The following is a 144179-nucleotide window of genomic DNA, read 5'->3' on the forward strand; positions in this document are numbered from 1 at the left end:
ACCAAAGTGCAGTGGACCTACATTTCTTAATGTATGAAATTGCTCCTAGGGTACTGGTAGAGGCATGAGAAAATTGCAAAGAATTCTTACTTATCCCCATGCAAGTGTGTCATGGCTGAATAAAACTTCTAGTTCTTTCTAAAAGCTTCATTCTTAAGATCTTAATATTGAGATGGCCCCTTCATGGTGTGCCAGAATCTCAGCTCAAGGTGCCCAGCTGGCTTTCCAATACTCACTTTTAATTATCGTTTTTTTTCTTTCCCCTGAGATTAATTTAGAAAATGTTTGTCTCAGGGTGCATGTGCTTGAGAAATTGTCTTATGTTGACATTTCTCCCCTGTATAAAAAAGCAAACAAAACAAAACAAGATGATGATTTTTCAAGCAAAAATTCTACTGCCATGAGAATATTTGGTTCTCTTTTCTATTTCCCTCTAATTAGCAAGCACAATATACCCAGACTTCAGCAGTGTTCGTTAAGCAGACTTCAATAAGCACAGCAAATGTAATGTCACAGGAAAAAGGATGTGAAAAGAAACCACAGATGAGAGATCCTTATTACATCATTTGATGTGCTTCTGGAGCTAGGTAATGCTGGTAAGGTAAAAGGACTCATAAAGAGTAGAATATGTACTTGGGCTTAAGATGATCTAGAGAGCTACCACCAACAATAATTTGTCAGGATGGAAAATAGCAAGTGGCTTAGCCCTCACTATTCATGAACAATAATGTAAACAACTTCATTAACATTCAGAAGAGTGTTCAGTTATTACAGATCCCATTAGGAGTTGAACTGAGCATCCCTGGTGAGAAGAATGATACAAAAATAATATGGTATATTGCAAACATGTAGAAATGGGCCAAGTGTGTAGCCCAAGAGTTCAAGTTGTGCCCTTGGGATTCATTTCAGGGATAATAACAAGAGTCTAAGATGTGTGAATGCTCTGTCCTAGACTTTCAGGGTGTTTACAACTACAATGCTACCTCATCTACTGTGTTCCCATTAGGGGTTTGATCCAAAACCTGGTTTCCACCAGTCCTTCCATCCCTGACCCTAAGGTACATGAGCTTCCAAATCACACAAGTCTGTTCTCAGCAAAACTGGGTTAGTAGTCATACAGATGGCCTATCCACTGAACAGAAGGCAGGGGCTGGTGGGTAGAAGTGTCTTTGAAAGTGAAGTAGCTAGAATCTGGAAATAGAAGCTTATCACACTTTAAAATAATCAAAGTCACTCTTCAATCATAGTGAGACACTGGAAAAGCAGTAGTGTCTCAGATACTCTTGGCTAATAGCATGGCAGCAAGACATAAGCATCTGGCCTGGAGGCATCATCACCAAAATGACAGCACTATGCATTTAAGGCTCTGTTCGAGAAATCTCCTGGTTTAAGAACAGTGTGAGAGCTCCTTGACCAGCTTTTCCATCTTTTGCTTGCGAAACCAGATGCTCTCCTATCATCTAGTTGGGGATTAACAGTGAGGGGAAAGGGGTGGTAGAAGGATAACTTTGGATTTATTGATTATTTTTTACTTTATTTTTCCAATAACTAGCAGAGGTACACACTGATATCTGTCAGTGCCCTTTGGAGGCAATTTACCTGTTTTTAGTCCCCTCCATCTGTCTGAAGCCATAAATGTTGTTTCAGAATTATTACAGAGAGTAGCTGTATGACAAGTTTTATCATAATTTACTTGCTGGAGGTTTCTTTTATGAACAAAGCATGACAGTGAAAAACAAGTTTATAATTTTGAAGTATGTTTTTGCTGCAAGACATTTTTCAAAGTCTGTGCCACTCTTCAAATTAGACAGTAGAATAAAACAATGTGGAATTTCTTATAAAAAAGGAGCATACCCTTGAGTATGAATTGCCTAAGAAACCTAATCCACATTTTCCTTTTTCACAGAAGTCTATTTTATGGATTTATGTATATTTATATGGTACATTGTTAACAAAGTGACGATCAAACCATTTGAAGTTTTGTGCCATAGCCTAAAGGAGAAAGAGGGGTACTCTCCTGTTTTTCAGACACAAAATAACCCAAAAACCCAAACCCACCAAAACTCACAAAAGCAGTTCCTTAGTCTCATGCTCTGGGAAATTACCTATTTCACTAGAACAAGATTGGTTGCTGTACCAGCTTCTCCTGGATAATGGCTTTATGAATGTCTGTAGAACTTTATTAACCTGCCTAGCCATAGTTGCACTGGAGTGAACTGTGAATGAGTAGAGATTATTTAATGGACAGGTTAAATACTAGTGGCAGTATGTTTTTCAGATTCTTACCTGCAGCCATCCATCCCTCTGTTCCCATCTCTGCATTAGTTTGTCGCTTCTCTGGTTTTCTCCTTCAGGCACATAAGAACTACAAAAATTGAAACCTATCAGTTTCAGTCTGGGATCATTTATCCTAGTGCTTTATTCCCCTTATACAAGAAAAGGCAGTTGCTATTCTGGTTTAATTTTGTTCACATCACCCTTTTAAAGGTGGTGGGTTAGCTGACAACTCTTTTTCCTCCTGTCCCTGTATCATTGCATCCTGTTTTTGTGGTACCTGCAGATTTTCTTCTGCCTCCACAGTACTGACTGCAGATGAAGTTGTGTTGGCAGCTTTATCCAAGCGAGGCTTCTTTACCTTGCCCTCCTTTCCTCAGGCTGAGGCTCTGTGATTAGAGGTCTGGTAGTGACACAGTTTGCTTTCAATTTACTTAGTAGTCTTCAGAAGAAGAAACCACTTAAGTAAAAAGAAGGGAGAGATGTGAAGAAAAGGAAAAAATCTTTGACTTAGAAGTCAAATGCATCCAGTTTGCCACACAAGTAGCAGTTAGATTTTTCTGTGAGGATTCACAAGGTGGATCAAAAGAGGGAGAGGAACAGCAGTGGTGCAGAAGAAAGGGAGAAGAAGGGACACTTAAATAGAAAGTGGAGAAGACAAGAGGAGAAAAAAAGAAAACAATAGAGAATGTGAGACCACTTTGGTCTTCCTTGGCTTCCTTCTATGTGTGACCACAATGATGAAAGCTTCGGGTGGAGACAGGAAGTTCAGAAAGTATGTGTACCTAACTGAAGAAAAACCTGCAAGAAAGGACAATGGTTAGTGCCTCAGAACCAAATGCATCTACAGTGTCTCTGTGAGCTAAGCAGGACCGAGTAACTCAGATGCATGCACAGTGTAAGTGCAGGGTGGAGAGTACTGTGCCTGTTGTTAGCCTTTGCATCAACAGCCTAGGTTGGATGAGGTAAAAGTTGAGATGGAAACAGAGACACAAGTGCTGAAATTCATTTAAAACTACTCCTAGTAGTAAATTCTAAAAAAAACCCAGCACCAGATGGCCAATTTCAAAGGTCTTTAAAGGTCCATTTTCTTGCTGAGATATGCATGATCATTCTCAGATAGCTTTGTATCTAAAAGAAGGTTTAAAAAATGTTCCTCAGGCAAGATACACTTCATGACACCCTTCTGCAAGAGTGCAGAGCATTTATTTTTAAGAAATTGAATGACTGTCTTGTGTATGAGGGATTGATATTGACCTTATTGGTACTCTGACATGCTCCAGAGAAAAGTATCAACAAAAAATTCATCTACTCATGAAAAAACAGAAGTTTCTGTGACAAACCAATCAATAGGTACACTCATTCCTTAAAGGCAAATGCAATTAGCATTCTATGTCTGAAAGAGAAGGCCTAAATTGAGTAGGAATATCACTACTAAATTAAGAGAAAGATGAATAGGACAGATAGATTATTATAATGATGAACAAACATGCTGACTTAACTTTTCTTTAAATTATGCCAGTTTATTACAAAATAGTAGGGAAAATCTAATATCCTGTTAGCCAGAGACCATATGGGAGAGTTATCTGAGAATGTGTAACTGCAGAGTACACTTGATGAGTAAGAGTGCCAGGTCTTTAGCATGTAAGCTTTGTGCTAAGTAGTAGATCTGAGCCTGGAAATGTGACAGTACAGCCCAAGCCCTTGCTATTGGACTTAGGAAAGGCTGAAACTGCAGCTTCAGCTGCTGCTTGCAGAATGTCACCGTGAAGAGTGGCTCCCATGATCTCATGTCATGCTGTGAAGATTTTTTTTTGTTTAAATTCTTGCAACTTCCTGCAAACCATGTGAACAAAACTCGGTGCAGTCTCTGAAAATAACAGTGTATAGCATTTGAGTATAAGAGTCATGGTACATTCATGCTGCATCATAAAGTTAATCTTCAATAAGTTTCAGGGCCTAAAACCACAGAAAAAAAATTATGGTGACTCATGAGAGATACAGATGAATAGTGCTGAATTAATAACGAAATTCATATGCTGCTTTTCCATCAGCATATAAACCACAGCAATCCAGAGGCAGATGGTAGAGGGTATGACACAAAACCTTCATTGTGGGAGTTCCCTGGTAATGGTCCCATTCTGCTGATAGGCCCTTCTACTGCCACTTTGCAAGAGGGTATAGCAAAATCTGTCATTTATTCAGTGCATTGATGAGCCTGACAAATCTACTCGAATGGCTCAGAGTAAAGCCTCTGGGAAAATTTTAATGAAGGATCCAGGCATTCAGAGCTTAAACTGTTTATGATATCTTAACACTGGATTCTCTTATCCAGGTCTCACTAAGATGGAGCCATGTGAGACAAAAAGCCACAGCTTGGTCAGACATATCTGAAGCCTTGGCTGCTGCTGTTTTGAATATTCCTACCTCTTTGTTAATGATTCTAATTCACTGAGCAGCTTAACTGTCAGAAATGGCACCAGGATATCTACTGACCATCACTGATATTTAGTATTTTATTCCAGAACTGTTCTTTAATAATTAACACACTATGATTTTTTCTGCCTACTAACACCCATTGAGTTTAGCTCCCATTTTAAGAAAAGTTATTAATAATCCTATTGTGTTTATAATCCTCCTCTGTAAATGACTTAAAATTGACTCTTAAGGTTTTGAGGTATTTTGTAACTGTGAAGCAATTGTCAGGAAAGAAGTTTCACAGAAGCTTAGTCACAGCTACTTGCAGTACTTAATCAGATCTTCTCCAGTAAGGTCATATGAGTCCCCATTAGCTCCTACTCAGCATGTAAGATCATTGACTCATGATTTTACCTATTTATTGTTGGGTGGTCAAAAAGAGTCATTGCAATATATATTTGACCTACAAAGGTCCACAGTCTTCAGTTTCAGGAGTCCTCATGGAGTAGTTCACCTACCATCAGGGTAGTCTACAATCAGTGCCAGGACAGGAGAAACTTACTTGCTTGTTTGAGCTGGATGTAGTTTTTCATGCTTCATCATGGCTACAGGAAATATCAAACACTATCCTGTGTGGGAGGGAACATCATGACAGCAGCTTCCTTGATAATTTCCAGGAAAAGTTGTATGATATTTTTTCAGGTACTATTTCTATGAATTATTACTGCTGCAAGTCAAATTCCTTTTACATTCCCTTGCTGAAAGTTGATAGTATTCCAAGTCCTGCTCTTGGTAAGACAAACCATCTCTCTTGTCCCCGTAAGCAAGGAGAGGTACACTGGAGTTTGTAATAAAGGTTTATGTGGCAGTATATAATGAAACTCACTTCTGAATCCTAAATCATTTTCCTTTTACAGTTTTTTTTCCCTTTATTCTCTAGTTCTTCAACTACTTGATACTGCTTTTCCAGCCTTCTGCCAGATAAATGGCATTTCTTGAACTCCTCCAAGTGTTGTAGTAGAGTATAACTGAGATCAGGGACATTCTGGTTTTAGCTCCTTGGTTTTTTTTTTTTTTCCTTCTTTTTAATTACCCTTTGAACACTGTTGTTCATTTTTATGGTTTTTGCTTGTGCTTTTATCAAAAGTTGTCTTCCATTTGAAATGCCCTTTTCATTTAGTACCTATACTTAATTTAGGCAGGGAGAAGACACTGTCTAACTGGTTAGTTTTAAGAGTTTAAAAAAGTTAAAAGAGTTATTTTTTTAAGAGTGTAAACAATTTAAAAGAATTTAAAGCTCCCCTGAGTTCATTTATCTGTGTGGTCCAGCTGGTGGTCTAGTTGCTGAATCCACCTAGGGATACTTCCTCTGGCCAACAACCTATCCCTGGAGAAAATAAGTTGAGAAGCAAATCCTTTCTGAGCAGTTGAACATCTCTGCCTGCCAACCAGCAACCCAGGAAAATGGGTGACTGCAGCTGCAGGAGAAGGTTTGAAATATCAAGTGCATTTTCTGTTGTGATGCCAACCCCTCTCAGCCCAGAACCGTACCTCATCTTTTGATGCCAGTCTGAGTCTGGTAACCATCAGAATTTCTCCTGCCTCCCTTCAGCATCACCCAGAGCCTCAGCGCTGAGCACAGGTCTCCTGCACCCACCACTTCTCTGAGACCAGCTTTGCCTCAGATAGAGATGCTGAGAATGGGGATGAAGGAAGATGACAGCTACTGCCAGGGTTGGTAGTGGAAGACTAAGACTTAGGAAGATATGGACAGGTTATGTGATGAAGCTGTCAGCGCACAGGTAGCCAACCCAACCCTAGTTTCTCACTGTTATGTGCCTCTCACATGCATCCAGTAAATCTTGCTTTTCTCTCATACCCATTAAGACTTCATTGTATATGATGAGAGTTGCATGCATATGCTCATCTAGGTAAAATTCAGTATTTAGTTTTTTCACCAGCAAAAATATAATATATGCAAATAATCAGGGACTGGTTACAGAAAGTTTTGACTAATTTTTGTGAAAGAGGCAATCTGTGAGAGCCTTAAGCACCCATGTTATTAGACTAGTGCATCTATCTATGTCTCATTCAGAGAGAAATCTTATAAAGAGATTTCTGCATCATTGCCTGGGTGATTAGGCTATTCCTCCACAAGTCACTGAAGCCTGAGATATAGTCTTCAGTGTTGGACAGTCTTTTTTAAAGGTCAGACTCACTGTGAGAAACCCAAACAGTGATCAAAGATGGGAAATGGCTGGGAAGTCTTGCCTGCCACACACAGGGCAGGCTGTTACCCCTATGACAAGTGCCCTTGAGGAAAACGTGACAAAACACATGCTATGAAGCCTGTTGGTTCCTCAATGTATTTATATAAATGATAAATCCATATCTGAGCAGGGAGCCTGTGTATTGCATATCCTGTGCTTCACTCATGGGTCACACTTTCTACTAATATAGACACAATGGTGCCAAGGGGTTTGGTCTGTCTTCTGAGCAGTGGAGATTTTCACACCTATGCTGTCTCAGAGAGAAGAACTGGAAAAAAAAATAAGTTGGGCAGAAATTTATAAATTCCATCCTTTAGTAGATTTACTGTTGTGGATATTCTTTCACTAGATGAATATTGTGGGTGAAAGTTGTATCCTTCTCCGTGAAGCTATGAAATTATTCACTCCCTCAGAAGAAAAAGTGATGCTATCACTGTGAAAAACACAATTACATGATCTATTTTTCTGTTTTTTATTAACTCAACATTGTCTCCTACAAATATGATTTGTCATTCACCAGAAGATTTGAAATGTAGACTTAAGTTACACATAGGTATAAAAAGCATAAAACAGCACACACGGTACCACTGTTCAGACCAGGAAACACTGTGTTGTCTCGCAGATAAGAGCACTATTCAAGCTCAGCTCCATCAACTTCTTCCTCAGGGATTCTGTCTTCAAAGCTGCAGATGCTTCTGCTTCTTTTCCCTCAGGCTGTGAAGCCCTGCAGGCTTTCCCCTGGTGTTCTTCACCCACATCTGAAGCACAGACCAGGGAACCACAGGGCAATCCCCTCCTTCTCCACCAGAGGTTATAAAAACCTTGGGCTCCTACTGGCTCTTCAGAAATGTTTTCAACCTTCTCTTAATATTTATGTACAATATATGAAGGGATACGATTTGTGTCTTTGATTTAGACATATCTCTTGCTTCATACTTAAACAATAACTTGAAAAATATTTTACAAAGAAAAAGAACATTGTTCATCTGAATGTCATTCATTATTATATTGCTATATTTTATACCCTATTATTAATATATACAAAATTTCTTAATTGCCTTTTACAGATGCATGGAAGCATATAATATAACAGTTTTAAAGTATTCCACTTTTAGATTTTTTTAATTTCCTTGGCTCATGTCCATCTCTTTAATAAACTATGGTTGCTTGGAGAATATAGGAAGTATTTGGAATGTTGTTTAAAGTTTAATAATAACTGGTAGCATTGTCCATTTGCGGCCTGAACGGTTGGAGCACCTGTCAGGGCGATCTGGCAGAGATAGCAGCATCATAAGACTTAAACAATCACAGAGGGCTGTTAATGTGCAGTGTCAACAGGTGCCAGGTGCTGTTCTTTATTTGGGGCTTTTCTTTTCTTCGGCTGCGTTTTGTTGTTGTTTTCCCTCTGTTCTCGGTTCTGTCTTCGGGCTGCTCGCCCTTTGCTTTCCTGTCTTGTCTCCTTGCTTTCTTCTTTGTTGGACTTTTTTCTTTTCTCCTCTCTATTTTTTTTCCCTGAAATAAAAATTTATGGCACATTAGAAAATCCGCACAGGCTGTTGCAATTTTTCACTCCTTCCCTTTGCCACAGCCTGTAAAACTGGCCCTGGGTTAGCATCTCCCATTAGAAGTTTGACACTAGGACTAGTGGTTAGAAATGCCCAACTCTTCATCAAACTACTAAACTCATCCACTGGACTAGCACCTCCCATCAGTCTGACTCTCAGCAGAGAGCTGAGAACACCCTGGGCAGTCCCAGTGCTTTAGAGCTGGTGTCAATATCTCACATACCCATAGCCTGTCTTCCACAGCCAGGGGGCACAGGTCCATGTACTCCACAAAAACACAGCTGGTATGGGGACACCAGTGTCTAGACCAGGTAGCATTAGCTATTACCTGGTATAAATTGAGATGGGATTCAGAGCATATGGTGAGAGGAAATTAGCCTACTCCCCTTTATGACAAGGCTCAGCATCCAAGTCTTTTAAAAATCCCTTTCTCCTCCCTTAACCCCCACCACACCCCCATCCCAAGGGATTCTTGGGACTGCAACATGAATCCCACAAAAGTCAGGTCCAGCACAGGTATGTGATCCTTTTCAGACTAAAATTTGATGTTCCAAGGCTCAAGTGGAGCTTTAGACTGCCATTAAAAAATCATCTAGTTAAGTATTTCATTGCTTTAAATGCTTACAAAGATAAGATATTGAGAATTTTGTTACTTCTACAGACCTCTCCAATAAAACTCCCCATCCCATTAGGAACATTAAAGCTGTGTGTATTATCTATGGAGATAATGTTGCATAATGCATTTATGCTTGAATATAATGAAGAAATTCTTTATCCTGAGTGTGGTGAGAGAATGGAACAGATTGCACAGAGAGGCTGTGGCTGCTCCCTCTCTGAAAGTGTTCAGGGCCAGGTTGGATGGGCCTTGGAGTCCTCTGTGCAATATTATACATGCTTTAATGCCGTCATGTCCATGCTGTTGCCATTTGTGAGAGGATCTGCTCTTTAGATCTGTGCTTATTCTGGTAATGCCATGAAACATCGAAGGGTCGTCTTTGTTCAGATTGGTTGTTTAGCTCCTTTTACCACTGTTTTAGTGGGAGTTTTTGTATGACAATATAATGTCATATAGACAATCTTTTTTTCAGTTTGGCCTCAAGGGAAGTTTCTGCTAGCAGTTGTCTGCTAGCATTGGGGAGTAGCTAAAGCCAAATTCTTGCATGTATCACTCTCCCTGTTCATATTCTTGCTCTTTTTTCCCCGAGAAATTTATTCCTGAATATTTTGTCTTCTTCCTATTATCAGTTAAAACACATTTCTTAACAGCACATTGAGCTGGACACCAGAAGGTGTGGAATTTCGTTTGAAATTTGGGCATTTGGCTAACTGTTCCAAAATTATATGAGTCATTATGTTAAAAAGTTCAGCTCTGAACTACATTGTACTTGAAGAAGAAAAGTCAAGGACAGCACTGAAACCGAAGGTCATCAAAGAAGTAAATGAAGCTGTAATCATAGAATCATTCTGATTGAAAAAGACCTTTAAAATCAAGTCCAACCATTAACCTATAACTGCCAAGTCTACCACTAAACCATGTCCTTAAGCATCACATCTACCCGTCTTAAATACTTCCAGGGATGGTGACTCAACCCTTCCCTAGGCAGCCAGTTCCAATGCCTGACAACCCTTTTGGTGAAGAAGTTTCTTCTATTACCCAATCTAAACCTCACAAGTGCCCAGTACAGGGGGATGATCACTTCCCTACCCCTATGGGGCACATTTATTCCTGATACAAGCCAGGATAATGTAACCCAGAAAAAAACATATTCTCCCAAAAATCGCCTCCCTAATGAAGCATATTGTTAGAATATCCTTCTTGGTTTGAAAATGTAACATTTTATGCATTTATATATCCATATATATGAACATATAAATGTCTCAGTGCCTCTTCATGGCTATACTGCATTATATATACTGCACCACTCCCCTTGGAAGCGGTACCGGTGCCGCCCGCGCGGGGGCGCCGCGGTGCCGCTCCAGGTTCTGGATGCGCAGGAGGCGTGAGCAGAGTGGGGGGAGCGGGTGGGTGGGGGATACAGCTCCCGCCAGACCCCGCATGTCCGGAGCTCTTCTGCTCCCGGTCCCTGCCCTCGGGATGTTTCTCCGGGAGTCAGGAGCGCTTCCCGCCCGCTGGTTCTCTTCCTCCGCGTTCCGTCTGCTCTTAGGGCTCCTGCCTCCCCTGTTACACCACATACACGGTGAACTTTGTTTTTTTTAGTTTGCCAGGAAGAGGATATAAAAACCAAAAAAGGCGGTGTGTTGTACCACATCACGGGAATATTATGTTCCTGATGGCTTACAGAATTCTCTTATTGTGATGACTAATGATACTGATGCTTATGACTTCATATGGAGTCAATAAAACCTTTTGAAATAAATAAATAAATTTAAAATTTAAAAAAAAATAGAGGAAAAATCTATTAAAAGAGGAGATTGTAAAACATTTTCCAAGGTACTCTTTTGCTCATGAAAGTGTGGATTCATGAAACTGTAATAGTTCTGTGAAATAATTATTCAGAATTAAAATAGCTTTAATTCCAGAACTGAAACTTCATACAGCCAACTGTACTGGAAGAATTTGTAGGCACTGTTCAGTGAATTGTCTTGTAGATGGGATACTTTACAACTTTTAATTATAGCAACCTTGTATATTGTAGAAAATGTACAGACATGCTATAATTTGGAGAAGTGCAGTAGTTCAAAATAAACACAGACATGAAATTAATTCAGAGAGCAGCATCATTACATGTTAAATCAGCTTAAAGGTGCTGAGTTCTTGTTAATATAATTCATAGCCCCTGGTCAAAGAACCCACTGCATCTGTATTTATGCAATCTGTATCTGAGTAGATCCTGAAGTGTGCCAGCCAGAGTATTACAGAGAAGTCTCTGCATTATCACATCAGATGTGCTGTTTTCACTTGACCTGTAGCCATATCTTTTGGAAGAAAGGGAGGAAAGGTTGGTGGCAGCTTGGGAGAAGTTAGTACTTAAGAGTACCATGTGAGAGTTACAGAAAAAATCACAGCTGCTGTTAATTAACTACCACGAGTTCCATATTTCATCTACTTTAGGCATTGCCACTTAGCCTCACCCTACTATATTCAGCTGTAATTACTACAGGGAACTCAGAGCAGTGTATTTGTTCACTTTGCCCTTCTGTGGGCACTGAAACCCCAAACCACCATAAGAAGGCATAAAATCTGATTGTGCAAACTGCTCTGCTCTGGTTGGGGGTGGGTGTCACCAGAGTAGGTCTCGTGAAAACCCCAGAGGGATGAGAATCTGGCGTCAGGCAGCTGGGATGATCGTATTTCTTTTGGAGAAATAAATCTCACAAAGAAATTCACCCTGGGGGAGCAGCAGGAGCAAAAGGAGTCACTGAACTGCTCTTGGCGGGGTTGCAGGCACCGACGTAATCGGTCCCTATCTGGAAAGGTCCTGGCACTTCTACTGTGCCTGTCACCACGGACCACAGAATCCTCCCCACTACACTGTAATAAACTGAAGAGCTGTAATAGAAGACCACAAGCCACAGCTGTAGTGTGCCACAGTGTTCTTTCACACCCCTCACAGCCTCGGCTGACCTCTCCATGCTTTCCCAGCTCTTGGAGCCCCAGCACCCTCGTACCCCATGAAGTATGGGGCCAAAACTTGGAGGCTAAGGACTGCCACTCTGTGTTGCCCTCCTTCCCACCTTTCCACACCCTTGTCAGAGACTTTTTTTAGTCCTCTTAGACTAAAAGTCTGTCATTCTTTCTTCATGTTACGATCTGGACAACCCCATGATGTTCTGAGTAAAGATACCAGAAAGAAGAGAATGCCCCAGACTCTAAAGCCACTTGCCACAGTTTTGTCTACAAGCTGGTTCTGTCATATTATGCAAATGAGTAGATCACTCTCATTTTCAAGAAAAGCAAGACTTTTGTTTCTGGAACAGAGGCTGTAGCTTGTACTCACACTGCTTGCCAAGATAGAAACCATTCAAACCCCCAGCTTCCCAGTGATGCAAAAGACATTCTCCTTTCATTCAGAAGCCACTAGCAGATGATTCATCTGGTATGTCTTTCTGAATATTCAACAGCATAATTTTCTTAGCAGCAATCATGTTTTCCTAGTTATAGTGTCCCTTTTTCATAATGACTAGATTTTAAGGTGACCAGGGTGGTGATGGGCAACAACTGCAGAAGGACCCAGGCACTACACAGTTCAGTGCATTTCCTGGCCTTACTTACTCTTGAAGTTGTCAATATGGGTAAAAATTTTAAAGGAGCTAAGGATCACAGACTTTCAAAGAGCAATTAATTAAGCCAAACATAGGCTCTCCCACTGTTGAGATGTATGAGCACAATTTAGCTGGCTTCCAGATACCAGTGCAGATAGATACATTTCTTAAGGCGAGTGTCGTATCCACAGTCTTAGGTGGTGATTTAGACAGCCAAGATACCCCAAATGACACTGACATGACTGAGCAACTGCGTTAGGGGATTTAACGACTAACTTGTACTTATGTGTCCCATCTCCTCTTGAAAATGGAAATTCTGCTCTAGATGTAGACTCCAGGTCACGTCAGAGCCTGCGACCTACAAAAACCTTTCTAGGAGGTTTAGGATCTTTGAACTTCATTTGCCTCTGAAAATAGGATCTGGACTACTCGACTGCATTTGCTTGAAGAGTCTTCTCATTTATGTTGTGTGTGCTAGCCTGTCCTTGCAAGAAGAGGACAGTGCTGAGGCATTAGAGGGAACAAGAATGTTGTGTCTAACTACAGGAATACCTCAGGACTGGGCAAAAACTGTTTGCATACAGTAGGCAGAGAGGGAAGAGAGGATGCTGAGCAGACCAGCTATGCCAAGACAGAAGATGTCAGGCTTTGCTGCCATAGCAAATAAAGAGCAAGTTGTATCCCTTTAGGTATTTGGGAAATAGGGAAGGCTGCTAGGGAAATGACACTGCTACACTCATGAGCAAGGCTTACTGAAAGTCTCTGGCTTAAATGTCACATGGCTACCTCTTTGCAGTAGAGTGGGTTGGATCTTATAGAATCATAGAATCATAGAATCATAGAATCATAGAATTAGCCGGGTTGGAAGGGACCTCAGAGATCATCTAGTCCAACCCTTGACCCACCGGAGCAGTTGCTAGACCATGGCACTGAGTGCCACATCCAGTCTTTTTTTAAATGTCTCCAGGGACGGAGAATCTACCACCTCTCCGGGCAGTCCATTCCAATGCCTGATCACCCTCTCCGTGAAGAAATTCTTTCTAATATCTAACCTAAACCTCCCCTGGCACAACTTAAGACTGTGTCCTCTTGTCTTGTTGAAGGTCGTCTCTGAAAAGAGTCCAGTTCCCACCTTGCTACAGCCTCCTTTCAGGTAGTTGTAGACAGCAATGAGGTCTCCCCTGAGCCTCCTCTTCTTCAGGCTGAACAGCCCCAGCTCTCTCAGCCTCTCCTCATAGGGCCTGTGCTCGAGTCCCTTCACCAGCCTGGTTGCCCTCCTTTGGACCTGTTCCAGGACCTCTACATCCTTCTTAAACTGAGGGGCCCAGAACTGGACACAGTACTCGAGGTGTGGCCTAACCAGTGCTGAGTACAGGGGAAGAATCACCTCCCTGGACCTGCTGGTGACGCTGTTTTTGATACAGGCCAGGATGCCATTGGCCTTCTTGGCCACCTGAGCACACTGCTGGCTCATGTTCAGTTTCTTGTCGATGCAGACTCCCAGGTCCCTTTCTGCCTGGCTGCTCTCCAGCCACTCTGTGCCCAGCCTGTAGCGCTGCATGGGGTTGTTGTGGCCAAAGTGCAGGACCCGGCACTTGGCCTTGTTGAACCTCATCCCGTTGGAATCGGCCCAGCTCTCTAGTCTGTCCAGGTCCCTCTGCAGAGCCCTCCTGCCTTCGAGTTGGTCCACACTTCCTCCCAGCTTGGTGTCATCTGCGAATTTGCTGATGATGGACTCAATCCCTTCGTCTAGGTCGTCGATAAAGATATTGAACAGAACTGGGCCCAATACTGATCCCTGGGGGACACCACTAGTGACCGGCCGCCAACTGGATGCAGCCCCGTTCAGCACCACTCTCTGGGCCCGGCCCTCCAGCCAGTTCCTAACCCAGCACAGGGTGCTCCTGTCCAAGCTGTGGGCTGACAGCTTTTTCAGGAGGATGCTATGGGGGACGGTGTCAAAGGCTTTGCTGAAATCCAGGTAGACCACATCCACCGCCTTCCCCTCATCCACCAGTCAGGTCACCCAATCATAAAAGGAGATCAGGTTGGTCAGGCAGGACCTGCCCTTCCTAAACCCGTGCTGGCTGGGTCTGATCCCTTGCCCATCCTGCAGGTGCTGTGTGATTGCACTGAGGATGATCTGCTCCATAACCCTGCCAGGCACTGAGGTCAGGCTGACGGGCCTGTAGTTTCCCGGGTCCTCCTTCCAGCCCTTTTTGTGGATTGGCGTGATATTCGCCAACTTCCAATCATCTGGGATGTCCCCCGTGAGCCATCTTCCTTTCCTGTGCCATAGAAAAGACATTGCTAGTGCCTGAAAATACAAGATTATCCTCCAGGCAAAGAAGCAGCCAGAGGAGGAGGATTTCTATAATGAGTTCTGTTTGCTGCTTGTGGAGATATTTACTGCTGTCTCTTCAAACCAGAGCCTGTGGGGATTTATTTCCTTTGCACTTGTCTGTTGGGACTAAGGGAAATTGTTAGCAGCCTTGTTTTAATCAGGACTAATGTTGTGCTAACAACAGCAATTTTGTAATTATGTGACAGTTTTCATCTTATAAAAGCCCACAGCTTATAAACTTCGAGCACAACTTCCAAAGAAAAAAATGGCTATTTAGCAGAGCAGAAAACCACTCCAGACTGCTTAGGATGGGAAGTGACATACATTGTGCTGGTATTAGTGAAGTGGCATTTTCTCTCTGCGTTTGCCTCGAGATATTTAATGGTGGCTTCTTAATGGGCTTTAATTTTTTACAGCTCTTCTGAAAGTGACAAAAAGGTAGATCCACCTTATAAACCTCTTTTAAGTCTAACAGAATCTGATGCCAATACAAAGACTGACAATGGTAGTGATTTTACCAAAACCCCTTACCCTGTTCTTAGAGCATCAGAATATTGACAGAAATCTATAATGGCTTGTTTTCCTTTTAGGCAGCAATAATCCAAGCCCTCCCATTAGCCTGGTTGAGGTAATAAATACAATACTTTTTAGAGACTTAGTTCAGCTGGTGCTGACTTTTGAAGAAACCAGAAATAAAAATGTAATGCTGCATTATGTCAGAGCTGCATGTTTAGTCTGCCTCTCTAGAAATAATCAAGAAAAGTTATACATGATAAGAGACAGATGCTAGTGCCTCACCAGACATTTGAACTCTTTTCTAGTACAACAGTAAAAAGGAGAAAACACCAAAGAAACTTGCTTCTTTAGTACTCGAATTTGTACTTAGAGAATTCTGAAGGGAGTGATAAAAACCATTTTCCTTGGATTTGTTAAAAGTGATTGCATTAAAATAAGCTGCCAGTTCAGAAGATACTTCTATGACCCAAATCATTGGATAAATCCATGAGAATACTTTTTTCCCTAAGTGACCACAGATCAGATCTGGTCTATAGTGATGACCGAGTATGGATCTTGGAAGGAATATCTGAGTGCCAACTCTCATACTCAGGCCAGGCCATCATTTTCTGTCCCAGTACTAGAAACCAGAGCCAGGGAACCCAGGCATCTTCCACCATTTCATTTGCTGGTATAGATACAGCTATACACTCCCCCTGGGCCCCTCTCCTTACATCTCTTTAAGTTTCTTGATGTGCCAAGAAGGTAAAGGAAGGTGAGGAGTCAACAGGATGCACCTCTGGCCCTGCTCTGCACGGTTCACTTGTCCCCTCCCTCTAAGCATGGTTTGTTTGCGTTCCCACCAGGGGTGACACCTGTGCTGACAGGTGGATGTGAGCTCTTGAGTAGTATCCCAGGCCCAGGTAACCCAGGCCAGCCTGAGGAATGGGTCAGCAGCAGCTGACATGCAGTGGATGGCAGCCCCTGATGGATCCACTCAGCAAAGCCATCAGCCCAGAGCCAGGGTGCTATTACTTAAACTGGTGGGAGGCCCATTTCTCCCCTCTGTTGTGCTTGCTCAAACACATGGAGGTCACCAAGGTTGGTCTCTGGTGTAAATGAAAGCAGAATTTACTTTCAAGGGTACTTTTAAAAATAAGGTGTTGAAAAAGGACTTTCTTTCTGTTTCATGTCTCCAGCGTGTGTGTACTGTTTCAGCAGGCCAAAGCATTGATCCTCCCCTCTCAAGGTAGTGCCAGTATTTCCAAATACATTTTTATGCTGATTAAACTGGCAGATCAGGTTTCTAAATTGCATACATATCAAGGACTCCAAAAATCCCCTTCCAAAAAGGGTTACATGACATTCCACTTAATCCATCTCCATGTTTTCTCACCTACTGAGGGGATAACTGATAGTTCACCAGGCAGCAAGCACCTTGTGGAGGAGGAGATGGGGATTGCCTCTGATAGAGGCTAAGGATATTTTTATGCCAAAGTAACTCAGATCTTAGCCCTAGGAAGCTCAGAGAGCTTGGGTGACCAAGATGCTGTCAAAGGGTTCTCATGTTTTTAGGCTCTTGAGCCCTTGTCATCCTGCCAGGTGGGTGGTCAAAGGCCAGCCCAATGGACAAGCTGGCAGGATATTATCCAGCAACCTAATATGGAGGCAAAGTTGTTTCAAAGCTGTCCTACTTTCTGCTGGGGCTTCATTGAAATCAGCAAGTTTCTGGGAAATGTGATGATACAGATAGTCTGGCATTTTCCATTCCTTTGGCAAATTCAGCCCTATAAAATATATTTTTTTGAGATTTCTAAGAAGGAGTCATGGAGGATATGCATGGAAAAAGGTTAAATGCAAATATTTTAAAGCTGCCTGTGAGTCTTCAGTTTAAAATGAATCTCAGATAGAAATTGTCCATGTCAATTTCATCCAGACTGTCTTGTCTTTTTTTTTTAAATTTTTTTTTCACCAAGAATGTGATAAGTTTATTCTTTTCTAATCCCTCTGGGAATGAACTGTGCATGTAGAGCTGTTTGTAGTAGCAGGCTTTGCACACTGAAGTGAGCAGACGGCTTTATGAGTAGCTTGAAGTGGAATGTGAAGAATGAGTGACAGCTCATCACTGGAGACCACTTTACTAAGTGTACTTTATAAACTGACCAGCACGGCATATAGATCAGATATCATCGAGGTCGCATGGCCCAATAGAGGAGGTGCAGCCCTTGCCAAGATGAGAAAGTCTCCAGTCATAGAGGGAACCACCAAGTGCTAAGGAAAGTCAGTTCCAGATGCCACCCGCTTCCAGGTGGAGAAGCCCACTGTATACTATCCAACTAATGTGTTCATGCCTCTCTTTAAAATTGAGTAACTAATCTCTTTCCTACCTGCTCCAAGAACTTTTACATTAGTCAAATTTCTACAGATCTGAGTGCCACCTGCTCTTGCTAGCAACTTCTTAGGCGCTCTTTTATAGAATCTGAGACCAACCCTGTAGCCACAATAAACGATAATATTTTGCAAGGGTCTGGTATGACATGCTCAGAAACACAGACTGTCATACAGAAGTGTACAAATCTCAGAGGCAAGAAAGCAAACAGTGCACACATGATGTACCAAGATACTAAAAGGAGCAGGATGCTTTCTCCACAGTTTCCAGAAAAAAATAGACCCTTACTCCAACAAAAAAACCCAGAAACTCTAAGAAGTTATGTAACATTGTTCATGTACTTTTGCAAATGTTACCCAAGGTGTCTCAACATCCAATAAGTTAACTTCTTTGCTCTGAAAAAGTGAGTTGCTTTCAGCTAGAAAACAGAGGTTCCATTGACCTTAAGCCTGTAGTATTCAGGGGCATTCACATACATTCTTTCACCTTCATACTGCATCTTCTACTGTGTCACATTTAAACTTAAGAGAGTTATCCATCATAGCTTTATTTTATTTTAAGGCCACTGGGGAAAAAATCCAGCAACATAAAATATACTGTGGCTGGGAATGTGATCCTTCATCTCAGTGATGAACCTTTTTGTTTCTTTTGTAATACAATCTTCATATAATTTCTTATGTTCCACAACTATAAAATGGGAATAAGAGTTCCTTAATTTTGGTAAGTGCTTTGGGAACTATGGAGAAAAACTATTGCTATTTCAAATCAGAGTTGCAGAATTGGACGGAGAATCCTACATGCTTGAATTAATGTTTTGAAAGACTAAACATCATGAAATAGAGAATATCTATCTATCTATCTACTCTATTCTTCAATGAAATAGAGAGCTCGGGATCCTTTACAGAGCGTTGTTTCCTTACTCATGCTTAAAGGTAGCAGAGACTGGATCACCCACTGTCATTCCCTCCCACCACCCACATCCATACGAGAAATAAAGTCAGTTCCTCTGGATTTAAACTAAATCCTTCTGGTTTAGCAATGCACATTTCTCCTTAAGCAATAAACATCTGTCGTCTGCCATTCATTAATATTAATTATAAATGGTCACTAGCTCGTGGGATCCAAGTCCACCAGCTGAGATTTTTCCAACTCTGACCTTGTTAGGGTTTGTATAAAAAGTGTTCAGAAGAGTCCTTCAAAGCTCGAAGCCAACAATAAATGCAATTTGCGGAGTACAGCTTTTAGATTATGCACTTAGAACAAGAGCAGTCAGAAAAGATGATGTGGAGCAAGGGAGGGAGAGAAGGAGGGAATACAGGGTCTGAAACAGCATTCCTTTAAATGCTTAAGAGTTTTAGACCTTTCTGCAGGCTAATGACAGGGAGAGGCATTGTCCATAATGAAACTGGCCCATCCATTAAACATTACTGTAAATGAAAGGTTGCGTGAATTAAAGGTTGTTCATCTCATGTTTCAGGAATGTAGCTGTGTTTCATGTCTGAAGCCTGTTTTCCATTTAAACGGAGTTCTTCAGATGACAAATGAGAGAGAATTTCAGAAAGCAAATGGGCAGAAGTAAATACATGCTTAAGAACAAAGCAGAGAGCTGTAGCTGTAAATCTTTTTACTGGGGCTACTGTTTGCCATAGATATTGGGGAGGATTAGATCAGAACTGAGAAATTTTGGTACTGAGTCATTTTGTTGTAAACCAAAAAAACCCAACAAAAAAATCCCCACAGTTAACAGTTATATTCTAGCCCTAATATTACCTGTAAATGTTTCCCACATAGACCGCTGCATAGTCCTTTTCCTACCATTTTGGATTTCAGGGAACTAAAAATAGAGAATTTTGGAAATGCTTTTTCCTCAGTTTTGCATAACCACCACATCTTTAAATGATAACTGTTTTTTCCCTCTCCTTTAATTCCTTATGGAAATTTCCATTCCTATGGAATGGAAAAGAATGTTTGTTTGCATCATTCCTTAAAATTAGCTGCTTTTTTTTTTTTTGTTTTTTTTGTTTTTGTTTTTTTTTTTGTTTTTTTTTTTGTTTTGTTGTTGTTTTGTTTTTGGTTTTGGTTTTGTTTTGTTTTTTTTCCTCCAGGCTTTAGCCATAGAGCAGTTTTGCCCTTATGGGCCATATCATCATTTGCTCTTAAAATATACACATCTTCATTTGCAGAGGGGTGTTAGCTCATATCTACAGTGAATCAGTGTAACAAGTTCACTGAAATACTCTTCCTGTAACAGTGATTCAAGGCTGTTGAATGCAAAGGGGAACTTGAACAGGTTTTGCAGCAATACAAATGACTAAACTGAACAAAGTGAAAGTTAGCTTCAGTTCTTTGACTCAGACCCAAACAAAAGTCTGAACTTGGTGAAAGCAGCAGGAGTCCTTATACTGCTGCCAATGGACAGAGATACTTGGATTTGTGCTCTGTAAACGTGCAACCCGTTGTATCTCTGTGAAAGTCTTGCAGAAGGCAACAGGCAAGAAAAAAAACGTGGAAATTTGGTAGCTATTTTAGAAATGCTTATTGCAGCATTATCTAGTTCCTATCTGGGCTATGAAGCTAAAATACTGCACTTAGGCTGTCTCTGATGGATGTTTGTCTCACTTCCTTAAAAATCTTCCATGATGGAGATTCCCACAACCTTTCTCTTGATCTTTACAATCTCTGATAATAACATTGGCTGTTAATCATCTCATTGGGAATGCTCTAAAGCTCCTTTGGACATTTATAAAGGCAAGTTATGACAGCGAGTGTTTTCTTTTTCAAAGTTGGAAGAGAGCTGAGAGGTGGCATCCTAAGCACACCAAATGCTACATCAGGTGTCAGAGCTGGAAGGGAGAGTGAGCTGCAGGGAGATGATGAGACTGGAGATGCAGACCTGGGTGGGGAAAAGCAAACAGAGCTGCCTGGGTGGGGAAGAACAGGCAAATATCCAGTAAGATTAGGAGAAACAATAGCCAAAAAGTGCTCCTTTGTTTTCAATCTGATACAAAGGAATGCCGAAAATCCCTTATTTACACCTAGATCTGAAGTACTCTGAAGTCAATGGGCTCTCAATGAGTCTTGGATCAGTCCCTTTAAAAAAAAGGACAGCTATATTACAGTAGTGAATTAGTCTCATGGCTGTCCAGACTGGCAGTGTTATAAAAGCATTGCTATACATGGAAGTGTTCCACAGCCCAGGATTTAGCTTATTAAACAGTGCTGCCTGTGTCACCATCAGACTTGAAACATCCACTGCCTGATTTACTCTGTAGCTCACATACCCCAAATGTTTTGCATTCTTGGACTAAATTTGATAGATGTACTTGCAAACTTCTCTCTTTCATTTGTTCTTCCTTCCAGGACGTGTAGGACCAAATAATGAGGGATATCAGTACCCAGGTGGTGAGGGCTGAGTGGGTCCTCCTGTCAGCAGCCAGTTCCCTTTGCCTTTACTTTGTGGTAATGTTGCCCAAAGGTGAGAAAACAGACTGCTGTGGTCTTCTGGAGAGCTGAGAGAAAGAAGTTGCCAAGACCTCTTGCTGTGGCACACAGCCTGGAAGAGGCTCATTTCCTCTTTCAGCTGTGACAAACATGTCCTCTTTTCAGAAATGGCTCCTTAAAGCATTAGAGAAGTTAGGGCAAGGACTGTGGATGCATCAGTTGCCAGAAGTGATAGAAAGACTGATGAGGAGAGAAAGATGAGTGTGTGAGGACGTGCAGACAGAGCAAGGAAGTGATGTGGGGTAAGAGAGAACCATACAGTGCTCTCTCAGACAGAGTGCCTACCCTGCTCTGAGAGAGGAGAGTAGGTACAGTTTCCTGTTTGCCTCTCCCTGAAGCTCAGCGATGTGAAGGTGCCATGAATAAGTAAAGTACAGCTGTACTAGGGAAGGCCAGAGGCCAGACAGATGCATGCACAGCATAACTAGTAGATTGTTTCAGGACTCTGTGACCTGAAACAGACCTTCCCCTGTCAAATCTAATATGGAGGGAACAGCCCCAGCTAGTTTGGATGCAAGCCAGAAGGTGGCCCTTGGAGTTGTGTCTCTGGAGCAGGCCTTTGCTTGATTTTCTCTAGCAGCATAGACTCATATAGCTGTGGATTTCACCTTTTAAAGACGGAGCTGTTCCTCTCAATCCCAAATATTTTTATTTGAGAGGGAATATTTCAAGCAAGTGCTGGAAATTTGGTGCCAAATGAATACCTGATGGGCACTTTGGAAGGGAGAGGAAGAGGGGCTCATGAGAGGTTTGTATCCCCTGCTGTCTTTTCTACAGAGCTCAGGCATCTAAAACATAACCAGCCAGCAAACTCTGAAGCATAAGGAGGCACCAGAAGGGAAGATCAGAAAGGGGAAAAGAGCTGATTTCTATCCCTTATTTGGTTTAGTGGTCTGAAGAGAACAGCTCTCACATCAATCGCATTTTAGAAGAAGAAGAATGCAATCAGGTTTTTTCTGATTCACTTCCCTTACAGAAGCAACTGACCACATGCTTGTTTCTTAGCTTTGACACAATTCCTGTTAATATGAGGTTCATTCTGTTTATCAGCACTGTGCTCAGTGCATTTTTATAGCATCCTCCAGAGAACCTCAGGGCTCAGTGCAGCTGAGTGACCTTCCCTCTGCTCCCAGGTCCCCCAGGACAAGGAGGAGATGGAAGGTGGCAAGAGAGGATCTGTTAGCAGGAGGGGAGAATATCTCCCACTGAGCATCAACCCAGGACCCTGTGAGGCTAAAATCAATTTTGATATCTAAGGGCCTGACAGGTTGGTGTATGACCACAACCTTTTTGAACCTGACTGCTTGACGAGATGCATATTATTCTGAGAATATAACCTGGACATGGCACACATGTATACAGTCGGTGCATACGTGTATAGTGCTGTATGTGCAAAGGTGCACAGTGTGAATCTACTACCTGCTTGTGCAGCTGATATGTGTTTGTTAGAACTGGGAGGTATGATGAGGGTGTGATGTTCACACTTAAACAAACAAAATAAACATACCTGCAGCAAAGCACAATGTTACTTTCAAAACTGCCTGTGATTAAATGTTGAAAATGCTATGATTAACATTTTAAAATTACTTTCTCTGCCTTTTTCAGCCCTTAAATTGTTGTGCGACTGCATCCTCTACTATTAACTATTCTGAGTTCACCAATTGCTCCGACTTGGTCCTGTTTTTCCCCTCTTAACCCTTCTAACCCAGGTATCTGTTCTTGGTCACACCCACCTACAAGCCCAGGGTAGTGGGCAGCCTGGTGCTGCCGGTCCCCTGCCTTCCTCAAGGGGTCCCCCCAGATGCCATTTCACTGCATCTTGCAGCTCTCAGATTCCCCGTCTCAACAGCCTTACTCTTGGAGGCTGGAAATGTGTTAAAGTTAAAGAGTCAAAACCCCTGCAAGGAAAGGAAATGAGAGGTCCTCTTGGCAGCAACAAACAGAAAATAAACAACCAAACTCTTCGCAAGACAGATTCCTCAATTATAGTAACTTGGGCTCTCAGAGGCCAGAGTTATGACCCATTGGTGTATGCAGTATGTAAACATAGGGATGCAGTAATTAGCTTTGTGTTCATTTTGAGGCTGCAGAAGTCCTGTGACCTGCCATGGAGTAAGGTCATTAACCATAACCACACTAGTGACCTTCACACAGGATACCCCATCTCTCACAGTTACACGAGCAAACTGCACTGTGATGTCTCCCTGGCTCACGTGCTCCAGCCCTTTGGTTTTGAATGCCACTGAGCTATACATGAGGGAAAAAAATGTGACTTTTGGAATGAGCTGTGACTGTAATATCTTACTTTCTCACGTAGCAATGCTTAAGACTTAAATGTAATTAGTACAAATCCTCTGTAACAAAAATATCTCGAATTTTCCCCAATTCTTTTTTTTTTCTTTTTAAATCAGAAAAAATGTTTTAAAATCATACTCTGAGGAACCATTGGACTGGTGTGGGCTTTCATCTTTTGTATGTGGAGTGTGTATAGAGACAGACTGTTCATAGCTTGTTCTGCAAAGGACAATTCACCTCTGAATAAGCAGGTGTACAACCATTATGAGATGTTTATTATCAAACGCAACAGAATGTTACTCTAACCCTGATTTTGCCAGCACTAAATGAAATTAATATTGGGAACGATTCTTTTTCAACTCTACTTTTTGCTTTTTTGTGGCTAACCCCTGGATCCCATGAAACACACTCATCTTTCTTACAGAGTCAGCTTGGGTGAAACTTGGTATAGATCTTGAAGTGTTGCAAAGTCATTATTGTGCAGATGGAGACAACATACTGCTTAATTTAATAGATAGCAACTCATACAATTTTTTTCTTAAAAAGTCACTGAAATGAAAGAGGCACTTCCAGGATACAAATTATTTTGCCTTTCTTAGAATCCAGACTAGTGTCGTGGATGCAGTTTAAGTCCAGTGATATGTACAATGCTCTTGCCAAGCTTAAAGATGTGCAGTGAAGTCCCAGCTTGTCATTCCTTGTCTGGATTCTCAGAAAGAAAAACCCTCTCTCTGAAATTTGCATCCATGTCAAATTCAGGTTACCCAGCATGACAAAGGAGCTCAACGAAATGCCTGAATGACTTCTTCCAGAGGCCTGGCAGTCCAGAATTTTTAGGGAAAATTGAGTATTGCCACATGAGTAAACACATTGATGTGGCACATACTTATGCACAGTTTAAGTGGCCACATAGGAGTTTCCATGGGTTGTAATGATCATGAAACCCTGATTTTATGTGCCAGGATTCACAATCTGTACTAAGAAGTGATGAAACTCCCACTGATTTCAAATGGCTTCCTTCACCACTATACATCCACATAGCTTTTAAAATGTAATCCAAATTGCTCATCATTTCATTTATTTTAGTAGGGGCTTTATTTTTCTTTCTTTATTTTGCCTGGGACAACTTAATTGACTGCTAATGAAATCAGTGCACCTCAAGCAGAGATCAGCTGCAGAAATATGAAAAATATTTCAGGGGCAACTTAGTTTAGATTCCAGAGATCCCTGTGCTCTGCTGTTACACAGACCCATGTGGCATCAGAATGTGTATGTTAGGGTGGGTAACATAATGAATTTAAGCTAAGTGAGTGAAATTAGCTTATTGCTTAGTATTTTGTTAGTGTTAAGTTACATTGTTTTCAGCTAAAGTGAATTCTTGAGGAATGGATTGGAATTTTTAGCTGAAGGGTGGTTTTGGAAATCTGATGGATGCCTGACAGGATTCTTCCTCACACCGTAGCTGGCTGGAGACATTTTCAAACATGTTCTGATTAATATGTTTGAAGCATTATACAGACATATAACAAGAAAGGGTTGAAGAACGAGTTCAAAGAAACAACAGAGAAGACCTAAGTCTCAGTTCTCTAAGCTATTCAAATCAAACCTGGACATTGATAGTCACATGTATGCAGCGCATGATAGAAACATTTATTTTACTTTATCTCCCCAAAATATATACACCTCCTCATTAAAACTGCTCAACAGCAAATCCTGTTTTCTTGGTTCCCTTCTGTTCACCAGTCTGCATCTAGAATTCAGCTGTTCATCTCAAAGACACTATTATTCTTGCTGTACATTAAAAAAAATAAAATCACAGCATAATATCTTTATTCTCCTTACAGCACAAACCATTACCTGACAAGATATCTTGCCACTATGGAGTTAAAGTCTTGTGAATTCTGATTAAAATTGTCCCTTTTTCTTTCATAACCATATCCTACTTTCAGACTCTAGAAGGTAACTATTCCTACACTCCTCAGTGAAAAATAAATATGCTTTTCTACATTCATCCCACCATGTTTTCATGTCTAATACTTGAATTTTTGCCTGTCAGGAACAGCAGCTTTCTTTACTCTGTGTTCACACAGAAATGGACACAGTTAACATTGGTTGATTCTCTCTTTGAACATCTAAATGCCGCCAACATGTAAATGAATCAATAGATGCACAAACAAAAATTGAAATGTATTATTTATTTGCTTACAAAAATACAGTTGCATCACCAGTGTAGCCTATCCGTTAGCTTGCCTAAAAATCAGCTTTCTAAAGTGTCTTCCTTGTTCATAACTATGCACTTAAGTCTTTTTTAGTCTCTTACTGATCTTAACATTTTCTCTGAAAGCATTCAAAAATTCTTGCTCTCTGGATGGGTTTAGTTGGGACTCAACAGAAAGTCATACAGTGAATGTTCTCTTCTTGATAAAATTACTCATGCATTGAAACATGCAATTCCTTCACCACAAATACTTTTTTATGCAATTCTGAGCTGGCCAATAAAAATCACTTTCTCACATTTGCAGACAGCAGTCTAAAGGGACCTGTGTTTGGCCAGAGCACATTTATTAAGACAAAGTAATAATACTGATGGATACTTTGCAGTTCTTGAAGAGGTCTGTAAGCTATGCTTTTCCAGTATATGTATTTGCAATTTCCTATTAGTAGACATGGCTACAGGAAACACACAACTCTCAGCATGTGTGAAAGGAAGGAGCCAAGAAGATGTTAAGTGTGGGAAGGTAAACCAGGGCACTGTGTTGGGGGAACAAAGCAGAAAGTGGGAGTGGAAGAAAAGAAAAAATTGGAACTTAAAACCAGGTAGTCATGCCAACTAAAAAGAACTCACCATCCTGAGATTAAAAGAGGAGAATTATGAAATAAATTACAGTGAGGTTTGGACAAGTCTGAATCATAAAAGGGGCCTGTATGTTAAACGCATGGGAATTACAGCGTCAGAACACAGTGAGATCACCTAATTGACTGCTAAAATGACTAAAAATAATCTTTTAAGCTAGTTGTGCTGTTAGTACCCTTATTCTTCCCATTTGTTCACATTCATTCTGAAAATACTAGCACCTTCTCCTTGTGAAACTTCATTTTACAGCCAGTGAGGGGAAAAAAAAGAGTTGCAATAGTTCTCAGCTTTACTGACACAGCAGCAGATGGAAACAAGCAAAAAAGCCCTCTTCATCCATTTTATCTTTCTTTGTGCAGCTGTTCCAGAAACATGTCCCTGCTGCTTTGTGATAGCAGTGACTTAACTGACTAACATCCTGTCTCTGACCTCAACGCCTTGAGCAAAGTCACTGAGGCATCTGTGACGAGCACACCCGTCATCATGTGGTCTTTGCCCTGACTCCCTTGGCTACAGACATGGCAATGGCAGAGGCTGAGCAAGGCACTCTCCATGGCTGCAGAGAAAAGATTAGCAGCATGTTGGGAACTGCTGGGTCTGCTGCCAGACTTCAGAAGCTGATGCTGTGAAAACTAAACTCCAAAGCATTGCCTGAGTGGCCACGGGGAGTCCCACGATGCAAAAGAGCATTTTCAATATTTCTTAACAGCAAATGCAAACATACATACTTTCTCTTCCTTTTCTTAAAGATTTTTTGTTGTTACGTCCTTCTGCACTCTCTGACTGGACACAGCCATAGAAACAGGGTATGGTTTGTCCTGCAATTATTCTGTTGCTCAAAAGGGAACAGTAGTTTCTCTCTGTGTAATAAGGGACAGTGGCAGTAGGGAGTATAAGTGACCTAGAGATGAAGTTGGAAAGCTCCATTTCCCCATGCCAGTAGGAACAGAAGGAAAACTTTCAGCTTGATTCAGTTACCTGGCTTGTCACCATAATCATTGCTTACACCTATTTTAATTGAATGTTTTATGTGTCATTTTCCTGATTTTTATTAACAATTATATTATCTAAAAAAAGTTAAATTCATCTCCCTGAGAAGGTGTATGAAATTGAATGGGACAGACTTTTGTGGATACTGAGGAATATGTGGTGGTGAATTTCAGAACACTAGAAAGAAAAGGGCTCTTAGATATAGACATACAAATCCCAAGGGCTTGGTAGAGCTGGAACATGGGTTCTGTCTGCCTGTATTTGAAGGAATTGTCTAGTGAGTGTAAAACAGGCTAGAATACAGTCTGTGACTTGCTCAAAAGGCAAAAATAACACACTTGTGTGCACATCGCAGAAAAAAAGAAAAGAAAAAGATTCATTATTATGCACAAATTCTTGTGGTACGCAGTATTTTTCAAGTATGGTTTGGCTCAGATCCCATAAAATAAGAATTGACAGTAATACATGAGTGGTTTCTTCTAAAGTACTTACTACACAGAAACAGCAGGCATTTCTCAAAGAGAAATGTTTTGTCCTATCTTAGATGGCCAAGTTGCCATAAATGAATAGACAAAATCATTATCACCTCAAAAAGGAGAACAGTTTCACAGTTCCAAAATTACAGTTCAGTCCTATATTTTCAGCTCTGGCAAAATTAGCTTTTGTAGAAAAACAGGACTCTTCACCCAGTTACAGAGGATTAATGGGAGAGTTTCAAGTTGTGCCACTTTGCAGAAGCAGAAGCCAGCATGGATGTTTTGGACATAGATTGTAAGCATGAGGTAATCTGTAAATAGCTTTCCAGGGCTTCTCCCCTGAGGCAGGCACACCTCTCTGCCTCCTCAAGGCATCTACTCTAAAAGTTCCCATAAATCAGAAGATCTAGACAGTTTTTGGGTGAGGAGGAGGCCTTGTAGCTATCTGGTTTATAAGATCCTCCTTCTACTGTTATTTCCCTTCTCATGAGTTATATCCATAAGTATATCCCTTGGAACAAACCAACCTTCAAAAAGATTACAAGCTTTGAACCCCTTTAGCCTTTTTATAAGCAATCTGCAGCAACCCTGGCAATATTTAACAATGAAACAGTTAAGTTACTACTTGGTACCAGCAGCTCATGCTTGCTCACAGGGGGCAGCTGGTCCACCTATTCCAATCATCCTCAAAAGGTGTGAAACCTTGCTTTTGAGTTGGGAGGAATGGGGGAAATAGAAGGGATGGGGAAATGGAAAGCACATCCATCAACACTCCTGTGCTAACCAAGGCAAACTGCACTGGGGGACATGGCAAGTCACTTCCCTGATGCAAGAAGGGGAAGGAAGGGAGCACTGGAAAAACAATCTCTACTGGGTGGAATTTGTACCAATTTGTATTTCACAGCCTTCTTAAGCATCTCCCATTCTTATGATGCAGGATGCCTTTCACTAGGTGCCTGGACAGAGAATAAGTCCAACAAGCTGGCTTGTGCAGAGGAGCAGTTCTGCTTATTGGGTGTTGTGGTCTTTCCCCCATTCCAGGACTTTGTGACCGAGATGCAGATGTCAGGATCAGGCTGTGTTGTTCAGCCAGAGCTAGTTGAAAGAGTTCAGGGTGGGAGGGAGGCCACAACACTGTGACTGCAAGAGTTATGGTCTTACCTGTAGGGCTGCATAGCTTTGGAGGAATCCCATTGCTGAAGCATGAAAACTGGCTGCCTGATACCCAACAAACAACTTCCACCATGGCATGTTTGCTGATGGATCTCTTTGTTCTGATCACCACACTCACCACTTATCTTGGCAGCTCTTTCAGCAGAACTGAGGGAGAAAGTGCCTTCCTATCCAGCCCACTCTGTCTTCTCTAGATCACACAAAGCACATTTTTTGAGCAGTGTTAGGACTTTATTTGCTCCAGGCAAGGACACAGTTCTCTCCAACCCAAAGAACAACATCGATGGGAGCTTTGGTGAAGCATGAGGCCTGGGAATTCATATGTGAGTTATTAAACAAGCACAATACCAATCTCATATTACGATGATGATAATATGGTACCTTTTCCTTCCTTCTGACATCTCTTTCTTTGTACAATACATTTTCTGCTCTCGCTTGTAGCTGGGCAAGGATTACCCCTTGCTGACGGATGCTGTACGATCTCTCTGACCCTTACTTCATTTCCTCTTTTGAAACCACATGTTTTTCCTTTCTTTGTGCAAGGGCTCCATGGACTCCACTCACTAGCTTCACAGTGCACTGCAATAAACATAGGACAAGCTGAGCCTGACCAATATATTTTTGTTTACACAATGCATATGGTACATTACTTTTATTCTGCATCAACCAAAAGGTGACAAAAATTAATGGAATTAATCAGGATCTGCAGCAATGAATTATTGAAATTGGACTGCTGAGGATATTCTACACAAAATAATGTCAAATAAATATGTCAGTTACTATTTTGCACTTGATGTCTAGCAAATCCAGTCCTTCAATGGGGCAACAACAACACAATTGGTCTCAATGAAATCAATTACTGGAACTTTTTCTGAGGTTGCTTTGGTTTTGTGGAGATATAAATCCTTGTGACTTTAGTGGATTAAACTTTGGTAATGCTTATGTGAAAGGAGAGTGAAGTTATTGGGTCAAGCTGCTGCAGCTGGTCTCAGAGGTATTGAATTTGGAAGTCAATAGAGGTATAAAGGACCAACTGATATCAAAAGGAGTTACATTAAGAATCAAGTATCTTTGATGATCTGCTGTTTGGTATTCAGCTTAGATAGTGGAAGCCATCATCTGCAGCATACACAAGCTGAAAGCAGGCAAAGCAGGGGGGAATCTGGGTCAGGAGGGTGCAAGCTTTTTGGAGAAGTGCGGGCTGCAGTTTCTAAACTACAGTGATGGGATCTGAATGCACATCCCATACTACTGGGAACTCAAAAGGTATGCAACTGGACATTTGTCTAAACAGTGTAAAAAAAATCAGGAATAACCTTGGAAGCTTAACATTGTGATCTTAATAAGTATCCTTCTCTAGTGCCATCTCCACAGTATACTTATCTTGCAAAAAAAAAAGTAATAATTTATATTTATTTTATGTTCACATGCTTGCTTAAAATTATAAATGACTGCTGAAGATGGAAAGAGCCCCATTCCCTCTATAAGGAGGAATTTATAAGTCAACCTTTTTACAGCTCTGGAATTTACTTCCAAATTTTTCAAAACCTAAAAATATAACTGGCCACAGGTAATCTCTGAGCCTTCTGCCAGTGAATTGTCACATGGTTCGTTTTGTTTTTCATATTGCACTGGAGCTCTCCTGTTAAAATAGTAGGTCTTCACGTGCACAAAAATGTTGTTTTTCCTCCTTAGCTTTAAATGACTTTTCCTAGTTGAGACTGACTCATTGTTAAAGCAGCTAAGTCTACAGCACTTGGAAACAGCCATCAAGGAACAAAACCGATCCCTTGAATTTTTTTCCAAGATGAAAGTCCTTGCTTAAAAAATAAACCAGTAAAAACCACCACTACCACCTGAACTAATACATATTTGAGAAGGAAAATGCCAAACAACTGTACATTATTGTTATTCCTGCATTACTTCCCCTCCAAAACACACCATGCCAGGGAGACCTATGTGCATGATATTGTGAGGCAGGAGATTTCCATCATGGGCAGAACGCACCTAAGTTCTCCCTGGCTTCTGGTAGCTGAAGAGGTTACCACTTCTAGAAGAGGTTTCCGCTTCTGCCGCAGTTTGCAGCCCTCAGCCACCACAATTTACAGCCCGTGGACTAAAATAAGCTGAACCTTGCTGCAGCTTCAGCACGCCAATGGCAAGGGATGTCAACTGCAGCAGCCCAGAGGCAAATATATCACTTGCTCTGCTTTCAGCTTGAGGGGTGGCAGAGGGATGGAGCAGACACTTAGGTGTGGTTACCTCCAAAATTGCCCCGGTGTGATTAATCGGAGCTTGTGAGTCAGAAGCTGGAGAGATACAAAAGCAGGTCTCTTCTCCACAGCCAGTGAGTCACAGGACCAGTGTCGCCAATCTCATTCCTTCATTGACACTGCCATCCATGCTTTTTGGTGTTTTAGTTTAATCCTGATTCTGTAGTCAGATCATTATGCACATATACCATCTGGGGGCTTGGGGTTTTTTTTGTTTGGTTGCCTTTTTTCCTTAATGTTTTAGTTTTCAGCCTTCACCTTTGAAAAGGTAAGCTTCAAAATGGCAATGCACACATGCTTTGAAGGCTCAGGTAGTACAAGGGAGGCAAAGCAAAGCAGTTAGTACTTCAATCTTTCCACTACATGTGGGGTCTGGCTCAGGATTTTTGAGCATTTGGTGTTAGCAGTGCTCCATAATACTGTAACAGAGCAAGTAAGAAACGAATGTCATTCTACCTCAGGACAGACTAAACAGGCCTTATTTCCTGAGGCAGAACTGCCCTTAGCATCAAGGCTAAGGGGTCCAACTTTGGGGGCACAACTGAGCTTGTGGTTCTTCTGAAACCGCAGACTGGGAACATGCTTTGAATTTGTAGTTCTGGGTAACACATCTTGTGATGCAGAACATTTCCATTTTAAGTTGCACTGCCCTGGTGGTATAACTGATTTTGCAATCCATGCCTTCCTTAAATCCCCCATCCCCTGTGAGGAGCCCAGGCAGGACAGGGGCGGCCCAAACTTACCAATGCTAGTGCACTCCATTGTGTGATTGTTAGCTTCCAGCCCATCAGGGCACTTTTCAAGGCACTTTCCACTGTATAAGTAAAACCCACTTTTACATTTTGTGCAGAAGTTTCTGGTGAAGCAGGTATCACAGTCAGCTTTACATTCTGAAAAGCAAACAGTAAACGATGTTGTTGCTCTTTGCCATGAAACACCGTGGGCTCTCTCACAAATACCAGAATCACACAATTCTAGCAGTGTTAAACAGTCTTCAAAGGATTCAGATTTTATTTAGATCTTCTTCATGGCCTGTACACACATTAAGGCCAGCCACAAGTGACCTTAGCGTGAGTAAGGATATACTAAGGATGGCCTGATTTTGAATGGTCTCACACTGCTTGTCTCCTTGCAGACCTATGCAAATGGAAGACAGAGCACAGCACGTCTGGGTAGCAATGTACGGCTTCTGCCCTACACTGACATGGCACAGGAACTAATTCACCCCATCGAGCACCAGTACTTGGCCAGCTCCACACTATCTATTTTCTTTCATCCACGGGGAATTAAAAATATGCCAGAATTTAGGTCTGCTTAAGACTGTTTTGCATCAACATATTTTCTTAAATGACTCCCTGATGTTCAACCAGGTGTCCTGTAGTGTTTAATATCTTCTGATTATGACTACCCAAATTGGCATTAGTAGCACATTTCCCAGTTCTCAGATATTTTTAAAAGAAATACATAAAAACTCGTGTATGGCACGGCTGATACCTGATACGCAAGGCCACACACTGCTAAAAAGTGACAAAATACTTTACAGTGTCAAATTACTCTGTAAGGCTTTACTCGGGGGGTCTGTTCATTAAATAACTTTTATTACCAGGTAAAAACTGGGAGAGTTGCTTGGCCGTCGCTCTTATGTTTTTATATCACCTGTGGGATTAAAAACAGTGAATTCAACAACAAAAAAAGAGGATTGGGGAGGACATTGTGATCTTTTCCAGTTCATTTATGGTTCAAAATACATAGTGAGGTCAAAATGTTGCCTGAGCAGTAAAGAATAGTTATGTTCTCCTTCTCCCATCCTGGAGGCAACAAGAACTGGTAAATTCCCCCGAATCAAGCCAAACCTCACCAGATGGAACCTGTCCAGCTGTGTTTAGAGGACTACACTGAACATGAGACAAGCTAGAAAGAGACCAGGGCAAGCCACATCTCCCAAGAATGCCACCTGCCATCTTCTCTCCTTGTTGTGGGCATCAGGTGAGTATAGTCAGTGGATTACATGTCTCCAGCCACTGAGATGCAGTGTCCCTTAGCCCCCTCTCTTCGGAACCACCACCTCACCTTTTAGCTTCTGAAGGGCAGTTCCAGACACCCACAAGCATGTCCCTTTTGCAAGGGGGTGTGGAGGAGAAGACCATCACCTGGGTCCTAAGCAGGTCATTCAAGCAGAGCTGGGATCTTTGAGCTTTAGGCTATTTTGTGATTTTTCACCATAACTTCTTGCTCTGGTTAACATTTAGTGCACTACTATAAAAGAACTGAACAGATAAAGACACAGCCTGTCCACCTGCTTCTCTGTGGCTTGATTCCTAAGGGCACACACAATTCAAGTGAGAACAAACAAATCCATACCCTTCCCCTTTACCCAGCACTTACTTGCACATTTATTAATGTCGGGATACCGTGTCCCATAGTATCCGCTTGGACACGAGGAGAGACATACTCCAATCTGTTTCATGCCAATCCTCTCCAGAACAAAAAAGAGCCTGGGCTTACATGACAGGCATCCGTTGTAGTCAGAACATGTAGCACACCCTCCTTGGCAACCCTGGCTCACATTAGGATGCACTGAGAAGGAAAGCATTAAAAAGAAGAAAAAAAGAAAGTGAAAGAACAAGTTATTAGCCAAGACCATGAAATAATGGTTCCTCTGTACCTGCAGTGTGTACCATCCATCTCTCTGACAGCTCTTAAAGGTTGCTTAATTTTTTCTTGTATCTCTTATGACACATCTCATTTCAGTGATTATTTCATCTCCATAAAAATTAGAAGCTCAGCTGATGCGCTCCTATCTTGCAGAAATAGCTAGCAGCAAATTATATTTGAAATAGATTTTATGAAACTGCAGCATCCTGAGAACAGTTATTTTTCTTTTAGTTATTTTCAATAGTTTTTCTCCCTTGTATGTACTTGGCTCAGATAAATACATGTTCACTTATTGGTGCTTTTCCTAGTTGGATGATTAAAAATTAACCTAGTGTATAATTTCCTTCATTGACTAAGTGCCGTTTGATTGAGTTCTGCTGTGCAGGAATATGCCCTTGTATGTTCTGATGCTAATTTGCCTTAATAAAGAGACATGGGAGAGCCATCTTTCTCACCCTCCTTCCTTCCCTGGAATGTTCTCTCTGGCATGTTTTTAATCTCTAACAATTACAACCTGATGTTCAGATTTAACTGTGGCATTTACCCCGCTCCACTCCCAGCATGGAGCATAGGTGGGATTATATTTGCCTTTCAAATAAATTGTTCTAATTCTTCAGACAAGGCAGGGAGAACTTATTATACTGCTGGAGATTATTCAGTTTTTCTTTAGGAGCTTGGGGGTAGCTGACAAAAGGATGCTGTTCCAGACTATATTTTTAGTAGCAGAGATTAATCAATGTTTTACTTCTCATTGGTAAAAGGAGATTCACATCTTCCTATACTTTAGAATTTATTACTTACTTTTAATTCCTTCTTGACTGCATTCTTAAATAGGGGTTGGATCTGAAAAATAAGCATCAAATAGCTCCAGACCCTGTGTTCCTTCTTTTTTGTCCATGCCTTGTATAAAAAACCCCAAGCATTTGTCTAAGTTTTAGCTTTCATCTCTCAATCTGATACATCTGGTTATATTTCATGTGTGATAGAAATCCAGTCCTCATTTACATTTGTAAATCCTATTTGTAAATACTATTGGCTTCCTGTTCTGCTTCTCCTCAGGCCAGTGATAATTTTCTAACTATGCACATGCTATACTTTGGTATATATATACTTTGGTATATATATATATATATTTTGGTACTTTATTTTAGTGTTTTCATTTTTTTTCTGTGCAGAAACTTTGATATGTGTATATATATATACAAACACACACATATATATATCAATAGCTTGCATACACAATGAACTTGCTTGTGAATCCATGGCTTACATGTTGAAAGCCACCAATACATGATGGAAGGGAAGTTCAGAAATACCTCTGTGCTTTGTTCACATACAGTTTTGACAGAAAATACATGACCTGTGAATGGGAAAAATACTCCCCTATGATCTGAAGTTTTTATGACCAGTCTCACAATCTGAGAAACCTCAAAGGGAATTGAAGCTAACTTCTCCTATTTCATTAATACAATGAATGAAGGGTTATTTCTCTTAGGAGAGCTGAATGTGTAGGAGAAGAGTGAAAAAATATGAAAATATAACAACCCAGTTCTCTGTGCTCCCCAAGATGCTCTCTTTTGTAAAACAACCTGAAGGAAAATGCTTTTACCTGGACACACCCCTATATTATTAGAATAGACTTCATTCTGTGTAGTGAGAAGCTGCAGTCCCAATTTAGTTATCAGGCTCACCTTTCACTAGATTCAAAATACTGCATAATCAATAAATATAGCGTTTTTTTCCTATGGGGATTCCACAGATACAGAGTATATTGATTTTGAAATTAAGAGTCTGAAAAATTTGCTTTCTTTTGAAAGCTAGGCAGATGAAAATGTCCTTGTCTCTCTCTAGCCCATGCCTTGTGGCTTTTGTATGAAGTTACGTTCAAAGGTAGACACAGTAACGTGATCGAAGAAGCTGACATTATTTAAGAAGTATTCATTACTTTCTTTCACTAAGTCTGACAGAAGGAAGAAAAAGGAGCTGAAGTACAAAATATTTATCATCAAAGCTGCTATATAAAATATAGATGATCACTTTTGACAGGAAACATATTATGTGTGAGCACCTGTGGCACATCATTGTGAATAGATCCTCTTGACAGACAAACCATTATGTTCAACTGCTCCGGGGTCAAGGTCTGTGTGTGAACCCTTGAGACAGGCCATACTTTATTGCCAAAAGATGATAATTTTCTATTGCTAAGATCCATTACATAGCCAATTCCCACCTTCCCTTTAATTTTAGAAGTATTAAGCATAAAATAAAGCGCATTCGTAGCCATTTTCACAATATCTGCCTCCTTTCATGCATCCCAGATACATCTCATACAACGAACATGGAAAAAAACCCAAAGCCTGTAGTTCCAAGTGGAGAAAAAATTAAAATACGTAAGACTAGCTCCATTTAAAGGTTGATTTTATGGCATATTATAACTCAATGTGTGCAGCAAAACAAGCTCCTGTTCTTGGAAATACACAGAGCAGAAGCCTCATTGAAAAGTCAGAATTGACTTTTAAATGAAGAAAGTTTTTATCTTAAAAGCTATTGAAGGGATCATCTTTTGATTGTCTTCTGTTATGCCTGACATTTCTTTGAACCCTGTATCTGTGCAATGAGACTGCCTCTCATTATGGTTGTTCTGAATGCTGGTGTAGGCTCTTATTCTGACTCAGGCATGACACAAAGCCAGGACAGCCAAGAGCTCCAGAAATTGTTTCTGTTTAAAAGCACAGCACTAGTCTTTGTTATTGGACCTGGAAGAAAATAAATGATGAAGGAGAAATATTTGTGTCCAGAAAATGAGATAGCATGCTTGAAATAAGGTATCTTCAAGCTCCAGCTGAAGATCTTATTGCCTCTCAGCCTTCTCCTTCTCTGATTCAGATCCAGGCACTTGCCTGAACCCTGTGATATAGGGGCTGGTCCTAACGAGGCCATTTGGGGTCAAAACGATTCCAGAACAAAATGAGAAAACTCAGGCTCTGAAACATCTTTCTGACACAGAGAGGGAATTTCTCACTGCTGTCTACAGAACTCGTCCTTACTGTTCCTTCGTCATTGCTGCAAGATGTCAATGCCTGCAGGTCTCGAGCACTTCCACAACTGCCCACTGTAACCTTGAGGAAGCAACCAGAAGTTTTACCCACTTTTTTCCCCATATCAGACACTGAGCAAAGAGTTTAAGACTTGCTACAATAAACTGGGAACATAAACTCCATGTGAAACTCCAGACACAATACACTTGGTCTTTGTGCAAGCTGCTCCACTATAGAGACAAATGAAATGAAATATGAAAAATAGTTCACAACCCTCAAAACTGACTTTGATGAGGATGAAGTACGCCATGCATGCGCTGTTCTTCCCCATCTCTTAAACTAGTTTCCACCATGCCTTCTGACTTGTCAGGTAAAAAGTATGTATGTGCAGGCTCATGAATAGCATTAAGTCCAGAATCTATCCCTCCATTTTTCTTTTTATAAAATCTAAACACTGGAGATCAGAGAAGACACCAAATTAATCTTGAACTGTTCTCTTCTTCTGACTAACTTTAAGCCCTGCTTGGCTCGGAGGCCTTTTTTTTTTGTACAAGCTCTTTGTCCAGATATTAGTTTTAAGCCTCATTAGTAAATGAAATCACAAGATTTTCCTTTCTTAGAATATTTTCCTAAGTGCTGCTCTGGAAACAATGAGTTGCGATCTCTCTGTTAAAAACAGAAAGTTAAGAACAAAGAGCTGAATTTGAATCTGAACTTTCAAAGATGAAATGATAGGAGATTTTGGTGGCATGCAGGAAATAAATTCTAAAATTTTTTAATTAAATTTTTCTATAAGTTTTACATTATATATAGCTTAAATTTATGGGATCCAAAAAAGAAAATGAGAAAATACAAGAGAAATCCAGGTGGGTACATGTTCTGATGGCCAGGGGAAAAGTTTGGGGTAGAAGAAAACTCGCTGCTGCTGCTGCTGCGGTGCACCAATCTTCAACTACAAGATGTCCACCTAGAGGCTTGCCCTTGAAATGGATGTGCTAGACAAATGAGACAAAAGAAATCAATCCCTGCTAGAGAGCTGCTGTTGCTCCTGGTTTCTTGAGCTTGCGTGTTCTCACAGGAAATATTTCCACAGCAGAGCTGCTCTGGAATTCGTCCTCCTCTGTTGGGCTGACCCTCACCATGACACCCAGGCCCTGCATTGCCTTTACCCACCACGTGGCACCCACGCAGGCACTAACTCTTGTGGTGGGAGGGATTTGGGATGGAATACCCCATGGGTTCTTGTGTTGCTTGATTGCTCCATGAGTTCACTGGTGTTCATTACTCTCTCTCTCGCCTGGTGCGAAGCAGCTGCCTGTGGCAGTGGCCTGAAAACAATACTTCATGTAGAGCAGAGCTTCTCCTAATCATGTGGACCGGCCTTTAGGCAAACGCAAGCAGCATTTGGCACTGAGCTCTTCTAATGAGAAAACCATTAAGGAATTCAGTTTGCAAACCACAGAGTGTTTCCTCAGACTCTTTCTTGGACAGCATTTCTCTGTGTGGAAATGCGTTTGAAGTGGAATGGACAATGGTGGGGCAAAAACACTGAACCAGTGTGTAGACAACACGCAGTGCAGAGCAAAGAGAAAGCCCAGGAGTGGTGGGACAGCACTGGGAGAGCAAGTACACATGGGTTTGATGAGTTTGTATTCCCAAATAAATTGCCAGCCTGGGGCAAGGTGAAACGTGAGCTCAGTTTTGCAGACTAAGCTCTGCTTGATCACTTGGCCTTAAATCACTCACAGGGAGGCAAGGGACATGATCTGTTGTGATGGATCAGCAGCTGGGCTCTGCAGGGAAGATAGACCCATACGTGGCAATCACCACATTGGATTTCCCTTAAGTTTTCTGGGAAGCAACTGCACCGATGGTGATAGTTGAGGAATGTGGACGCTCTGTCCAGCCTCCCCTAGACAAAAGGAGCAAAGCAGAAAAATCCATCTAAGAGTCATCTGTTAAAGGCTTAACTTCTGTTTCTCTTTGTGATCAGTGCTTTGTAAATATTGTAAGTTGTCTTACAAAATCTGGAGGTAACTCCTCCAGATATTTGCTTGACTTAATTTTACTTCAGAGCATTGCTGCCTTCTATGGTACAAAGCAGAAGAAGAAGATCCTCAAGTGTCCTCCTGTGTTTTGAAGGAAAAAGTTCCCATAAGAATGAAAAAAAAAATATTCCTCAAACATCTGCCTGGCTTGACAGAGTATGTTCCTCCTCAAGAGGCTCTTCCCATCTGAGGGAAAAGAAACCAACTTAAAAAAAAAAAAAAAAAAGGCAAGTGTCAACAGTTCTAAAGAGCAACAGAAACATGAGTATGGGATGGTCCCACAGTCTCAGGGAGTATCCTTAACTGTTTTGTAGTGGTGTCTATAAGCAAGGAGGCCCTCAGCTCAAATGTCCAAGATCTCACTGGGGAATGCCTCATCACTATTAAACATATGTCTGGCAAAGTGATCCTGAAAATTAAGTGTACTGACTGCCAGAACACATTTCCCTGAATTTGGTTAGAACGAGCATCAACAGGCTGAAAATTCACACCAGGAGTGCAGAGTTTTATGCAGACTCCTAACATCTTCAGCACAACAGAAATCAGCCACAGTAACCACAAATGGCTCTTTCTCATTCCAGAGAGTTTTGTAAATAAACTGAAAAATTCTTTTCACAGAGAGACAAGGGAAATTGGCTTTTTTTTTTTTTTTTTTTTTTTTTTTTCCCCCCACATACAATGGAGCAGTTACTAAAATTTAGGGTTCCAGGAAGTTTAACCAGGATAGGAGCTGAAGACGATCCCTGAGGCAAGGTGGCTTAAACACCCTGCTAGTGATGGTAAAGGTGGGACATGCAATATCTTCTCACATGAAGTTCTAAATCCTATAAGAAAGCACAGGTCTTATTTTTAGAGTCAGCTGTATCTGTTTCCAAATACCCAGAGGTCAAGACTGTACATTATGAATCTTTTCTAAAAATGGAAATCTTAATTACATTATCTCCTCCTTACTGTCTAGATAAGAAGCCCTGCTATAGAAGGGAAAGTATGAAATCTATAACGAATAGGAACCTAGTAGTTGTATAACCTAATACTTGTATAGCCAATGTGTCATGATACTAGTCAGACTCAGGTACTTTCAAATAAACCATCTGTGTGTCAGTTTTGGAAATAAGTTCTATTTGATGCACATATGCTAAGACAGTATTTTAATACTCTAATCCTGCAACATGCCATCATGAAGACATCCAGTTGCCTTAACTTTTTTAAAGTTGTCAACACCAGTGTTACTCCCAGGACTCCCTGGTCTCTTCCTTGAAAGAGAAACATACCTCTAGCAAGTAAAAAAAGCCCAGCTCTTTATTGCACATGCTCATTCTTTGAAATATGCAGTCTACTTGATTTTCTGACTGATGCTAGCATTCCTTCTATTGCTAATGTGCTTCTAAAAAAGCTCCTTGGTGCTCAGGTTGTCCTGGGTGGCAGCTGAGCCTGTCCCCCTAACCCTGTTTGCTTCTCTTGTACATTCCTTTAATGTACTGGGGACTTTGATTGTTGTGTATCACACGGATGCTCACGGACTTCCACGCTGTATAAGGATCACTCAGCTCATACTGTCGACATTACACAACTACAGTAGCATTTGCAAGTTTCTCATTTCCCACAGGGTCTTTTGAGACCAGGGTTTTTCTCTCAAAGTTTTGTTTCAGAAACCACAGAAAGAACAGCAGGATGTAACAGATTTTACTTTCCATGCTGGGGACTAGGGAGAAGGGTTTAAACAGCAAAAGCCTGTAATCCCATGTCGAAACTGTGATTTTCTGCTACCATGTTTACAGCGTTAAAAAATTAATAAGCCAGACAGCAAGCCAGCCCACTGCCTTGGCGTTGCTCAGATGTGCCTTTGGTCAATTACTTAATATCCTCTCAATTTTGTAAGGGGAACTGATCAGAAGTTTGTACTGAATGAAATATTTTTTTCTGTGTAATGATTAAATTCATACCATACTGAAGCTAAAAAAAAGCTCTCAAGTATGTTGTTTGCAGTAGAACTGTTCAGGACTGATGCTTGAAAGCACTGAAGTGGAACCTGTCTCTTTAAATTAAAAAGTCTCACGTCAAGACTTGAATGCAGATTACAGATGCTAAGGAGTATCACAGTGGTGGAAGGCCTTTGAAAATTGTTTTCTTTAATTTGTAACAAGGGGAAACTGTGATCTCACATGTTCGTAAAGGAAAAAGAGTAAATTCTCCAGACTGATGGGACCATCCATCTGTCCGTGACAGAAAATACTGGCCAAAATTCCAGGCTTAAACTACTGATTAAAATACTATCTCTAGTGACTGCTTTTCTGGTGCAGTGCTGTGTAGCAATGCATGTGCTATCAACACTCAGCAAATGATGACCCAACCATTTTCACCTTTCCCTCACACCACTGGGATCCATGCCAATCTGAAAGAAGGAGAACTCAGAGCTTTTTGAGTGCAAAGCATGAAGAGTATATATGAAACTGAATTGAAATCTGATGGAAAACAGACAAGAGACTTCATCAGCAGTCAGCTTGAACTCAATGACAGAAGTCTTGTCCCACCAAAGCCAAAGGCAAAAATCCTGTGAAGAGATGGAGGTGAAGATTTTACTAATCAGTTAATCAACATTAGGGTAATCAGTGGTTTGGAGCACAGTTACCTGATTTTTTAGAGGGCAGTGTGATTGGATGGCCTGTTTGGATTGGGATTAAATAATATGTCTAGTGAGATTTAAGTAGGTGCCTCGTTCCTGAGAAGCTGGCTCAGTTCAACAGCTCCATGTGCCTGGCTCTTCTTGTGCAGTAACTATGAATGGCACGTAGTTAGGGCTTGTTTCATCACCCCTTCTGCGTGCTGCCCTCCCTTTGAAGTCTGAGTCTTCCCCTCCCAAATGGCTTTTCTGCCTCACACACTGACCCACATGAAAGAAATTTAGTGCTCACACCAAGCATCATTCACTTCCCCCAAACCTTAGTACATCTAACATCACTGCAGTGATGCACAGCAGGCAATTTACAGTGGAGTTAAAGCCATGCTAGGAAGTATTTGAGCTGAGTCACTAGGGTGCTGGTGTTGAAATCAAGGCTATTGGCCATTTTGTGCTGACGTTCAATTTTGATGTGGTGGTGTGCCACCACTGATCCAAGGGTTTTCATGCCAGTCAGCTCAGTTGATTGCAAGAGAAAATGAATTAAAACTTAGCAATTTTGTTGTTGGATTTTTTTTTTTTAACAAATGTACTATCTGTTAAAAGTATGCTTTTATCCAAAAACAAGTTAATAGTATAATGCTGACACATAAGACTTTCCAGACAGGTGAATTAATTGAATAAAGCTTATACACAGGCTGTATTTGAAAATAAAAACTGCAGACTGCACGGGCATGTTAGTGACTGTTGTTGCCAGTGGTTGCACAGGCCAGACAAGCTCTGGGCAGGCACACAGGTAAATGTCAGGCAGCATCATTATGACCTCAGTAAACCATTCAATCACAGCTTTCCCTCTAAACCCCAATTGGCCTGCAGCACCATGTTGGGTGCATTTGTGGTACAAGAAGGTCTGAGCAGGGGCCAAAACTCCCTGTTGCACCCATGTTGTCCCATTCACTGTAGAAGACCCCTTCCATGGTGGCTGGGTCAGTGTAGGATGAAACCAGGTGCCCAGTGCCACCTTCATCCATGCTCCTCTCACAAAGAGGAGCTCCATGGCCACCACCTCCCTTGCAACCCAAGGCTGAAAGTTGCCAGATTGTTCCAGCCTCTTGAGAATACTCTGGAGAGGATGTGCAGCAAGTGAAAAATCAGTTTAGCTGTTTAAAGGGATGTCTGCTCTTGAGGGTCACACCTACAGGGGATGATGGGAATGGTATTTCACAAGGATTTTCAAAAGTGGGATTCATGCAAAATTTCCAGAAACTGCCAGAATTATGAAATACACCACAACATATTAAAAGGTGATCTGTTTCCCTGTGTTGGAAATATTTAGTTTAACCGTTTAGAACATTCATATGACAGAAAATAACACAAAATTAAGCACTCCAGATCAAAAAAATACTTCAGATTGAAATCTCAGAAAAATCAGCCCCAGAAGATGAAGAGGACTTTTTTAGTATTCCATAAAATGCTTCTTTTTTATTCTGCAACAAAAATCAGTCAAAGGTTTTCTAAAATAATTCCATTTTTAACCAGAGTGACATATTCTAATGGAATTTTGTTCAGTCAATAATTTTCTAAGTGGCTTTCATTTGAAATAATAATAGTAAAAATCCAAAGATGGTAAGGAACAGTAAGATATAACTTTAATTTAAATGAAAAAAGACATTCTAAATTTAAAAAAATAAAGTGAGGCCACCTATTGACAATACTGGGTAAAGAAAAAAAACCCCACCAAAGATACATATTTATATATAAACCAAATAATTAAATATCTATGAAATTTAAAGTTTGTGTTATGTTATTAAATATTTTCACATAATCACAGAATTGTAGGGGTTGGAAGGGAGATCATCTAGTCCATCCCCCCTGCCAAAGCAGGATCCCTAGAGCAGATTACGCAGAAACACATTGGGGTGGGTTTTGAATGTCTCCAGGGATGAAGTCTCCACAACCTCTTTGGGCAATTTGTTCCAGTGGTCTTTTACCCTTAGAGTAAAGAAGCATTTTCTCATATTCAGGCTAAATCTCTGTGCCAGTCTGAGACCATTACCTCTTGATCTGTCACTGGACACTGCAGAGAATAGGCTGGGCCCATCTTCCTGACACCTGCCCCTTAGATCTTTATAAACATTAATGAGATCCCCCCTCAACATCCTCTTCTCTCAGGCTAAATAGCCTGAGCTTTCCGTCTTTCCTCAGAGGGTAGATGCTGCAGTCCCTTAATCATCTTAGTGCCCCTGTGCTGGACTTTCTCCAGTAGTTCCTTGTCCCTCTGGAACTGAGGAGCCCAGGACTGCACACATTACTCCAGGTGGGGCCTCACCAGGGCAGAGTAGAGGGGGAGGGATAATTCCCTCAGCCTGCTGGCCACGCTCTTCTTGATGCCCCTCAGATGGCATTGGCCCTTTTGGCCACAAGAGCACATTGCTGCCTAATGGTGAGCCTGTTGTACCTCATGACTCCCTGCTTTTTTTCCCCAAAGCTGCTTTCCAGCTGGTCAACCACTGGTCAGTACTAATGCATGAGGTTGTTCTTCCCCAGATGGAGCACTCTACCACACTGAACTTCATAAGGTTTCTTGTTGCCCAGCTCTCCAATCTGTCCAGGTCCCACTGATTGGCAGCACAGCCTTCTGGCCTGTCAGCCACCCCCTCCCAGTTTTTCATCATCAATTAATTTTCAAATGGTACACTCTATCCCTTTATTCAGGTTATTGATGAATATATTTAACAAGACTGGACCCAGTATTGACCCCTGAGGGACACCACTCATCGCAGGCCTCCAGCTGGATATAGCCCCACTGACCAAAACTCTCGGGGCTCTGTCCTTCAGCCAGTTCCTAATCCATCTCAATGCCAATCATCCAATCCACACTTCTCAAGTCTGGCTGTGAGGATGCCATAGAAGACAATGTCAAAAACCTTGCTGGGTAAAAGTAGACCACATCAGCTGCCCTCCCCTCATCTATCCTTCTAGTTATGTCATCATAAAAGGCTATCAGATTGCTCAAGCATGGTTTCCCCTTGGTTAATCCATACTAACTACTCCTGATAACCATTCTGTCCTCAATGTGTTTTGAATATTTTATAGAAAGAACAATAAAGTCAAGGATTTTGAAGCCACTTTAATGGTTTTCTACAATAGCAAGGAAAAAATGGGAAAAAAAAAAAGCCTTAAGGGTCTTTAAACCAGTTTAACCTAAACTGGAGCCAAAAACAGTTGGAAAGTTTAATGGTTAATCAATGAATTATAATTTTTGGAATTACTGATTTTTATTTGTCTGATATATTATTTAATATTCCTGATGGCTATTAAATGTGATATCTGACACTTTTATTTTATGAAAATATACTTTTGCTAAAGTATTTCAACGATAACAATGGTAGGAGTCACATAATTTAGACTGAATCACAGCAGCATCCTGAGGGCACATGTTTAACCTTGCACTCCATGTGCAACTACAAGTTTGTGAGACACCTCTTCCTTCCCAACCTGCTGCACAATGACATAGTCCATTTGCTGCTTTGTTATCTGAGAGAGCTGCTTTTCCAGGTGCCAGATGTCTTAGTAAGCTTGCAAAATATCCTTGGCACTTTGCAACAGTGATCCATTGAAGAATATGTTTCTAATAACTGCAGTAATGAGGAAGAGAAGACTATTCAGTTCTGTTTTGTCACAGAATGAAATAATTAAGTTAAGCTGATGCAGAAAAAATGATAGCACTATAACTCGTTACTGCAAATAGAAGTGTCTAATATAAGTTATACCAACAATTAGTTAGGCTTCAGTGAAAAACAAACATCCCCTAGATATTAAAAAAGCATTAAATCACAGCAGTTATTTTTAAGACATCCAATATGATGAATATTTGGCAGCTCGAGTGGTGGCTAGTGGCTTGCGGCACCACGTTGGGCTGCCATGAGACAGGGCTCAGATGCGAGATGACCGCAACAACACCACTCCAAGTGCTGGGCTGCTGCAGCAAAAATTGTCATTAAAAAAATGACACTGGCAGATGCCAAAAAATCAAGAAGTGAAAGATTGAGCTGTGCCCTAGTATGAACGCCTCCTTCTTAACTGACTCCTTGACCTCCTGGGGTTGCATGAAGCAAGTCAAGCAATGGTAACAGCTGTCCACAAGTACATGCCCCCTGGTGACAACAAGAAAAATTGTACAAATAGGGAATTCTGTCCCGGGGTAGAGCAATGGACCCAGTTATCAACCTGTGATATGTAGACCACCAGATGCCTGCATAATGTTAGAAATAGGCAAAAATTGTAATGGCATCTGTAATGGTAATGTTCCCCATCCCCAAAGCAAACATACACACAGTCTGGTACAGATTTAAAAAAAAAAACAACCAACCAACCAAACAAAAAAACCGCAAAAACCAAAAGAGCGTACAAGAAAATAGAAGGAATAGGTGAACTTTCAACATCTAGTAACTTTGTCTTTCCTTGATTTTAAATCCTCCTTGCAGCACAACTGAGTTATGTGTTTTTGGAGAAATTGAAGAGTTCTTGGTTGGTGAAGTTGCCTGCTTATGGTGCCCTTCTAACATCGGAAAGTTAAAAGGGTTAGCACCCACATTTTCATACCCAGAGCCTCCAGTGGGACAACTACACCCCTGCTTCATTTCTACATACATAACCTGATTTTGAGAGTGCCTGTGGAAGATACAGATGGTCAGAGATCTGAAAATGTAGCTATTTATTTAGGGGTCAAATCAAAACATTGCTGCTTCACTTCCAGAGCTAAACTTAAAGGTTTTGGCCTTGTCATCTTTGGACTTCAATTTCTTCATTTGCAAAGGTGAAACGATACTTATCTCCTAGGAGCACTGAGGTGTTTAATTCACGGATGTTTACAATATGTCCTCAGCTTTGGCTGAAATTCCTGGCTTCTTTGCACATGCAAGCCTTCATATGCGGTTCTGTTCCTGGCAGTGCATTAAACTTTGCGTGATACAGGATTCTCTCACATACATCAAATTGTTATGAGCACAACTACCCAGTCATGGGTGCAAGTGTGGTAACAATTTATTGTAGTCACTCACACAACCTTTCTGTGAACAGATTTCAAAGGCGGACTGAGACAAGTTGAGAAGCCAGTTCTTTTAACTTTCTGACTTCTGCTCTGCAACTGAAAAGATTAGATTATTGGAAAACATGCTATTAGCACTGGCTTGTGTCCAAAGGGTCTGCTACACATTCTGCAAGGGGTGCTGTACAAGCTGTAAATTAAGGAAAAGAGCTGGGTAAATTACTCCAGCGAGGAATGTTCCCTTTGGGAATTGTCCACAGCATATGAGAGCTGTGGTTGGGGAGCAAAGAGCAACAGAAAGAAAAATAACAAAAAAGGTCAGAAATTTCAGGGAAATAAAAGGCCCTTCTTTTCTATCCTGAGCAGCGAGTTAACAAGCTTTAATGTTTGTTGATCCCTTTTATGATACTTTCTGCATACCCAGGCCCAACTGAAAAAAAACACCAAAGCCAATTACTTTGTAAGCCCATGCTTAAATTCCTCCCCAATCGAAAAAGCACATCAGCATATGGTTACCTTCACACATGTGTTACAGACCCCTTGACTTCAATTAGACTTAAATACCTGATTAAAATTAAGGACACATTCTTGAATAGAGTCTCTTGTGCTTGGAGCAGACACATATCTTCCTGAAGGAGGCAAAAACCTAACTCTTAACATACTAGCTTTGGAAATAATACCTTGAACTTCTTGGCCATTAACTCATTCAAAGTTTAAACTGTTTTTCATTTTCTAACTTTTCAATATTTTTTTTCAAATTATTTTAAAATTATTTACAGTAGATACAATAAAATATTAAATATTTTCAACATAATGTCTGTGTTTTCATGGTGTTCCAGAGAACAAAACTGTTACTCTTGTCTTCTTTTTTTAAAGATTAGAAAAATAAATTCTCTTCCCCAGTTCTGCAGAGAAAAGCCTAGATGTGTGAATTCAAAAGGCTTCTGAAAGGCTTCTGGTACTACTTTAATTTATTAACTTTTTAAAATTAATGTTCATACATTTTAAATCACTGCCATAATATCTGGAAATAAGATTCCTATAATACTTAGAGTTAGCAGCCCTGTTTCTTTGTGTCTCAGCAGGAGACCCAACAGAGATGATAATTTCATTGCTTTTTTAATGTAAAGATTTTGAACTTTGAGAATATTAAATAACTTTATTATAAGGGGCTACTAAACTATATCCTGGTAGGAAGGATAACAGACTGCTTTGATTTAAGTAAGAATGAAACTGATGTCCTATCAGAGGAGAGACTCACAGCCCATTCATTAATCTTTAAAGTATCTTTTTCAACTTAAATCTGCTGTTTACTACGTAATACTTTCCATACCAACATCATATGTAATCGTATGGAAAAAAGCCAGTACAACAAAGGTGTTTTCATAGAAAATTACAACGATGTGTTCAAAGGGAAGCCAAATGAAAAGGAGGCCAAATGATCAGGAAAAATGATTGTGATGTTTTTCACAGACACATGAGAAACGAGAATAGATAATAAATATCACAGATGATACTGTGATTTCAGCCATCTTTAAAAAACCCTGGGAACACAATATAATCAAATAACAACAGCAACAGTAAGGCTCCAAATACATGTGTAGTTCTGACCTTCCACCCTGAGGTCCTCAGGTCACTTTGTAGCAATCAAGTAAGATGCAATTCCATGTTGAAAGTAAATGCTTTAGGGGTTCTATTATCTTTATCTTAGGTGAATGCACCAGCTCTTTAGCAACACATGTTGGAAAAGAAAGGACATGTACTGATAGAAGATACTTAGGGAACCTCTAGAGCTGAAATAGCATCTTTCACCAGCAATCCCAGCCTCATTGCTGTAGGCCTTGGTCTGCTTTATATTGCAAGGAGCAGAAGTAGCCATCTCAATGCCCATAGTGAGTACTAGAGATTCAGAAGGGTCAGTGCATCATTTCACTGCTGCTTTCTTCTTCTGAAGATATCTAAGCTTTTGTCTTGATGATACTTAATGTAATCTCATCTCTAAGCTTTCAAATGTCTTCAAGATGTTGCATAGTGCCCTAGAGCTATGGGTGGCAAGTGGAACAGAGCCATGAGGTAAGGTGGCACTATCATGTCTCTGTGGTCTTCATGTCCATCAAGAACAGTTGTTTGTTCACAACACAGGAACAGCATTATGGTAGACCCTGCTCCAATTCTTCTGTTATGACTTTATAAGCAAAGAACAGTTCCATCAAAGTCTAACACCAAGAGTGACACTGGCATAGAACAGGGCTGAGATCAGATCCATTAAAGCCTCAGTCATGCCTGTTCTTAGACGTAAAAAGGCAGAGTAAAAAGTGCATCGAATTTAGTGGAGTGTTTTCTCCAAAACAAGTTTTGCCTGGGGCATGCTGTGCAACAGCACCGCTTTCTCTAGTTGGAAAAAAAGTCAGTCTGTGATTAAACACTAAAAATAAATAAATAAATAAATAAATAAAAAAATCTGGTCCTGTAAAGCTGTCTGCTACAAGAAGTAGGTACAGAGGACCAATAGTTGGAAATGGGCATCAGTGAGTTTCAAATGCATCCAAGACAAATTTCAGAAGCCCTGATAGTTAATCACTGTGACAGTCTCAGACAAGGCAGCATAATCTCTGTTGCATGTGTACTTCAAGCAAGAGTTCAGACATCTTTCTAAAAGTGTGTTGTTGTTGAACCATACATGAGCATGGCTAAGAAAGGAGCCATTGAGTGGGTCTTAGCTTTTACTGGGCACCTTCAGATATCCCTCACCCCTGCATTCCTGGCTAGGGGTTCTACACACTGGCGAGCCTGCTGGTTGTTAAGATAGCATCAGCAATATCATTGTTTTCTTACTCACAGTGAGTTGTATTATGCTCATCAATCTGATTCTGATGACATAAAAAAAGAGAATGAAACAATTGTGGATAAAAGCAAATAAAAGAGCCATATTTTTAATAGAGGGCAATGATACAATATTTTCTTTGCGACTCAAGAACTACTTGCTTCACAGGAGTTTTCAGAAATAAAATAAACTTCAGTTTCCTTAAAACAAACTCCACATTGTTGCCTTGTGAACAAAATTGGATTTTTATGTCTCATAAGTTTTCAATGTAGCATATCTGCTGGATGAGGCATCGGTGTGAGCTAACAGATGGTAAGAGACTTTTTGATTTTACCACAACATATTTGTGCAGGATAGAGAAGGGGAGAATCTCAATAAATCATACTTCTGATTTCACATAATTTTTTCTTGCTGTGTTCTAGCCACTTGTCTAGCACAGTTTAACATTCATACAAAATTATTGGTGAAACAAAAGAAAATTAACAGTATTCTTTAATTTTTAAAACTTAAACATATATCTAAATTTCTGCATCTGTAAGGTCTTTTCCTCAGTTTGTTGTTCTTTAAATCACTAGAAAAAAAAGCACTAGTAAAGTAGCATTTTTAAAAGGATTTAAAGATGGAACGTTGTTTTATGTAAAAAGATGGAATGAAATGATGGAATACTTGTTTCAAAAAGTAGAAGGAATAACAAGCCACATTATTCATTGTTCCTGTCTTTTCTGAAATACAGCACACATTCCATTCTGTTTCTTCAAACTAGCATCTGGAAGGAGTGTTTAAGGTGCTGTTTTATGTGGAACTCGGAGACATCATTACCTGAAACAGCATATTCCCTCAGCCAGCATGGATGTGAGCAAAAGAAGAAAAAATACCTTTATCATTATAGCCTCTCTTAAACTTTTCTTTCACCCCCAATGCACTGTGGCTGCTGCTCTGGAAATGGGCTGGTTTCCCCCTCCCGCTGACCTCAGAATATGCATCTGGGCTAAGAGTCTGTATAGTGCTTCCCTGTGTATATCAGCAGTTTCACACTCAAATTGAATGTGCTTATTATGCTGTAACATACCACACTGCATGGAATATCACATTTTGAGAAACAATTGTTTTAGGATTACCACATTGTAAATGAGAATGGCCACAGCATCACAAACTTGAGGGGAAATGATATTTCAACAATCCCCCTGAAATAATGTATAATTAAAATGTCTGCTTCCCTTGAACATTCAGGCATGGCCCCAGAGTAGGAATTAGAAGTTCTGGAGGTTTGTCTCCCTTTCAACTACATTTTAGCACCTCTAAGATTTTTTAATCTAGTTTTAAAAACTAAGATGCCTGCACTTAGGGACCCATGGTGGAATTTCTCTCCCCTGGTTGAAGGCCCTGATTATTTGGACACCTATGATTGACCAGGTTTCTCAAGCATCTACACCTATCTTGTTGGGTTTACTTCTTTTATGGACAGAGAAGGGAGATCTTCTGGGCCTGGAGACACCAGATTTTGTAGTCATTGGAGGCAAACAGGCACTTATTTGGCTCAGTCTGTCTCAGCTACCTTAAATCTCTGGGAATTGCCATACTATGTCCAATGACTAACTTAGTTGCTGGTGTTTATGCTCTCATTGCCTGTATTCAGGGGAGATGGTCAGATTATTTATCTGGGTCAAAATGCTACTGCCCTGTAAAGATCAACAGAGCCCTGCCAAACTATTCAATGGAACATTTGTTCTTTGATGTGTGTAAGAGGTACGACCACCTGGAATTCAGCAAAACTTGCAAGTGAATAATCCATGTGTCTTGAAATGAGATCACTGCAGTTGGCTGGTGTTAGAAGAGAATTTCCCCACCTCCTTTTCACTTTTTGAAAAATTACAACAATGCCCTCTTGCAAACCTGTCAAGAGGATTCGTGCAAAAAATGAACAGATATTTGCAGAAGTTTTGAAAGGTGCATTCTTCCTTCTATTTCTTGTTATAATTTTAATTGTGAATACAGTCACTTAGGGCAGTTTTGTGCAGCAGTCCAGTTGGTCTCAGCTATCTCAGCCCACTAGCTTAGAAACACTTCTTACTTATGCCCCTCTTCCTCGATGTTTGTCTTCTGTAACTTTTCCAGAGCATGCATAGTTATTCTGCCTGACTTCCTGAAGCTCCTATACGTGCACTGGAGGAGACAGAGAAGACAATTCACCCTATATCCTACCTAACATCCATCACCCTTACCACTATCAAGAAGCCCTGGATGTCCCCTCTCTCCTCCTGCAGGATATTAGCTCTAGAGATGGAAGAGTGTTGGCACATGGAAGCCAAGGATCAAATTTATGAAGACCAAGACTTTAGGGCTTTCTGTCTCATATCTGGACATGAACAGTGTGTGGTGCAAGGTCAGACCCAGCCTGCAACAGTCACTCTCTGACAAGACAGATACTGACTTCAGCCAAATATCAGAAATGGCCCTACCTCAGCAGCACCTCAGAAAATGCACGGCACCCACTGGAGTCAGGCACATCACTGCCTACACTTCGAGTCCATCCCATGCTAGGGAACTGGTAATAGGAGATGTTACCCTCTCCTCCAATCTTGACACCAGCCCAACATCTGAACTATTAAAGAGTCTGCTAAGAACTTCTTTTGCCACCCTCTTTCTTGCTGCTTCAGGTGGTCACAAGCATAATTTCTTCCCCTTCTCTTTCTTTAAGGTACCCTCCACACCAAACTGTGATCAGTGATTGGAGTACCCAACAGTTCTGCATGTTTCCTGCTCAGCAGCTCACACTCTAATCTCCCAGTTGCACAGATAGCTTTTATTAATTTCATCAGTAAAGATCAAAAGTGGCATTCAAAAAATGGTGATTCTAAGTTTGAAAAGTCAGATGAGTCTATGAAACTAGAATGAAAAGAAAAAAATACAGAAAACTTGGGGACTATGTAGGCATTGTTTTAAGGTAGAGAACAGGGCAGTAGAAGAGGGCTGTTAGCTTCAAAAAACAGAAATTATGCGTACATTAATTATTTCTGAGTACCAGACATAAACACTCCAGGAAGACATCACAAGTGGCCTGGATGAGCCACAGGTGTTTTTACTTACAGGACCTAACCCATGCAGGGTGGAAACTGGAGTAAAATCTTAGGATCGGGTTTTACCCCTTCTATATTGGCACCAGCACAGTCTGCTCACTGCAGACTCACAACATATAATGTAATTAAAATGAATAAAAATCTGTATCACCAACCTTTGTTGTGATAGAAAATTCTGCTATGATATGCAGTGCATAGATTAATTCCTGGTATTTGCTGTGTTCCTAGAATATCATGGATTTTTTCAAGACAGAAATTGGCTAGAGTGTAGATGGACTTGCACATCTTCATACATCTCAGTTTGATGTAAATGTGGACCTTTTTAGTCTCAAAACCGAGTCCACTGCAAAGTGACTTCTGTCAGCACTATCTCTTAAGGTGTCTCATTGTCAGACTGTTAGTGTTCAGTCCCTTCCCTGCTACCAACACAACACTGCACAGTGAACATTTAAGGCTCTTGGTAGTCAGGATAATTTTAGAATACAAATTATAAATTTGACCAGAAGAGTATTTGTCTTTTCCCTTGTAACACAAGAAAATGCAGTGAAGCTTTTTCTTGATACATTTTGGGTATGGGGGAAACTTGAAGTTTGGCACGTGGGGGATGTTTGGTTTTTTTTTTAATTGTTGAGGCAGACCAGAGAAAGTCAACAAAGTCCATACTGGGGCTCTAAGTACTTTTGCAGATAATTTAAAATACATTGGTCAGGATAGCTTGTTCTGCTCATTGATGTTTGGGATATTTGCAAGAATGCTGTCTTTGCACTAATTATTTGTAATGATAACACACTGACACTCAAATTACACTGTGTTCTGGCTGCTGCCTTCTATCTTGCCTTTTTCTACAAGCAGCCTAGAGGTAGAACTTTCATACACATCTGTAAAGTGCCTGTTGCTGCTAACATTAGTAAGAGCTATCACTTGGGAGCAGTTACTTACACTTTGCTTAATCTCTAATGGATTATTCTAAATATTTACAGTTGTCAGACCAAATGCTGAAAATTAGTAGCAACTTCTCAACACACCAAAAGAGAGGGGAGGGGAGGGGAGGGGAGGGGAGGGGGAAAGAGAGGAGAGGAGAGGAGAGGAGAGGAGAGGAGAGGAGAGGAGAGGAGAGGAGAGGAGAGGAGAGGAGAGGAGAGGAGAGGAGAGGAGAGGAGAGGAGAGGAGAGGAGAGGAGAGGAGAGGAGAGGAGAGGAGAGGAGAGGAGAGGAGAGGAGAGGAGAGGAGAGGAGAGGAGAGGAGAGGAGAGGAGAGGAGAGGAGAGTTGTGCTTCAGTTGCAAAAGCTGCCTCTTTTCTTGCCATCCTTCAGGGAAGTGGCTGTTGCTTTGCAGACCCTGAAGTAAATAAACAGTCTGAAAGAGCAGTGTCTTCTGCAAGAGGAGGAGGAATTCCAGACTGTTTGGGGGTGCCAGCATAGGGCGTAGTGCTGTTTGCTGCTAGTTGCATTGTGCCCTGCCTTTGAGGAGTCACCTGGGTGTTGGATCTGGAGCCTGCAATATTCCTCCATTGTTGTGGCTCCCTGGCACAGGCTGTTTTCAGACATATGAGCTATAAAAAATTAAAAGCCTTTGGTGGGCTTCACCTCCAAGTTGCCTTGGCTCTGATGTTGCCTTGGCTCTGATGTGCAAGATGTGTGTGAAGGAGGTGCGAAAGAGGAACAAGAGGATGAGCAGCAGTGGGAGCCCATGGCTCCTGGGAGGAACACATGTGCCAGAGGCAGCTGCCTGGTAGATCAGCCACCAGGCTACCCAGCTGTGCCCCAGAAGTGGAGCCCAAGGCAGGCAGGAGGAGGGGATGGCAGCTGCATCACTGCTTTACAGCTGGCAAAAGTACCAGCACATGGGAGGGGGACAGGAGACAGGAGGCAATTGTTTGGCTCATAATCTCCCACTGTGACACAGAAGGTCTGTACTTACAAAAAGGCTTGAAGGATTATTGTCTTTCTTTGGAAAAATTTCCATTGATTTGAAAATGAGAGCTTTGTCCAAATAAGGATCTGTGAATTTATCCAGATATAGAAGTTTTCTGTACCATTTTCTATTGTAAGAGCCTTGCCTAATTTTGAGACTGTGTGTGTGTATGTTTGTGTGTGAATGTGTATGTGTATGAATGCATGTACGAGAGGGAGAGAAATCTCACCGCCTAAAACTGTTCTGCCAAGATAAACTTTGGAGCATTTTATAAATTAACTCTGCTCTATGTGTTTATTTTTCTTTTGGAGATTCTAAAAGAAGACTGTTCAAGTCATCTTATTAGGGGCAGCATATTTTTTAAAGAGAAAAATAAGTTCCTACTCTGCACTGGAAAGTATTTGCTATTTTCAGCTAAAAGTATTCTTTCCTTCTGACCTGGCATATTAGATAAGATTTATATTTCTGACCTGACATTAGGTAGTTAAGATTTATTCTTCTATATTAACTTTACTGAGCTTGCAAGCTATTCATTTACAGCGTAGGGAATATATTTATGGCAGAAGCAAAGAAAGTTCACTGCAAAGTAGTAAAATATGTTATTAGGAGTGTCCCGTAGACTGATGAAAATTGTGAGTACCCTTGCAGCTGGCTCCCTTCTGGCTCTTTTTTCCTCCTTTGTTATTTCAAATTTAAAACTTGAATTTGAAGTCAGTTTTGATGGTGAATAATTTAAGAGAGTCCAGATGATTCTAATATATCCGCATATATATATATCTCCATACTTATATGCTGTGATTGAGAGGTGCAGGGAAGGGGATAGCAAGTGACTTGAATTCTCTCTGTGTTCTGCTGGCAATGACCCAGCCATAAGTAACGTTGGACCTCGCTCTCCTGCCAGTATAAATCAGAAGGGACTTGACTGAGGTAGAAAGCTGGTGTGTGAATGAGAGCTGAATCAGATCAAGAGCTTCCTTATATCCAAAGGTGTGGGCCCAGGCAATCCATTAATGTCCAATTGACTTAAAGAGGAGAACCGCAGACTATGATGGAAACCTGGAAACACTTCAAGCCTCTATAGACAGAAATTTGGAAAGTTAAAAGCCTCCTATTGAAATCAGTGACAAAACATCCCATTAACTTCAATAGCAATAGAATCATGCCCTAGGAATGGCTAGAAGCCAAAAAACTGGATGGCTCTGGAAACAGGTAATAGGAGCTGATGAGTTTCACCAATAAATTACCCATGCAAACCTGGCTGTGCTTGGTTTAGACTCAAAATTGGTTTCACCTGATGTTTGTTTAAAACGGTACACATTGTATAACCTTTAAGAAGAACTGGCAGTCATGATAGCTGTCTCAGCAAGAGGCTGAGAGCTGGATGTGGTGTGGTATCTCCTTCATCCCCATGTCATCAGAGGGAGTCCATTTTAAAGAGAAGCAAGAAGCCCTGGCCTGCCTATAGAGAAAGCAGTGCTTGGGCTCTGCTCTTAACCAGAGGTTTTCTGTTTCAGAAACTGTCAGACTAACTCTGTAAATCTGCTTAGACTGAATATATTGGGGGAGAAGACTATGGCTCTACAGCAAGCCAAGGGGAGGAGTAGATATTTCCATTTGTGGACATTATTCAACTGCTGTCACAAGAGAGAATGGAGATGTGCAGAGCTTTGAGGAATTAAATGTGTTGGAGAAAGGACTTGGCATAGGGAAAGTTAGGACCATCAGGCATTACGAAAGCTGGGAATGGCTTATAGATTGCAGCAAGCAGTTTTGAGTGTTACAGTTCATCTGATGTCCATCTCTTCTGCAACACTGCATCACTCTGCAGCTGAGGAGGAAGGGTTCTGCATTTTTGCTTAGGCAGCAGTAGACAAACTGTGTGAATATTTTGGTAACTGTGCTTGGTAAAACAGCCAGAGCCATGTTTGATGTCAACAAACACATTCAGAATACTTCACCACTTTCCAAACTCCACCCTTTGTGTTCTTGTATTTGATGAACCTGGGGGCTACCTACTCCATTACAGTACGAAAATTTTTCCAGCTTCCTCCTTATTTCTACCAGGCCATGTCTCACAAATAGTGCAAGGATCCACATCTTTTTTGTATATGCAGAGATTCATAGCTTGTTTTCACAATCTGTCTCTGTAAATCAACGAAGCTGTTCAGTGCTTTGTTTCTCTCATCAAGAAATGCACTTCTATCATCAAGTCATCACACCACAGCTCAGGGGTGCCCATTCTCTTTCCACCATTTCTTCTCAAAATCCTGGTCTTAGAACCAAAGGTTGCATTAATTTGTGGCTTGGCATCAAGAAGTAAAAGTATGAAAAATGTAAGAAAAGAGGAAACTTACAGGTACTGAAAGGGAATGAGAGGGAGGGAACACTAAAGGGGTGTTCCTTTGGAGTGGCACTAAGGAAGAGTAGGAACTGATAGGGTGATAAGAACATTTATTTCAGAAAATTATTTTTTAAATTTGTTTTTTACACATTATCATATGCCCTACATTGTTGCAGGTTAATTCTGGCATGTCTGCTCTGGTTCAGCATGTTCACCTGCCAGTTCTTGTTTCCAGTGGGCTTGGTTGGATTCAGACATATCATGGATAGTGAGAAGGACATAGATCATGCCTGTATTAAGTCGGACAAGCTAATGGTGCTGATCTAGAGTTACCCTACCACTTGCCACTTAAGAAAATGTTGCATTTTGGGTTTATCCCTATGCTTACTTATTTAGCTAGTCTGCCTTGGTGCATGTTCTCACCCTGCGATTTACTTCAGTCACTACTTGGAGTGCCTGAGTTCAATATGAGCAGAAAGAGAAGGAAGAGGGAAGCTTGACAACTGCTACTGAGCAGATGGCAAAGTAAGAGAAAGCTCATGAGCACACAGTGCTGGGCAGGGTGAGTAAGTACAGCATGGGGAAAGCTGTAAAAGTATCCCTCCCACGCTTGTAAGTTGCAGATTGCAGCTGTTCTCTTACAAACAACAGTGGAATATCCTCACACCCTTTACCAGCACCTCGCAAAAAGGAGGACAGATTGCGTTGCTGCTCCGTTTCATTGGGAGTGAGAACAAAAATCCCCCACCAACTATCATGTTTTTATAATGGCCTGGATAAACATTTAGGCTGGATTCAGGGAGCATGCAAATTTTATGCTGGCAGAGCTCTGTGAGTTATTTGATTACTGACACAAGTTGTAACTAGAACCAGAATCAATTCCTTAACCTTTATGAGATGTTTATGCTGCCTAAACCAACTCCCATTAAAAACAACGCAGAGGCTCTAATTGAAAACCTTGTGTTAGTCTGGCGTGTGTCTTGTGACTGTAACATTTCTGTTCTCTAATAAAACAGAGGAATATTAACAGTCCCTGCTGTTCCCCCAGCACATGCACCATGCAGGTACACACACACACATCCTTTCATGCGGACATCCCTCCAGGAACATCAGCAGTACTCTTCTTCTCTAGCATCACTGATTTCCCCAGCCCAAAGCCCAACCTAAGGATCATTATTTTCCTTTTCATTGGCTGAATAAAATTTCCAGCTTAGTGATACACATCATATGAAAAGCCAGAAAGGTTTCACCTCTATATAACCAAAAAGGGAAGGGTCCATATGGTAGAGTCTTAAGGATGCTAGGTTCAACAGAAAAAAGAAGAAGGTCTTCTACCAAGCTTCCTGTACAATTTATTTTTTTTTTAATTTAGTGTTTGATTTAACCTATATAAAACTAATATTTTTGTTTTCTGATAACAAATAGAGCATAAGAGCTGTGGGAGAAGAGATGGAATTTTCAAAACAAAGGGTTTAGTGCTACTTAAAAAAATGTTATGTCTGGAGTTATCAGTATCTATCTATATTTTGAAACAATATCAAAGTGCAAATACTTTAAGAACAAGACTTTTAATTCTTGCTTGTGTCCATGTAAATTTGTATATATGTGAAGAGATTATATAGAGATATAGCAATGAATGTGTAGGGGAGAAGGGACAGAGGACTAAATGTATGATGTTTAATGTATAAATACATTTTTCATCAAAATTGTATTTTTTTTCAATGTTTTGTGAACCATTTTAAACACCACCCTGAAGTTTTTGTTTAGCATATGCATTTCTGACACATTTGACAAGCATTATAGATGCAGATAGGTAAAAAGGTCTTTTTAGCAGACCATGGGCACAGGCTGTGCAAAGGAGTTTTTCCAACTCTCAGACTACAGCTGTAGCCTTAGAGGTTTCTAGGGGATGAAGTACACTAGAGATAGAAGATTATTCTTCTGAATAAGCTTTCTTATATAAGAGTCTGCAATTTCTATGGCTGATCTCTTTTGGACAAGATTTGTCCAAGGTCTTTGCATACTCCTGGAAGAGAAACAGAGGCCTTTTTTTGGTGCACAGCAGTAACAACAGTCAGTCAAGGAACCAGGGTGGAAGGCTCAACCAGTAGGTTTCACAGATGAATAACTTACTTTTCAATAAATTACACAAGGCTTCAGAAAAGATTATGGATTGACTTTCATAATGCTTGGTGGTCTATTTTATCTGGTTTAGGTGTGTTTTATTTTGAAGAAGAAATTAATTTCTCCATTCACTTGGGTAGCTGAGAAACTATGTGATTTCAGGAGGAGGTGAATAGCAGCCTGTCCTCATTTCGAAAGGGTACAGTTTACACTTTCCTGTGTGGCCAGCCAGGTCCTGGTAAATAGGAATAAGACTCCTCACTCCTGTCACTCCCCACCCAGTGCTTCAAACCTCTACAAAGCTCAGGAAGAGCTGTGTTCATCAAATTATCCACCTGCAGTACATAGAAAAATTGGAAAAGTATATCTGAAAACTTCTCCATAATTTTGACATCCGTGGAGTGATCGAGTTCACATTGAACTCTGAGTGACCACAGAAGAATAATACATGTCAGTACTTGTTACATTCTTTCCTGAACAATACTGAACTCAGAATTAGTAATGTAACAACTTACTTGTTTTAAGACATACCTTTGAAAGGAGCAGAGGTTTAGAATCTCAGTGAATTACTCAGGGAAAGAACATGGTACCCAGTAGTGGAAGAGAACTAGCATTCTCAAATTATGCTTATTTAGTAGGTTGTTAGAAGAAGCATGCCAACAGAGAAAGGGAAATATTTTGTCCACTATCTGTCCAGGGCAACTTGTATTAATATTTACATGTTCCTCATAATAACTTTTCTCTTAGAATATAATATTTGACTTCAGCAGCCATGTGGATGTCTTCTGACATTCACTCACAACTGAATCCTACTGATAAAATCTTACACAGTGGAATCTTCCCCTCAATGGGTAGCTTAAGTAGCACACTTAAGTTGTTTCATTCCTACAGCCAGGAACTTGGGTTTAAAAATGCTTGATGACTATGGGCATAGCACAAGTTATAAATTTGACATTCTTGTACAGAATTCTACTTTCATGCCTTTAACTCTGACACTTGCTAGTTGCTCAACTCTTCATAAAACATAAACACAAAGCACTAATGTGCAACTTCATTTTGGACTGCAGAACAGAAGCTGGGTTTCGTGGGTTTGTTCGTTTGTTTGTTTGTTTTTTCAAAATACCAAATTGTGTAATTTATTTACCTTTCCTGCCTTTGTGATCTTTTCTATTAGATTTTGACTTCTGTGGCCACCATACCCAGCACAAGTGTGTCTCATCTTAGTTGATTATTTTCAGTTCTGTGTTATACTAAAACATTCTGGAATCTTCATCTATCTCTATATTTGCTAAATGCATGCACCTAACATCTTTTGACTCCCATGTTAAATAAATATCCTTTGCTTCCAGTTGGTTCTGTATTGGAGGGGTAATTCTTCACTTGGCAGTATAGCATAAAGTAAAAGAAAACCAGAGCTCATTATTCAGTGGCATAGAAAAAAAATGAAATTAGTTATGAACATTCTAGGAAAAGGAAATAAGGTTATGAAACACTTGCTGATGCTGGTGTTTGTAATCTTCATGAATAAGCAATGCAATAATGCAGGGCAAACGTGCGTGGGAGGAGTGCTCTGAAGAAACTCTCTGTTTTCTTCTCTCTGACCAGTTGGGCTGTTATGAATAAAATATATATTGTTGATAAAGAAACCTGTAATAAATCCTGTTGGGAGTATTACATGTGCTGATAGCATACATAAACTTTGTAAACATATTAAATTGTCGGGTTTTTGTAGTTGTGGTGGATGTGGGTGCTTGTAAATGGTAATTGAGAAATACAATGGGAATCTTATTCCACCACCTGGTTGCTTCTACATTTCTGGTTCACCCAAGAGCCTTGTCCTCTTCCTTCCCCTTGAAACAGAACCTTGCTTTGTGGAGGAAATGAGAAAAATGGAATTAAACCCTACCTCTTCCCATCAAAACCTTACAGCCAGAGAAGCTGCACACTTGGTTAGTTGTTTGGAGTGAAGTGGGGTGGCTGAGCTGGAGCTTGATAAATGATCTATGCTGACAATCCCTGCTCTATGTAGCAATGAACTCCATCAAAATCCTGCTGGCAGCCCTTAGGAAGGCATTTAAGTGGCCTTTCAATAAGTGGGAAGAGTCGAACATCTTCAAAAGGGACTGACAAAACTCACCATTCTGAACGGGGGATTCTCAGCTTAGTCATGGGGAAATGCTGGGATCATAAAATATCTCACATTTTGCCTGCCCAGAGAGTTTAGGTGCCCTGGCACTGCTATCCATCCCTGCAAGTCAAGATATTCTTCAACAACACAAAGGAGGCCTCACTCTTTTCTTTAGAATCACATCACAAAGGAGGCAGCACCCCTAATGTATCCAAAACTTTAGCAACTAAAATATTTGGCCAGGAGTTGAAAATCTAAATTAATTTAATTCTGCTATCATGCATGACTCCAGCCTACACTGATATACACTAATGAACTGACTTTTTATCACCTGGATTTGTCTGTAACCTCAGGTTGATTGGTTACACCCATTACAGTTAGCACAGAAAAGAAAAGAGCTCAGGGGGCCCGGGTAAGGGATCAGGCACGTACGTGTGGCTATATTCCAATGTCAGTATGTGATGGCCTGTTCTCCCTGTGGAAGACTTTTGTATTGCTATTTTTATTAGTAGTAAATATTACATTTTTGCCATGTTTAACCAGAGTTTCTCAGGAGAAACCTCAAAGCCTCTGCTAAGGGGCCTGAACTCAAATGTCTCCTATGCCAGGTGATGCCCAATGTTAATAAATTCCAGTCTTATGTAGGAAATAACAAAACATCTGAGAAATCACCATTTGTCAAGGGTGAGGTGGTGATTAGGTAGGGCTTGGAAAGTAAGTGATTCAGGTGAGTAAATCCTGCCCCAAACACATCTTCAACATCCACGTCCTGTCCTTGGATCTGAGCCTTGCTGTTCCTGCCCTTGAACTTTACACGAAGCCACAGGAATCACACATCATTTCTATTCCAACACCCATCAATGAGCTCCTGTTTTGTTTTACAGTGCCCCAAAATCTGCTTTACCCTGCAGGAAATATCAAACATCTGAAATCCCATCTAGGACCTTTCAAGTTTAAACATGAAACATGTCAGGACATAAAACTGACACAAAATATGAAGCTTGAACGAATAGTTTATAGCATTGCACTACCAGAACATGGTGTAGACCTGTAGTTCAGGGTTTTACTTTCATTTAAATGTATCACTCTTTGTATTCCTTTATGTTCTTCCCCTTAATTACTCTGTTGGGTGGAGCCAAAGTACCTGTGGAAGGCCAGGGTGCTGCTTGGAGCATATGGGAGCTCAGTGCTGTCCCAATTCGGGTCTCTCCTATTTCAGCTCCATGTCCCCATAGCCAAGTTTTGCCTAACAGCACTGGAGGAAGAAAAGTGTTTTGTGCCTGCTTTGCTTTGGTGGGTGCTATTTTTGATCACACAAGTAAATAACACATTTTTAAATGCATGGTCTATAGCTCACAGTCTAGAAATGGAAACACACTAAAATGTTTATTATTCAGATATCGTACAACCATAGCATAATTGTTCCTTCTTTTTAAGTAGTGTTGCTCATTGCACTGCTCACTGCCAACAACAAAAATAGGGTTAAAATAATAGTTACAAAAATCTAATGGATTACCTAATAAGTAATTGTTTTGCCATTACCAGAAACTCGATTATTCAATTATTCATAAAAAAAGTTGTAGCCCTTGCCTTTTTTTTTTGGTGAGAGCCATAACATGTTTTGCATCAATAAATATTCTCTGAATATTTTTATCTGTGGCATTGTTTGTGGTAATAGCAGACAGACAGACTTTTGTTTAAAACGTACATGGTTTCAGCTGTCTTTTGTCATCTAATAAGATTGCTTTGTTCTGAATTATTTTGGTAAAAAATTGGCAAAGTGATTTTGAGTAGTTCAGACTCCAAAATTAGAAATGAGACAAAAATATTATTTTTTTATTAGCTTTTATATCTCTTCCACCAGGCTTTCGCAACTTTTAATTTAATTTCAAGAGCGAAAGGGACAAGTTACTGTTGGGGAAAAAACTTCTTAAGAACGGCCATAGTTTTAACAGATGAGTTTTCCTAGTAGTCACTGTCTATAAATGACTGGATATGAAATGATACACAGCTTATTAATGTTAGTGATGCACAGCGGTGGTCAAGCCAGCACACCAGCCTTATTAACCAGAAAGCAGAATGAACACGCTAAGCCAGAGACAATGAGTAAATTTGATTTCCGAGTCCTAGCTCAGATTTTATCAGTTATGACTTCGATTATCTTCAGTGAAAAATTTACAGTGAGAAGCAGCAGCAGACCAGGGATTTGAAAAAGCTTGATCCACTAATGATAATGCTTAAAAGAATAAATTAATCCCGGAGTTAACATTATTGATTTCAGTTGGCTCAATAGGTGAGAGTAGTAAAATATCTGCTCTTTTCATATGCTTAAGAAAGAGATTGCTTGCCAAACAGTCTATATATCATCATTTTGAAAGGTACAGAGCATTGTTTTTTGCGATACAGGGGTCGTACATATTCGGGTCATTAAATTTTGTGAGTACTCTAGCACAAGAATTCTTCTAAACACAAAATGCTTCCTGACTTTCTGTAGAAAAAAAGCCCTCTTTAGCTACAGTGAAGTTCATAGGCCTTTTTCTACCTAAAGAAAAGGAGACAGTTTCAAGCTCTAAAACTTATTAATAATACTAATGTTTTATTGTGTCTGAAAGGAGAAATAGGACTTTTCGTATATTTGCTGATATACCATCCTAAATCAATGTCTTTGAGAACTTGTCGTAATAGATGTATTTACAGTTTAATGTGGATTTTATATAGAGTAAGAAGTGAAAAAAACAAACTTTGAAATTATCGCCCTTTCAGATGTCAGGTATGAAATATGATCTGGTCTGTAACATGCTTTAGTCTCTTGGGATAATAACATGTATCATTCCATGTGCAGCTGGTATATTTCAAGAACAGCTCTACATGCACATAGAGTTATAAAAAAACCCAAAAAGCCCAAAAACCAAACAAAACCCAAAACCAAACAATAAACAAACAAAAGCAAAACAAAACAAAAACGCAAGCAGGCTATCTGTATGATACTTCTAACACTTTCATCAATAGGGAGTGATTTTCTGATATTTTATTTTCTAAGATATTGCTACAATGAAATGTGTTCACAGTTTATGAAAACACGATGAAAGAGTTCTCCGTCTGCTTGTGTTTCTAATGACTGCAATAGGAATTTTACAGTCTATTTCGAAACAAACAGGATCTCATCCAAAAATGAGAAATACAGTTTCACTGCAAAAAAAAAGATGCACTTGTCACCAGCAAAGTATTTACTTTGACAATGTTAATACAAACACGTCACAGAAAAAACCCCATACAAATACTTTAAAAAATAACTATCTCTGAATAATTGACTCCCACTCAAGGACAGATTCATCTTACTTGCTTGTCTAACTTCTGCTTTAAATTGTTGCATTCAGATATTAGATTATTACTTTTTAAAAAATTCGTAACACGACCTATATCTAGTATTACCATTGCTGCCATGCCAACCCTAAACATGGCTATAGATATCAGTAATATATATATTGGTGGTGATCTATGAAAGAAATTGCTTCCAAAATGCCATCCTATTTTAACTAATAATGTAATTCCTCTTTCCTTGCTGACTTTACTTCCATGGAAATGACACCTTCCATGAGGATATAAAAACCCTAAATAATTTCACCAGTCTGGTTTTTGTCAGTTTTCTCCTGTTATGTTTTGTTTTGCTTTATTTTAGATAGCCATGTTTGCAACTGGGATGTTATGCATCTGCTTAATTTTGAATTTGTAAGTAGTTGTATGCAAACGAAGCCAGAGAGGCAGCATGTTTCTACAATGGAGCCCTCCACTTGTGATTGTGACCAGAAGCAGATGCTGTATCAACAGAACCGAAGGAGGAGAGATGGAAGGAGTGACCAGAGGAACGAACACTGGGTACCACAAATGTGTGGCTACAGTAAAAGGCCGGAGGAAACTGACAACATCAGATACTGATGGGCTACCAATAATGTACATCACAGTACCTCTACATCCAAACTGCAGTTCCACTAAGTCATACTGATAGTTTTACTCACGGTTGTATGACTTATGGTGCAAATGCAGGATTTTCTGTCACTTTGCTTACCCTAGCCATTTCCAAATTCAGTCTACGGCTCACTGGTAGTCTGCAGCATCAAGGTAGATGGTCTGCTGGTCATTCATAGACTCATAGCAAATAATACTTCATTTCTGTGAGCTAAAAGGTCAATGAGAAAGGTGCACAACTCACTGTACTGAGCTCTGAGGGCTGGTGGTGGCCTATGAAGCCAAAATATTTTTGAACAAATGACTTAGTGCTACCTTTTTTTCTAAGCAAACTAATCACTGGAAGATAGATAGAACTTCTTATTTATTGATGTGCTCATCTATACCTAGCTGCATGTTAATCTCTCTTGAAGGACTTGAACAAACAATTTAATTTGTTAATCTTAATTTCCCTTATCAGAATAAAACCAAGTTTCTTTGCTAATGATATGTTTGCTTTTGAACTTTTATTGACCTTGTCTGCTATGTACAACTATGGACCTAATTCATTGCTTTCCATAGCGGACTTCAGAGGGGTATTGCCTCTGTACAAAAAAACTACGTTTTTACTACTGGTACTACACAGGACAGAATTTTAGAATGCTCAAACTAGAAACTTCAGTGAGAGCTCGAGGAGTGAAAGGGCTACAGACTAGACTTGTCACCTAGTAGAGATTACTTTGGTTATAGATACAAATTAAGTAAAGCTTCAGGATCAGGTCCTTCTGTTGGGATGAAATTAAAAAGAAACTTCCATTAATTTTCATTTATAGTGTCTGAGAATCCGGCCCAGCATGTTCTGAATTAGTCAGTTCAGGATTTGCTATTCCTTTATCATAAAATATGGTAGTCTACACTATAATGCATAGAATGGGGGACTTGAATAGTAAGAAAATGAAATAACAGTGGCTCAGTGACTACTTGGTGGCAAGTAGTTTGTATGGTATTTTAAAGTATATAGGTTAAATTAATACTCAAAAACACTTCCTTAGCAATGGGTTTAGAACTTAAGCTGGAAGAGACTGTCTGGGCAAAAGAAACAGAAATACAAAGTCTTCCATTTAACAGATTTGACAGATGTCTTCTTTACATGCATACCATCATGTTTTTCAAGTTCCAGTGTTCACTAATTGTGCCTCATAGATTTTTATTGTAAAGCCAGAACGATCTCTGCAACTTAAACTTTTATAATAAATTTCATAAACACTTATGCTCTAAATTTTTGCTCCACACTGAATAGCCACTAGTTATACCAAAATATCTTTTACAAGCAGCCCAGTTTGAATACCTCAGCCAGTGGGCAATGTACATACACTGCATCCAGGTGAGCTGTTTTGACCATTTTTGGTCTTCACTGCCAACCTAATGAGCCATATTTCTATCCCTAACTTCTAGCTGTGTTCTGCCACTCGCTCTGCTGTGGATTTAATGTATCTCTTGCATTTAAGCCAGAAAACTTTGAGCAAGTACTCAGGACCTCCTCCACGTCGTACCAACCAGCTAACTATTTAGAGCCAGCTCTTCCACTTTTTTATATCCAACAAACCACGCTGCTGTACAGGGGGTCTAAAACAAACCAGGATGTGACAGCGCTAAGCTACGGTATGCACCGCACCGGCACGCAGCATCCCCATGCTGGGAAACCGTGGCTGCCCCGCACCCAGATGTGGCCTCCTTTGCCTAAAGGGTGGCCCTAGGCGAGAGGCAGCGGCCGTGCCGTGCCGAGCCGAGCGGAGCCGAGCACCTGCCGCCTCGGGTGCCCGCCACGGCAGAGGACAGCAGAGGTCGCCGCCGGCCCGGCTGTGCCCCGGTGGGGCGCTTACCAGGTACCGAAGCAAAGACTGGCGGAGGGGGGGGGGCGCTCCACGACCCTCTCCCCACTGCGGGATCCTGCCCTTCCTACCTCTGCTGTGCCCCCCGACCTGGGGATGAACCTCTCTATAGCGCCCGTCGGGGTTCCGTCTCCTCCTCCCGCCGGGGGTGGGCAGCAGCAGCTTGTGGGACCGCGGCTGACAGGGGTTAAAGGAGTGGGTGGGAAGTGATGGAGGCTGCGGAGCCCTCCCTTGCCAAGGATAATAAATCGGATGCCCTGACATGTTTTACTTAGCCCTTAGTGCTCCCTCGCTGCGCGGCCGCGGGGATGGGAGGGCTGGAGCCCCGCGCTCTCTCGTCCTCGGCTCCTCTTTAGGGGCACTTTAGGTGAATCAAACCTTGTGTGCAGGAGGCAAACCATACAAAGAAGGCTTTCAAGGACTGGACATGCCAACCAGGGGAAGGGAGAGAGCGCTGAGTAAAAAAAATAAATTAAAATAATAGTAACCCTCCCCCTCCGTCTTTGACCTAAGGAAGTAACTCAGTTACTTCTTGCTGATAAAATGCAGGCTGCTGTGTTTAATGACACTTCCTCAGTATGTGCAGTTGTCAGGGCAAGAGGATAGGCACGAGTAACCCCTCCGCTGTAGGTGTACAGAAAATGTCTCCTCTACACAGAAACGGCGACGGGTCCAACACAGAGAAGGTGACAAATCGAGACGGGGGGCACCATCGTCCTTGCGGCGGGGCTCTGCCTGGCAGTCCTGCCTGGGCCATCATCGCCGACCCGGGTGCCCCGAGCCGCCCGGTCCTGGTGGCCGGGCCGAGCCCCACAGCGAGGCAGAGACGGCGCCTGGACAGCGCCTTCCCCGGGGGCCGCTCGCTGCTGCAGGGCTGCTCTCCCTTTCCCGGTGGGTGCCGGGGGCTTTGCCTCGCCTCTGGCCTCTCGCATCACCTCTTTCGGACGGCAGCGCCCAAGTTGCTGCTGCCAGCACCTCCTGGTACTGACTCTCGCCCCCCGGCCCTCCTGCCACCACCCCGGGCTCAAGGGGACGTTAGACAGGCGCTGGTCAGCAAGGACCGAACTCCTTTCATCCCATGGAGTTTAAAAAAAAACCCAAACAAACAAACAAACAAAAGCACACCACAAAACAACCCGAGGGCTAGAGCCCCGAAGCAGTGCCGTTGGATGACCCAGGGGGTTCCCGAACGGTGTCACCGAAGTGACCGAAGTGGGGAGGGGAGGCACCGTGGCACCGCAGTCCCCTGCTCTGCATCGCCGGGCGCCAAGTTTAACCTATTGGTTTAACCTGTATCTGTGTTGCTGGTTCTTAAAGTGGGAGCTGCTCTCTCCGTCCACCCCCAGTTCTCTAAATGATGGCCGGGATGGAGAAAGGCGCCTACGGTATCACAGCAAAAAGTTACCTGTCGTGTCGTCGCGCTTTCTCTATTAGAACTGGAACGAGCTAAGAAAGGGCATTCCCCTTTATCAGACTTTACGATACATAGAGCAGACTAATGTCTTCCCGGAGACAGCTCTGCTCGTCTCGGTAAGGTGAGAGAGAAGAGCAGAAAGTGACCGAAAAATCTCCTTCATCCCTCCGGCTCAATGAAACCGCCTGCAAATCCGCTCAGCCGCGCTGCCGGTGCAGGACTTTTTTCCTGACGCACTCGCGAAGGCACCGGGGGCACAAGAACCCCCCGGACAGGTGAACAGCACAACGAGAGGAAGCAGAAGTTACCAAAGTATAAATCTCTTCTCACTTACTTCTTCCCTGTCGCCGTACCCTGGAGGCGTGCTGGCTCCCAATGTATTCCATAAAGTTCAAAGTGATAAAAAACCAAGAAATCAGTCGCAATTGCATAGTAACCCTTTGAGAGTTCGACTTCTCTTTTTAGTTCTTTTTTTCTTTCCTTTAAAAAAAAAAAAAAAAAAAAAAAAAAAAAAAAAAAAAAGAAACCGCAGTGGTAGGCAGCAAGAGATGAGCACAGCAGCAGAAATAATACCTGCACTGAGATCCAAAGCTGGGCTTGGCGGGGTTGATGGCTTGTGCCTTTTTTTTTTTTGCCTTCCCTTTTTTTTTTTTTCTTTCCTTCCTTTTTTTTTTTTTTTTTTTTTTCCGCTTTCCCTTCCCCTCTGCTTTTTTCTATTGCACTTTCCAACCGCTACCTGCCGCAAACCTCAGAGGGGAGTCAGCAGCGGAGAGGAGCCGAACAGCCACCGCCGGGGTCCATGCCGGGCCGGCGACCTGCAGCATGTTGTGGGGGTGCCGGGGTGCTTGCAGTTCTGAGCGCCCGTGTGTGCGCCGGGCGGGCGAGGTGCCGACAGGACGGATGGATGGATGGCGGTGGGAGAGGAGTGTGAGAGGGCGGGAGCGGCGGGGGGGCAGGAGGAGGACCCAGCCCCGCCGCCGCCGCTGCGGAGCGGCCGCGCTCTGCGCCGCGGGCACCGCTAGCCGCCGGGCGCAGGTGGGCCGGGCCCCCTCGGCTCTCCCGCCTGCCGACCAGGAACCCCCCTGGTTTCAAGACGGAGCTGCTCCTTAGCGGGGCCCCGGGGGAGAGGCCCCGGGGCGGGGCAGGGCGGGAGGAGGCGAGCCCCAGCGCCCCGGCACCGCGGGGGGAGGCTCCCCGGGCTCGTCCAAGGCACCTCGGGGCAGCAGCGATCGAGCATCCTCCAGCGGCGGGGCCGGGCGGGGGCGATGCTCCGCATCGGCTCCCCGGCTGCGCTGCCCCCCGCGGCAGGGCGGGCCCGGACTCCGGGACTGGGTTGGGGCGGGCGGAGGGGCTTTGCAGTCTCTCTGGCAGCCCCCGCCCGGAGGGCTGCACTCACCTCCCCTCCTCCTTCGGCCTCCCGGGGCCCCCGCGGAGCTGCCGCGCTGCCCCGGCGTCCCAGCCCCTTCGTAGGGAGGAGTCCTCCCACTTGCCGGAGGAACCCCGTGTGGGGACACAGCATAGCACCCATCCACCCCCACCCCCCCACCAGCCTGAATCAGCCGTCCTCAAAATAGAGATGGGGAGAGGGGAAAAGGGTGAGGGTGTCTCTAGCCTCTCCCCCTCCTTAGTGTGTTCTCCGTTGTTGCCTTTTCCCTGTGGGACAGGCATTTTTCCGGGGTGGCTGCTCCAGCGGGACGGGACCGAGCAAACCTCGTCCCGTCGGGGTCGGGGGTCGGGAGCCGTCCCTACGGCCGGCTGGGAGCGGCGGAGGAGCGGGGCTGGGCCGCGGGACTGGGGCCGGAACAGAACTGGGCCCGGAACAGAACTGGGCCTGGCCGGGCCGATCCTCAGCTCCTGGGATGCCCGCAGCCGTCTCCCCGCCGCCGGCAGGACCCTCAGCAGAGCCCCGGCAGCAAAGGCGCAGCTGAGCTGCTTCCAGGCGAGGCACGGCCGCCTGTTTGACAGAAGGGTATCGCGTTTCCTTTCTCCGGCAGTGCTTTCTTTTTTTGAGGGGGGGGGGGAAGGGGCGGGCTAGAGAGGGGGAGGTGAGGCTGACTGAGGGGAAAACCGGCGCCTTCACTGAACCCTTTCCTGCTTTGCTTCTTATCTGAGTGGGTATCGCTGGGATGAGAAAGAGAGCCGGGTAAAACGGCGCTGATCTCATCAGGAGTATTGGTGGTGTGAGGAGCAGCCACTTTATTTGTAACTGTTTTCCTCAGCCTCTCCCCCCGCTGCCCCTCTCAGAGTTGTTAAATATCTGTACCATAAAACGTGGGGGATTTGAAGGTCTGTGGGAGGCTCCCTTTGAAAAGGACTCAGGGGAAAGTCTTTCTAATCCAGGATACTTGAGCCGGATGGGGTGGGATTGCCAGAGAGACATAAAATAAAAGTAGTTCGGCAGACAAGCAGAGGGGTTACACTGACATGAAGAAAGCGCATTCGCCTCGGTGTTTTGTTTGCTGGAGACCGAGACTTCTCGTGTGCCAGTGCGCGTGTGGAAATGTCTGAGCAAGCCAGGCGAGTGGCATGAGTAAACAAGGCTGCGGAGAAATGATGGGACAAGCGTGTGAGCCAACCTGCAGCCAGCCATCCAGCTTGCTTGAAGCAGCTTTAGCACCAGTGGGCAGAGAAAGCATGTCAAAAAATAAACGTTCTGAGAGAAACATAAGGAAAACATTAAACAAACGAGGAGTGCACTCCCTTTCCTTGCCCTGACAAAGCACGGCTGAGAAAATTCTTCTCGCTGCCTATCCAGCCTCTTCCATTCCACGTGTCTCTGCTACAGCAGGGATGCTGGGGCAAATGTTCTGGGGGACAGTCCTAGGGACCATGCCAGTCGCCAAAGAGCCCTGGCAAAATTGACTTGTGGGGTGTGTGCCTACTGAGAGGAGAGAAGGGTGGGGTATGCGTGAGTGACCAGTGGTGGCTGGGGGGGAGAGGTTGGATATTTACTGTGGAAAGGAGGCAGAGGCATAGACCAGGGAGAAAACAAAAGCTGTGGCTTGACTGGAGTTGGGATACGAAAAAAGGCAGAGCAAGAGGATGCAGGAGAGCCAGGTTGTTCCCCCCAAACCAGCCCTGTTGGGGTGGGGGGGAACACCCAAAAACAATAACAAACTGAAAACCCATAAACAGTTACTGCTGTTCTGCGATAAAAGGGGAAGATTTATATTGCTGAAATGTGTGGAAGGAGCTTGTTCCAGCGCAAAACTCTGGCTTGCAATTCTCTGTTTATGTCGCTCATCCTGATGAGATATTGGTGGCAAAGTTCAGGCTGACATCAGCCCAGGGGAGGCAGAGCCAGCGGCCCGGGCTGGGCTGTGTGGGGCCACACAGCTGCGTGCGGGCCTGTGGCCGGTGGGCTGCCGCCATCCATTTTGGGGGGGATTCAGGCTTCTAAAAAGCCTCCTCTGGCCAGGCCTGGGGATGTGAGGAGCCAAAAGCAGCACATGCAGCAGAGGGAGCTGGACGTAGTAGCTGAAAAAAATCTCAGTGTGGTTTCGTGCACCTCTATTTTGGAGGCTATTAAAGAAGATGGGGAGAGGGAGAATAGTTGATGGTCTCTATTGTTGCTGGAAAGTCAAAGATGTCTGAGTCTTCTGTTTTACTGAACTACATTAAAACCAGCAGCAGGAGACTGTAAAATCAGCTAGGTGGTGGTGTTATTTCTTGAGAAAAAGAAACTAATCAAAGATTAATAGTTTGTGGTGGTTTCACTATTGCAGTTCTTGCCCAGTGGTTCCTTTGTGCAAATTTCCTTAGATATTAATTTCAGTTTTCAGAATAGCTAATAAATTGGGAAAAAAAAAAGGAGGTGGACTAAAGATGCTCAGACTATATGCAAAATAAATAAATAATATTAAATTAATAGCTGATATTGTGCTTGCTTAAAATGGCACTCTAGATATAAAATCTAGCCATGTGAACAGGACAGCTGAATGCTAACCCTTTGTTATTCTTCCCTAGACTGGAAATAGTTTGTGTAAGTGAACAAAAGGCACTAATTTGCCTTTTCAACTTGGGAAACAGAGTAAAGTAATAAAGGCCTTGGATTACTTATGATACATAACTTGAAAATGAAGCATACCATGTCCAGTACAATATCCTTCTTTTTTAGGTGGTGCTCAGACTGTAGGTCAGACTTCCACCACTGAGAAGGTATCCACAGTAGCATCCCTGTGGACCTGGGTCAGTCACATCTGCTGAAGGTAGAAGGATTAGGGGACTGGGACCATCATCCTGAGTAAAAGTTGCACAATCTGACACATCTACTATTTGTTAAACACCAGCAATATTTTTGGCACTGCACACAACTGTCTTTGCCCCAGATTTTTTTCTGCTTGAACTAAGAAACAGAAACAAAGTGGGAAAGACATTCAAAGAGGCATTGGGAAACCACCCAAATCGCATACACATACACATATGTATGTAAGGATGTGAGTGTCTGTATTACTGCTCTTTTCCATATTTCCAAGTCTAAGAGTTGTTTCATTTCTTTATTTCCCAACATAACCCATTTGTTCTTTAGTCATGTGCAGCTTAGGAGGCTGATATTCTGTAACATCATGAGTATTCTCAAAAGCTGTTAGTATTGCAAACAGAAGCTTATGCTAAAGAAACCAGAAAGAGCGAGTGATGGGAAATGTTTTACTCACAATAAGTTGAACTTATGAGAATATCTGTACTTAAAAAAAAAAATAAACAAGTTCCTAAAGATCCATTCTCAATATCTTTAATAAGTCTTCAGCTATTTGACAGGCGTAATGGCAGAACATTAACAAAATGTGCAGAAGGGAACAATTCTCCACTGGCAACAACTCGCCTAGATGACCTAATTGATTTTTCCCATCTCTGACTTGTGCAATTCTGTCATTGTAATAAAATCCCACTGTAATCAAAGTCTGCAGGATCAGGCCCTAAATTAGCATGTTGATCTGGACTAACCCTCAGCCTGGGTCAGATCCAACCAAAGCCTGCTGCTTGTCAGCTTGACCCTTCATCAGTCCGAGAAGTTTGGATCTGGTCTTCTGGATCACACTGTAAGAGAGCTGATTTCTTGTTTTATTATATGTAGAAAAGAAAAAAAAAACCTACAAGCCAAACCAAAACAACAACAACAACAAAACCCAAAAACAAACCCAAAACATATTTGTGGGAAAAACACTCAGGCAATTTTGCAGTACAAGCTTTCCAAATGCAATTCAGTTCAGAAAATCCAACAGGAAGGCCTCAAAATGAAACTGAGAACTTTTTGGCACAGAGGAAATTTCAGCAGTTAATACAAGGATGATAAAACCTCACTAAGTCATTTTTTCCCTATATTTATCTATCAGTTGGTCATCTCTTGGATTTGAGATGAGGTTGTAAAACCTTTGGGATGCAGAGCAATTTTTTATTCTGTGATTGCAGAATCTGTGCCTACAGCAACTCTGTCTGCAAGAAAAAAAATCTCAGTATATTCATGGAAATACCTGTGTATTTTGGGTATAAATACTCAGCCTCAAAGAGAAGGGACTCATGTTAATGTTTTTTAATGTATGCTAAGTTGAAAAAAAGTACTTTTGGACTAGAGTAATTTTACCCACCCAGAAGGCAGTAGCAGAAGACCTGCACTGGTTTAAATCCATGTATCAGTTTATGTAAGTACACTTCTCCTGCAGCAACAGCCCATAAGGTGCAACTTCAACTGGGTAAAGCTGGAGGATGTGAGCAACCAACAACAAAGGCTTCACAGAACTCTGACACATCCGTTTGTCTAGGCATTGACTTCCCTATAATTTGAGTATTTTGAAGGGCAATTAACAACCCCTAAGCTAGAAGCTATTTTCTCACACTGACAGTGTTTCCTGTGAACTTCTTTGGTGGTAATGTCAACCTAAGTAGATCCCACACTTACCCAAGTGACTTGCTGATTCTCATTGCCTGGGCTGTGCTGGTCCAAGCATTATCAGAGCATTATCAGTAATACACTAAATTAAGGAAAGAACAGGCTGAAAAAAATTAAGTCCTGCTATTAAAAAAAAAAAAAAAGCTTCTTCTATCAGGTTTAGTTCCCTGATCTGGGTCACCATGAGGAAACTGGAATGAAATTCTTTACATGTAAAACGGTAAGGACAAGGAGTATCTCAAAGGGGTTAGCAAAGCAATTTCACAACTGAAGGTTAAATTACAGATGTAGGCTTCTTTGGAAAGGCAGGGAGTAGAGAAGAAGCCTGCTTCTTAATGTGTGTGCTTGCACCCCAGTGTGGGTGACAGACATGTTGCCAAGGGCACATATAAAAGAACAGGCAGGCATGAGGAAGGTGATGGTGTACAGTGTGGATGGAGTTCATGTGCTGCAGTTCCAGCTGCCCTCAACAACCCCATCCCATTGCTCCTGCAGCAGTTCAGCCCCAGTGACCTGAAGGCACAAGAGGTACAACAAGGCTGGTGATAGGTGTGCTCTGATGAGGGACTGGGCAGCCTCTGCCACAAGCATGGGATAAGCTGCTCTGTGATGGCAGGAAAGGTCAGCAGGAATCTGGCTGAGCCACACAAAATGGATCTTGGCTCCACATTATTAAATAGAATGAAACAGAAGCACTGCCTTTCCTAAACAAGCTGTCAGGGCTGGCACAGGAGGAAAAACTGGTCCATTGGTCATACATTGTGGCACTTAATCATTCATCAAGTGAAGACAACCGTTATGCAATTTAAAATGTTACCAGAAGTGGTTCATCACTAAATGCTGCTAGATGTGTCACCAATACTTGTTCTGTGAGATAATTCAGTAGCGTATTTTTGTATTAGGCAAACAATGCTGAGTGATCAGGAGGCACTTCTGTACTCAAACGGTCTTGTTGCTTATTTCAAGGCATAAAAGGAAGTCCTGAATTACTGCAGAATACAGTTCTGAAAAGGATATTATCTGCTTAAATCTGGTGCACCAGAAACAAAGTCCTCTGTTGAGAGGAACTTCTAATCACAAGGTGATGTCTCCCTTATACCTGGACAGCATGAAGTAGGTGTCTATGTTTCACTGTCATCATCAGAACTGAAATACAGCTTCACATTTGCATGAAAAGACTCATTTTTCTCAGTCAGTCTCACCATTTTTGTGTGCATTCTAGCATACTTCTGATCACTATTCATGACTGGAAAAAAATACTCTGTGTTTTAATTCAGGACTTCCCTCCTTGTCATATGGAGCTGATGGCTGATAGTGGCACAAGAATGACTTTGTGATGTGGAGCTTCTGCTAACCTAGTATCAACATTTACTACACTGAACAAGCTACAAACCTGGAGTCAGACAGCTACAAGTTGAAAGCCAAGATTTAAGGAAATAAATGGTGGCACCTTCAACCTACAAGGAGCAACCCTTACATTTTAGGATATGACTTTCCAAATTATATCTATCACTTACTGCTAGGTGCCTAGCTTCCCAAGTAAACCGTGGGAGTAGGTACATCCCTCCAGATTGCTCATTCACCCTGAACAGAAAGCCAGCAGGAGATGGCAATAGGGAAACATCCAGCCCAGCTGTTTTGTTCGTTTGTTTGTTTATTTTTGTTTTGTTTTGTTTTGTTGCCAGCTAAATATCCTCCATGCCCGGGCCAACCAGCCTTCTCCCTCAGGGGAGAAGTTCAGATCCTCTATTTTAAAGAACTGAGACAGCTTTCTTTTTTTTTATTTCAGAGTCCCCTTTAATGTAAAAACCCAGTGGCAATAAAACTTACCCAGAGTGTGGACTGTGTTCCATGAGTACCTCCAGTATGAGTGTGATTTAGAGTGCAACTGCACGACAGGAACCTGGTTAGGAGATTCTTCATCTGTGGTCACTCCACAGGCTGCTGGCTGCAGCCATGCCACTGTGCACTGAAGGAGACCAGATCCTTAGTGTGAGACCATAAGAAGGTAGCAATTTTACGGCACATGAAAGGAAGTCTTAATTTCTCTCTCTCTTACCTTTTCTAAGACTGCTTGCACTTTTCACATTAAAGGGAAATATATGAGCAGAAATAGGTATCTTCAAGTTGCATGTAGCCTAAATACTAAGCAAAGGCGTTATCGTTACAATTTCTTTTTTTCCCCATGTCTGTTTTACAAAGAAAATTTTGCAGAGTGCTGTCTGAGAGGGGTCTGGTCCTGTTGGTGGCTGGCCCTAGCTCCTCGGTGAATTTAGCTCTGACCACACTCAGTCTTGGCCCGCAAACTGTTGACCCAGAAGCACTGCCTAGGCTGGCTCTGGGTCTCTGCAAGGGCTGAACTCCTGGGAGCATTCACCCCAAACAAGCAAGGACATTTTGAATTTAGCTTCCAGGCTTCTGCTAAAGATAATTTTTAGATCACAGCTTTCTGCACAACCATCAAAATCCCAGGTTGGATCAAACTTCTAATGCTAAACTGCTTTAATGTGCATTCAGTTACACAGAATAATAACATTCAGCACACTGCAGGGAAGAGTTTCATAGTTCCTTATATGATGCTGTCTCACTGACCTGCTATCTCAAATAAAATGTGCAGCTGTTTGATCTGTTTGTTACTTATCTTGAATAGTTAATTGGTCGAGAGGGTGTCAGCACCCACAGTTTCATAGAAAGGCATCTGGAGTCTCATTTTGTAGCAGGACTTAAAGATCATTGTTAAGAGATTGTATCTTCCTGGATAAAACATTTATTTACAACGTGTGGAGTTAAGGATGGTTTTTATCTGCAGCAGTGGATTCCACAATTATTACCGGCAGGCTATTTAATGGAATCCGGGCTATTTAATCACGGGTTATGGATATAAAGAGCGCATGTATATGTCCTTCAGGAGCTGGAAAGCTAATTTTGTAATATGGAGTCAAGCAGGGCATATGGTAGATAACAGTCCCCTTTCACATTCTAACACAGGATTGAGATTTCTTAACAAAGGCAATAGAGTTGCAAAACAGCATGACTTTGTTGCAGTTAGTAATTAATGAGGTGCTAAAAGTGCCTAAGCAGAGGATCCCAGACAGAGAATGCATGACTCAAGAGGATAAGAAGCCCCCATCATTTCAAACAACAGTGTCATTTAAATAAACAAGCAGCAAGTCACTGGGTGTGTGGGGTAGGAAGGGTGCCTTAGCAGCCAGCGCTGCAGCAGCATCATGCACATTAGCCAGCGCTTTTCTGCCTCTGAGAAACCAGTTGTGCTTTTCCACATGCAGCTACAGCCTTTAGGTGCGAAACATTTGTTTAATACATTACTGGGGGAGTGGGGGGAGAGAGGGGGAAGGGGAGAGAAAATAACACAGTCATCGTTGCTGCCGCTTTTCCAGTGGCATGTTAGTCAATTTGAATTATAATCAAGCAGCAGTGGTTGCCCTGAAGGCTTTTACCAGCTACATACTATACTGGATGGAGTCTACCTGGCAAGAGTTGGTTTTTTTTGTTGTTGAGTTTTTTGTTTTGTTTTGTTTTTGTTTTGTTTTGTTCACCAAAAAGGGCATCCTTTCTGTGCCCCCAGATGAGACATAAATAATTCGGTTTATGCTTTTTGATATTTTTTTTTCCTTTTTGCGTTTTAACAAGCATGGGAGTTTTTACGTAATTCTGCACAGCACTGCAGTATTTTATTTATTTTATTATTATATATTTTTTTTAGGCAAAACCAACTCCAGTTTGAGTATTATATGAAAGTAGCAAAGGTTTATAAAGTGTTTGTCTTGTAATGTTTACTTGCTTTCTAACCAAGAATTTATAAATAGATGGAGAGAAATGTGGCAAGACACCAAAGTCATCCACTAAAATATTTCATAAGGAGCTATAATGTGAAAGGGGAATAAAGAAGCACTTTTGGAAGTGATGTTTGTTAGTGAATTCTTTTTCGTGTAGGGGGATATGATGCAATATGTCATGTTGACCCTTTGGAGTCTACGGCATAGTGATCCAAATTTATTCCTGGAGGAACTGCAGTCAGTACATGAGTTGCAGTCAGATTGAATTTATTTACACGTTTATGCAACTAAAAAGATGCTAGGTTATTTGCTGTTTGTTTTTCCTTTCTTTTGTGGCTTATAAAACTAGTAACTGAGAATCCAACATACACAGGGAAGTGATGAAGCTAGTCAGTAAGAAATCCAGTTTCTGTATTTTCAGATTTTCAGGTGGCTCCACTGCATTTACACATCTCTTTTTCTCCAGGTATCTTTCCATCTTGGTGCCTGGAAAAAAAAAAGGGAGAAGAATTGTGCATGTCCTTTATTTCCCCTTTTGTCACTGCCCATGAAGCTTACTGAATGTATTTGATGTTCTGTTTGTTTTTCATTAGAAACATACATACACATGCTTTGGAAGACTCCGTGTCTCCTTTCCTCTGGGCTCTTCTTGAAAATTCAGTTGCTTTTCCTGTGTTACCTTTTCTTTTGTTCAGTATCTCAGTCCTACTTGTAATCCTCTGAGGCTCCCCCTGAGTGAGCAGGAGTGGGAGCATTATTGGATACAGAGCGTGGCAGAACATTGGGGTTTCTTGCTGTGTTGTGCACAATGGGACTGAGGGAGCTGAACTGGAGGATTTGTGAAGACCTCAGTAACTACGCTGGCACTGCTCGTTTTGAAATAGGTATCCAATTCTCCTTTTATGAAAAAAGAAAGACATTTGGGATCTGCAGGGGTTGCAGTGCTGTGCTGGGGTGTTGGTTTGTTGTTTTTTTTTTTTTTTGACTCTGCTAAGGTCAAAGCGAATGAAGGTCCTGTGCCACAAAAAGTCACTGCGGACATGGGTCCTCTCTGTTCTGACTCAGCACTACAGACAAAATGAAACCCCTTCTACTGAGACAGGCAAGTTTTGGCCCACTTTCTGAAAAATGCAGGCATGAGCTGTTGCAGCTCTTTTACCTCTTATTAAAAAAGATCTTTGTTGTTTCAGTAAGGCACTAGGCAGAGAGCTTCAGTGCAGAGAGGCTGCTGTGCACAAAGGGATTATTGCAACTGGAGAAAAGTACACTTCAGTGGGACTACTGTGAGAGAGTTTCTGTAACAAAAAAGGAATGTCCTGTATCAAGCTTTTCCATAAAAATACTCTAGAGGGAGTCAAATCTAAAAGTTTATTTATCTTTAAAGTATTTCAGCTGCAATTCCTTCTTTTCAAACATTGTTTGTTTCCTGTTTATTTTTTTAGTCCTCCCTATTATTACAGCATTTTTGTTTGAATGTGTTTTTACATTTTCAGGTCAGATATCTGGTAATAGTAATTAAGAGACATTGCTTGGAGTGATGTGTCACTGTCACAGCAATAAATGTCCCTTGCAACCAGCAAATACTAGTTTAACTTTGATGGGAAAAGAACCCTAGGAAACAAAAGCAGAAAAGAAAGTGAAAGAGTTTCACATTGCAAAGAAATTAACTTATAGCTTGTGTTGAAGATAATTTTATGCAATGTCTTGTGCGACTTCATCATCTGATTATGCACTAAATCAATTACTTCATATCAGAAACGTAACTCTGGATCAAACATAATATCCCACCAATTACAGACTAGTATCTCAGATGAAGGCTGTGGACACACTCTGGCTAAAAAAATGAGTTAACTTTTACCACTGACTTACAGTTTGAATATTTATTATCACTGCTTTTCAGTGGTCATTGAGCTGCGTTTTTAAACGTTTTCAAAAATTTTTTCTGGTTGAATCTCTCCTGGAGCAGAGCTTCCTCTCTTTAACCTCGTTTTGTGTACGTATCCAGTATAGCAGCAGACTGGAAACTTTTCTGCTTTTATTTAGCTTCCACTGTTACAGCTGTTAAATGTCTCCTGGCTTTCTGACAACAGCAGAAAACAAGCATTTGTCACAAAAACCATGGATTCAATTTCTTCCCTTAAAGAAGGGAGAGACCAATGTTCATGAATTTCCCTTCTAGAGATTCCTTCACAATCACTGAGGGAATTATGCTCACTGCCTCATGGAAAAGACTATCTGGTATCTTGAAACCCAGAAACATCACAAATGCCTTGAGATCTAAACACCCAGAAGAGTTAGTGAGTGGGAGGCCAGAGCTAGCAGTTGAATTTCAACCTGGTTTCACTCATCAATGAACACAACCTGGTGTGATTCTGCAGGCAGATCTTGGCTTGTGCTGAGCCTTCTGCTGTGAGGGAATATGTATTTTTTTATGGGGGAAATGGGAAAAAGCTGGGGAATAGTCATGGGCTAGAACTGGTCTGGCTACTTTTCTGCAAATGAACTTGTCATCTAAACTACTTTTGTGGTCATTTTTTTTATAGCCGTGTTTTTTAAGTCCTCATTGTAGACAGGTTTTATATCCTATTGTTTTGTCTTGTGATAGATGTCTAAAAGAGATAAGTTGAATTGTATCCTAAAATATGTAAATGCCTGAAGTTAGATGAAATAACTTCCCTTTTGCTCAGTTGTGTATAGATAAAGGGAGGGGATGTCAGGCAACTGGTAGAGTATGGAAAATTAAATCCTAGCTCATTGATATTTCTGATTTCCAAAATTGTTCATGTTGATTTTTTTTTTTCACAGAAGACTGAGGCATTTTGAAGAAACCCCTGGAAAGCACTGCTCCCTTCTGCTCTTCTTCCTGTGTCTCACAGGGTGCTATGGGTGCTTGGCTGTTCTGTGGGAGAACTGCACTTGTGTTCTTTGCCATTACATTTGCTCTGAGCCCTGCAGCAAGAAATGGAATGGCACATCTTACCTAACAGTGTTTGTCTTTCCCAGCCCAACATCTACAGCCAATGCTCTTCCCAGCTTTTGAGCTCCAGAGCAGCATGTTGCTCAGTTTGCTCTCATTACCTGTCCCACCAGCACCAGGTATGGATGACCAGGTCTCTGCACAGAAGCTGAGCATCCCTCTCACTGCATGCTGGAGAAACTCCCTTCTTTTGTGACAATCTCTTTGCTGGAAGTCCTGGCTGATTTGGGTAAAAGGATGTACTTGATCAGAAATAATTGGTTATGTCAGGGTGTAGACACCTTGCTATTCCTGTTTAGGGCCAGCAGTAACAGGGGTTTGATTTTCAGCTCTCTGTATCTTCAGAGGATGCCCTGGTCTACCCTACCCAAAACAAAGCAACTGATTACAACTCATTGTAATCTAGTAATTTTTGCCTAGGCTAGAAATTCTCTGAACTTTTCTGATAGTTTCAGTAAAAAATCCCACAATTTCCATGAGAAACTTTAGCTTCAACTCATCTTCTTTTCTTACAAAGCTACTAGTCTGAAAAATCTAGTAAAATTCCTCACCAATATTTTCCCTTCAGCTCTTTATAACCATAACATTGAGGCTCCCTGAGGAACAGCACAGGCCATAGGACCATTTGGTGAACTATGGCTGTGTTTTTCAAAGAAATCAGCTGGATGAAGAGGAAGCTGGGGTTAATATGAAACATTGCCCTACACCTCACATTGGCTAAAAGAACATATTTTCCTTCTCTGTCTCTCACTTTCTTTCTCTCCTTATTTTTCTTTTCATTATTAAATGAGATGGATCAGGTTTTCCAGAGTTCATGAAGGGGAAGTGCATCTCCTGGTGTCATTGTTTATGTATGGAGACTGACTGCCCCATGTCACATTCAAAAACCAGCATCACTAGAACTTTTTAAAAAGACATTTTATTTAAATTAGATTATTGTCTGCTGCCTTTGTCTCATCTCTGCTTTTATAACTAAGTAGAACATTTCACACTTCTCATCTTCAAAGTACATTATAAGCTTTTTTACTCATTAGTCCTCATAGTAACCTTGAGAAATATCATTACTGTTATCATGTCTGGAAAGAAAGCAGAGACAGAGAGAAACTGATGAGAATCACATTTTCCTTAGAAGTTGCCCACCAGCAGATTTTCTGTGTGGTACTGATGATGAGAGATCCAGCGTGGACAAGCCAGTAGCAACCACCAGCATGGATTGCAAACTCTACAGTCTGCCCTGGGCTACAATTAGACAGTATGGATGTTGAATTAATAGTGATCAGTCACAGCACTGTTACAATTATTGCTACCTTTTGGTGGAACTGTAGCAGTGGGAATGTTCTTTGGACTAAAATCAGTACAGACACAGCAAAACAAACTTGCCCACAACCAAGCCTATTAGCTATTGCAACATAATTCTTGTGTAAATACTACCATTAAGTTCAGCTGGAATTATGAACTCTTAACTCAGGATGCTCTGTAAGTCATGGCTAGGTTGTGCAGAGGTGAAAATAGTAGTGCCAGTAATTCAGTTTAAATGGCTTTTCCTGTTTGAGGGTATTTTTGTTTTGTTTTCTTGTTTGCTTTTTTTTCTTTTTCTCTTTTTCTCCCAAAGCAATTGTTGATCTTGAAAGCAGATGCCTGTCTTCTCCCTCCTGGAGGAGTGTGTTGCAAACACTTTTACATGGCATTGGGGCCAGCCTCCCACAGGGCCTTGGAGGAGAAAAAAAGGCAGAGGGCATGTGACAAAAAATTGGGATGTTGGGCAGTTTTCAAAGGACAATGAGGAGCATTAACCCCACAAGGTGCTAGATCTCATCACAAGTGCTGTGGCCCAGATTTGTACTCTCAGGTGATCCAGCCTGCAGTGTCTATCCAGTTGTTTGCCTCAGGACAAGAATGTCCACACATCTATAAAACCATTTAAGAATAGCTAATTAACTTTAAATTTATAACCCGTTTTCATCAGATTATTTTACAATAATCATCAGTTTCCAACACTTTGCCTTCGCCTAATTTAGTTAAAGAGGTGAAGTCAAACCCATCCAAGTGCCTACATAAATATTTTTATTTAATTTCTTAAAACTAGCTCTTTTTAATTCACTTAACAGCTCTTCTTGACAAATAAAAAAAGGTATTCTAAAAGAGGTGGAACAACCTCAGCATTTGGGATTTATGCCAGCTATTAAAACCATGGAGAATGTTGCAGTGGGGCAGATTATGTTACATCTGCCCTCCTGGGGATTCTTGTTCCTGCCTCTGCAGTACATCTTCCAAATTATTGCCAAAGACAAACACTGCAATATTTGCAGATTCAGGGTGGTTATGCCTCTGTGGCACCAGAAGTCTCTGGTTCAGCTAAACCACTTACACAGAGCACCCTAAGAAGAACCCGTTTCATGTCCAGACTTAAAGAGGAAAATTGTCCTTCCTCTTCTGACTCATTGAAGAAAACACTGAGGAGCTCTCCTTCTGGCCTTTGCCAAATCTCATTTAAGGAATATGTCCACTGGAAGTCAGTGCCTGTCTGAAAGGGAAAAGGACAAGGACACAGAACTAAACTCAACTTTTTTGAAGTTAAAGGAAGAAGAAGCAGAAGGGGGGGAAAAAAAGCATATGCAGTTTGATTTCTGTTGCAAATACTGTTCTTTTTATGGTGGAAGTGGGATATCAACGAGTATAAGATGGCTATTAAACCTGATTCTGCATTTTCACTTGGTGTTAGTCAGCAATAGGATCTGCACAGCTATTTGGTACTGTTGTGGAGTTTATGAGTATAGCAAGGGATCTATGCCATTGTTAAAGAGAGACATGAGCAAACTCTATATTAAAGATTTCTAACTTATGGGTCATTTAATGAGAATAGGGCTGTACCACTTCTGGTGACTTCTGAAATGCAGAAGCAAAGTAACTGATTTGGTTGAGGATGAAGCCCAAGCTAAGAAGCCCTACTGGGTGTGGGCTGGTGCTGTGGGGAGGCTGCTTGGAGAGCCTGCTGCTGACCCCAGGATGCTGGGAGATGCAGTGCCTCAGGCACAAGGGCACATGGAGGCAGATGCTCATCAGAAGCCTGTCCTGGTGCAAAATCTTCTGTCTCCTTCTGGCTGCCCATGTACTGAGGGGGTAGGTGTGTGCAGAAGGGACTCCAGTTTGGGATGGCTGACTCTTCCCTCAGGACCTAAGCTGGCTCTGCGCTCCATGGCTCTGCATGTCCCCACCCATCTCTACCTTCCTGGATTATCTGAGCTTCTCCTTGGGGCTTAGGTCCCTGCTCTCCTCAGACCTCACCCTCTGCTCCAGACCACACAGGGTTAACATGATCTACTGGACCAGTGGAACCTAAATCTCAGTTTTCTCCTGCAAAAGAAAAAAGGCTGCAGAAAAGACTTACACAGAGTTCAATCTGACCATGAAAAGAGGGGTCCATCCGAAGACTAAGAATAAAAGTGCCACCCCAAAACGAAAAACCCAGAAAAGGCAGAGGGAACAGGGGAAATACATCCACGTATGGATGCTCCAGGCTGTCTAGGTGGCAGCCTGCTGGGGCCAGCGCCCTGGGTTAATGGAGTCACCTCTCACCCCTGGAAACTAGTTTAAATCTTGCCTTAGGGTAATAAAGGAAAATTGCATCTGATGGTGTCAAATTAGTCCCTAGTGGACTTTTCTCCACATCACAAATTCACCACAGATCTCACACAATTTGTCATGATTGGCAGAATTTGCCGGGGAGAAGTTTAGGATGGGAATAGCTCAGGGTTTGTAGGCTGGGAGTCAGGGGCTGTTTGCAAATGGCTTTAGCACTATCAGGCCTTCACTGTCAGAACAAAGCCCTGGATTCATCCCCACTCATCAAAGCAAGGGAAATAAATAAAGCAACCATCATCTCATGACAGAATTAAACCATTTTTCACCCCTGGAGCTGCAGAGGTTTTTCAGAGACAGACCTGACCTATCCCAGATTGACAACAATTTGTTTGGGGCTCACCCCACTCTAAATGAGAGCAAAAAGTAAAATCACATACTAGAGTTTAAAAGAATCAGGTATTTTAAAAGACAGTGTCCTTGGCATAAATAAAACTGGAGATTCTGATGAAATTTGACCATTCCACATACATCTTGGTTGGTGAGATGCCAGTCTGAGAGACTCTCCTTGCCTAAGTCTGCAGGGTTGCATCTGCTTCACGCAGAGGCAAGTGTCTGAGCCTCACACTTGCTCCTGTAAACAGAGAATTTGAGGACAGATTACTTAAAAAACAACCGTGGCATGTGAGAATTTTCAACAAGTTATTTCTAAAGAAATACAACTACCTTCTCAGAAGGCTTTGAAGAAGAATTATGTGGATAGGAGAACAAACAGAAAAAAAAGAGTGTAAAAAAGCATCAGGCAGGTGGGGTCTGGATTAATTATCAGAGCTTCTGGGATGTCAGGTCTCTTTCTTTTTGGTTCTGATACCTGAGAAAAACTACCTCTTATGGAGCTGGGAGCCTGCTAGGAAATGGACTGGAGAATTTAGTCCAAAGTCACTTCATTCAACAGTGTAATTTGAGAAATGAAGTCCTTATCTCTGGATGCTGTGAGAAAGAGACAGTGTGCTGGCCCACGTGGGTGTTGGAGTAATAAACTACCTACAGCCACAGTCTGGTGTTGCCACACACTGCCTTTGAAAGCATCACACCCCCTTTTTGTGTTATTACTGGATGTCTTTATTGCAAGTCATAGGACTTGTCAGACGGCTGCTTTGCAGATTTATTGACTTTGCTCGTATCCTGTTGAAAATTCTTAATAACGGTGCTGAATTGCATATAAACATGTGCTTAATGTCTTTGAACATGAAACTTAAGCACTTTGTAAAGATTAGCTGAAATAAGTGGGAGTAGCATATGTGTTTTCTTTTAAACAACAGGCGATCCGGTGCTGGCTTTTTATGAGCAGACTCTCTTGAGCAAACATACTTTAAGAAACCATGAGCTACCTTGTCCTGATGGTTGTTTCGGCTGCCCCCCACCCACCTTCCTCCATGGTGGCCAAGGAGGAAGATGGGAGCATCCTGCTGGATGCCTGAAGCTTCCCTGTGTATCCTGTGGGTCAGCCTGTGTGCAGGGGACAGCTGCTGGCCAGCCTGGAAGGGGAAAAGAGCTGGAAGACCTTGCTTTAGAAATCAGGGCCATATCTGTGGGTCTGGAAGCAGGAGGGCAGCACCAAATCCAGCCCCTGACACTACATGTATGGGAGGTGCAATTTCATGGGCGCCTTTCATGGCAGGGCCAGCTCAGGGAGCTCTGTCTCACTGCCTCTCCTGCCCATTCCTTTTCCCAGTCCTGTTGGGATGTGCTGGCAGGGTGTTCCATGGTTTCACCCCTTGGCACAGGGTCCATGCCTAATACAGGGGTAGCCATTCTACAATGCAAATAAATGGTATGGCAGACAACCTAAATAAAATGTTGTTTTCAATATATGCACATATATTATATAAGTTTTCTACAAAACTAAAATACAAAAATATACATTAGATAAGCCTAGAAGCTCTGGCTGAAAAGTAAAATTCTTCTGTTCATTCACACCTGTTTGAACCCTTACCAACTATCCTTGAATAATAAAACCTTTAATTTCAATATCAAAACTTTACATAAATCTTTTCTTTAGCATAGCTTCTTGTATTGCAGATAGATTCCTATGTAGCTCCCTAATATGAGCAAGTGCTAGCATTTAAACAAAATAAACCTGTGTTCTGGTGGAAACAATTAGGTGGATCAAGCTTTGAATGAAATAAACTTTTGTAGCTCTAAAGGCCAGCTACAAAGCTGAGTTAAGAAGTGTATTAAGGTGAAATATATGGGCTCAAGTCCTCCCTTGGTACTCAGAAGGTGAGGAAGGAAGGAAGACTCAGAATTGAAATGTGTTTAATTTTTTTTTTACTAAAAAATAAGCGTTTTTCTAAAGTAGATTTTAATTTTCAGTTTTTCTTAAAAAAAAAATAAATCTCTCAGTGTACACAGATTCACAAAACTTCCTAAAGCACTTGCCACTCATTAGGAGTAAAGCTGACCTGAAGCTTCAGTTCAGTTTCATCTTTCATGTAAGCAACAAGCAAATGATTCTCAGCATGTGCAGAGATGAATACAGATGTGTCCATCCCCTGACACACATAACCCACCCCAACCTGTTAAATAACACCCTCATCAAAAACTACTGATAGAAGGGAAGGTCACGGGATATGATGTAGCTGAGGACAATGGTGTCATAGGCAAAATCTGACAGCAGAGGAAGGATACACATCTACACTTATCATTAGTCATGGTTTCTGTACAAATATGTATAGAATTTTTTTCCTTCAAAAAAATACATCACTTAACTATTTTAATCTAAAGCAGCATTCTGTTAGCTAGTAAAAACAGTGAGGTCCCATCTTTTTGCTGGCTACTTGCTAACAGCATAAATTAGACTTAAAAAATTCTTTCTGCCATGGATGTCTGACGCATAAATAACACCATATGTTCAGCAGCAGCTTAAATAAAATATCATTCTTACCTTGACAATGACAGTCTAATTTACGAGCCATGACTGTAATAAAAATGCAAACACTGAAGTCTTCTGCTTAATCTTTGTAAAATGCTATGTTGCTTTTGTTCTGCCTTTAAACAATATAAAAATACCACATTATATATGTGAGGGGAAATCCCCATCATCTTCTAGCTCTCTACTGCCCATACATACCAATCAGAAAATCTAAATGTCATCGGGAGTGACCTACATAGTGAAAAACTTGTTCTAAGAACATATGGACCCCACTGGCCTCAGGAAATATTCGAAGAGTGCACACACATTTCATCAAGATTTTTGAAATCTCGTGGGGAAAGGAAGGAATGAAAACATGACAGAGTAATTTAAAATGGCAGGTATTGCACTTTTCTTGTTCAACACTGGAAATCAGATACCTTATACTAATAGAAGTCATTATTTTTATAACTCCTATTAAAGAGGCTAACACCTGCCATCTCCCAGATTTCTGGGAGTGTTTTAATTTTTCCTTCCTCTCTGCAGGGGTGGTTATATTGCTCTGGGTGGGGGCAAATGCCATTACTTTAAAGACTAGCGTCTACTTTATCTTCCCAGGAGACTGTACGTGGAGAAGTCTGTTCTGGGCAGAGAGAGAAATAAAACCTCAATGCCGGAGCAGAACTGGTGGATTAGGCCCTGAATCCAGCAGAGACAGTGCCTCTGAGAACCTTTCCTTTGGGGATGGGTCCCCACCCTGAGGATGACTTGTCCCTCTGCATCCCAACCTGCTGGAGGTGGTGGAAACTCATCTTGGTTCAGGATGCTCTGCTCGATGGGGATCTGCTTTCCCCGTAGCTCTTCTTCTGCCTCACAGCTTGACTTTGGGCAAGTCATTCACCTCCTGTATTACCCTCCACTGTTTGTGAGTTTTGTCAAAGGATGAGTTTCTGTTCTCACTCAGGGCTGACCAGAGCTTAAGAAAAAACTCTTTTAACCCATTTCTATAAATAAAAATGGAAAGCAACTTACAATTGATGACAGCCAATTGGTTTCCTTCTTTTCCCAAGGCCATTTTGTTGTCTGCTTCAGCCACTTTGCTTGCTCATTCATCCCATAGGACCCTGTTGGATAAAGATTTGTTTTACTGATCCTAGTTTCAGGCCAGTCTTTTACCAGCCTCAGAGCTTGTTTTCTTGTTTTGTTCTCCAATTAGTAACCTGAACAGGACTTTTGCAAAGCCCTGGAATAACACTTTTAAATATTTCAATCCTGCAATTAATGTATTCTTTTCAAGGCTAGATGTAATACGTTTGGTGGTTTTGGTTTTTTTTTTGGTTTTTTTTTTTGTTCTGATAAGACAGACTTCATAAACATAGTTCAACTTTTTAGAGTTATGATATCCAAAAGCCATTTGGTGAGTCTGATGTAAGGCTTGATATGAGGCAATTTTTTTTTTTTGGCAACTGTGGTAGTCTCTCTGCACAGGCAGGTATCCACATAGGATGGTGGTAAAAAAATTTTCTACCAGCCCTCAACCACAGGATTTTCAAAGCCATTGCACATATTTTTCAGGCTACTGCATAAAACATCCCCTTTGAGAGTACAGAGGGCTTGGATTTACTGCCGCTGGCATGGGGTATGTGTTGCACTCATCTACTTAGAGTTTTCCCTATAAATCACACGCAAGTTACCTACTTTTGCCTTTGCAACAAAGGAATGAGAAGCCTCTGCCCCCGGTGATGTATGGCTTAATATTAGATGCTTTCTAGTAATGTGTAGCTGAAATATTGTGAAGCTGAGACATTGTACAGAGATGAGTTTGCTGCGCTGGTATTCGATGCTGCAGAACATGGCCACTGCTTCCAAATTTCTCAGAGGTTTTCACAGTTTGTTTGCCCTCTGGTTCAAGGACACATGAGTCATGTTACCATCAACAGAGGAAAGAAAGCTTTGGTGATAGAGTCCATCTCAAGACTGTGGCTGCCTCTGGGCTTGTTGTTTGGTTGCTGGGTTCCTCAGAAAGGTGGTAAACAAGTGAGGCCGTCACCCAGGTGACACTGTGAGTATAAACCTTTAGCTTTCAAGCATTTACTGCTGCCAAAGCCCCCTAGAGACATATTTTGTGGCATAACAATGTTGAGCATCCCCCACTGGGCACAGACACACTGTCAGTGGGTTAAGAAAAGGACCTGTCTTGGTAAAAATAATCTGTGCTACTAAAACCTCAGAAGAATAGGGGCTTCTGAGATAGACCAGGATGGTGTAGGCTTTTGTTGATCATACTGGTTGCTGATGATGCTGTGCCTAGAAGCAGACCAAACAGTCAGCCCCGCAAACTATATTAACAAAGGACACTAGTGTCTCTTGCAGGTGGTTTTGTGTCTCTATGAGAAGATCTAGTCAGCATATGCTGGGAGCAGGAAGAAGGGTCGAGAAGAAATATGAGAGACATTAACATACATGAACCTTCACTGTGTGCATCCAGCTCCAGGTTCAGAGACACAGGGCCAACTACACCCCTTCTGTGGCAGCCTATGGTTAAGCCTCCCTAGTATTTAGTGAGCACATAAGTAATAAAGTGAACTAGAAATGTGGACTGGTAATTGTCATTCATAAGTTTCACAGTTAAGACAATCTTGTGTGATGAGATTTGGTGCCAGATATCTGGGCTGGCACTGGACAAGGTTGCTCCAGGAACAGAAACGACATCACCACATCGATATGGCATGAAACCCAAGAATATGAGCTGTGCTTGGAGAAGCTGCTCAGTGCAGTGCTGAACTGAGCTGGTTATCTTTGTTTTCTGGCATTGTTATTATTTATCTTTTTACATGGTGCTGTATGGTGCCACATAGCAATCAGAGTGTGCCCTGAGGTAATGTAAGGACATAAGGTCTGGCTGGAAGTTGCTATTCCCAGCGCAGAAGTGTAGAGAAAACAGCCCTCATCACTGCCAGTGCAAAAATCAATGGGGAACTTCAAACAGCCTTTGCTGTAGGATGCAGAGGGATTTGTTTTCTTTCATTAGACAAAGACCAAATCTTTATTAAGCTTTTGCTTTTCAGCACTGTTTTTACAGGTAGAGCAGGAATGTCCAGGCTTGCAGGCAGAATTAGGCCTTTAGATTTGATCTTGACTCCCTGAAGAGTGCAGGGAGCACCAGCACAGTGAGTACCAAAGTAATCCTTTCCTTTTTCTCAATGAAGACATGTGGCTGGAGAGGAAGCATGTGCTGCTTGGCTGTCTTTTCCCACTTAACCTCTTTCTCTTGTATGCCGAAGGCATTGCACTTTGTGCTGCACATGCTTGCACTAGGAATGCTGGAGACTGGAGAATGGAAAGGAAATATCAGGAAACTGGTGAATAAGAAGCTAGAGATAGCAACTGTTTGAACTGGGTACTTCTGACCTCATCAACCTTTATCTATGGATGGTTTATCTAGACTATTAATTAGCCATGTCATAGATGCAGAAACCCCAGAGCAGACACATGCATCACTAATTCTGGTTTAGCAGGATTTATTAAGTCAGGCTTCATAATATGAATATCAGCTATGCTACTTCCCAAGACATTCAGCCACTTTCCAATGTTGTCCAGTCTAATAAACCGTGACAAGCTTATTCTGATTGCATGCAGGGACAGAACAAATGTCTCTGCTCTCCACTGCTGGTATAGTGATGTCCTGAGAGTTTATTATGAGTTGGGCACTGCAGTACTTAAGGCTGGAGTTAACCAGTATAGCAACCCTATCTTAATGGCTTATTCCTAACACGTTGAGAGCTACCACATGAGACATGATGCAAAGTACTGATCAACTTGGCTAGTGAGTTAACATTTTTCTAATACTGGTTTGTTCAGGTGATTCCACTGGTTTATCTTGCCTTTAGTTATGTTTATGTGGCTCATGCATTGTCCATCCTGTGTTTGATAACATGGAAGCACAAAACTATCAAATTTTAGATAAATGCTCCAGTTCATATGTCCACATGGGGTTGTGTGTCCACATTTCACAGCATTTGGATCAGCTGAGAAGGTTCAGGTATGATGTGACCATTGTGGACCCGTGACTGGGCACATTAGTAGTTTGGAAAGGAGCGGAGGTGTTAGATGTCTGAGCAGGATCTGGCTGCAGTTCCAGAGAAACACCATGGTCAGGGGATCAGTGCTGCTCACTTCACTTGCCCTCTGCATCACTCAGTGACACCCCTTGTGAAGAAACCCCCAAACAACTGACACCAAATATCCTAAAAGTAGCTACCTTGTATTCTCCGATAGTTCTCCCATAGTTAATACCTAGGACCCTGGTATTGGATTCCCCTTAGAACAGTGATTTTTCTTAACAGCATCTTTTTCAAAGACCTGAACATCTTTATCAGTGACCTTGATGATGGGACAGCGTCTTCTCAGTAAGTTTGCTGATGAAACAAAGCTGGGAGAACTGGCTGATACCCCAGAAGGCTGTGCTGCCATTCAAGACCTAGACAAGATAGAGAGTTGGGCAGGGAGAAGTTTATTGAATTACAAGGGCAAGTGTAGAGTCTTACATCTGGGTAAGAACAACCCCAAGTACCAGTACAGGTTAGGGACTGAGTTCTTGGAGAGCAACAAAGGGGAAAGGGTCCTGGAGGTGCTGGTGAATGGAAGGATGAGCATGAGCCACCAATGTGCCCTTGTGGTCAAGAAGGCCAATGGCATCCTGGGGTGCACTAGAAGGGGGGGGGTTAGTAGATTGAGACAGGTTCTCCTCCCCCTCTACTCTGCCTTGGTGAAGCCACATCTGGAATATTGTGTCCAGTTCTGGGCCCCTCAGTTCCAGAAGGCCCGGGAACTGCGTGAGAGAGTTCAATGCAGAGAAACCAAGATGATAAAGGGAGTGGAACATCTCCTTTATGAGGAAAGGCTGAGGGAGCTGGGTCTCTTCAGCTTGGAGAAGAGGGGAATGAGGGTCAACCTCATCAGTGTTTATAAATCTGTAAAGGTAGAGAGCCAGGAGGATGGTACCAGGCTCATCTAATTTATTTCCAATGATAGGACAAGAGGCAACAGATGTAAACTTGAGCATAGGATGTTCCATATAAATACAAGGAAAAATTTTTTCACTGTGAGGGTGATGAAGCACCAGAACTGGCTGCCCAGGGAGGTTGTGGAGTCTTCTCTGGAGACATTCAAAACCTGCCTGGACAGGTTCTTACTTTACCTCCGGTAGGTGATCCTGCTGTGGCAGGGGGATTGGACTTGATGAACTTTCAAGGTCCCTTCCAACCCCTAACACTCTGTGATTCTGTGATTAAAAGCAGAGAAACAGTTACAAAGGTGGGAAGAAGAATCCGGAGGTACAATACTGTTGGTATCAAAGAACATTTCCCTCATGAATGAAGGCCTCTTGCTGGCTCAGAAATCCCATCCGAAAACTTCTGAAGGCTTTGATTGTTTTCCCTGCACGTTTGCTGAAAGCATTTTGGATGAGGATGCTTTGCACTCTTGCCACAGTTGCTGCAGCATACATAAATTCTCCTTCACAGGAGCATGATAGTACTGGTCAGCCTGCACACAGTTTTAGGAGATGGGTGTCAAGAACACCCAGCACACACGCACTGTTTCTATACAGGTGATAGAATACTGGGGTGATGACAGCAGTGGATTTTCTTCCTGCTGGCTGAAAATTTATTTTCCATATGTTTTACTTTCTGCTTTCTGCTTTAACCAGATGATGATTTCATTGATTTGATTGCTGTCTTATGAACCCCATATCATATCACCATGGCTGCCTACAATGAAACAGTTCTCTCATGTGGGAAATAAAATGCCATCTCAGCTTGTCTAGGTACTGGTGATAATGATATGTGCCTTATTGACAAACCGCAGAAGAGAATAAAACAGGGTGAGTGTCAGAAACACATTTTATAGTGATGAGGAATGTTTCCAAGGACCAGGCAACTATGTTTCAAAAGTGCCAGAGCTTATCTTTACCAGTAGTCTTTACATAAAGTACAATATTTGTCAAGGGTTCACAGTGGCAGATCTGTGGTCCACAGGTCTTGTCTAACAAATGGTTAAATATGTTGAGATTAGGCCTTTGTATTATACTTGCGTATGCAGACTAACAACTCTCTTCTCTGCATTTGAGATTTGGGATTTAATTAATTTTGCAGCTTTCTGCAACTTGTGGTTCTTCTGTGATTTAAAACCTGATCTTTTTAGTGTCCAAAAAAGCAAGTATATGTCATCCAGCCAAGACTCCACCACACAGAATTCTCAGTCTAGTAAAATACCACTGACAATGGTCCTGTTATATCCTTTCACCCACAAGGGGTGATTTGCTTTTGTTCTTCAGGGGGACAGGTTTTATTTCATCAATCTATAGATCTGGAATAGTGGGCTCAAAGCAGCCCACGGTGATTTGCTCACTCCACTAAACTATGTTTCAGAACTTTGTCTTTGAGTTTCATGGCCAATTAGTATTAGTGTCTGAAGGAAAACCTGGATGACTCAAGCTGGCCCCCAGGGCACCATATTCCCCTTTCAGCTGGTGAAGGTAATGCAGCAGGCTCTTATTAATCTACTCCGAAACAGGAGCACACCAGGGAGCAGTCACAAGGTGAAGGGGGTTGATATTTTGGCAGGTACCCTATTTACTTTTCAATAGCCCTGGAAATAGTATCTGCTCAAATTAACAGGTACTACTAGGACTAAATTAGAATAACAAATTAGGACTATATTCTGCCTCTTATTTAGACTAGACTTTAGTAATGAAGTTGGTGGGAACTGAATGCACTCACAGGAAAAGTGTCTTTTGAAGAAACTCCATTGTTTGCTTTGTCTGGATGAAACCATCAAGGCTGACATGATCGAGGGGCTTCACAGAACACAGATTTTTCTGGAAAAGCCCAATTCACAGTTGCAAAACACCCATCTGGATTTCAAATAGCCTTAGCCAGGTGCTGCTGGGGGGCAGGTGTGTGCCACCAGCCAGTGCCTGCGGATCACTTTCCCTCACTTAGCTTCCCTGGCAGAAGCAGGGTTGCAAGGCTGTCTCCCTGGCTGCCTGCAGCATGGGAGTTGTTGCACAGTGCTGTAGATCCACAAAACCTGTCACTGAGAGGGATGAGCAGTCAAGATAGCTGGCACAGAAACCTGCTGTCAAGGAGGAATACTTGGCAGCACTTGCCCATCAGCAGAGTGGCTCTGCTCCCATCAGCCCTACTATCTTGCCTCCTCTTCTCAGCCTGCCACAGCCACTGATGCTCAAGGGAGAGCAGAAAGTTTCAGTTCCTTCCTAGTCTCACAGGCTGGAGCTTTGGATCCACATTTTGTTCTTTCCCCTTGCTGGCAGGCAGCACAACTTCATGTTTCTGGAGCTGTAAGAAAGGAGTTGATTCAGTAATAAGCATAGCCTGCATGGATTTATTTTTTTTTCAGTGGCTGTTAGCAATGGATATTACTCACGCTGTACCTCCAGGATCATTTGAATTTGGTATAAATCTATTCTGCTGCAGTGGTCTCATCCTGTCCTGCGGGCTCAGTCTTTCGCTCTCACAGCCCTCCCTAATGTTGTCACTAGCACTTATGTGGCCCTGTGGTGAGCTGGATGAAAGAGGGCAACCCACTGCAGAGTAAATTTTATCACCCACTCCTGTGACCATGAAAAACTATACAGATATAAGCAAGTGCTCTCCCAGAAGTGCTTAATCTGGCTCTGCTAGGAGTTTGCTTGCTTGGCTCAGGGTACTTAAAGTGGCAGGAAGCAACTTCTTGTTGCTTTCCAGTAGTCATGGTGTGCAATACTTGGTTTTAGACTCTCTCCAAATGCCATAATGGGATAAGACAGATCAAAACTATCTCAGAATAATTCAAAACACTTGTACATCCACAACACCTCTGAGTACAGGCCATGAAAGTTGCACCTGCTTAGTCTGCTGCATTTTTTTTTTTTTTTTCATTTAGAGGTTCAGTGTTCCCTACTATTTGAGAAAACTGTACCTAACGCGTCAGGAAACCTTATTGAAAATATGTTCAATAAACTCCCCAGGGCACTTTGTGAAAAAGACAGTGTACTTCAAGTAGCATCACACATGTTTAAAATTTCAACAGGCACTTTGAAACCATGTGTTGTGTAATGATCAGAGTGCTAAATCATGTGTCAAAGCTGAGGGATCTGGTTTCTCTGAAAAGTGCTAATGCTTTTTGATGCTGAGTAGAAGCTGTGTTTAAAAGAAATGATCAGAAAGCACAAACCAGTTTATGAGAGCATTAGTACTTCAGATGTGGTTTATCTACTTAGCAGCAAACCCAGCCTGCAGCAAACACATTTTGGACATACAAAATGCATCATCCTATCTGCACATAAACCTCACATAACCATTTGCCTTAGTAGTAAAAGTAACCAGGGATTAAATTACTGCAACACTGAAGCTGGTAATAAGTGACATGTCAGAGTGTACACATAGTTTAATGGTAGGTGCCCTTCTGTTGAAAATGAAGTCTTAATGTTGCTTCTTGGCCAAATCTGAAATGCATTACTCATTTGAGTCAGCTGAGCTTCATCCAAGACTTTCTTAGAACTTCTAATAATCTGTCTGCACCATCTTGTATGTCTGTTAGCTTACCAAGATTCCCCACTATACTTTGATGAGCTGAAACAATTGCTTACCATTTCCCTGAACAAGAAGCCCATTTTTATTCTGAAAAATGGGAGCTACTCAGACTCAGGTAGGAGCAGAAAGACAAGAAGAGCTGGAGCAGCCACTAATACTTTTGGGACCAGAGGAAAGTAAGCAGCTTTCTTCAGCTCTGTAAGGACAAGAAGTCTGGAGATAACAACAGAGAAAAGCCAGGCACACAGCACCCCAGACCACTGTTTTAACTCACTGCAAGACCATTAACTGGTCCAGTCTTTGCCCAGTACTGAGAAATCATTTATTTGCATGTAACATTTCCTGAGCTAAAGTAAGATTTTTCACACAAAGTTTTAGTTGAGGGAAGGACCTCTGTTTTCTTTATTTCACTTTTGGCCCTAGCAGATGTGACTCAGGACTGACTCCAAGCTGGAAGCCCAATGTTTGTATTCACTCTACAGGCTGACCTGAGAACATTTCAAGCTTCAAACACTTGCAAAGTGCATATATAACACAGTAGCTTTCCATGAACAGCACTCCTGCAACCTCACTTAGCACCCTGCTCCTACTAGCCTAAATTTCAATCCCTGCCTCCACAGTGGTACAGGGTGATTTCCTTTGTAGCAGAAATTTCAAGGCAATGTGCTGGAGAATGAGCTTGTAGTGTTTAATTGTAACACATGAATTTCCTCAGTCTTCAGTGTACTCTGTCACCAAATCTCAAAAGAGATACAAGCACAGGTAGATGCATACTCCTACTGAGGTCTTGCTCCTTAGTGACATTCAGCACTCCCAGTGCCACCTCAGCCTTAAAATCTTAGTACTGTAGGCTAGTAGCAAATTCCTTGTGTCTTCCTTCATGAAGCCTCCAGTGTTTGATTTGTTTGAGGATTTTGGGAATTTTCAACAGTGTTAGTCCTGCAGCAATAGCTGAGTTTTCATTACAATCCCTTCTATTATCAGCATTAAACTATCACAAGGCACAAACCTTTGGCCATTTAGAGGAAAACTTCTAGCAAGATTTTAGACACCAACTTATTTCTGGCTTTGGCTTTACAGGGTCTTTCTGATTTGTGCATTTTTGTCTGGGTTGGAGCACGTCCCTCATGCAGCTTCTTGAAGGTTATCCCAGAAAGCATGGCAATACAGTCCCAACACTCTGTTCTAATGCTGACAATCAGCACGAGGAAACGCTGTAGTTATTAAAACCTGCTGCATTCACTTGTAATCTGTATGATCTTAACAAAGCCAAGCTGCCTTCCTCAGATGCCAGGTTGCTCTACGGTACACCTGACATCATGAAATCTGCTCTGGGGCTACAAAATGAAAGCTGGATTAATGAAAGCAGCTAGAACAGGTCTGCACCCTCTGCAGAATCTGTGTCTTGCCATCAGTTAGAATAAAAACCTTAGACAGAAGTATGGAGCATAACAAATAGGAAGGAAATGTTCCTGAGCTGGTGGGCTGTGAACACTTCAGCAAAGGCATCTGAAAAAGAACAGAATCCTTCCTAACACATAATGAAAATAATTTAGAGTAGTGCCACTTCACACAGTGCTGTGAGTCACAGGATGTGTCCTGATGAGTCCTAGCACCTCATGTGAGAGGTGTGTGCATTGGGATGCAGTAATGAGAGAATGGCTCTGCTGTAGCTTTTCACATCCACACTCAGCCGACCCAAATGCCAGCGAGCATCTGAATTTAGCTCAGTAGGGGTGGCATATTCTGAAGTACTCCATGAAGATGTGAGACTCTTAAAAATTTGCTCTCCACTCTTGTAAATCCTATCACATGACCTTTGCTTAAGCAATAGGGCACACACTGTCCAAGTCAGTGCTTAGGATGAAGATCTGGATTCTGGGACCAAAACAAAGTCAGTAGCCAAAAGCCAAGCTGAAGGTCAAGGGAAGGGCTAGCAACAACAAGCTGCAGTTGTCAGCCAGCCCAGGAGCAACTGCAAGTTCTGGCTGCTCTCTCCAGCCAGTAACCCAGCATTACTTTAGCATGACCCAAAGTGGTTGCTTATTCAATCATTCCTGCCAGGCCTCACTGGCAGGGAGGTCTGGTCCAAACCTAGGACCCAGAAACAAGCACTTGGTTTTTATTTGAGAAAATAAACAGAGCTAGAGTTTCAAACTGTGGGTGTTAAACGCCCATGAGGAACTTGCACAGTACAGATCATTCTCCCTCCTCGGCTTGAAATATTCCACATGAAAATCTGGCAGACCATATCTAAGCAACAAACACATTTGTCCCACTGTGGGATCTATTTTGAGACAATACTTAACCAAAAAAGAGCTCAGTCTGAGGAAAACATTTTTCTCAGTCACTAGTAACTTGCAGAAACAATTTTCAAATATCCTTAATGTTGGACAAAATCTACTATTAAAGTAAATGTCTAAATTTGTGGGCATCAATGGAAGCAGGTTAATAGAAGACAGAAGACATTTTTAAAAGCCTTCCCCACATAATTCCCTGTGTTGGAAACACCATAGGAATATTAATATCTAATGTAGTTAATATGAAGAAATGAGGAAATCTTTCACCCTTTCAGCTTCTTGCATTTGTGTAATTCTCTTCTTGCAAATGGTAATTCTGTCAAATGCCATGGAGATTTTGTAATTTTGGTTTTTTTTTTAAATGACAGGATACTTTAACAGCCATTACTAATGTCTCTTGGTATGCTAAGCATGACTATGATAAAATGCAGGAAAACTTCACAATTCAGAGAGTAAAGTGATTGAATGCAAGCCTCAAAAATACTTTCTGCTTGTGTATAGATTTGTATTAATAGATATTTGGATGCTATTCTTATGTTCTGCATGTGTAAAAATTGAGTTATGATATCAATTACATCACGGTACTGTTTCAGGGAGCTTAAAGTTATTTAATTTACTGTAACTGGAAACCTTCCAGATTTGTGTTAATATATCTAAGAACAGAACTGAGTATTTATCTCTCCTTTAATCAGTGAAATAGCTCTCAGTCTTATAGGAAATCTCACTGAAGCTGATGAAATATCTATTTGCTGTGTATGGCAGAACTGATTTATTAGGTTTACACAAATTACAGAAGCCACTGAGCTTCGTTGTGTGTTGCCTAAACCCAAGTTCTAGTAAAGACTTAAAAAATTCTTGCCTCTCTGATATGTTATTTTGATGTGTTGACAAAATGAGGAATACACAATATTTTTAAAAATTATGTTTCATAGGAAACTGGAAAATACATTTGCTGCAATTCTAAATTACAGCCACTAACAGAGCTATCAAATTTCTTATAAGGAAAACCATCTATTTTTTTCTCACCTTTATTCCTTAGAGCAAGAACAGGAATAATTTAGAATTGAAGATTCCAAGTTTTCCTGGAGATTGTGTGTGGGTTTACTTGTAGCTCTGGAAATCTCCAAGAGCATGGAATTGAAAAAAACAACATAAAAAACAGCTTCTTCAGAAAATTTGTAAGGGTCTCTGAAATATATGATTACACTGTCATATTTCCTCAGGACAGTTACATGAACAGTAACTTTAATGGTAAAACCAATGTAGACAAATTCTCTACTTCCTTTCCCCAGACTCATTATCTCATTATACACCCTCATCCTGCACCGCAGCTCATATCTCTGTCTCTTTCAGGTAGGTCAGGGAAAGATGTTTGGCAGTCCATACTATAAGCCAAGCTACTGTGAAGTTATCTGAATTAAAGAAAAAAAATTAAAAATTGCTTAACGAGGAAAGAGAAATTCTTTCAGACATGTGGCTGCTTTCTTCTGTAAGATACTTGTCAAAGACAGCACTGGGAATTGTCAGTTTTTTCTTTCTTTAATTTAACTTCATTTAATCCTACTTTATTTCATTTCAGTGCACTTTATTCTGTGATTGTTTTGTTTTTCCTCTTTTTGCTAAGCCAGATAAAGAGGTTAAACAGTCTCTCGTACTTATACTGAGACTGAGACATAATCATATGATAAGAACATAGTTTTTGTCCATTGGGGTTCACGTCTACTTTGCTGCAGAAAACGTTAAGTTTGTAGTGAACAAGGCAAGGGACCATAGGGATGGTACAATCTCATGGAAAAGGAGGCCAAGTGCTCTCCCAAGCAACCTTGATTCTATCACAGCACACTTTCTTGTGCAGAGATTTGTAAAAAGTATCCATATCCATAGTTCACTGCATATGGAGATATCATATATAACTTGTAAGCTACACATTTACTGCTTACAAGTCGGGTATAGAGTCCAAATACTAATTTTTAAGAGGTGAATCTAAGCCTTTCATGAATATCTTCCCATATTTTGTTTGTTTTTTGGTGGGGAAATGTAGTGAGATCTTATTTGCTAGAAGCTTTTTTTCATGCCTATAGTTTGGAAGTATTCAGAAAGCGACAGTCTATATGACAAATATATTACACATTTCCAATGTATTCTCTACTCTTTGCCTACTAAACCCACCATAGAAGCTTTAACTCTGTTTAATAGTGTGGCCCTAGTTCTCTCCAGCAAATAAGATTCCAGAAAGCACAGGCAGGCTTTGCTGTCTCGTTTGGATGACTTTCTAGACAATCTGCTAAGGTACTGTAGTACTGACAGTAATGGAAAAACTCTTACTTTTTCATTTAAGTGTCAGTGCTTTATTTGGCATCCAGATATAAACATGGAACTTATGTATACTTTGTGTTAATGCAATTTAATTTATGAGTCTATTTTCTTGATCTATTTATATAAACTATCATTCTTCATCTCTTCCTTCTTGCTAGAAACCAGTTTGTTATAGAGCAAAAGCTTCCCTGGCACTTCTGCCTTCTGTTATACGCAAGAGATAATTTTGGTTGTTTTCTTGCTGATTTTTCTGGTAAAAAATAATTCTTTTGTCTCATCCTGTTTTACTGTTAACATCTTAAAAGATCCTCTCTACGAATATTCAGTCTGTAAGAATTTGTGGGGAAAAGCTATTTGCTTCCATGAATTTTTTCTTTGCTGTTTTAAATGCAAACAACCAAATGCTTACTTCTAGAATATGGATAGAGCTGATGCAGAGTTTTCCCAGAGCATGAAATTTTTGCTTGGTTGGCTAGATTTGCAGAACACACAAGTTTATACAAATTAATTCAAGACTGACATATTACTAGTTTATGTAGTGATAATCTAATACTTCTTAGTTGAATTGTTTCACAACATGTGGAAGGTTGGCATGTATATATTATTTTTTAATAAATTCCTGTGTATCATGTTAAATATCTAAGGAAGAGGGACCCAGAAATAAATTTAGAGGTGTCAGAAAAAAACAGTCTTACAGTTATTTATCTTGGGAAATGTGGATGGAAGGCTGGTTTCCATACAAGATTCTCTACTGCCCAGTAGTGTTTCTTCTACTTCGGCATCAACTGGTATCTACTTTGCTGTATGGTTTCTAAATTCAATCCTTATTTAAGGATTTTTAGGAGGCCTTGATGTCTGAAAAAAAAAGGCAACAATGGTAATTTATATAAAATGGAAAACTGAACAAAAAGCTCCCAGCTGTTTGATGGGAAGATTATTAATGATATTCGTGTAATCTGTTATTCATATTTCTGTGCACATGGTTCCCATCAAATCTGTTTTTTCTTGCTCTTCTAGACATCAGATGAACAAAATGTCACAATAAATTGACATTTGTAGGACAGAACAATTGTTGTCAGGATCTTTTGAAGTTAGCTTTGCTCTTTTCGGACATCCTTTTCCAGTTTTTCAGTCAAGAAAGGAACCTCAGTGAACTTGAACACAACTTTGCAATCTGCTCATTGTGGGCTGTGGAAGTGTACTGACTTGTATGCTTGGTTTTGAGAAACATGGATTCACTAAAATCAATTGTAACCACATGGGAACATTCAAAGCAGTCAAGGAAGAGGATGAATTAAAAATTCATCCTGAGAAAGTGTCTTCCAAGAGGAAGAAAGAAACTGTGAAAGTCTCTTGCAAGGAATCAATGTCAAAAGCCTCTACTGTTTTGTAGGGGTGAAACCATGCAGATACCAATCAAACCTTCATGGCAAGAAAAGACATTAAGGGACACTACCAAACCAGTGATGCAGAAGGGAATCCAGCCAAGTGTTGGATAAAGCCAGCAGCAAGTACAGTTCTGCAGCCCTGGGCTGGGCTATGGCTGGGTTATGCATAACCTTGTTATGCATATATTTTTAGTTCTATGATTGCAAACAAGGCTGGCTCAGAACACCTCATTTTTTGATTGACTTCATGAATCTGTTGCATCCTGAGGCCTGAGGCTGAGCATTTGTCCAAGGTTACCTGGGTGGCATAGAAGGAAGTGGAAACCTGGGCACAGATGAGGAAACATGGTCCTGCCTTCACTTCTGGTAGGACTGATGCTGGGCCATGCAATGACTGGATCCTTCCAGAACTGAAAGCTTGATCCAGTCCAGAGGAAGGACTGGAAATATTCCAGTGCCTCCTGCCATTATGAAAAGGGAAACGCTGTGAAAAGCGTATGTGTGTGTCCTAAGAAGACCAGAAAGTTCAGAAGGCCCAAGTGACTGATGCTCTGAGTGATACTGGGATCCAGCAATGCTGGGCATTGCTTTGCTTTCCTCACCCAAAGGTGAGAAAATGCCTACATAAACCAGATCTGGGCAAAGCAGGGTCACTAGTTATTCCCCCTTGTGACAACTGGAAGAGCTGGCAGTCTTGCTCACCCTTTTCAGAGAACATGATGTGGGTGGCACAATAGAAGAAATAGAAGAAATGAGAGCAGTATTGAAGACCGTCCTGCCCCTGAGAAGGTTCTCAGTCTCCTTTCCAAGGTAGAGGCACTGAACTGCAGAGATGCACTCATATTGTTTCCTTCTTACTGTAATCCGTAATCTGTCATTTCTAAACTAAAAAGTTAAACCCTTGCAGCTAAAGGGACATGACGTGTTACGTTTCCCTCACCAGTTCCTAAACAGGAAAGAGTTGCAGGACCATGGGAGACGTGATGTGACTTTTTTTTTTTTACCTATAGACCAGGGGGGCCTGGGAGCTTCCTTTAAGGCTGTCAACTGTGAGTAGCAGAAGCTGTCAAGCATAAAGAAAGTTGATAGGCACTATACAGACCCTATAGACCCAGAGAGCCAATCTTTGATCTCATTGAAGCTCAGTTACCCATGTGTAAGGTAACTAGTTTTTAATGCTCAGCCTGATCAGTGGAAATCATAGAATGACAGAATAGTTTGGATTGGAAGGGACCTCTAAAGATCATCTAATGCAACCACCCTGCAACGAGCAGTGGCATCTTCAACAAGATCAGACTGCTCAGAGCCCCATCCAAATTGACCTTGAATGCTGCCAGGGATGAACCATCTATCACCTCTCTGGACAACTTGTTTCAGTGTTTTACCACCCTCTTTGTAACATCCCTTAATCCTTTGAGGTATTTCCCAGGTGTTTCTCTGTTGGCTCCCATTACCCCAGGAGCCCCCAGCTCATCTCTTCAAGTGTGTGCCAGTGCACCAAGCATATCTGAGAGCAACAATATAAAGGCCCTAATATCAATTGTTAAAGTCAATGAAAAACAGAAGGAATGCTTTATATTTATACAAATACTTGTATTTGTACAGATCTCTTTTCAAATGGAATTGTGCTTGCAGTATTAGGAAGACAACAGTGGGTTTTATGGCAGCTGGAAATTCCTCAAATAGCACTTAAGACTTTTAGAATTAGCAAAATTTCCCCTTAGACATTGCAGATAAAAGGCAGGCTCCTGGAATTCAGGGGGAGTTTCATCATCAGTTTCAGTGGTGTCTGGATTTCAACACACAAGTATGAAGTCATAGAAATTAGAGATGGAAAAAAATGCTTAATTATTCAGACCAGGCCTGAAGACCTTTTTTTTAAATTTTTGTCCCCACAGACTTCTTTGGCATCTGAGGATATTTTGCAGACTCTTTTGTTCTGAGATGTTCCTTTCCTTCCTTCCTAAACATCTCAGACCCCTTAATAAGCTGGGGGGCTGAGGAGCAGGGCTAGCAGCTTGCAGCTCCTGATGTTCCTGGCTGATGGGTTCATTCTCCTTTTCCCTTCCACATCTCACCAACCCCAACACCCCATTGTGTTCCCAGGAGTATGGGAAAGAGCTTCTGTCCCCCTGCTTAACCCTAAGGATGCTTTCCTTCTGTCATGTACACATGAAAATCATTGCCAACTAAATAACTCACAGCAGCTCCCACAAACCCAACTTTGCCTACAATGACTTTAACCTATTTTGTGCCAGTTCAACATCATACCCTACAGTGGAGCTCCCCCATCCTTTGCAGGCTTTACACCTGATTTTTTACATTGTCAAAAAAAAAAAAAAAAATAAAAATCCATTAAAGCATATGTTGACCTTAAGAACAAGGAGGCAAAAGCAAGAGGAAACATCAAAGTTGTGTTCTCCAAGTGGGAGAAAGACAAAACCTACTTTAAAAATATTGTTTGAAAGAATGTGCTCTATGTTATTTAAACACAGCTTCATGAAAGGTGTGTGTTACATCTACAATGCAGATATCTACATGGAGGCTAATTACATAGCTCCTCTTCATTGTCAATGTAAAAAAAAATTTAACAGATTCACTTTAGAAATCTACTTGTGGAAGAGACAAGCAATGCCTTACAGAAACCTCTTCATCTAACTATCTAAAAGAAGAGCTTAGATGACCAGCTCAGATGTACACATTTCCACTGCCGACACACATATAAAGTAAAAGTAAGCCCAACTATTTACTTATTAAGACATCTATGTATTGGGATGTCATTTTCATTTGGAGGTGTTGAAAGCAAGACTTACCTGAAACAAGTTAAAATCTAGAATGGATTTATCAGTTCTAGACATTCAAATGTGAAAATCAGGCCTTTCAAGCTTGTAGTTAAGCAATGCATTCATCTTTTCACTATGTTCTGATTCCTCTAAGACAAAATCCTGTAGTTTTATCCTTTAGGACTTTATCTACAGATAAAGACCTAAGGATCTGCTGATCTGGACAGCTGTAAAATCTTAGACAAGGTCTAGAAAAAGCAAACCATATGTTTGTCATGCTCATCAAATCCTGGAGTTAGACTCATCTGTAGATCTCTGTTTTAATCACAGACATATGGGATGACTATATGGTACAGAGCAAAGATGAAGATACAAGTCTAAGTATGATGACCAGGTAGATGAAGAGTAGCCGGTAAGAGCACTCTGCATCAGAGAGGGAAAGATTCAGTGAATACATTGCTTGCTCTTTCTGGTGAATATGTGCATTACATTTTATATGCATTTATCTAGGGCACAAAATGCAGCCCAGTGAATATAAATTTCCTCTCTTATACACAGCTGTATTCTGTGAAGCTTTATGGTTTAGTGTGTGATTGTTGGAGAGGAAGATCACACTCTCCAAAGTTTCCTGCATGTGGAAAAATGGCATAGCATTTCATTTTAAAAGCTATTTGTCAAGAATTTCATGGCAAATCACACGTGATCTCTCCCTTTTCCAATTGAAAAGCCTGACTTTAAGAAATGCGGGAGTAAACAGAGGCACATGGGTTGTTTGGCAACCTGCCTGAAAATCCCCGCAGCCAATAACTAAGGATTGCACTGCAGAGCATCTGCCATCCAGAAAGAGCCTGTGCTGTCTCTTGAACCTGCTGTTGTGTCTTCGTACACAACATGGTGGAGGTGAAAGTATTTCTCCTTCTGCATACAGTGAGGACCTCAAATTTAATTTAAATTAGAAATGTGTTAAACAAGGCCTGGTAATACCTAACATTAGTAAAATAGTAAAATAAAGTCTCCATTCTGCTTCAGATTTTTCCATACAGGTGCTAAGTAATTTGTTCCTTATAATATATAACAGAAAGTTGTTCTCCAGAAGTCTCCTATTAAAAAAATTAACATTGATTGAGATGAATGTCTGACATCCCAAATGCTTCAGACCAGTTACTAAACATAGAGAACTTATGGGACAGGTGAAGCTGTTGCAAGCACTCCTACTCCACCCACAACAGGAAAAGTATTTTCATTCTCATCAGAGACTTAGCTAGTAAATCAAAAGCCAATCCTACCTTTGTTTACAGACAGAGGCTTTCAGAGAAGGTGTTGAAGTGTCATAAGGAACCAAAAACACTTCTGGAAACTGGATGTAGAGTCACAAGAAGTGGGAACAGTTATGAATTGGAGAGAATGAAGTTCTTTGTTTTCTTGTTTTCTTTTTTAACTCCATGGTGCATCTCTGTTGGAAATGAATAGATCCTCAGCATCTTGATATTGGTTTCTCTCTTTGATCAAACCAGACCCACTTGTATCACCTGATATTAAATGTACATTAATATTAAACAGTGGCACTTTTTTTCCTCCTCAATGTTTCACTGACTTGAGCAGGAGCCACAGGGATCTCCTGTGACTGCTGAGCAAGGAGAGTAACAAGTAATCTCAGTTCTCAGGACTTCCAAAAGAATGCGATGTTATCAGCTGAATGAGGATTTTTGAAGTTTATGTATGGACAGACTATTTCAATCTAAGCTTGGGTTTGGCAATCAGGTAGAATTTAAAAGGCTGAAGATTGCATGTCAGGAATTTGCCAGTAATGGAGTGGCATTAATAGGAATGCCAGCTCAACTCTCCCAAATGCTCCTAAGTAGCCTGATTTTAAAAGCTGTGGGCTTAGAATATAAAATTTCATAGCATATGAAAATAAATGGTTAAACTAGGAAAAGGTTTTGGAAATTTCAGAATTGGTGGATTCAGTTTTTCTGCAGAAATCCTAAAAAGCACCAAAACCCCAAACATATTCTGAACAAAGCTTCACTACTGTTTGCTTTCTGATGCCTTAGAAATTATGTTAAATTTAGCCATATTGTCACAACTTGAAAGAACACGTGAAGGTCAAAAAAGAAGCTCTCTGCTGCACTGTGATGCTGACTAGGGTTTGAATTTGCAATTGACTATGCATCAGCTACATCTTCTTTGTCACTGGCTGCCTGAAGGTTGAAATATATAAAATTACATGTAGCTGTAGACATTGGCTGGATCAAAGTCACAGATGAAGTAACCAGGCAGCTTTCCAAAACTACTTCGGTAGCTTATATCTTCTTCTTTTTCTTCTATTTTATAAAGAAAAGGTTCTTTCAGGGCTGGATGTCTAGTCCTCAAGAGATTGCTGGTTTTGTTTTTTTTTTTAAATTTTATGAAGATAACTAAATATTTTTTTTATTTGTAATAAAATAATATAAAAGTGAAACAATGGTTGTAATTTTAATACAGAAAGTGAAATATGTCTTCTAAGGTACAAACTGTTGCTAGGATGAAAGAGCATTTAAAATATTAAGACAGTGTATATTCTTCTGATTCTTTTCCTCATGAGGAAAGTTACTTATTGCAATTGTTTCCTCTCAACATCATTCTCTTATTATACATCAACCTTGGTTCAAGCATCTTGATACTATTGTCACACGTCAAATCCAGCATTACTTGGCAACAGGCAAGGGCAAACAGATAGGCTTACAGTTTGCTTTTATAATTAGCTTCTGTGTCAGCATGAAAGTTAGGAAAAAGCCTTAGGACATGTGGCTAAGGTACATGATCATGAAGTGCAATGCAAGAGTACCTCCTAGGCTCAGTTGTAGCTTTGACTGTCATAACCAAATGGGTATGCAGCAGTGTGTAATTTCAGGTAAGGCAAGAACAATTGAAATGATTAAAATGTCTCATTACTGAAGCTGCATCTAGAAATATATGTGGAGATGGGTCATGGCAGCTCATCACAGAAACCTGGAATTATCTCACTCAATTTCAGATCCCAGACTATGGTCTTTAAGTTATGGGCAGAGACCAGTTAAATGTTTCTTTATGTCTGTGGGAAGAGAGGATCCCTGCCAGAGGAAGATGTCTAAAGCTACCCTGGGGAATGCCACTCAGAAGGATGGTGCAAGAGGAACTTTAGTACCTCCTTTGGTCCTTACCAACCCTCCCAGGAAATTCATCACTAACTAATGCATGTGTTTAAGCTGTGTGAAGCTACACTGCAGCTTTTAATTATGTCACATTCTGTTAGATGATGGTATGAGCCATGGTGGACTGCTTGATTGTGTTGTCCTCTTACGCCTCTCAACAGCTTAGGAAGTAGTGCAAACACATTTAGACTGTACATGTGTAGATGAGTTTGCATGTATACATGTATGCAAAAACCTGTTTGCTGGCCTTGACATATTTCTGTGGGCTGAAGCGGCATGTTAAGTTCTTGTCTGACAAAGGTTTTATACTCTCTTGAACTATATGGTTGACACAATAAGACATGCAAGAAAAGCAGGACCACATCGTCCAGTTTTGCTTCAAGAAAAATAAGAAGGTTAGTTTTGTATTCTGGATACACTTCAACAAAGTCATTGTTGGTACTGTTTACTCTGAACATATACTTCAAATTTTTAAAATACTTTTCTTTGCCATGGTCTTGATTATCTTTATGCCTTTGTTCTTCACTGTCAATACAACTGCCCAACACTTTCCTGATAACAGAACACTCTCTTTGCAATGTGTGCATTTGTTTTCTTGAAAATGTAACGAATTTGAGAAACTCAGGAAAACAAAGAAGTGTTCTGCAAAATCTCTTTATTTTTGACAGCTCTGGCCTAAAGACAGGACCATTGGGTCCTCAGCCTTGGGCAGTTGGTTTTGTCTGAAAACAGTAAACCGCCAGAACCTCCTGTTAATGCTCAGGGAAAGTGATGATTTCTGTAAATTGTTGCAGTATGATGAGTAAAGCTTAACCATTTTTTGGCCAAAAATGGAATTGGCCAAAATGGAAAGGAAATCCTGTCCCCTTTCTCCATTATTTTCCTAAAATGCTGTAAATCTGTTACCTTCTTGAAACTATATACAAATACTTTTTGTGAATGGCTTACATTTCAGAACATAGAATCATAGAATTAGCCGGGTTGGAAGGGACCTCAGAGATCATCTAGTCCAACCCTTGACCCACCGGAGCAGTTGCTAGATCATGGCACTGAGTGCCACATCCAGTCTTTTTTTAAATGTCTCCAGGGACGGAGAATCTACCACTTCACCGGGCAGTCCATTCCATAGCCTAGTCACCCTCTCCGTGAAGAAATTCTTTCTAATATCTAACCTAATCACCCTCTCCGTGAAGAAATTCTTTCTAATATCTAACCTAAACCTCCCCTGGCACAACTTAAGACTGTGTCCTCTTGTCTTGTTGAAGGTCGTCTGTGAAAAGAGTCCAGTTCCCACCTCGCTACAGCCTCCTTTCAGGTAGTTGTAGACAGCAATTTACTCAATCATTTTGATCTACAGTATGATGAAGGTAAAGGAATAGATGTTTAAATACATAGTGATAACAGCAGAGGTGCACAGCATCCAGATCTATTTCATTGAGTGCAACAGAAAGCAGAACATTTTCTGGAAGCCAAGAAAAGATCTATAAGTGCTGTGCCATTATGTGTTAAAATAGACACCTTTGTGTTGCAAGTTGTTTCAGATTACTTGTCTATTTCTCCAGCCGTCTAGTTGCTCCCTATCTTTTGTTCTCTGATCCAAAGCATCCATAACTTGAAACCATGTATTTATCACAGAGGTGAGAGAGCTTTACTACACTAAGCCATCAGCTGGGCCATACATGATCCTGTATTATGGGAAACAGTTGTGGCCATATGGTTGTGCAGCCTCTTCAGTAGGGTCAGGGCTTCAGCTACCACTGCTCTCAGTCCTTGATGCACCACTGCCTGAACAGCATTGCTCCTCCAAAAGCCTCACCCAGCTGCCTCTGTGGGTAAGATTCAGCTAATAAAATAAAGGCAATTGAGGCAACAGCCAGATAGTTTTTGTACATTCTTTTACTCCTCCCTGCTGAAGGGATTTTGGCAATTTTCAAGTGTGGCATAAAAAATTAAAAAAAAAAAAATTAAAAAAATCCATTGTAAATATACTTTTTTCTCCCAAAATCCTATAAAGAGCAGAAAGAATGGGCAGCCCAGGGGCTGATATCTACTGCATAGATACCTATAGTCAAGTTTCACAACCCTAAGAAAATTCTAATATTTAGAGCAGCATAAAGTGTCCTGGAAATGAAGGCACTCGTAGTGTCATGCATGTGAATTGGCTGAATACAAAATACTGAAAATTTGATGTGAAAACTGTGGGAACCAATTGCTGTGAAGAAACAAACCTCTTCAATAGTTAGTATGGTCCCTACTCTGGGACTATAGAACCACCACAGGCATCTATCCTTAATTTATTTTAGAAGGAAAAATAACACAATTCCTATTTATGCTTGAAGAGATGAGGATATTGGAAGATGTACTTCTTTTGTTTAATATGCAGAGTAGTTTAACAGTTCTTTGCCCTGTCAATTTGTTACCACAAGCCCACCAGACATGATTGCCACATTACTTGCTTGGGATGACATGACCTTCCATCCAAGCACTCCTCATTTCTCTCAGAGCCTGCCTCTTGCTGCTAGCTTAGACCTTACTTGCATTTTTTTAACCACTCACAAATTATACAAAAGCATGTCTGTTTATCCTCTTAGGCAGCAGCAGTGCCTGCATCTTTAAAACACAGAGGCCATATGAGTTCAGCTCACATAATGTGAGGAGGAAGACAGTGTGCTGGAAGAGAAAAAGGCAACACTCTCCATCCTTCCCCTGCCCATGTCCATAGAGATGAAGGGATTTATTCCAAGCTCTGCAAATGGGTTATCTAAGAACCCTGGAGTTAGGTCTAAGTGCCTTGAGCATTAGGTTGACTGATTAAAATCTGGACTTCTCCAGCAAAAACAAACGATGAGAATGAAGATGATTTATGGAGAAATGAATCAGTAAATACACTTTGTTGGATATGAGAACAGGTAACTTTCCCCATCAAAACCTCATCAAGAAAAGAGTATTTAGCAGATTTCTAGAAAAAAAAGTTTAGTCCAGAATATAGGTTGAATGCAGATTCTGCAATATCTGGGATAAATTTACCCTATAGTATTCTTTTTCACTTCACTAACGCCACTGTATTCATGACATATGAGATGAGGCAACATAAATGTGGCAAGATAGATGGGGCTTTTACAAAGTAAGAGGCTGCCTCATACTTTTATTTGAACAGAACTGCTCCATAATGCCTCCTTGAGCACATGGCAGTCATGGACTATTGCAAGTTGAGATTTACTTATATATGATATTCAATTTCTTGGCTTTTGCTAAGATGAATAAAAACATCAGAACTCAAAGTTACACAAAATGCCAAGTAGATGCAGTAAAAGGAGCAAATGAAAAAAAAACAACCCTCCACAAACAAATCAGACAACCCCCCCCCCCTCAAGAATTAACATCAGTGCTGAGCAAAGTAACTGAAATTCTTAAGAATAGATGCTACTTAAAGTCACATGCACGGATCAACATTTTGGAGAGTAAAGAAGTTTACCATTTAAAGAATGTGTTGGGATTCAGGAACCAAGCAACAACAAGCAGAGAAGATACTATATTAGGATTTGGTGAGGCTGTGTGCCTGGATTCATGGACAGCAATTCCTATATACTCATTAAACGTTCTTTAAAAAGTTACAGGCTGCATAGGGCATCCAGAGCCGTTTTCTGTGGTCAAAGACAAACAGCACAACTAGTTTTCTGGCATTTAAGATTTTCTTCATCTTGTTTTAAATTCTTTAGATTCATTGTGTTAGATAAAAATGTGATAGTTTGCATATAGGGAGTTGTGGTTTTGTTCAGATCTGTGGGTTTTACATCCTGGAAGTCTTGTTTTGAGAGCAAATCTGGCCATTCCAAATTGATTACACAAAAGCTATAGACTAGGTTATAATTTCCATGGTGTGTGTAATATGTGGTGCAGCTGACTGGATACTCAGAAACTGTGGTAGACCCTCCAGCTTGCTAATTTCCTAACTCAGCAGATCACAAGCCCTTAGATATATGTATGTCCAATAACAAGGATGGTGATGTTATTACTGTAGGTCTAATTAGATATCCTTTAATGTTGCTTTCACTCAAAAATCTTGGAGATGCGTTTCATCTGGATTCAGTTCTTTTCCAGATTTGTTAAAAAAAAATTAGAAAAGTATATTTATTTTGTAGTTTTGCCACAATTAAAAATATATCTCTACCTACTTGAAGGAGATTGCAAACTGAAGATAAATAAAATAAAACCTCCCAGGGAAAAGGAAACTTACATGAAATTACAAAAAAAACCCCAAAACAAACCAAAAAAGAAAAAACCTCTGCATGAGTAATTGGATCCTAAAATGTAATGAAATGTTGGCTGAATGTTGTGCTGCATACCAAATACTCCCTTTTACAAGCTGAAATCTAAAAACAGTGGAAACATAGGTCAGAGCTTCTGCTCAGAGAAGATAGTGCAATAACAAGGAACTGCATTTGCAATAGACTTCCCAGACATAAATATCTTTATGATAAACATTGTTCTGAAGAGAGCTTTTTTATTTCATGAGCAGATAGAGTCAGAAAAGAACAAAAACATCAATCTGCCAGGGCTTGAGGGAACTGACTTATCCCATTACAAGGATGATGTTTTTCCTCCTTAGAAGGTGTTGTCACTTGGCAGAAATTAAGAGATGAAATAGAAATTGTAATTTATACCCTGGCAATAAATTTGAGTTGGAGAATTTTTGACAGAGATGGAAGCCCTCATAAAAATAAAATAAAATAAAATAAAATAAAATAAAATAAGTGTGTTGGAAATACCTGCCATATTTTCTGTGTTTTTCATCTGTCTACTTAGCATCATTTTCAGATAACTGATACACAATTATCTTAATTTAGTTCAGTTCTAGAACAGTGAACTGGGTTTATTGTCCAAGTCATAGTCCAATATTTTGTATCCTCTATCACAGTTTCATAGTTCATAGTTCTGTTTTATAAAAGATGTTAGTGACATAAGGGAAAAATTAAAGCACAGCATCAAGCAGCACATCGAACACATAGGAATTTTTTCACACACCAGTCTTTCCTCACAGTACAACTGGATTGAAGGCTTATTCCTTGATTGTCTATGTTTGGTAAATCAAAGAGATGCCACTTAGTGGCATTATTTCTACTTGGTGGCATTGAACAGAGAAAGAGGGTCTTTTCAGTCACTTCCCCATCACTTTTCCCCTTGAATTTCCCTCCATTCAGAAGAGATTCAGGAAGAGATCATCCTGTGTTGGTATACAAAAAATTCTTCAGCAAGAGTGAAATTATGACCTGTTAAGACTTTCTAAGGAGCCTTGGCACTCATATTAAAAAGTCAAGGGATCCTTCCAGCTGTGGTGTCTTCTCTTCTTGTATGTGCTCTATGAATCTGTGAGATTTCCTGGAATCATACATCACTTCTGTGACCCATTAGGGAGCTGCATCCTTTCTCCCTGGGTAATGAGGCTGTGGCTCTGAAAAGTGTCTTCTCTATCATTTCCCATTTATGGAAGTTTCCCTTGCAAAGGATGGGATGATGCCTGGAAGGAACAGGCATCTTTTGAACGCATATAGGCATCTGAATGAAGAAAGTGCATTCCTCAGCATGACCCCTGCTCTCTGACACCCTCTTTTGCCCTGCCTTGTCCAGCTCAGCTCTTAAGGTCCCAGGTGTCTAGGAGCATGGGCTAAGCTTCGGCTCCCTGAAAATCATAGAATAATTTTGATTGGAAAAGACCTTTAGGATCATCAAATCCAACCCTTAACCTAGCACTGCTAAGTTGACCACTAAACCATGTCCCTAAGCACCACACATCTTTTAAATACCTCTGGAGATGGTAATTCCACCACTTCCCTGGGCAGCCTGTTCCAATGCTTAACAACCTTTTCAGTAAAGAGTTTTCCTAATATACAATCTAAGCCCCAACTGACAAAACTTGAGGCCATATCCTATTCTATAATTTGTTACTTCGGAAAAGAGACTGACCCCCACCTCAATACAACCTCCTTTCATGTAGTTTTAGGAGAAATAAAGTGTTCCTTCAGCCTCCTTTTCTCCAGGCTAAAGAACCCCAGTTCCCTCAGATGCTCCTCATAAAATTTGTTCTCCAGACTCTTCACCAGCTTCATTGCCCTTCTCTGAACACACTCCAGCAATGCAATGTCCTTGTTGTAGTGAGAACTGAACACAGCAATTAAGGTGCAGCCTTACTGATGTAGATACAAGGGAAGAAATAACACTTTTCAAAAACACAGTAGCATCTTTTTTTCTTTCTTCTTTGCAAGGTATTTTTCCCCTGAAATAACAGTGCCATTTACAGCACAGTGGTAATGTGAAGTGAGAAGACAAATTCTACAACTCTAGCACATCCCTGCGTGAGTCAAACATCTTATTTCTTCATTTAATTCACCTCTAGCTGTCACTGACAGGCTGTGCAGCATGCTAGGAAGCAAGGGTCAGTCTATATAATAACATCCCCCCAACATCAGCTGCTGCTAAATCAGTTTCCCTCAGGCACCTAGATAGAAGAAAGAAAATTGTGTAGTTTTCTCCTCTGTAATACATAGAGTACTTTCTCACTCCAACGAGACCAGGTTCCGGGCTGGCATGAAGTTGTATCTGACTGACTTTGCTGAAGCTCCACCAGTTTAGCAAAGCTGAAAAGCTGGGCCAAAATAGTCACATGTTCAGATATATAAATGCTTTAAAATGTTTATGCCTAGGAAGGATAAACTGAGGGAAGAGAGGTCTAGCTGTCCTCCAGGCCTCAAGTATGTGCATAAGAGTCACTATTAGCCATCCATACCTTTGGGGCTGTGAATAGGACCTCCCTCATCTTCGGATTTTATTCTTCTCTCTCTTCTCCTCCCCCCTAAACCAACATGTTTGGCATTTTGAAGTTTTGAAGTTATTTCCTCCCTTGGTTTCACCTGGGATCTCTGCTGTCCCAGAACCTCCTCCTGACCTCAGTGTTGTGTTTTCATTTAAAGTTGGGGATGTCTATAAATGTCAGCAGTGCAGGGCAATTAGAAGTTTGAAAAGGGCTGTAACATAAACCAGCATTATAGTGAAATGGATACTGCCTTAAGCTGCCTGAAATTCACTTGCTGTTGGAAAGACAATATCCTGCCATTCTCCCATGGTGGCCTTCAATTGAACACATTTGGCTGAGGGTTGACCCATTATTAGTAGAAGCCTCTGCATAGCTTGAAACAACTACGAAACACAGGGAGAGAAAAGCCTGCAAATTGCCATGGTAGTTAGCCAGCACCAGGCAGAAATGTGACACTGGATTAGGCTTGTCTGTGGTGTTATCTGTGAAATCCAATGCTCTCCTTGTTTCCCTGAATTGCAGGGCAGAAGCATGTAGTCAGAAGTTGAAAAAAATCTCCCTGCTCTCGTCTTATTTTTTTTTTCTTACTAATAGCCACTACAACATGCCTCCTGCAACTCTAAAAATAAACATTCATTGAAATAATAATTTGGTTCATTAACAAGGCCCCTTTTTTTATAGGTCATCACACTATGTTAATTTATGATGCTTCTGAGTAGCTCTGTCCTTGTCCCTCCAGTAAACATGTGATACTTTCACTCCCTGCTCTAAGCTGCTATATATAAACTCTATTTCTGCCTTCACACCAGCTCCATCAAAGCCATTCAAACACCCTTAAAAATTCAGTATTCTCTCTCACTATGAAGGGGAAGGACAAAATGTGTTCTGGGTTCAGCAACAGGACTTTCCCTTTATTCATGACACAATGTACTGCTATACCAGTATGGGAACACTCATTTAGCTCTTGGGAATACACACTAAAGACAGCCAGGACAAAACAAACAAACAAACAAAACCCCCCAAAACCTCCAGTGATCTATTACATGGATTTCCAAGAAAATACTTAATTTTCTACTGAGAGAAAACCTGTCTCTCTTCTCCTAAGACAATATTTCATCTTATTGCACTTCATTATATATAAAAATCCACACAGGCAGAATTTTGCCATTTTTTTGAAAGGGAATTTAAACAAGAGATGTCTCTGATTTCTAAATGTTTTGTTTTATATATGCTATTTCTTCCTCTCTGAATCTACCTTGGAAACCCAGAACCAGTCTCTTACCTTGAAACATACATGTGAAAATAGTCATGCTTTATTGTGGCTTTTTAAAGTTCAGTTAATTCACAGATCCTGCCTACTGCCCATCAGAATCATGTTTTCTTTTGCAGCACCTTGACTTTTCTCAAAGGTTCCATACTCTGTATTCACCTAAACACATTTAATTCACAATTAGACCACTGTGTCCTGGTGCAAATACCTGTAAAGATAACCATTGCCTTGAGCTGACTTTGCATCAGCCCATGATGATTTTTGAAAGGATGCTCTGGCAAAGTGGTAGAATTTCAGCACTTCTGCTGTACCCCAGCACCTACTGTGCTTCTTCCAGGAGTGTTCCTGGGTTGTATGGCCACACGCTGCTTCAGTGTGCTCACTACAAAACAAAAGTACCATAATATGCTACCAAGGCTGACTTTAGAGCATATGTCAAAACGTCCTAGCCAGTATGATGCCATTTTAACATCTGCAGTAAAACTAATCCTCTACATGAGATACACAAACAGGTCATGGTCTGTGAAAATATCAGTGTCAAGGGAATCTCCCAAACTACACAGAAATCTGTGCTTCACAGGTCCTTGTGAATAAGTTTCAGAGGCTGGATACTGAAAGCTGAATGCTCGTCGTGTTGTGAGGCAGGGTCTGCAGGGAACACAGCACTGCCAAAATCCTACCTTGATGTTTGTTCTAGGTACCTCAAAGGAAGGATATTTATTGCTTGCAGCCAAACTGCAAGTGTAGAAAAATAACTCCTTCCTATATGGGCTCGGAAGAACCCTGGAGCAGCGGTGCATCAAAATGTGGGCCCATGGGGCCTGGATGTTCATTTTAATACAGCTCCCAGCTTCCACACACCAGTGCAAGAGCTACCAAATAACCTGTGTGACAGAGTTTTCCATAATACACAGCCAAATGCCATCTCCTATATAAAAAATAAAAAGGGGGAAAAAAGAAAAAAAAAAAGACGGGACAAAAAAAGAGGGGACGTGTTTTTCCAAAATTTTTCCATTTTTGCACTTTTCCAGGTGCTCATAAAGTGTCCATCACCTGACAGGATGACAGGACATACAGACGCTTTCTAAGCAGGCAGAGTAATGCCATACTGAATGCACCATAAACCCAACCAAATCACTCCCAGGAGCAGCTGTGAGGCAGAACTGGTCCATGCAGCTATCCTGTCCACAGCTTCCAGGGTCTCCCCCACTCACCCAGCCATGCTTGCAGACCGAGCTGGCTCCCACTGTTACACTGTCACTTTGTCCCTGGTGCTCAGTCCAGAGGTCACTTTTCAGGACTGGAGGACAGGCCGTTCACATTTACTTAATTTCTGCTTCTCTGCAATATCGATAGAAGTTCACCAAAAGTCTTCACTACCAGCCCTAGAGTCTCAGCTTGAAATTCAGCACGTTGAACTGCTTTGCCACCTTCACTGGTGTAAGGTAAACACATGCCCAAATGCATTCCAGAACCAGGGGCTAGTTTTAGGTGACAAAAATTAGTGTACCTATCCCTGAGTAATGTGCATTGTCTGCTTAGATTTGACTATGTTTAGCCTCTTCACTGGGACAAAGACATTCAATTTCTAGGGTAAGTTATGCCCTCAACAACACTGGTGTAAAACCAGATAGCTCCTTCAAAAAAGTGGTCATTTCAGACTTAGGTGGACATCACTGGGGAGAGGGTTCAGACACAAGCTGCAGTGTTTCTCACAATACCAACTGAGCATTAGCCACAAAACCATGTCAGAGACGCTTGAGTTTGTTGTGGTGGTAAATGAAAACAGGTATTCCCCTCTTTAGGGGTGACTGCGTGGGAGGGTTTTTTCCCTTTCCATGAGGAAACCTCCGTAGGGCTCTAAACCTTCTTCTTCCTTGAGTCTCTGGTTCTAATCCTTCCTACATGACTGCAGACCACAGTGAGTAGAAGCCAAGCCCAAATCTGAATATAGCAAGCCACAAGATTGTACAGCAGAACACCATGGGTTTGAAGGCCGAACGCAGAACATCAGTGTGGGATGCCCATAGACCACCTGATTACCTTGCAGAATGACCAACATGACAATCAACGAAGGTGCTGAAGCATTCAGGAATGTGTTCAAGAGAGATGCTGGTTCTACTTCTGCCTTCTCTGGTGAATATTTACAGGAACAAGAAGTGGTCTGAATTTCCTGGGAGTTCAAATAAATTTGATCTCTAATGAAGTCAGCGAGGCTCTGCCAGGATATATCAGCATAAAATGTGGGTCATGGTACCCAAAAATCTACACAAGCCTATCGTTTTGTGGTTAGCAATGACAAAAGTAAGGCAAAATCACAATCTATTTCAGTTATGATCCCCTTTATGTAAATGCTGTATAACCGTTCCCCAAGTCCTCTATTCACAGCAGCTGACTGTATATACACAAGAAAAAGGAGTTTTATCCTGGGTTTACAGTCATATTTGTCATACAGATAAAGTATCTGTAAGATCTCCATCTGTATTATGGAATGAGAGTGCCAAAGAAGTGGGGGAATGTGTTCGTGCAAGATTGTGTGTAAACAGTGACATAAACCACTGATCCTTTTATTCAAAGAAACTGGGATGTTACATTTTAATGAGTTATACAGAAGCCAAATAAATAAATAATTACATTTACATGAATTCCTCTTGAGCTCTAGGCTCTTAAACAGAAAGCTGGCATTAAATAACCTGCACACTTTGTTTCTGGTGCATTTTTTTAAAAAAACAAATAGTGAGGGGAGGTGATATACAAACTTTGACCTTCTCTTAGATGTCTGACTGCTAGTGCTCAAGAATGCAAGATAAAATGAATGAAAGCCTATCTTGGGAACCTTGAGCAAATTCCTTGCACACCACAGTGGCACTTTATTGCATAATTAAATTTATTGTAAAGGTACTTTATCTTCATTACACATGACAACTTTACTTCTTTGCCCCGCAGACTTCTCTTTAAGTCTTTAAATTCAGAAATTCTTGCTTCTCCAGACTTAATGTGCACATGCAGCTTAACGAATTAGAGAAATAATTCATCTGGGAAGAGTCAGAGTATATTTTTAACTTATGCCTCAATCAGACCTGTCAGACAGGCACTGCAATGGTGTATATTTCAGTCTAGCCCACTGCTTACCTGTGTGAATGTTAAATTCACTGTGCCATACTGTTTCCCCCAGGGTTGGTACATAGCTACACTGATTGTGTTATTGTGACACAAAACAAAAGCCAGCTGTAATGGACTAGTATCACATCTATCACATACCAAAGTAAGCAGCACTGAGTTTTCAAGCTGATCAAGTTAGAAATCATCCATGCAGCATTCAAGTGCTTTTTAGGGGTCAATCAAGCTTACATCCATGTTGATAAGGTATAGCAGAACTTGTAGGTCGGTTGCTCTTTGTGAGTGAGAAACTTAAACCAAGGGCCAGAGGACTATAGGAAAATAAAGAAGGAAATGACCTCTCTGTTTGGGCTTTCAGAGAGAGGGCTGGAGAGGAAGGAAGAGAACCAGAAGCCACAAGGGGAGAGCAAAGTGAGTACCTGGAAGAAGGGTAGGGAGAAGCAGGAGAAGGGAAGAGCCCAAGGCAGTGCTGTACAGATAATAAAGTACAGGAACACAGCCTTTGTGGGACAGATTTCCACTGTAGCTGTCCTGATGTGAGGTGAGGAAAGGAATACAGACAGGTAGAGAGGAGAATGCAGGTATCCCAGGGACATGATCTAGGGGAGAGTAGAATAAAGCAATCCTGGTTCTCTTAAGTCTTTTTGGAGACCATGTAGGAATTGCAGACAGCAGTTGAAAGGAGAACTCCAAATTCAGAGAGACAAGGTACCAGAAGGGCAAGTGTGAGAGATGGACAGAACAGCCATCTCTGTTTGGAAGAGGTGACAAAGAGCCCTTGAAACGAGGTCTGTGATTGTGCTGGGGAGAAGGAAGGAGATATGGTGAACAATATATGATATGGTAGAATGGTGGCTAGCCATGGGGAAGGGTGATGGTAGCAGAATTTGATTTTTTTTTTGCAGAAGGACCTCATCTTGTTGTGTCATCCTGTGAGGAAGGTTTAGGTCTGCCACAGGAAAAACATGGAAGAACAGTCTCTCTCCTTCTTTGGACACTGTTTTTCAGCTTATAGGATATGTAACTTTACACTAAAAAGCTTGGCTTTTCCTGACAAAGGTTCCAAGCTTCAATAAACAGGCATGACAGAGCCCACAGCTGATTACTTTTTTCCACACTTATTAAAAAGTTTGCCGGGGGTCTTGCAGTCAAATAAATTGCTCCACAGTCTGGAGACCTTATCACTTGGGTGGGATTTGAGTGAGATTTGTGGTTTCAGGAGAGACCTACCAAGGGTTGGAGAAACATTCCTCCTGACCATCACACCACATTTTTCACAGCCCACAGCTCTGGACCAGATTTAAAGTCTGACCCTTAGTTGTGAGTTTCTGGGTTTGGATGAGACCTGGGACATTTTTGGATCTGCTTGACTGATCATTCTGTTCCTTTCTTTTGTCAAAACTGGCAGAGGGGACCACAGTGACCAAACCTTCTGTGTCTGCACTGAAACACAGCTGTATGACATCATACTTTCCAGCTTGCTGAAATGCTTGAGGCAACTGCAGAGGTCTCAAGGAGAAAGGGCCCTGTCAACTACTTGTGCCCTGTTTAGTGATCCAATTGACAGTGCTTGTGCCCTGGGAGGAGCAGAAGGGTCACAGACTGTGAAAATAAAAACACTCAAAAGAGTAGAAGCTGCTTAGTCTGGTTTCCTCTGGCTCATTTATATCTCTTTGTGCCACAGAGTGTTGTGTGGGTAGCAATGGACTGTGATGGGGATTGTGGTAGAGAGCAGGAAAATCCCATTCCTTCTTCCACAACTTCCAAAAAGCAGTAAAATACATTAATGATGTATGCAAGGTACTCTGGGGTAAGATTGGAAATTACTGTATATTTGAAATTGTCATACATGAGATGCTAATGGTTTCTATTTCAAAATATATTAAAAACTACAGCAATGATGTCGGTGGCAGCCCAGACCTCGGCTAAGCTCATATTACGTTTATAACTACAGCCTTTCTTTTGTTTCCTTTTTTGTATAGCACATGTTTGACATTTTATTTTTATATTACGGTTCAGGGAGTCTTTCAGTGAAGCCTCATGGCTAATTCTGGAGGACTGAAGACATCCAAACATTACATACCCAACCACACCAGCCACCTGCTATATCTACATGACAGAAGCAGGGAGTTGGTATCAGTCTGGATTTGCTACTCGTCTTTTGTAACCAGCATGTGAGAATCTGAAGAAACACCCATGCAGCTCATGTGTGCATGACATATCAGCAGCTTCTCCTGAGAACAAATGTCAGCTCTGTTTACAAATGTAGGTTCAAATGTTGTTTATAATAGCACTGCTGGTATTGCTACCTCAGAGATGAACTCTCATCAAACCTTTTGCGGTTTCCAGTTGCAGCTGGTTTGTGTTCCTTTCTCTTTCTCAAAGTCTTGGGAGAGGACAGGTGTGGGACTTTCTACAATGCTCAGCAGTTATAATAACACTTATATGAGAGGGGAGACATTTATTAATGTGCTCCTACTGCAGCAGCACCTATGTAAACAGAAATTCCAGCATGCCAGGAGCTGCATGAGTAGGTGTCTGACAGCAGTGCCTGTCCCCAGAGAACTCTCAGCCCAGTCAGGAAAACAGAGGCTGGAGGAGAGACATATGAAGATTTGCTGTGAACTCCTGGTGGCTGAGCAGGTCACCAGGAGAGCCAGAATCTGTGGAAGGCAATTCCAGTTCCCCAGATCTTGAGCCACAGCAAGGTTTTACTGTCATTGGCCAAATTCAACTAGCCCCTAAATAACTCAAATAAATTATTTTGTGGTAACCCAAAATAAAACAGTGCTTTGAGGCAACTGAACTCTTCTCTCTTTTACTTAAAACCAAACATCATATAGCCAAACATAATTTCTTTTAGCAACCCAGTATCTCTGTATCAGTGTATGAAGAAGCAACATTCATAGCTACACTGAAGGGAGGCAAAGTGAGAAAGGTCTCTGTATCTGGTCAAGGGCACAGATTAGCAGTTCTGTAGCTCTTACACTGGGGCTTCAACTGCTTACATCATCTGTTCCCTGCAGAGTGGGTTCTGCTGGGTGGTGGGTAGGTTGTTAGCAGCATCAGAGGATTATTTAGCTTTCTGCAGTAGTGTGACTGCTGCCTGTTTTCATTGAGTCACAACTTGACACATGGAAGGGAAGGATACTGATAAACTGTGGTCAGATGGATCCCCTCTTAAGGGTCCCTTTGCATTTCACAAACTGAGCCAGAGCAGAACGAAAGTGGCACTCCAGTGTGCTTTGTTAGGACACAGAGTCCTTCCTTCTTCCTATTGCATCTTGTCTCACTTCTAAAAATCTTTCCTGTAAGATGAGTGAAATTACTGGGTCTTGGTCTTTTAATTTTCATTGAAGCTGATTTTCTAATGGTTTATAAAAAACAAAACAAAACAAGCAAGATAGTTTAAAATATGCATCAAAACTAATCCAAGCAGACTTTTAACCAGATACCTAAAGGTGAGAGAAGGCACACCTACTCGGCAAAGTGGCAAAAGGAAAATCTGACTAAAACTGAAGTGCATTGCTCTGCAATGTAGAGAGGGGATGTAGTCACAGACCCTGCTCTCCCCCAGAGAAGCTCCTCCTCAGCCTCTCAGTATTGCTGCATGATAGAAGGCTCCCTGGCAGCCAGGAAGGAGCTTGACCTCTGCTAGATTACTCTCAGTGGATGGTGAAGAATTTTCCAGTGTGGTTTTGTGTCCATGACAGGTCAGAAGATAGCGAAGCCTTTAATAAAAATACTGAGTTTATGGCAAGGAACAAGTATGTTTGATTGGGGAAAAAGGGAGATTTTAATGGATAATGACTGCAGAAACAGCTTTATATTGCTTAACACTTAATGAGGGCATCTTTATTACTGCTGGCAGCTTTTCTAGGGGTGAATTAATCCATGCTAAGTTACTGGAAATTAGTAGCAACAAGGATATCAAAGGCCAGGAGGACAGAACACAGACAATTAAGTCTATTTGCTGAGAATTAGCAGAAGGTCTTTACATGGATGGTGGTTTTGTTTGTGTAAGAACAAACCAATGCAATAGGTAGCATTTTCCTGGGGGAAGGATCACAGCTCTTTTATATGATTCTATGAAAAATGAACACTCCTGATGTTAAAAGGGGTTTGATAAGTTAACAGAGAGGCAGATAAAACAGCCCAAAATCCTTCCAACTGGATATACACCATACTGCTACGTAAATAGGAACAAACTGATTTCAGGTAACAAGTGTAAGGGTAGAGAAGCAAATGAGAAATAACAAAAGCCAGATTGTGGGTAGTTAAAACATTGATGGGGCTGTCAGCATGCCTGTACGTGGCTAACACGGGTTATGAAGAGACCCACTGATTTAGGTGAGGAGAGGCAGACTGTGAGCTATGGGCCACTTGAGGGTAAGTCCCAAATGTCTGATGTGACTTCTGGTGTGATTATATTATCCTAGGTGTGCTGGGTATCCTAAGTCCTCCAGCAAGGGTGGAAACCTTGTCACAGAGGCTGGAAATGATGCTTTCATTCTGTTTGGGAGCCAGTTCTCTATCTTGCCCAACCTAGATGTATAGAGAAGCAGGATTCTCTCTTTGTATATTCATAATATCATATATTACATCTTGACTTTGATCTGCTCTTGAAGCTTTCCCTTCCTATGGGTTTCCAGAAGCAGCTGTGAGATTTTATGGATCCTGGTCATATGGAGGCTTGGGAATACAAGTGGTGAGGACCAGTTTTAGACAGTCCCCTTTGTGGCATGCTCCATGGGAGCCAATGTGCTGCCTCTGTCGTGCTCATGGGCTGTGGGTTAGCAGGAGAACCAGGAGATAGCACCATGGAAAAGCAAGGACAAGCACCCAGGCACTGCTCAAACCAGACACCACATCACCTCCCTGCACCGCTGTGTGAGCTCACATTAGACTTGGTGCACAAAAGGCTTTCAAAGGGCAGCTGTGTGATGCAGAGCACAGGTTTCAAACTAGAAAGTTTAATCTAATCCATCCTTCTTCATACCAGATGCTCTCGGCTGGCAAGTGCAACCCCAAACGTCTCTGCTCTCCCTCTCCCACTGCAGCCTCAGAATAATGCTGATAATCCAATCAGCCTCTTCCAGAAAAGTGTATTTTATCAGCCAGATGAAGCTTTCACCCGGGCTATCTGGCAGACCAGCAGCTTGCTTCAGGAGCGGAGCAGCTCCTCTAGCTCATGGGCTGCTGCGGGAGTAGTTCATCTGGATTCCGTTCATCTTCCCTGCAAATTAGGGAATCTGAGGAGTTTGTGTCTGATTTCTCCGGTGACAGCAAGTTATGTAAACATGCTTGCTGCCATTAACAGCTCACCATTTTTACTGTTTGAAACATAATCAGTTTGTATAATGTTATGGACCGATTTGGGTATCCAGTCCAACACACCCTGCCTGCTGGCTAAACATTTTATTGTTGTTAATTTAAGGGGATTATGCTGGCCTCTTAGAAAGACCTTTCAGAATTGCAGCAGTTTACAATGATACCACAGTGCAATTCAGCATTTCCAAGAATTACTTTTGTTTTCTCTAGAATAGAAAGGACTTTTTTAAAGTTTTTTTTTCTGACCAAAAAGAAATATATATATTTATGTATTTAAAAAACAAACATTCCCAGTTTCTTGGGTTTGTTTGTTTTGTTTTGTTGGGTTTGTTTCCTAATTATTGACCTGATCTCCTGACTTCAGTCCGAGCTGGGGAGGGTTGTGTTAATACCTTGTTGAAAAGTCTGTAAGCATCCAGGTCAGAGCTGCGTGGGTCCCCAGCCAGGTCCTGCCACAGTGCCCTGTGCACTCTTTGGAAACCAACCACAGACACTCAGGAGTGTGTGCCTTGGCAAACCTAAACACATAGGAAGCTACCAAACATTCAGACCAATTGTTGACAATTTCCAGTCGCCACTAATTGCTCAAGGATTTCTTGGACCTCAGCCACATCTATACCTTTGTGTCCTTAATCACCAGGAACTCTTTGCATGATATGCCACACCTGGGACATGAGATAATTTATCACTTGCAGATGGATTAGCATCACAGCTTGCTTAGATAAATTTTACTTTAGCCTTGCTCCCAGAGCCCCTTCTTTTATAGCACAGTTTTATCCATTAAAATTATGACTTCCAAAATTCTGTTGTGTTTTATGGCTTCCATGAGATATTTATGACTCTTACTGTTTAAGTGGACATTTCTGCAGATTTACTGCAGAACTAATTCAGGCAAATAGCTCAGAAAAGGCACTGCCAATAGCTTACAGTTTAGGTTTGGTGGTGTTAAAAGACACAGGAAGCAGTGTGCATATTTGAGTATGGATTCTTAATGCATAATGCTGAAACGCCACAGAATATGTATTAAAAAACGTTATCTCTATGGACTCGTTCTATACAAAATGCAAACAGTGAGCTTTAATCTTCCTCTTTCCCCAGAGTTGTTCCTATCCTTTGCTTTTCTGTGAAGTGTGAGAGATGGAAGTGAAGGCAAATTAAAAAGAATTAGTAGAGTCAGATAAATTGGAGTCAGAAGAGCTGAAATAACATATGCAGACCATCCCTTTGCTAATGCAGCATTACTCCATAGCACATTTTCAGTTATTTTACTGGTCTCATTCTAAAATGTGCCATAAAATTAAATATGTCTTTTAAATTGGGAAGCTGTCACACAGTTTATTAGAAAATCTCTTCTTTGCTACTTCTTTATACCTTTTTATACCATGATTGCCTTCATATATTTTGGAAAACTAAACATACAACTTATAGGGGCTGCATATACAAGTAATTTTACTGAGCTTTATTTTTTCATAGCAATCCAGAACTCTGTACACTATGTCTTAGATCAAAAGCAGGAGGTGATCGCAAATGGCTGCAGTTCCCCAAGTCACTTGTTATCAGAAAAGATGAGAGAGATTTTTTTTTCCGTAAGTAGTTGTTTTTTGTAAGTTGAGCTTCATCAGTGAGCTCTGAGGTCTATCAGAGGTGCAATACTCAACTAGATGAGGCTAGAAGTGTCGTTTTTTTTAATGGAGGAATTAAATCAGTTGTAAGTTGATGAATTTAGGGAGCACAAAGGAAAGATACAAGAAGATGCTGATAGGAATTACTGTCAGAATAGCTCTTCGCTCAAATATTAAATCTATTTATATGTCTAAAAATAATGCACCATGTAAAATCCTAGTCACACCTAATTCAGGCTCTCATGAGCAAATTTGTGGCTATTGTGTATTACTCTCAGCTGGCTCTTGAGATTCCAGGGGGACCCACAAGTTGTCTGGAAGAAATGTGCTTCCACAGTCCCTGTGAGGGAGGAGATATGAGAAGTGTTTCTCTTTTCCTAGCTGCTTAATTTTGTCCTAATTGGGTTAATGCTATGGGTGGCCGAGGGCCCCAAAACACAGAGCTCAAGTTGCATTTTGACATAGTCACTGGAAGCTTAACCTGCTGCAAAGGGAAAGTTGAGCTCTGTCTGTTTGGTCTTTTTAGAACTAGAACTGGTTGTCTGTTTTATCCTATAGAAAGTTGAAAGATTAGAAAAGCAGCCTTTATGAAACAGGTTTGTGGTATCTCTGTGAGAAGTGACTAATGCTATGATGCTGCTGGGAAACTAAAACATTTCACATTTTTTTCTCTTTGGGGTGGGTATGAAGAATTTTACAGAACTGCAACACAGGAGCAGAAAACATTCCTGCAGAAAACATCGGCAGCTTCAATGTTTTCAGTGTTCACCTATTTTATAGCCTTCAACATTCTGATGCCTTTGTTGAAGATGCTCTGTTGGGCAGCGGAGGTCAACTCCCACAGAAAGTCTCCAAGCACCTCTCTGAGAACAGCACAGTAGGTGATAAAGGTGCTGGGCTCAATGGGTTACAGATCAGCAGGCAAGAAGCATTTCACAAAATGCCTCACTCCCATGGATTTTAAGTGAAAATCAAAAAAGCAGACTTATCCAGAGATGTAGGCTTGCAAAGCACACTTTGAATCAGATTTCTAAGATTTCTAAAATTTTGTACAGATTATTTTCAAAGCATGGAAGTCACTTCAGTGTCAACAACTTTCACTCATGAAGTTAATGCAATTCAAGCCAAAAGATCAGGTCCCTCCCTGCAGCTGATTTTTCAGTAGATTTTACAGCATGCCAATTCCCCAGTGAATCAACCTGTATGTAGGAAAAGTATGAATATGGCTCTCACAAATACTAATTCCGAGAGGGTTATCTGTTTGCAGGAGCAAATGCATAAAAGGTGATGGGAGGAAGACAGCCAAGTGTAACTGTTATTTAAAGGTATCCTGTCCTCATCTGTTTGGGAGAGAGATAAATGTACCTGCAGGAAGATAGCCTGGCAGCATGTTGCATCACCTCTGGCTGCGGAATGACTCTCTTCAGTCCTAGCATCTCCAGTTCTGCCAATGAACCACAGCCAATAGCAGAGCTGCTGCAGAGAGAGAAGGGTTTTAAATTAAAATAATGTGACTGAAGACTGATATGGGTCTTGGACTGACCTTTACATATGGCAAATTTTATCCTTCTCGTTTCTTTCCTCTCCACCCCAAAATATGCTCCTTTTTCTTTCACTGCTCTTCCCTGTTGAACTCACTCTATAGAGTTTAACAGTTTACACTCTATAGAGTGTAACAGAACTGAAAAAACAAGAAACAGTCACACTATTGTATGTTCAGGCTCATGCAGGACTCTAAAACAAATCTTTGTTCTGGCAAATCTCATACAGCATTGACTGCTTTTCTGGCTACTTCATTCATCATGTGGAAAATGCATTTTACTGACTACCAATTACAAGAGCCAAACAGTGGCTTTGTCAGTATTACATGGTAACCATTACCTTTGTAATTGCATAGTGAGTGATGTACAGTATGATGTAATGACAGGTTAAATAAATGCATACTAATTTGTTCTGCTAAAAGAAAGGAATGCCAGCACATTAACACAATTGCAAGTTATTTTATATGATTATACATGAAGTAAAGGTATACATTTATCATAAAAGTCATGGGTAGCTGCTATGTTTCAACTTCTGAAAATTCTTTTTCACCTTTAAAATATTTAGAGATGGATAATCTCTCCGCACTCTTGTTAATAGTGCTTTCAGAAAAAACATTTCAAAATGTGTTAGAAAGGCTGGATTTTACTTGTTGAAAACTCAGTAACAAAACATATTTGGTAACTGCTTAAAACAGTGCATGCCTAAATTTTGGGTAGTATGTGTTGTCATTTCCTACAGAAAAAAATTAATAGAAAATTAGTGTGAGGTCAGTTATTTGAAAAAAAAAACTTAATGTCCTCTAATTAAAGAAAAAAGTTTCCTGACAGGAGACATTGAGATGAAAAATGTCAGTGAAACATAATTGGGAGATATGGAATTAATCTAAGGTTCACATATGGAGAAACAGAAGTAAAATCAATGGCAAAAAAAAATTCTCATAGTTGGCAGTAAAACTTGGAAGTTTTAATTTCTGTGGAGAGAGTACTTACTCCTGAACCTTAAAAGAAGAGTCTGAGAGTGTTGTTAGAGGCAGAATGAAGCAGCCACAAAAAAGCACATCCATATTTCAGTCTGGATATTCAGGTTATTTTTCCTCCCAGGTCACTGACAGCCCAGATTGCCCAGTTCACAGCATGTATCTAGAACTGCCTCTACTGCAGTGCCAAAATGGCAGGAAAGGAGAGGGTTATGGTTGTCTTGCTTTGGGTTTGGCAGGTCTGGAGGAAAAGGAAACTGAGCAATTTGGAAACCTGTGTGCCAGGAAAACCCATGCCTAAAGTCTTTTACATCCTTTCCCCCACACAATCTCTTGCCTCTTGCCCACATCTAAATTCACCTTTCAAAACCTCCTTTTTAAAACTCATGTACCTTTTCTCCTGGTCTCCAGATTCTCTCTCTCTTTAGTGTTTTAACATTTCGTGCTCTTATTATGTGATTTCTTTTCTTTCCTTGATATCACTCAGCCAGGCTTTGCAATTCACAGACCTTCCACACTCCCCACCAGCTCTGGGGCAACTAATAGTTTATGGAGGAAAAACATCAGTGAGACAATTCACTGTCATCTAAATCTATAATTTAGCTCAAGGTGTAAAGCTTCTGTGGATGTTCTTCCTCTCAAATGCAGATTTCTGGGAGAGTTTCCTCTGTTGGTGATAGTAATTCCAATATCAATCTTGTAATACAGAGGACAAAAAAAGGATATGACAGCATGATTTTAAAACATGTATGATAGCCTTGAAAGTTATGTTTTTTACTAGGTATAATTTCTGTGTGCTCAGAAAATGTCTGAGAATTTGAGAATGGTTGGAAGTCTTTCCTCTCGGGTTGGAAGTCAGCTATGCTCCAGTTTGGTCAAAGTGGTGTCCAAACTGAGAACGGGTAGTCCTGTTGTAACTCTATAAGGCACTGGGGTAGACTTCATCATTTAGTGCTGGCTATGTAAAAGCAAGGAGGCTAAACTGGATTTTAAGCCAAATTAAGGAAGACGAGTAATAGAAAAAATGCAAAAATATTCTGGCCGGGTTTCTTGCCTGCATGGCAAGATGCCAAGCATGATGAAACTAAACACTTTGGAAGGTGCCAAAACGTTCCTGTTGCACAGAGAGGCTTGTGGTACGGGTGCGTCTAAACAATAGCAAAAAACAAGCACCCATCAGACTGGTTTATGAAGGCAAGCTCCAGTGGGAGCAACCTTCTGTCACCACCTCTGCTCCTATTGTCACCCAGAAAAACAGGATTTTTACACGTGTAGCATTGACAAGAATAGAAATGAAGTGAGAAGGGCTGAGGGAACAGACAGCATCCAGGAGCTAGAGGACCAAGGAGGAGAAGGTGCTCAAGGAAGAGGTAGGTATCATGCCACCATCCTGTGGTTTCTATTCCTAATTTCTGATTCTAATGCCTGAAAATTTGAAAATTATTGTCATGCTGGGCACAGTAATATTTTTTTTGCACATCTTCATGAAGACAACTGAACCTTGGGAATCTTGTTCATTTCACATCCTTTAAGCTATCTTAGACTAAAACGCAACTGAATCAGTGAAATTTTGTACTGACATCTGAATCAGAATACAAAGCCAGGTTATGCTTTTAGGTATAAGGAACCAGTTCCTCCTTCTTTCCAAACATGCAATAGATAGAAGCTGTGAGAAACTTAGAGAGTTTAAGTTATGGAAGAGCAGTATAATGTAAGCAATCTTCAAATTATCATGTCTGTTAAGTCTTCAGAACTGATTGCACAGTACCTTTCGTACAGTGGCTGGATGTGGTAGCTATTACTGTATCATTACAACATAAGTACATGATCAGTCTGTCCTCTAAGCTGGAAGTTCATTTTTAGTGAAATTATATGGTTAGCAGGGAGGAGCAATTGCCTAGATTGACACATGATCTTAGTAAATTCTAGTAACTGTGTAAAGTTGCATAATAGCATCCAGTTATTCAGCAATATTTTTTTCTCTAATTTCTGCTTACTGACATGTAATTCTGATATAATTACATGGTTGTTTCACCTTATAAAAGGAAGTAAACCACGAAGATTCGGAGCTTGCTTCACAGGCCCTGCTTAGCTTTAAGCAAAGGAATAACCCTAGACAAAGTCAATGTGGCTTTCCCTGGGCTTGATGCTAAGCAGGACTAGGGCACAACAACATGCAAGATACCAGATCTATAAATTGCCTTTGAGTTTAAGCAGAGAAAGTCTATCTCATTTTGGAATTTTACTTTACTTAAATATTGATCTCCATATACATTTGATCCATTTACAACTAGTAACAGCTGGGGGAGGGAAACTCAGAAGAGTAAAACGTGCATAGTTTAGACTATCCGTATGCATAGTGTGTGCATTCATAACTTTTGCTGCACTTTTATTTCAGTTCATTCACCTTTGAAATAAAATGTGTTTAGATTAGAGGGAAAACACTTCCAAACTCACCACCCACTTTGTGAGTGACCAAGAAGCTCACTGTGCCTCAAGATGCTCAGGTATATGTTTTCCTGGTGTTGCAAGGTACTTATGGCTTCAGTAATGAGTATTCTGGGCTAAGGACCACAGTTTTTTTGAACCACTTTTATTTTGTCTGTGAGGAATTGAAACAAGTCTTTTTGTTACAGATGATTTGGGATGAGGCAGCAGTGGAATTTGGGGCCCCTCTTTGTCTCTGGACCAGAAAAGGCAGAGGCAGCAGCATGCCAAGCTGTGTCCCGCTGTCCTGCCAGTGATGTGAGGGCTTTCCTCCTGCAGAGCTGGGAGAGAATTCAGTCTCCACACTGGATCAGGCCCGGGTCATGCCTGAGCAGAGGTGGCTTGTTGCAGTAAATTACACTGGGAATTTTTTTTGTTAGAGAGCATGAACTACACTTTGGGGAATGTGGAATGAAACTACCCAGCAGTCTTTGCTCTGGCACATTGAGGGGAGGAGGAGCTGGGAATGGCTTTGGCCAAAGAGCAGAGAGTTATCTCCCAGCTCTCACTCAGTTCTACAGGCAGCAGTATGTGAAACAAATACCTGGAGGCCCAAATGCCCTTACAGAACAATAACATCCCTACACCTTACTACTTCAACCTCCTGTGTTGGAAAAGCTGGGGCTACTTTTGACAGCCCCAGCTTTTCCAACACAGGAGGTTGAGACTGCCTGAAACTACTATTTTCCCATACATACGGCCTAACCTTGCCTTCCTGTATCCCACTCAGGGATACAACTCTAGCCTGAAAAATCCAGAGTCTACCGAATATTTTTAACCTGGCCCACAGGTGCTGCAGCACTTCAGACCGCCAGCTACTTGTGACCCAAGTAAGGGTTACTTGGCACAAATAAATACTGAATGGGATACAGGAAGGCAAGGTTAGGCTGTATGTATGGAAAAATTGTACAAATACAAATAAAAATACTTAAGTTTGAAAAGTAATTGTATGTAACTCTTCAGGAAGGCTCCCATGGTACCCAAGACAAATTATTTAAGAAAACTGAACTGGATGGAATGAACACGGAGAAAAGATTCTCAGGCATAGACATAATTTGGGAGAACAATACTTTTTAAAAGGAACTTTTTTAAAGAAGAACGTTTTGAAAGGTACTGTTTTCTCAGTTCACTGTTTTGTCATTTCAGAAGTGGCAAACTTATGAGTTTATTTCAACCCTCAGCCCTGTAGCTCTCTTGGCGATAGTGAACATAAGTAAATAAAATAAATAAAAATAAATAAAAACTTTTTTATTGAATGTCTTTACAAGACAGATTTCCTCTTTTCCATTTTATAATATTTTTTATGTTGAAATATGTTAATGGTAAAAGTATAGAAACAGAAAGAACAAGCCTATGTCAAAATAGGTCCAACTTGTTAACTTACAAGTAATGCAGCTTTATTATTAGCAAAAGCTGGTCAAATTAAATTCTCCATAGTAAGATACATATACACAGGGCAGAGATAAAAATGGAACAGCAGGCAAATGACAACTGTAAGAAGACCACAGTAGAATAGGAAGACACTTGAAGGCCACACCACAGAATATATTGTTGTGATGTCAATAACAAATGAGTCTTGTCATTGAAGGAAACAAGTCTTTTCTTAGCTGCACATAGTGCCCTCAGCTTTCAGCACTCAGCGATAACCTAGAATATTTCAAGCTACTTCTCTGAGTTGACAGTTCATTGGCTTTGCTTTCTGGGGTAGCCCATTGTTATGGATAGGTCCCTTGTGATTCACAAGTAGCAGAGTGGGTGGGAACGTCAGGATGGACTGAGGCATTTCTCTTCCTTGGCATTTTAATATTTTCTTGTCACTAATATTATGTTTCATTGAGATTCAACTTGTCAGGTCAGGAAATATGTAAAACCTGAATGTATATACCATGTCCAGCAGAAGAACATTCAAATTTGATGTAGTTGAGTCTCTTGTTAAAATAAATTACCTGTCTTCTAGATGTACATGAAAGCATCAAAAAGTCTATTAGGGACAAGAAATAAGATGGTAGTATTTAATTTATTTTTTGAGCTCTGAAGATTTGGAAATAAAATACTATTGATGATAAAACATCATTCTCAAAATTGTAGTTCAGAAGGGGAATTTAAGTTTACAGTGCATACACTGCTATCTTGTTACAGTTTCCAGAGGCTGAAAGTGTAGGCAGATACAACTAAAGTAAGTAACCTAAAGAAACTCCCAACCTCTGGAGAAGCAACATATGACAGACCCATAATTGTCTGTCATTTTAAGCTATAACACTGTTGCTTTATACTTCTTGCTCACGACATTTGTGTGCCAGTGGTCCAAACTGGAATTTTTTTGACAAATAATAAGGGATCCTTTTTCACAGGAGAAGCAGGTGAGCATTCCTGTTTGAAGGATATTATGAATGGTGACATTTTACCTGGGGCCAGGGACATAACTCTGGAAGAGAATTTCCATGATGACTCTATGTCATGTAAAGCAAAAGTATCGCTTCTGTCTCAGGAATTCTCTAAACCACAAATTACTGAAGGTCATGAGAATACCCTGAGGAAGTATTTCTAGAGCCTTTTTATATTATGTTCTACCATCACTCTTGGAGGCAGGACATTGATTTGGACAAACTTCTGCCCTTGATTCAGTATGGCCACATCGCTGCATTCACCATTAGTATTTCCAGAAAGCCCTTGCTGGGAGTAACAGAACAATTTTCAAGAAACTGTAACTGCAAAGCCATCGTGTACCTAGTTTAGACCTGAAAGAACTGATCACATTCAGGAAGAATTCAGAAGTGCCAGTTTCAATGAGACATATAAGTGAGATTTCCTAACTCAGTTTTTAAATGGAATGTATATACTGTTAAGGTGTTCCTTAAACACCTTTTTGTTTCACAAGTTTCAGCAGATATGACTATTCAAAACAGAAAAGCTGTTGGGAAAGCAAGCACCAAAACAGTCCAGAGAGACCAAAAGTGACTTGTGGTCTTTGATAAGTACAGCTCTTCCCTTCTGAGGAAACATGTCACTGTGGTCTGTCTTGCAAACCTCAAGCAGCATTTTACATGTAAAGAGGGTATTACAGCACAACCCATCTTCTCTTGTACATTCTGAACTTGAAAAGAAAGGGAAAATTCCAGCATCAGCAGTTATGTGAATAGCTTAGGACTACACAAAAGACTGCCATCAAAACTGAGAGGAGAACAAAGTACTGCAGAGATTTGTGTAATCCTTGATTACATCTTACTGGTTACAGTTCTAGATGATCATAAAGAAAAATAAATTTAGTAGATGTTACCATTCTGCTGTGACCCTTACTTCAGACTGAAATGAAGCAGTTCAGTTCCAAAGTGATAGTGTCTCATTTCAATCACACATATAGCTGCAGCAGAAATCATGACAGTCTCTATATTTTCTTCTGTATATTAGAAAAATTCTTCCCCACCTTCTGTTTTTGTCTTCTGCATATGGCAATTTTCATACATTTTACTCAGAGCCATTGAAAGTGAATGGCTCCCCCCCCACCACACCTCTGCTTCTGCCTCCTGATACATTAAATTAAAGTGCATAAATCAATGCAGTAATTTGTTCCCAGGGCTTGGATCTTCTGTGTTACCTGGAGTGTATATGAGTTGAGCTTGATGGCTGGAAAGAGAACGCATGAGGTGGGATAAAGCCAAATGCTGCATGGGAGCCCAAAAGGAGCTGTAAAAATGTGGTCACTTAAAAGTGAAAATCTGGTTTATTTTTCAAGTATTAAAACCAGACATTGCCTTTGGCAGCAGTTTGGAGAAATATGTCTTAGCAAATTTCCTGACTGAACGAAAGAATTATTCAACATTACTTAAAGACTTGAAGCGATGGCCTAAATAGTAATTAGCATACTTGTTACTGGCATTGATGCTTTTCTCTGCAGGAAGAAATTGTAACAGATAATTTGAAAGTGATAAAAAAGTTTTGTTTTTCACCAGTTCTGGAAGTCATATGGGGTTATTGTTTTATTTCTTTTTTACCATCATTCCATTCACTGTTCATAACTCTACTAAAGTTAGTTGTCCAGATACAGAGAGACAAACCCAGACAGAGATCTAGGAGTGTTTCAGTGCAGCTGGCATGACAGAAAGGCACTGAGATTAAGGGATGATCCATGAAGGATGCTCTGTAATCCCAATGGGATGTGCATTGGTGGAAGCAATGAGCCACACTCAGAGTTTCACTGATGGGGATGGCTGGCATTCAGCATGTTAAGCATTTGGCAGTGATGAGCAGACAGCCAAGGCAGCAGTGAAATTTGGAACCATCAGAGATCTCTTCTGAGTTAACAGTTCCTATTAACTGTTCTTTTGTTGTGAAGCTGACAATCTGGACTTCATGGCCTGCTTTCTGATCAGCTGCTTTGAAGAAGAGAAATGAATCAGCTTCTTTCTATGCCACAGTGTTTTCTTATATTATATTTGCTCTGTCCTTTGGCACTTTGTTTCAGGCAGTTCTTTGGTCTGACATTCTTTTTCTCAAATACATACCATAGATCTCAGAAGCTTTATCCAGAAATGTTGGAGGAAAAGAAAACAAAAAAAGAAGAAAAAGGTTGTTTTCTGGAAGGAATCTTCTGATCCTTATTGTTCTCCATTTTAGAAAGTCTAAGCAAATCATATGTGATTTCAATTTAAAGAAGAAAAATCTTAATTATTCTCACAGCAAGGATTAAGGAACTAATGAAGTGAATTAAGAAAAAGGTGTAGAAGAATTAAATAACAACCAGCTTTGTGACAAGCAGTGAACAATAGGGGTTGCTGGAGTATGATGGCTTCTCCTTTGGAGGTTTCTGAAGAGATTTTCCTCTTACACTGCAATGAAAATGAAATCTTCTGGAAAATGAGATATATCAAAATGTGTTCATTTGGGATGAAGAGATTTATTTAGCTATTTGCCTTTGATTTGCAAAATCAAACCCATGACTTTCTAGGGCCCCATTCAAAGTAGATTTTTTTGAAGAAATCCAGCACAGTCTAGATATAATTTCTTCCATCCTGGTATCTAAAATACTGAAACAAGTGAAGGTGTAGAAAGAGAGTGGGATTTACTTAATCTGCTTTAGACACCTACAAAATAGATGTCTTCATGTTAACCAGTGGCTCCCTTTATAATCAGAAGTGGTTTTAAGCAGGGAGTAATATAAGTGTTTCTGGAATGCAATTCACTTGCTATAGTTAGGTCTCTATGTCAGGATGTGTGCCTCAGGATCCATATCCACTCTTCAAAAGTGAGCTGGCATTGAGACTCCTGTGTACATTTTCCATATGTCATTGCATATCTGAAACCTGGATTTATTTCAAGTCCTTTCTTATACTATGTCATGCACAATAAAGACTAGATTCCTAGAGTTTCCTCAGATAAGATCTCAGTCCCCACCACGTAGAGTGAAGTTCACCACTTTAATTTCATTTTGTCTTCCTTGGTATGTAAAAGTAGGCAAAAAATTGATTTAGATGTAGACATCTGCTAAGTGAGCATATAAGTTTAAGGCAGCTATTTAAGATCCAAATCTTCTCCTTCAAATGTCTTAAAAAAAAATATCTTCCACAAATACTTTATTGAAGCCAACACTACGGAAAGCACAAGATTTCGTCAAAGCTTCGGCTTTGTGAATATTTTCCAACTAGATTTCTCTGAAAGGATTTAATTCCAGGAGTTGAAAAAAATCAGCTGTGTCCTTCCCTTTACACAAACAGTACACTGTGCTGTATTTCTTGGTTGAAATACAGCACAGTGTACTCTGTCACTGGGGAAGCATAATGTGTTCAGGCAGCTGTGCTGTTCTCTAGTCAGTGTTTTACTCACCCTCAAGGAAACACCTTTGTGAGGGCTGCCTGGTTCCAGGGCTGGGAAAAGAGATCAGGCCAGTGCAAAAAGTGGTTGAAATAAATGTACCACACAGTCCTGCAGGGAGTCTTGGATTTTCTACTGCTTCCCTACTTCCTCTTCGGTCAGGAAGAAAGTGAGAGAGAGAACATGTTATACCCAATATTTTATTGCCTTTGAAAGTGATTTTTTTTGTTGTTTGGTAAAAGTGTACTTTATTGTTTGTTTTTAAATTCCACTGCCAGGTTGACATAATGAACTACATGTTATATGAAAAAATACTGTGAAGTTTTTGCTTTTTTGTGTTATTTTTTTTCCAGAGAATGCAGTGTTGCAACTCAACTGGCAAGTTGCATAGACAAACAGCAAATGCTGCTACAATTAACTCCTCATTGGACTTCATCTCCACACAGCAGGATTTTTTGGTGTTTTTTGTTTGTTTGTTTGTTTGTTTGTTTGTTTGTTTTGGGTTTTTTTTAATAGATACTGTTAGTGAAAGATGCCATGCAGCCATCAATGTGATCTCCATTCAAATTTTCAGCTTCTGGAGCACCATCTTTTCATGTGTATAATGCTAGGCCCCTAAGTTTCTTTGTTCAGCTTCAGGTAGTTAATAAAATATGAAATCTTTTGCTTATGAATAATTCTTTTACCTGACTACTCAATTAAGTTGCTGTGGCTTTGCTCCATCTCATCCAGGTACATTGTCCTGCCCTTGGCTCCCCACAGTCCTTGTCTTAACTTCTTCTCTTGTCCCTCACTGTTCCTTATCAGCTTTTCATTCCAAAACTCAACACCAAAGTTTCTATTTAGGGGCTTGCTTTCTAATTTTAATGTGGACTTGAAATTCTGATTTTTACTGTGAGTAGCTTTTATTAATTTCAGGGAATGTGAAGGAATGAGGAATGAAAGACTGACTTTTTTATTATTATTTTTTATTTGTCATAATGTAGTCTCTAAGGACTCACCCCTATTTCTTCTTCTGTTTAGTCCTCATGGCTCATTCAGGAAGGGAAGTATTTTCCATCTTAGGTGCTGGACATTTTCCCTGTTTGTTTACCTGGGCCAACCCATCATTTGCTGAGATTATCCTGAGATTATAATAAAGCCTTCAGGAGTCTGTGCTCCACTTCATGTGAACTCAGCTCAAGACGCTTTTATTCACGTGATATACCAAAGTGTAAACAAAAAACAAAAATCCTTAAGGCACCTGAAAGGCAAAACTGTTGGGGACAGGGCCAGTGAGAAAAACAGCATTTCAGGCTTTGGCTTCATCCTACACTGTTGTGATGTCTTCAGTGCTGAGAAAACAGGCCCTAAAAAACTCTGAAGTTTCTGTAGAAATTTGACAGTACCTGCCCCTCCCTGCCCACTCTGAGATCAGCTGTTGTAGAGAGACATTGTCAACCAGGTGCCTTGAGTTGCCAAAGAGTGGGTGTGAGCCCACCTGTGCCTAATTAGGACAGGCCCCTATTGGGCATGAGCAAGACCAGGGGGCCAATAAAGGTGGGACACACACCCACAGAAGGCACCTCAGCTCACTCTGGTGTGAGGCATGGAGAGGCCAGCAGCTCGTCGAGCCTCTGGAGCAAGAAAGGCTCTTCCTGCTACACTTCTACCCTGGAAGCGCTGTGTGGTGGCTGGAGTCCTGGAAGAGACCAGCAGCTCGTCGAGCTTCAGGAGCAAGAATGGCTCCTCCCGCAACAAGCTGTTCTCTGCCATTTTTCGGAGAAGTGACTGACACAGAACAAGGGAGAAAGAATGTTCCTCCTAGTTTAAATGTCTGTAGTTTGTCACTTTAAGAACAGCTTCAGAAAGAAATTTCATAGGTTGGAACAAACAATAGCAATTAGCTCCACAGTCAGAGAGACCCTGCACAGACCCAAGAGGCTGGGGAGGGGACCTCTAATGACCTGGCTGCAGACCAAGATCAAAAGACGTTTACCTTTTATTTCATGTGACATAAAGCCAATGTAATTCTTTAGAAATGGTGTTGAACCAAAACACTGGCTCTATGCCCCATTTGAGCATACAAAGAATCAGAATCTGAACTCAGAATTAAGCCCTGAAATTTACAACCTTTTTTTATTGGTATTCTGGAGAGAACAAAAATCCTAGTAATAAAGCACTGAGCGTTGGAGGAGAATTATCTTCCAGATCAAGACCTTGACTCTGCATCTTGCATGTAGCTCAAAGTTTGCTTGCTCATTTCCTATGAGAGTCATCTTTGGCTCTGTTTGTGTTGTTAAATTAAAGGTGTTTGGTATAGTTCCCTGGCACCAAGCCCAACCCACATGTGAGACTCTGTGTCCACATCGTTAGCTGCTCTTGCCCTCCAGAGCAGAATGACTGCATCTCAAACTGTCCATTTGAAACAATCCTTGGCCCACAGTAGGGGTGCTTGCACAGCCCACCTTGGAAAAAGGCCTGGACAACCCCACCTTCTATTGATAAGCAGCACGTGTGAATCAAGTACACAAAACTGCCCTCAAGCTCATCGTGTAAAAGAGGAAGATGACCATACTGTTTACTCTATGAGCAGAGTAAACAGTAACCAAGGAATTACAGAGAAATTTTTGAAATGGCCATGTGCTTTTGCAGCCCAGAAAGGCAACCATATCCTGAGCTGAATCAAAAGAAGCTTGGCCAGCAGGTCAAGAGAGGTGACTCTCCCCTTCTAATCTCTCTCCTGAAACCTCAGCCAGAGTACTGTGTCCAGTTCTGGAGTCCCCAGCAAAAGAAGGACATGAACCTGCTGGAACAAGTCCAGAGGAGGGCCACAAAGATGATCAAAGAGCTGGAGTACCTCTCCAGGTGAGAGTTGGGGTTGTTTAGCCTGGAGAAGAGAATGCTCTGTAGAGACTTTATAGCATCCTTCCAGTACCCCAAGTGGCCTACAGAAAAGCTGGGGAGGCATGTTTTACAACATCATGTAGCTACAGGAAAAGGGCAAATGGTTTTAAACTGGAAGAGGGTAGATTTAGATTGGACATAAGGAAGAAATTCTTCACTAGGAGGATGATGAGACACAAACAGGTTTTCCAGGGAAGTTGTGGCTGCTCCCTCCCTTGAAGTGTTCAAAGGCAGGTTGGATGGGGCCTTGAGCAACATGTTTTAGTGGGAGTTCCCTGCCCATTCAGGGGGCTTGAAACGAAATGATCTTTAAGGTCCTTTTCAACCCAAATTGTACTATTATTTCTATGAAACAAAGAAAGAATCAGCTTGAAAGGACATATTAAAGAGGTATCCTAGATTGTAACAGGGGCAGAGATTTTGATGTGGACACAGCACTAGTCAAAATCTAATATGCTACCTCTGGAGGCACCCTGTAGTAACTTGACCCTGGCCAGGCTAGGCAGGGCTGGCTCCATGGGGCAGCCAGCATCCGGTGAGGGGTCAGGCAGGGTGTACAGGAGCCCATCCATCTGTGCATCCCAGCCTGAGGGCATCGGGGGCTTGCAGAGAGCAACAGAGGCACGTGGGCAACTGGAGATGGCCAGGAATGTGCATGTTAGCATATGCACAGGAGTGTAAAGCTTCTAGGGATTAGGCTTGGAAAGTTGCTGAGAGATTTGTAGGTGTTTATTAATATTTTAGAAATATCTAACACTGTTATTTATCTGCTGTATTAGCGGTACTGATCCTGAATGTGTAGTTCACTGATTGGTGGTTAATTATTGTCACAAACAACAAACCTGTACAATCCTGATTTTACTTAAACTTTGTGAACTCAGTCATTTTCCCCTACTACAGCTCACGCTAACCCTTGAGCTGCCCTCGTCCATCGTCTGCAGGAATGCTGGGGTCTTCCAGTGAAACAGTGCCAGAGCCTGGTCTAATGCTTCCAAGAATACAGACAATCAAATTGGGGTGCCCAGGAACATTTACTGGCCTAACTTATTTTACCAGCCTATATTTTCCTCACAGGAGTGCCAGCATCCTATCTACAACATTTACTTCATCTGCTCCTTTGGAGATGTTCTCCCACTAATGCCAAGAGATAAGTAATGTCTGTAAGACTAATAATATAAGAGCTTACACAAATGTCAGAAAACCTAAAGAACATTTTTTTTCATCAAAATGTGGCAATTTTTGTGGAATTTAGCACAGCATCAGCAGTCTGAAAGGGGTGTACACTGGTTCTTCACCTTTCTAGCCTCACCAGATCTTTCGTATTTCTCTGTTTACATATTTTTATATTAAAATTCTAAGTGCCAGTTTGGAGACAGCACTGGTATGATGGTGGCTAGAAGTTCACATCTGGAGCTCCACAAGACACTGGTATCAGTCCCTGCACAGCTTGTGCAAGGGAAATCCAATCTAAGAGTGATTACACAGAGCCCCTGTAATACTGGTAAAAGCAACATTAACACAAGTTACTCATGTGGAAAACCAGCTTGTCTTGCTCTGGCATATAATTCAGTATTAGTGAGGTGATGGTAGAAGAGAAATTTCCCAACTCTGCTAGTGAGGGAGGAGGTAATATCTTGGAGAGCTCCCAGAAGAAGAGCAGGTACTCAGTCTGGGTGTTGGGGCAGTCAGGGTCTTCCCCTGGCGACTTTTGGAGATGTTTTCCCTCCACTGGGCAGGCAGTGGTGCTTGACTAGCTGCCTGAAACCTCAGGGCAAGTCTGTTGCAGGCAGACTGGATCTCAGCTGGTGATTCCTTTGGGCCTGATCTAACACCTAGTAAAGAAATTGGAAATTATCCCACGTGTTCCACTGAGTTTCACAGGCTTTTTTTACATCAGCCTGTCTCCCTTTCTTTTCTCTCGTGATTAATATAGAGTGAGCAAGAGGAGGAAACATTTAAATACAATTAAATACAAACATTCTCACATGAAGACCAGTAATTTTTTATTTTTTATTTTTTTAGGGGGTCAAAACCACCAAGGTGCCTCTTCAGACTACTTCAGTGACAACTGCATGTTCTTCAGCCCCATGTACAAAATATAGGGCTGTGCAGACAACCCCACCCTGACTTGAAGGAAATATTTAGACTGATAATAGGACTCATATTTGTGGTTGCTTAATTGTATGTGATTTAGACTAACAGTCGTACCATATAGAACAATAGTCATGAAGCATACTACAATATTTTAAATCTGGGTATTCTCACCAGAGACTCAATTCGGTCTAGGAAAAGAAGGTAGAATAAGGAATATACCTTGCATATACTTTATTGCTTTTCTATGGCATGTAACACCACAGTAAGATTTCTCTATTGTTCATAACAAAATAATAATAAAAAAAAAGATTCTCAAAATTCTGATATATTCACTGAAGCTAAAATTAGTGCTGAGTTAAAATCACTGCATGTGTCATCAGCAACTGTATTCTTAAATCTTCTTTGGTCTATAGCCTCACCTAAATACTTTCCAATTAGTCTCTCTATAAATTTAGGGTTCCTAAGTAGCATTCTAATGCACACATTTAAGTGCCTGCTACACTGCTAAGGAGTGCAAGTCAGACGATACACCACAACAATAAATTCATAGCTAATTCTTGAATTGATAACATCTTAAAAAAAAATTGTTGACAAATGTTTTGGACTGTATTTGGAAAAAAGATGAGCATTTCTTCACATGGCTAGTGGGGGAGTTAGAACTTCAGCTGGAATTCACAACTAGCAACCAAGTATGTGAGTGGGCACATGCCTACCACTCATTTGGAAATGCTGACATCTTCCCTGTTCAGCAGGCTAGGCACTCATCTTCATCCTATGTGGGACTGAATTTAACAACCCAAGTTGTCTTTTTAGACCAAGGTATCAAATCACCTCATTTAGCAAGAAGTGGTTGTCTCGCTCTTTTTGTTTACATTGTGGCCAGTGGCGGTGGCACTCATATTTCTTGTTATGCATTGGTCTGCATAACAGTTCCTGCAGCCTGGGCTCTTCCGGTATTTTAGCAAATGATCATCTTCTGAAAAATGCATCAGAAGTCCAGACCACAGTGACCAGGATTGACTTTCTACCCCAGTTGCATGTTTTTTCCACAGTGCAACACAGCCAGACTTGTGTCTCTGGACCATGACTCCCACACTCTTACTCATCACCTTGGCCTAGTTGTAGCAATAGGGAAGTACTGCCTTAAAAATGGAATATTAACTCCATGAGTTCAATGTCAAAAAACTCTGGAGTCAAGGTTTCCCCTTCACTTGTGAGTAGTTCAACCAGCAGGCTTATAAGCAAAAGGTGTCCCTGCCTGTTTCTTTTTATGAAGAAGATTGGTAGTGGCCACTTGAAATCAGGGGAAGACATGAATCCAACACTGATGTGGACAGCAAGATTTTGGAGAAGAGGAGGTTCCTGGACTTGATTTTAAGCAGCATTTAAACTTTCTTGATCTTTATTTTCCCCCAGAATTTATAAATATTTACAAACTAGTTTTGAGTCCTATATGCATAAACTGGTATTACTGGGATTGTATACCAATCTTCAAGGCACTTTAATGTCCAAGTTTGGAACTTACAAATCTTGGCTTAAAATATGCAGGAGGGTTTGTGGAAGAACCATGAGCTGAATACAGAGCTTTGTTGGTTCTGCAGTGTTACCTAACTTGTGACCTGTTCTGGCTTCTTTCACAGCTGAAGTAGAAGAGAGTTTGCCTATTTGTTACAGCTTGAGATTCTGAAGCATTGTCTTTCCTGGATTTCTATGTTTGTGGGTTGGTGGCATAGCAGCTCTTTGCAAATAACCAATAATTCTACTTTCAGAAAGAGAAATAGTTGACTATAGGTGTCTGGAAAATTTTGTCTGATTTGAATTCAGAGATCCATCACTTAGATATTTGGCTTGGCAAAGCTAAGTAAGCACTACTGTCTCCAGCTTAGAGTCAGTGTTCCTCTAAAAACCTTGGA

General features: G+C 41.2%; 1 protein-coding gene across 1 annotated transcript; it reads right to left on the reverse strand.

Moving 5' to 3' along the window:
* Positions 1-7431: 7431 nt before the first annotated feature.
* RSPO3 (R-spondin 3) lies at positions 7432-69100 on the reverse strand. Its single transcript, XM_008497319.2, has 5 exons — positions 68943-69100; positions 33927-34118; positions 32285-32431; positions 29650-29847; positions 7432-8474 (listed from the first exon to the last, which is right to left on the reverse strand). The coding sequence occupies exons 1-5, from the start codon at positions 69037-69039 to the stop codon at positions 8281-8283; spliced, it is 828 nt and encodes a 275-aa protein (XP_008495541.1). The 5' UTR covers positions 69040-69100; the 3' UTR covers positions 7432-8280.
* Between the last annotated feature and the right edge of the window lie 75079 nt (positions 69101-144179).

Source organism: Calypte anna, chromosome 3 (genome assembly GCF_003957555.1).
Source record: "Calypte anna isolate BGI_N300 chromosome 3, bCalAnn1_v1.p, whole genome shotgun sequence".
NCBI classification, from domain to species: Eukaryota; Metazoa; Chordata; class Aves; order Apodiformes; family Trochilidae; genus Calypte; species Calypte anna.

Coding starts and splice junctions, on each gene's coding strand:
- RSPO3 (XM_008497319.2), bottom strand. CDS start 69,039: ATGCAATTGCGACTGATTTCTTGGTTTTTTATCACTTTGAACTTTATG. Junction 34,119..68,942: donor GGTACGGCGACAGGGAAGAA/GTAAGTGAGAAG, acceptor TTTCCTTCTCAG/TGCATCCTAATGTGAGCCAG. Junction 29,848..32,284: donor AATGGAGTGCACTAGCATTG/GTAAGTTTGGGC, acceptor TGTTTATTGCAG/TGCACTGTGAAGCTAGTGAG.